This window comes from Pelodiscus sinensis, chromosome 2 (assembly GCF_049634645.1).
Source record: "Pelodiscus sinensis isolate JC-2024 chromosome 2, ASM4963464v1, whole genome shotgun sequence".
NCBI lineage: Eukaryota > Metazoa > Chordata > Testudines > Trionychidae > Pelodiscus > Pelodiscus sinensis.
This window is the reverse complement of record NC_134712.1, coordinates 170,558,968-170,672,753: the sequence shown is the minus strand read 5'-3', so window position 1 is coordinate 170,672,753 and position 113,786 is coordinate 170,558,968. Positions and strand designations below refer to the sequence as shown.

The window sequence follows — 113,786 nt, the reverse complement described above, 5'->3', positions numbered from 1 at the left end:
GATCTGAGTTGTATTTTGAGCTCATATATTGACTTGTCAGGTAATCATTGGCAAGTCATTTTATCTCTGTGCTGCCATTTCCCTCTCAAGAAAAAATGGAATTGATATTTACCTAACTTTGTAAAGTACTTTGAAGTCAATTGGTTAATAAAAAAATACATATATAAAAAGCTTTTTAAAAAGACAGTCTTCCTTAAAAAAGCGGCGAGGAGTCCTGTGGCACCTTATAGACTAACTGAAGTGTTGTAGCATAAGCTTTCGTGGGCACATACCCACTTCGTCAGATGCATGTCTTTGCCCACGAAAGCTTATGCTCCAACACTTCAGTTAGTCTATAAGGTGCCACAGGACTCCTCGCTGCTTTTGCAGATTCAGACTAACACGGCTACTCCTCTGATACTAGTCTTCCTAAAAGCGCACTAAAAGACTAAAAATAATTTTAAAAAAGTGTACCAAAAAGTCACAAATAAAGTTTTAAGCTAGCAATGTAGGAGAAAGATTGGATAGCTAACCGTTAGCAACTACCTGGAATCATATTTAGCCATATTTAAGTTGAGCTAGCACAAATTATTGAGAGCCAAGGTTTATAACTGCTCTATCCACCATGGTCCCTTGTAGTTTGTGGATGATGACTACATGAGCATGGATGGTTGGAAGCATTCGCCGCTCCACTATGCCACATCCAAAATTCGCTTGAAATTGTCATGTTATTGGCTCGATGTGCTTTGCGACATCGCCTTCAAATTAAATTTCAACTTTAGGGTTATCAGTTTCGTGAATTTGGTTGCAGCGGAAGTGATATTGGTGATGGTGCCAATTTTGTTGTTTACCATGCCTTTTTCTTGGTCAACATTGTACCAAAGCATAACTTTAGCACCCAGATGTATTACGGTTGTCTTTGGAATGCCTGTCATTCGATTGATCTTTGCTGGGATAGCTTGATAAAATGTAGGCACTCGTCTTTTCTGCGCTTTGAGGGTATCTTGCACTGTGATTGTAAATATTTGGAGGTTCGCATTGTCTAAAGTGGACAAAACTTGATGATTGTGGTCATCTACCATTTTACAAGTTGGCATAATTCTCAAAGCTTTTCCAAGTGAAAAGTCCCCTTGTTGTTTGCTTTCCTCACATTTACGCAGTAAAATATTTAGTTGTTCTCATGTGAGTTTTTCCTCTCAAAGATTATTTAAAATTTTGATAAATGTATCCCCTCGCTGTCACATGATTTCAGTCAATTCACAAAAGCTAAAGAGGCATCAGAGCTGCACAGCGGGCATCATTGAAACAGGTTGCTTATAAATGGGACTGTCTGATACTGGTGGAAGTTGAAGGAGATCACCAAAGAGCAAGATGTTCAAGCCTCCAAAAAGTTCATCAACAGCGATCAAATATTTGTTTGCAGAAATTATTGTTACCTGTAGCTTCTTCCTCTGGATCTTGTTCTGGTGGATTTTCTGCTCCTTGTTCATCTTCCTCTGGGGCTTCCTTAGAGTTTTGAACCTCTTTATTTTGTACTCTGACAACTTTGTATCAAAGGCCAAGCTTTCTTGTGTTAACATAAATGACTCTTCTTGTGCTCTCTTTGATAGGCAGGCCACAGAGACGGAAAGCACACTCACAGACGGAGACGTGGCATTGATTTAATGTTGCCATATATATTTTAAACAACTTTCTAGAAATATTGCTTTCCTCCTATCTGATTTGAGCAATAGTGTCTCTGAGGTTTCTTTCAAGACTTGTGGGTTCGCATTTAGCAACATACTTGTTGATATAATAGGCGATGGCAGTAGCAACTGCACACGGTTGAATATCCATTTTCGCATGCCAGTGGCTTAAGATCAAACCTTGAAGCCTCTGGAACCCATCCCAGTCAAATCAACCTTCCAGAAGCCCTTCCAACCCTTGCAATACAAATACAATGCACACGCATATGTTTATATACGTATATTCACGTGTATGTGAAAGTTGACAATCCCATGACAGACAGACAGGAACAGTGGCTGTTTAATAGAAAGATTGTCTACATAATAAAAAAAGTATAATATAAATGGTATATTGGTATTCATTGGTAGAATGCAGAGTATTATTTTACAAGTATAAGAAGATCTACCATGTGTCAAGCAATCCCAAATTTCTGCCATTGCTTTTGTTCCAACAGGTCTCAGTTTACTGGCACATCTGAAGACAAAATATATTAGTATAATTATATTTTACTTCTGCTATTTTTTATTTTACCTAATTGGCCTCAGTGCTAGGAATTGTGAACCACGGAGAGGTAATAGTATTCAGTTGGCAGTACCACAAATCTCTGTAGATGCTTCAGTATTTCTTGGAAAGTCTGTCTCTTGTGGGGAAGTTCTGAATCTGCTAACAGTGTCAAGATGGAAATGACAGATGTCCTAATATCCTACCCACATGTAGTTATTTTCTTGCATGAAATGCGACATTTTCAGCAGTGACTTTAGAAGATATAGCTTACTTCTCTGGTGCAGGAGCACTGGAGAACACCAGCTGGTGTCTCACTGACATTTTAGTGTTGCCTGGGTAGAAATCTTTTATTTGCCCTTCTTCAAAGTACATTAGCGGTTCATTGCATTGCATCACAGAACAATAGCAGGATAATGTGCAGGCTAGCCAGCAATATGCCAAGCCAGAAGACAGAAGGAGCAGATTTAAGCAGCATAATTTGGCACTGCAGTGGTGAGATGGCCAAGTCTTGCAGCTTTATTTGCCTCAGATGACCCTTAGCTAAGGACATATTTTGACACAGTCCCCACATTTTGGAAACAAGTTCTTTACAGGGATATGCAGAGTTAGGACACATTGCTCCTGTGCTCCCTGATTGCACTGTTTCAGGGTTGAGAGAAGAATGCTTCAGAACATGTGTCTGCCCTGCAAGGTAAGTCCATGCTAGAGTCCTGGTTCAAGGTTGACCCCTCTTACGGGCTACGCTGCATTCATGCTAAACCAGGGCCCAAACCCAGGGTCCAAGAAGCCTGCAGGGCTGGCGAGTCCAAGGTGGAGTCAAGCTAGGACCTAGAATTCATGCCCTATTGTTCTGCAGCCCAGCTTTACTCAGGTTGAGGGTGTCATTCAGAAGTATCCCACAATTCCATGTTATAGCTCCTTAGTTCTCTGTATCCCAACAATCTGCAATCCACGCTATTGAAACCGGAAGCACACCTGCCCACTTCTGACCAGCAGCAGCTCAGGTCTCCATTGTCGTCGCTGGCAGTGTTGTACTGCCGGTGTCTCAGTATCGTCTGGTCAGGGTTCTCGGGGTTGTCCCGGTGCGCTCCTGACCGGACCTCTACTCCATCAGTGATGATAAACTTTCGGCTGCGTGTGTTAATATAGTGCTCCCTTTATCTAGAGTGTTAGACCCCGTGCACTTGGGTGAACACAGAAGATCTCTGAGAACCCTTGGAAACGACAGATGCAGGCAAGGTTTGAAATCAATCAAACAAGTTTATTGTCAAATGCGAAGCTCTAACAGTTGGTAGCAGAAATTCTCAACGCTACACTACTGTGCATTTGGCCAATGTTGACAATGTACCAATACATAGTAGGCCTATTACCAAATAACAGATATTAACAGCGGTTAGACAGAGTTAAGCCACTGTGCATTCTGTAAGTCTAGGCAATGACACCTGCCTAGTGCGCCCCCCTCAAGGTTGTTCAGGTGCCTAGTTCACCCCCCACAAGATTGGTCAGAGAGTACTCTTTGCAGTGTCCTTTTATAGATAGGTACAAACAACTTACATCACTTCTTATGTATCAAGGTGTCACCTTTAAATGTATTAGGTTGACATCCCCTGACATACCTAGATACAACCAATTACCTTGTACGTGGTGGTGTTACCCAGGGAAAGAAGTAATGTTAATTTAGATGATTAGACTCGCTCTGACTAGAATGATCCCTGAACCAGAAGCGAGGTACACCTGGTAATCCGTATCTCTATCACCAGCGATTAAGTGACCCAATAATCAGGCACACACAAGGTTTAGGGCCAAACCATGTATTAAATTTAAACAGCAAAAACAGGAACAAGAACATGACCCACCCTATCCCTAGATATAAAGAAGATAGAAAAGACCCATACACACAAAAGGTAATACTTTAAAAAATGTCAGACGATCAGAGTTCACGACCTGCAACTTCTAAGCTAATTTAAAGCCTTGAAGGAGGACTAGCGAGGAGATCCCTTGGTGCAGTGATCCCAGCCTGTTGGCCTAGGGCTACCAGAAGATCCTTGACCACACGGATAATGGCTCTCCCAGGATGCGGTAATGTTGGCTCTTCAGCGAAACCATCCAGGCCAGAAGGAACGTGGAGCAATGATAAAGTCCAAGTCCAATTGTAATAACTCCAGCCAAATGCCCTTCACGTGGGATGTCTCCACACATAGGTGGCACGAGAATCAAAAACAAAGGCTTCACCACAAACCATTAATCCATAGATGTTATACTGAATAGACACAAACACAAAAGGGTATGGAACCCAAAGAACCAGAGAAACACGAACTCTCCTCAGGGCAGATCTTTTATTGGCCTTGAGGTGGGAAAAGGAGTTGATGTGCTCAGTGCAATATTTAGGGCCATGTGCAGAGAATTTGGGTATGTCTACACTACAACGTTAATTCGAACTAACTTAGTTAGAATTAGTTAATTCGAACTAAGCTAATTTGAACTAACGGATCCAGACTAAAAAACTAGTTGGAATTAGCGTTTTGCTAATTCGAACTAGCATGTCCACATTAAGTGGACCCTGAACTGGGCTTAAGGATGGCCGGAAGCAGTGCCGGCAGGGCATCAGAGGAGGACTTAGAGCGTGGAGATGCTGTCTCAGGCTAGCCGAGGGCTGTGCTTAAAGGGTCCCGACCCCCACCCCGGACAGACAGTTCTCAGGGGTGCCCCGCTTGCAAAGCAGTCCTGGCTTGGAGTGCCCGGACTACCCACACTGGGCACATCACAGCACTCGGCCATCAGCCTGGCTGCACTTGCTGCAGGCTGCCATCTGGGGTGAGGGAGCAATTCGGGGGCTGCAGGAGAGCTTCCACCCCCAGAAGCCCGCAGAGCCAGCCCAGTCCTCCCCATTGGGGGCTCGTGCCCCATTCCTCCCTCACCTCCTTCCACTTACCCTTCCCTAGCCCCTCTTCTTGATGTACAAAATAAAGTTAACGTATCTTCCAAAATGGAATCTGTCTTTATTGAACAAAACTGGGGGAGACTGGGAAAAGGAGGTGGGAGAGTGGAAGAGAGAGGCTGGGAGAGGGGAGGGCAACTAAAATGATCAGGGGTTGGGAACAGGTCCCATATGAAGAGAGGCTAAAGAGACTGGGACTTTTCAGCTTAGAAAAGAGGAGACGGAGGGGGGACAGGATAGAGGTCTCTAAAAGCATGAGTGGGGTGGAGAGGGTGCATACAGAAAAGTTCTTCATTAGTTCCCATAGAGAAGGACTAGAGGACACCAAAGGAAAGGAATGGGTAGCAGGCTTCAAACTAGTAACAGAAAGTTGTTCTTCACAAAGCAAAGAGTCAACCTGTGGAACTCCTTGCTGCAGGAGGCTGTGAAGGCTAGAACTAGAACAGAGTTTAAAGGGAAGTGAGATCAAGTCATGGAGGCTGGGTCCATGGAGTGGTATTAGCCAGGGGGTAGGAGTGGTGTCCCTGCCCAAGGTTTGTGGAAGGCTGGAGAGGGATGGCACGAGACAAATGGCTTGGTCACTGTCTTCGGTCCATCCCCTCCAGGGTCCCTAGGGTTGGCCGCTGTCTGCAGACAGGCTACTGGGCTAGATGGACCTTTGTTCTGACCCAGGACGGCCATTGTAAGCTCAGGGCTCAGGGTCGGTGGTCTCACTGGACCCCCTTGATTCTCTTGCACACCTGCTCCTGGGTGGCCAAGCTGGCAGTTCTCCTGCCCTAGACGGCCACTTTCCTGTGCCTAGTGTGGAGATCGTGGATGAGGTCCACGATGTCTGCAGTAGCCCAGGCGGGTGCCCGCCTCTTGCGGTCCCGGGCAAGCTCCCGGGAGCCGCCAGCCTGGTCCCGGGAAGAGAGGGATGGCTGGGGGGCATCGGGTGGGTGGCTCGATCCGTGCCAGGTGCAGGGTCTGTTGGCTGGGTGCTGGCAGGCTTGCACCTGGCACGGGCACCGTAGCCAGCCTGTGCCCCTTTAAGGGGTCCAGGGCCGGGAGGGGGGCAGAAGAGTTTCCCTGGTGTTGGCCAGAGTGGCTACACACCCCTTAATTCGAACTAGCTAGTTCGAACTAGGCTTAATCCTCGTAAAATGAGGTTTTCCTAGTTCGAACTAAGCGCTCCGTTAGTTCGAATTAAATTCGAACTAACGGAGCGCTAGTGTAGCGCCTATGAAAGTTAGTTTGAACTAACGTCCGTTAGTTCGAACTAACTTTGTAGTGTAGACATACCCTTAGAGGGATGAGTGCTGCTTTGGTGAGGGGTGCAGCATTGAAGGGATGAGTGCACATGACTTGAGATGAGTGCACAGATAGAAGGTCGTGTGCAATGCTGATCTGATCTTTTGGCGGGAAGCTACGCTTGTGGTAAAAACATCCTTCTTCAAAATGGAAGGTTCACAGACTCCATTTTGTATGCCACATATAGGGTGTGTCTAGACTACAGAGTTTTGTCGACAAAAGTGGACTTTTGTCGACAAAACTATACCTGCGTCTACACTACCGCTGAGTTCTGTCGACATAACGTCGACAGAACTCAGCAGTTTTGTCGACGCTGGTAAACCTCATTTTACGAGGCATAACGCCTTCTGTCGACAGAGTTTCTGTCGACAGAAGGTGTTATTGCATGTAAACTGTTCTTTGCGTCTACACTACCATGTCGACAAAGCAGCTTGCTTTGTCGACAGAACTGAATGTAGTGTAGACGCTCTTTGTCGACAGAAGTTTTGTCGACAGTATCTGTCGACAAAACTTCTGTCGACAAAAGCCTGTAGTCTAGACGTACCCTGTATACATATTATAAATATTGCCTCTACACAGAGTAACAGTGGTTTGATCAAAACATCCCTATCCGTCATGCTGTCATCCCGACCTTGCGCTGAACCTGGGTCCGTATGTTCCTATTATCTATGGGAAGTGTACTGGTACTGAGATGTTTCTGCAGTGAGATGTTCTGTTATCATCCTCCTGGAATGTTTACATGCATGGTCTGCTCCTAGTACCTCCTAGGTATATGTTTCTGTAATAGCAGCAGCCCTGTCCTTGCCAAGTTTCTGTGCCCTGCCTTTTGCTCACAGTTTAGCTTTGCTTTATGTTAGCAAAGCATTGATTGTTGTTCAGGCCTTAGGCCTCACACCAGGCCTCCACTGTCAGGCCCTCTGATTACTACACCCATTAACTTGTGTTCTGATCACCAATCTGCAAACACAGTCAGAGAGCCTCCTGGGTTTGCAGTGAAAAGCAAAACCATCCAGCCTTTTGCAAAGTGAGTTGCTTTCTGGTATGTGTGGGCAGAGTAATGAAGATTTCCGGGGTGCCAAGAGACTTGTCAGGCCCTTGGGGAAAGTGTGTATGGGGGCCCTGCTCTATGCTCCTAGAAGGGGCGGAAAAGGTGGGACTGGAGCAGCCAGCTCTCAGCACTGCTTGGACCATGCGGGGAAGAGCCTCCCGCCAGTCCTCAGAGCCACCTGGAGTGCAGAATATGGGGCCCCAGCAGGTTCTCTGTGGGGTGTATATTTTAATGAACATAAAACAATCCCCAAGTGTTCAACAGTGAAGAAAGGATTGCAATTGTACAATTATAATTTATGCTATAGCTGGTTTTGAGATAAGTATTAGACTTTTTGTTTTCTCTATATTAAGAGCTCACAAGTTTTCCAGCGACCTTGCAGCTGTTATATTGTACCTAAAGTTGCATTTTTAAAATTACAAAGAGATTTTTAAGAGTGGAATTATGAACATTTTATTATTTATGCAGATTTTTGTGAAGAGGATTGGTTGCTTTCAGGGATTGAAGAGTCAAAATATTCAAAAAATGTTATATGGATTGATACTATTTACTTCATCCACATTTGATTCCTTACACCATAGGACATCATTCCTGCAGCATCAGTATAATTTGTTTTTTGCACATCCGAGTGAAATTTCAAGAAATTGCTAGACCTGACAAGCCAAGTCTCTATCTAGATAACTCCATATTTCAGAAAAAGAGATGTGAAACCTTAGGACCCTAACTCCAGGTAAGTAGCTGAGACCAGTGATTTTCTGCTTGAAGGTTTCCAACTATCAAAGCTTTATTTTCTTACTGTTTGCTGATGAACAACAAACATATAGTTGTCCTGATTCTGCTCTTGCATGGGTGTAAATCAGGAATAATTTCACTGAAGTCCTATCCAGGTCTTTAGTGAAAGTAATCCATACTACTGACCTAACCCAATTGTGTTTTAAGAAGTTACTTGGCTTATTATGGATAACTGGATTTGACCACTTGGTACTACTCAGGCCACCTCAGTGTATCGTTTGTTACCATCATCCTTCTTGTGCCCAAATTGATATGTGAGTGAAAGAAATAAAAAAATATTTTGAAAGCAATTTGCTATATAGGTTGGACTTCCCTAGTCCTGCAGCCTTGAGACCTGACTGGTCCCGGACAAGGGAGTTTGCCAGACCAGGGAATGTTTTCTGGGATGTTTACAATTTCATATTTAAAGCCACTTATTTTTCTCTTGCTAGAACTTTACTGGTATCTCCTGAGGTGCATTTATGATAATATTAAATGTATTTAAAATTCTACTAAATCTCCTTCTACAGGATGTCAGAATGTATGTCTCTTTTGACTTGTGATTATGTAGATTAATGTACCTGATATGCTACTGTAAAGTTTTCAAATGTAACTTGACATAAGTTATAAATCTTGTTTATAAGTATGTATTTGGCAGAATAGTGTACTAATATAATTTTGTAAGAATGAGAGCATTTGCAAAGACATTATCTATTTCCTTATAAATGTCTTATTTATTATCTTTACACAGATAACCAAGCAATGATTTTATTTCCTATCCTCTACATACCACAGCTTTTCTTATTTGTATTTATAAAGACCCTGATTAAGTGGAAACAGTAACCACTGAATCAAACAAATTATGTTATTTTCCATCAAGGATTTATGAGAAATTTGAATGTATCTGTGATGTTTATGTATCCTTGCCTATGAGAGGAGAAGACAGTGTGATCCACTAGTTTGCTCACTGGAGTGGGACCTGGACAGTCATGGACCTATTTTCAGCTCTGTTGTAGGCATGCTTAGGTCAAGCCATGCTACTTTGCCTCAGTTTCCCCAGCTGCAAAATGGAGAATAATTATGCTGTTGTAAAGTGTTTTGAGATCTAAGAATGGAAAGTCTCACTGAAGTCAGTAAAAAGACTGTTATTGGTGTTAGTGGTCTTTGGATTAAATCTTGTATTCATTTAAAAAAAGGAAAAATACCTGCCCTATCCCAAGGGGAATATAGAGTCATAAGCCTTGAGGGCCGGAGCTGACAGCTGAGCTTCATTAGGAAAGGAGGCCTTTGAAAGGAAACATTATAGAAGGAATAGAATCCTACTGTCTAGGAGGGACTTTAATTATAGGGTTTAAGGCTGGAAGGCCCAGAGGGTAAGAGACTCCCTATTTTCAGAGATTCTCACACATGTGACTGTTGGTATGGCATGTCCTGTAGAATCAGGGACATTGGTTGTTAGATAAAACCTCCAGAATTGTGTTATGCCTTGAAGTGTTAACCCTAATGTTGGATAAGCCTCAATACCATGTTGGCACTGATCCAGTATTTTATGAAATATTGGGTCTGTTATAGGGAAGCTTGGATTATCCCATTTTCCACTTTATCTCCCATTGTATCTAAACACCCCATGTTAAAAAAAATGTTCATCAGAGGATGGGAATGGGAGCAGGAGATGGATCACTTGATGACTGGCCACTCTTGGAAGACGGGATATCTGACCAGTATGGCTGTTCTTATGTTCCTATGTTAAGATAGCAAAATCAGACACTCCTATTTGGGAAATGTAGCCATAATTTGGGCAGAAGGTCAGTAGTCATGATGATGATAGTGTCTTTAATTGCATGATAACTTTCTTCCTCCCTTGTCTCTTCAGCTCCCAGAATCCCTGCCTCATCCATCAGATTAGGAGTTAGTCAAATTTCCTTTTTATCCCTGTGAAGCTCAAGTAGGTTAACCTCCTGGAGGATATCTAGAGATAAGACCTGGAAGAAACTAGGAGGTGCTTAGGAGAAGCTGCCAGAGTTTCTGCAGAAGGGAGGCGGGGGGGGGGGGGGGGGGGTAACCCTTCTAGATAGAATTAGCTCCAGGGGAAAGCCATAGGAGGTAGCACCTAGTCAGTGGAGCAAAGAAGGAACTCTGCTGTGCCCAGGACTAGGGTGAAGAACAGGGACCTTGAATAAACCCAGAGAAGGGTGGAAAGAATGTTTGTTTGAATATTTAGCTGGATTTCTTTGTTGGACACTTGTTAGTCTGGAAGTGGACTGAAGGAGGTGATCTGGCTGGAGGGAATGGCCAAAACTGGCCATCTCAAGACTAAAGAATATGTCAACTGGGAGTGTTAGATAAGAAGCCCCTTGCAATGCCACACTATGACAACAGGGGGTGCTTTACAAAGGGTAAATAATTTGCCTCTTGACAGGGTATCTTTTTTTTTTATGGTGGCTTCCTTGTCAATCAATGTGTGGCATCTATGTTGAGTAAAAAGATTTTCCTTTTAACTGTTCTTTATGTTTATTCTTGAAATTATTAGGTCATTCAGACTAAGAATAAGTGGTTTTATTCTTCTGAAGCAGCTACAATTCCTACTCAATAGTAGCTATGACTGTTCCTTGTTGTTGTTATCTTTTGACAATAAGCCAAGGTAGGCAGGGTTGTAAGAAAGAGATTTATTAAGCATACTGAGAGGCAAGTCTTATGTGTTTAGACTTTAGAATCTGTATGCAAATAGCTTGGCCTCATCTTATTTTCCTGAACCTTGGTGTCACATCAAATTAGGACCCTCCTGAAAATTAGCCCACATTCCCCAGGTGGTTTTGTTTTTGTTTATATTGCATTCAGAAACACTGAGATTGGTTTTCAGAGGTACTGATATTTATCTCTTGTCTTCAACTGGCTACCACAGTAGATGCAATTCTGAACTCAATGGGACTACTCTATATGAAGAAACAGAACATGTGTAAGTATGTGCAGGCTCCAGGCCCCACCATGGACCTTCAGGATGGGTCATGCATTGAAAATGCCAATGAATAATGAATACCAACTCATTCAAGCAATATACTCAGTAGTTTCAAATATCAGTTCCATTTTACTTCACTAACTAAACTGGAAGCAATAAGGCTGCTGCCTGGGTTTACATACACCCCCTTCTGGATTATGGGTGGGTGTGTCTTTGGTACGCCATATGGGGATCACATTCTTGTACACTCCCTTTCTTGTTTCTGATTCCCATTAGCAAGTTAAATATGGAACTTTAATTCTGAGAGATTATTTACATTCAACAGTGTCAAAAACGAGATGGATCTGAAGATATAGCATCTGCTATTACATATTAACATATGTTGTGTTGAACTGGAGCCAAAAGAATGTTGTTAGGAAATGCTGTGAATTGGACTGTGAATGAGACTTCAACACATTTTGTTTTCCTATAAGTTTTATTGGTTCTGTTTTAAAATGAAAAGTTCCTAATAATTTGTAATTGAATGTGTTTTTATGCAGATTTACTGCTGATAAAGGAAACATTATTGACCATATTGGAGAGAGATATTATATGTTATAGAACCTCATCCTTCTATTCTTCTGCCATTGTGCTTCAACCCTAGTTTGCAATGATTGCCTCTTAAAATGAGAGGGTATTTCATTAGTGGTGCACTGCTTAGCATATTGGTGAAACACAGACCTTCTCATGGACCGTAACCATGGACCATCACATTCATTTCACATAAGCCACTCAAAAGCCTGATTCTCCTCTATGTTGTTAAATGCCAATGGAATTCCATATTTTAAACACTCTCTGGGTACATGTTAACTAGTTAGTCATACTACAGTATTAAGTATTCTTTAACTACAATAGTAAAATCCAGGAATTCCTTCTGAGTAATAGCAGTTTATCTGTTATTTAGGGGCCAAATTCTGATTCCTTATGAAAGAGCTGAGAAAATGGGTTTTGCATAGAGGATCTCCATAGGGTTGACAATTGATGGAGCACACAACACAGCTCCTGGGCAGTAGCAAGAGTTTAGGGTTTGGGAAGTCTCTAAAGATACAGCTTGACAACAGTGAATAGATCACTGATGGCTGATGTCTTAGTTGCCTTCTGCAGGTTTTTTTTTACACTGATATATGGAAGCCTCTGAATATAACCCCTGCATGTGTGACTAGTTCTTGAAAGAAATGGCACCTGCATGCAGGGAACATAATCTTGCCTGATTTGCATGTACAAGTACTAACTGCATGCACAAATCTAGTTTAATACATACATGCAAATAATTGTATTGCAGATGCAGCTCTACTGGCTGGGTAAGACCTCTTTAAGAAAATATACCTTATTTACACTTCCTGAATGTTAGTAAGAAGTGTAGCTATGATTAGACTTTTTTGTCATATCATCCTACTGATATCCATGATGATCTGCCAATTTGCTGAGGATTTAGAAGTCTAGCATCTGCAACAGTGGCATAATGCCAGGTGGGCCTGAGTGGGCTGTGGCCTACCAACTTTTATCCAGACCCAAGGGAGTAAGGTGGGGGGCAGGGACATACCACCCCTTATCGGTAGCAACCCACTTAAAATTGGGGCCCACCCAAATGGGCCCTTCTGGCTAATTCACTCATCTGCAATAGATTTGTTTTCAGAAAATGAAGGATTTGAAATACAATCTAAAAACTGGGGGTCAAATCCCTTAGTCATTACTCAGTTTTTACTCAGGCAAAACTCCCAGTGACTTAGTGTTTTCTATCTGTAACAACCACGGAGCATGGGGGAGGAGGGATGGAAGGGAAATTAGCAACTATTTAAATATCTGCCTGATTGGACCAATTCTAAAAATAGCGGGGACTGTGGGAGGTTTTAAGTCAGGGGTTTTCAAACTACGGATTGAGAACCAGTGCTGGGTCATGGCATATCAGACACTGGGTCTCATTGCTGCAGGGTGATCAGTGGGGGTGCTAAGGCAGGCTACCTGCCTGTCCTGGCACCACAGGCTACGCTGCACCCCAGAAGCAGCCACCAACAGGTTGGGGGGTGGGGAAAGCGCTCAGGTCTCCATGCACTGCCCCTACCCTAAGAACTAGCTCCGCATTCCCATTGGTTGGGAACCTGCTGCTGGCTACTTCTATGGCCATACTTATATAGTATCTGCGGTGCTAGGACTGGAAGGAAGCCTGCCTTAGCATCCCCACTGCATTGTTGACTGGGAGCTGCTGAAGGGTAAGCCACTGCTCCCCGACCTCCCTGAAAAGCTGAAGTGCTCATCCTCAGCCCCACCCCGGAGCCCACACTTTAGTCAAATTGTGTTGGATCATAGGCATCAACAATGTTCTTCAACTGGGTCATGAGAAAAAAAATTGAAAACCACTGTTTTAAGTATATCTAGCTGGAGGGGTGGGGGCAGAGGACTAGCCCATTGAAGCTCTGGACTCAGTTTTGACTGGAAAATCTGCTTCACATCCAGCTGAGAGGTTGAGTATCTACTGGGTCTGTATTGTGCATCTGTATAGAGGGGACCCAGCTGCTTGATATCTGGAATTGGAAACAGAGAATTGTGCTTGTATTCAACATGCTGCTAGCATCTCTGCAGTAAGTCAGGGGATTAAGTGAATGGTAAGATAAGACAAAACATGTCAACCCTCTGAGCTGGAGCCAAACACAAAGGCCAAATTTTCTGCTTGTGTAGATTTGTAACTTTACACAGAAGTCAAAAGAGCTCAAGCCAGTTCTATCAGTAGAATGCAAAAGGAATCTCTGATTAACATTTCTGAGAAGAATGTGGACAAAACCTATTAATGCTTATTTTTAGCCTGTTTTCAAATAAACATGCATCCAATCACCATTTGCAACTGCTGGCCACTCTTGCCCTTTATTTGAATCATGTTCTCCTCTGGTAATGAAACAGCACACAAGGGTCCCTGGCGGGTGATTCACAGTACTGTTAGGTAATAATCAATAATGCTCTACTTTCACTTCACTGTCAGACACTGCCAAAGCCCAGGATAATCCTTTTGACTTTGTGATAGATGAAAGTATCAAAATGAAATCAGGCAACACGTTGTGTCTAGTTGCTGATTGCCTGTGGCTATAAAGCTGTGTAAAAAAGATTTAGTGATGTGTCTATATGCAATTTGTCATTCATACATCACACACATTCACTGTTGTTGGTCCCATTCTGTACCATGTTGTAGGAATTCAACACCTGCCTTTGACAGAATTTTTCACCAGCTGCAATAAAAAAAAATTATTGGTGCAATAAGCTTTCTCTGTGCACTCTCTTCATTGTGCATATGGTACAGGGAGAAGAAGTAACTTTAGCTTAACTGGGCACTAATTTTATGAGCCAGATATTGATCTCTCTATTTCTATCACAGCTCAGATCAATAACTTCCTGCTGTGCTCTCAGCACAGGTGTAACTTTGTTTCTTACAAGCTACGTCTACACTGGCATGAATTTCCGGAAATGCTTAAAACGGAATACTATTCCGTTTTCAGCTTTTCCGGAAAAGTAGCGGCTACATTGGCCGCGGAGTTTCCGTGATAACGATGCACTTTTCCGGAAAAGCGCGTCTACATTGGCGGCACGCTTTTCCGGAAAAGCAAAAAGCCCGGAACCATTTTGAAAAGGGCAAAGGCCACCAGACCTTTCCGGGGGCGGGGCCGGAGCTCCGTCCAGACGCGTGGTTAAAGGGGTCTCACCGGGCAACCGTTGGTCTCGTGCTCCCGTGCCTTGTGACCTCTGCCAGGGACTGGCACCCTTCGCAGGGTCGGTGGTTGCCTTGTGAGTTTTGGGGATACCACCCTTTGGTCCCCAACTGCTTTTCCCAGCGTCTTCTTTTTTCTGCCCTGCTCTATCTGCCATGGAGCCGTGGGTGGCCATGTACCTGCTCAGGCCCCTGTTGGACCTGTACAGGTGCCTGGAGCTCGTGCTGCAGGCTGGTGCCCTGGCATTCATGTACCAGGACGCAGAGATCACCTTGGACTCCCTCACCAGGGAGGTCCTGGCAACCGCGTGGCATCAGCACCCGACCATTGACCGGCCCATCTGGACTTTGGAGACGAGCACCGACTGGTGGGACCGTGTGGTCCTCGGACTATGGGACGACCACCAGTGGATCCGGAATTTTCGGATGAGGAAGCAGACCTTCTTGACGCTGTGCACCTGGCTCACCCCCGCGCTGCAGAGAACCGCCACCCGGCTGCGGGCACCCATCCCCGTCAATAAGAGGGTTGCCATCGCGCTGTGGAAGCTGGCCACACCGGACAGCTACCGCTCGGTGGCACACCAGTTCGGGGTGGGAAGCTCCACCGTTGGAGTGATCGTCATCCAGGTAAGTCCCAGGGGGAGTGGGATGGGGGGAGGGTGCTCCACTCCAGGCCCAGGGACACCCAAGACTCCAGGCTGGGTCGCCCAGGGGTTTTGGCCGTCCCTCCCTTGCACAGGCCCGCAGGTGGGGGGGGGGCGTGGGGCGAGGGGGGCCCTGGTGTGTGTGTGTGTGTGTGTGTGTGTGTGTGTGTGTGTGTGTGTGTGTGAGTGAGGACAGAGGGAATCAAGGGGAGGGGACCCAAGGGAGCGCACACTCACCCCTGGCTGTATGTAATGTGTTCCCTTGTGTTTCTCTGCACCCTTCTGCAGGTTGTCCACGCCATCAATGACGTCCTGCTGCCAAGAATCATCCGCCTGCGCGACGTCGATGAGACCATGGCCAGCTTTGCTGCCCTAGGGTTCCCCAACTGCGGGGGAGCCCTGGACACCACCCACATCGCCATCCGGGCCCCAGAGCATCGATCAGCCCACTTTATGAACAGAAAGGGGTACTGCTCCATCGTCCTGCAGGCCCTCGTGGATCACCGGGGCCGCTTCCTGGACATCTACGGCGGCTGGTCCGGCCGGGCACACGACGCCCGCATCCTCCGGAACTCAGGACTGTTTCAGAGGTTGGAGGTGGGCACCTACTTCCCCCGGTGGGACTTGACTGTTGGGGATGTGCCGATGCCCATCAGCATCGTCGGGGACGCGGCCTACCTCCTGATGCCCTGGCTCATGCGGCCCTACACGGGGCATCCGGACCAGAACCGGGCCCGGTTCAACGACTGCCTCAACTGGGCCTGAAACCCAGTGGAACTGGCGTTTGGATGCTTAAAAGCCCACTTCCGTTGTTTGCTCACCCATCTCGACATGGGTGAGCAGAATGCAACGGAGGTGCTGGCCGCGTGCTGCGTGCTCCACAATATTGTGGAGCGCAGTGGGGAGGCCTTCCTCCCTGCATGGGTGGCAGCTGAGGCACAGACCTTGGACCAGCCCGCCACAGCTGCCATCCGCCAGGCGCGCCAGGAGGCGGTGCGCATTAGAGAGGCCCTGGTGGACATGTTTGCCCAAGCCCCGTAGCAGGGTCACTTGAGTCATCCCAGAGTACTCTGTCCCAGCTCCTACCCTTCCCCACCTCCTCCCCTTACCTCCCCCCCCCCAATAGTATAGTAAAGCGTCGGGTCACAGCACATCGGCCGTCATCGAGTCTGTTCATCGGGTGCGTCGGGCATAGTTAGGGTTTTTCTTTTAAATTAGGCTACAGAACAGCCAACAGGATTTGGGACTTATGCAGAAGGCTCACATCAGTGCCATCTTCGATGGATCTCCTGGCTCTTCCTCTCCTGAGGCCCGGAAGGCCCAAAGGATTGACATGGCCAGCTTCACTGTCACCGTCTGTCGAGGGATCTCCTGGCTCTTCCTCTCCTGAGGCCCGGAAGGCCCAAAGGATTGAGGTGGCCAGCAACACCACAATCGTCCTCCCTGCGCCTAGACTATGTTTTAGAATCTGTACTGTACTGTACTGCATCTTTTAACCATTTCTGCTTGTTTGTTGTTTTGTAAATATAGTTTGTAATTTACATCTTCTTTACTGAAAAGTCTCAGTATTTCTTTATGCGCCGCAAACCAATGACCACTGAAAAAGGGCCCCCACCCCCGGTGATAGAGTCATGAATTTGTTGTCCACAGTTTGTAACCCTGTTAAATTGAAGTGGCTAATTGGCATCTCACATAATTTCTGTAGAGTTACTAGAGGAACACAATAACCACACAAGATTTAAATGAAAACAGAACTTTTTATTTACAAAGGGGGGGGAGGGAGACCTTTAACTGGGAGAGGGAGGGAGGGGACCTTTAACTGGGAGAAGGAGGGGGGCAGTTACTGGGACAGGTGGCCCCTGCGAGTGCCCCTCTGGGGGCGGACATGCTCACGCTGGGCAGACCGCGTCGGGGCAGCCTGCACGCTGAGGTGCCCACAAGTAGGAGCACGAATTGGAGCACAAGAAGGAGCACGAGCAGGAGCAGGAGCACAGTCAGGGTCAGGGTCAGGAGCAGGAGCAGGAGCAGGAGCAGGGAGAGGAGCAGGAGCTGGGAGAGGAGCAGGGATAGGAGGGGGCATGGGCTGTGCTCCGGGAGGGATGGTGGGGGCATGCGGTCCGGCCATGCCATAGTGGATGGCATGTATTAAATGTGCCGTCAAGGTGCCCATTGTGGCACGCATCTCGCGGCATTCCTCCAGGAACGCAGCCCATCCCTCCTGCCGCCACTCCTGGTCCCCCTGCACACGCTCCGCAATGGAGGTCTGGATCCCCTCCACTGCGGTGACGTGACGCCGAAGCAGCTGGTCCCGGTGTCGGAGCCTGGGCCTCCGGGCTTGGGCAGCTGGGGGTGCCGCTGCTGCTGGAGTCGCAGGTCTGGTGCTGGGTCCCGCTGCAGGGAAGAGAAGAAAGGATGGGTCAGTCAGGCAGGCCGTCCACTGTCCCCACACCTCCATGCCCTCCACCCCAGAGCCCAGGTGACCGCACAGTTGTGGCTTGGGCCCACTCGGTTCCCATCCTGCTCCCGTGTTGTATGTTGGCAAGGAGGACCGCTCCTGGAGTAGGGTCCTCCCTCCAGTATTGTAAGCACCGGTCTGTATCCTGGCCCCGTGCAGGGCGGGAGGGTGCTTGTGCTGCGTTCACCTGTGGAACTCCCTGCCGGTGGAGACTGTGAAAAGCTTAGGGCTAATCAGTGGTGTTTGACAGGGAGCGAGATGCATCCCCATGGCAGTGCCTGGGAGCACATCTGTCAGTTGTGGTCTGGGCTCTCAGATCCCCTCGCGTGGGATATCTCCTGGACAGAACCAGAAGGGTGACTGGGTGGGGGGATGTCCCATCCTTGCAGCAAAACTCAGGGGCCCTTCTCCCTCCCACTATCACTCCCGCAAGCCTGGTAGCCCAGGGACAAGTGTGGCCACAGTGGGGACTTCTCTCGGGGAACCTGCCAAGACACTGGGAGCAGGTGAGGGGCTCGGTGGGGGTCCACGGTCACAGGACTGTGACGCTGCACTTATCCCAGGAGCAGCTGGCTGTGCCTCACAGCCAGGCATGGAACAGTGTGCCGTTCCCTGTGCTGCACCCCTTGGTGGAGCTGCGGGCTCTGGGCTGAGTCCCTGGGGCCCTGGCCGGTTCCAGCCGGCATCCACCTTTCCCCCTGGTCCCGCCGAATGTGTGCGAGGAGCACGGTCCCAGGCGTGCCCTGCAGCTGCCTGCCACGGCCACCTGCCGCTCGGTCACCAGGCTGCACGTGGTTGCATGTGCTGCTAACTGCCTCATGCTACGCAACGTGCAGCTCACGTGGCCTGAGTGACATGCTCTCCCCCTCCCCCCTCCAGGCACCTGGCTCTCCCTCCCCTCCGCCCCCCGCCCTTTGGGAGTGTAACCTGCAAAGACTCACCAGTGGGTTCCTCCCCGGCCACAGAGGAGCTGCTGGAAGGGGCCTGCTGGGTGGCAACGCTGGCCTCCTCTCCCGACGCGCCGCCACTGTCGTCTCCCTCCTCCGGCTCGGTGGGACGGTTGATGGGGGGGTGCTGGCACGTGTCCACAGGGACAGCTGGGGCTTACGGGGCTGGCTCGCCCAGAAACGACGGCATCCTCTCAAAATAGGGGCAGGCATCGGGTCCTGCTCCCCTTCCCTCCATGGCCCGCACGTACGCCAGCCGCAGCTCCTTCACCTTGGAGCGCACCTGCTCGCAGTTGCAGCTGGGGTGGCCTTGCTGGGCCAGGTTCCGTGCCAGCCGGGTGTACAAGTCTGCATTCCGGCGGCGGGACTGCAGGTCATGGAGACCCTCCTTCTCCTCCCACAAGTCCAGGAGGGTCTCCAGCTCCCTGGGGGTCCAGGATGGGGCCCTGCGCTTCCGGCCCCTGGGGGCTTCCTCCTCTGCCCCGGGTGACGGTGGCTGATGACCACCTGGAGCTGCCATGCCTGCGCTGAGGTGGCTGGGCAGCACAGTTGCCACGTGGCAGAGCTGGGAAGGGTGGTCTCCGGGGGGCTCCTGCCACGTGCGGCCAGTAGCGTGCGGGCTCTTTAAGCGCTCGGGTAACGCGGAAGTCCGCGGCTTCTACGGGATCTCCCGCCGTCCAAACCGCTTTTTTACGTTTCTTCTGCTTTTCCGGAAAAGCTGTCTACACTGGCCCTTTTCCGGAAAAAGGACTTATGCCTGAGCGGGAGCAGCGTACGGTTTCCGGAATAGCGGCTGATTTTGTACAGTAGAGCGTCGATGCTTTTCCGGAAATTCAAGCGGCCAGTGTAGACAGCTCGCAGCTTATTCCAGAAAAGTGGGTGCTTTTCCGGAATAAGTGGCCCAGTGTAGACACGCCTACAGAGTCTGATGGCCCAGGAGAATGCTATTGGGGACAGGCCAAACCAGCATTAAGAGAGACTATTTGATAATAGCTCTAATGAATCTGAAGAGTAGCTTTTTTTACTGTTGCAACTATCAATAATTGATAATGTGTGGCAGGGGTGGAGAGCCTTTTTTGGGTTGGGGTCCACTGACCCACAGAAAAGTCAGATGAGGGCCACACAAGTTAGAAGCAGAAAAAAACCCTCATTGTGGCCCCTGAGTGAGGGGAAAAACACTCCCACATTTCCCTTATGCACCAGAGCCTGGGGGGCAGCCTAGTAGCTTTTGTGCACTCCATCCCCAGCGGGGCAGCAGGGGGGGAAGGGTTGGAGCACCAGCATGGGCTCCTCAATGCTGGTCCCCTGAGCCTTGGGACCAGATCCAGGCATACTGAGGGCCTTATCCAGCCTGCAGGCCTGAAGTTCCTCACCCCTCATGTATGGTATAAAGGGGTAAACTTCAACAGACAGTTTAAAGTTGCCTCACAGTTTGTGGGTGTTATGCTGTGCCACAATTCCTGACGCTGCTGTACTTACAGAGATGGGAACCAGCTGCAGAGACAAGCTGAGAATACAGCCAGGCTAGATTACTGCAGCATGCCTAGTGAATGTATAAACTATCTTTTATTAGCTAAATAAATTATCCTAAAACCTGCCTCAGTTGTTGCTGAAATACTACTGAATGGATTTAATTAGTAGTGCAGGGGCAGGGTTAAGTACAGTGTATGTATTTTCCAGTGTGCTGAGACCATCTTTTCTCCAAAAGTCAGCTTAAGTAGGGGAGTCCACTTCAGAGCAAAAAAGGGCCCTATTTCTTCACAGTGTGGTCTTACAAACATTTATATACATAGAATTATAGAGTCATAGAAGATTAGGGTTGGAAGAGACCTCAGAAGGTTATCTAGCCCCACCTCCTGCTCAAAGCAGGACCAATCCCTACTAAATCATTCTAGCCAGGGCTTTGTGAAGCCTGGCTTAAAAAACCTCTAAGGATGGAGATTCCACCACCTCTCTAGGTAACCCATTCCAGTGCGTCACCACCCTCCTAGTGAAGCAGTTTTCCCTAATGTGCGATCTAGGCCACACACACTGCTTAACTTTACCTCTACCAGCTGTCCTTTATTTCAAGATTCTGTGTGCTTCTTATAACACTGCTTCCAGTGATAAAGTTCTATGTGTTTACATTTGCAGGATTGGAGATATGATGTGGCCCTAATACAAATTTAACATATTTTGTTTTAATACTGAATGTGGTTCCTCTGTTGGATACATGTTAGTGACTGCCCTTAGGCATATCTGGTTTAGGGACATACCAATGTTGTTGTACTAGAATAGATGGTATTAATGATTGCCAGCAAAGGCCTTTTTGATCTAGGGGCAATTCCTTGAAACAGATGGATGTGCTAGCCACCTTTCATTCAGGCTAAATGAAAGAGTAATTAAATGTTCTTTGTTTATTCTTAAATGAAATAATAAATGCCCCCCCACCTCAGGCACACGACTGCATGGCAAGGCCTGAGTAGAAGCTAAGCCATTACCCCATGTGTTTCTCTGGAGACTCTTTGCAGGCACAGGAGCTGTAGCTTTGCTCTGGTTACAGGTGTGTGTGTGTGAAAGGAACCAGAGAGTCAGTAGGTGACAATAATACCAGTCTGGGCATGCCACTGAGAGGGAACAGAAACAGAGCTCTTCAGGAGACAAAACTGCCTGGAAAACAAGCCTGGCTTTGTGAACAAGGTAATTGCCCACCAAATTCCACAGGAATAGGAATGGGGCCAAATGCTTCCTGTGAGGGGGGTCACTGTAACTTACTGAGCAGAAAATAAAAGCTGAGCTGCTGTGAATAATAAATTTTAGTTTATAACCTCAACATGTCTAATCCCCGAACAATGAGGAGTAATTCTGTTGCTAACTTGTGATGTGAAACAGTAACTGAACCCACTGCAAAGGCTTTTCTCGAGGAGTGTATGGGAAAGGTGAAATTATAAACATCATAAAATCTTAAGGATTTTTAATTTAATTTGATATCAAATAAAAGTTGTACATTTCATAAACTGCCTGCATTGGCTGGAAACAAGTCACTGTTACAGGTAAAGGTGTTTTTCTGGAGGGTTGTATCCAGTTATTGTAAACAAAATTATCAGGACTCTTCTTCAAATGTTAAGGCAAAGCTGTATTTCTTTGGAAATTACATCCATTAGCTGTAAGCAAGTCATATGGAGTTTGTCTTCCAGTTTTAAAGTATAACAATGTTTTTACCAGTTGCATCCATTTAGATGTAAACAAATAAGTTTGACTTTGAATATATTTAAGTCAAAATGCATTTGTAGTAAATTGTTTTTGGTTGGTCAGTAAGCACCTCTGTTCATTGGAAACATTTCAATGTGAAAGTGGTTTACTTTGAATGTTGCAAGGGAAAAGGTGCATTTCTTTGTAAGTCTCATCCATTAGCTTTAACCAATTCATGCAGATTTTACTTTCAACACTGTAATGCAAAATTGAATTTCTTGTAAGTTGATAAACTGTAAAGAAGCCACAACAATTTTCAATTCTGGAAGAAGCCACTAATTGACTCCTTAGTCTTGGCATCTTTTAACCTGATGTCAATGAATAAGGATCTTTCCTTTACATGTTATATGTCAAAACTGCATGTCTGCTCAGATGTTCCGGCTGGACTCTGAACTCCCTCATTCACAGAGTATAGGCTTTATTTTACTATGAATGTTGCAAGGCATAGGTCCAGCTGGTTGAAAACAATTTGAATATTACTCTTACATCTTGTAAGACAAATTTGCACATACACGTCCATTAACTGTAAAATATATGTAATTCATACAGTAAATCTGAATGTCTATGAAGTTGGAACGTTGTTTCAGTCTGTGAGGTCCTTTGTATACCAATTCTGAACAAAATGTATAGTATTCAATTTGAATATTAGAGAAAGTAAAGTTACACTTTTAGGCTTCATCGTCTAGAAACAAACAGTAAGCGTGTTGACTTTAAGTATTAGAAGGTAGGGTGCACTTATTGTAGAAAAAACGTGTGCAAATTAGTTGCCGGTATATTTAAAATTCCATTTTGTACTGCAACCCTTCAGTGCTTGTGGGTTGCGTGCCTAGCTGTAAACAAACTATTGTTGGCCATTGTATGGTGCAAGTGACGAACTGAGAGTTGCATCCGTTTCGAATTGACGGGACTCGTCTTCAACTTAGTTACACGCAATAGATGGTTGCAGGACATCAACTGAAACCGCGGCTGGTCTTGCAAAGAGGCTCCAACAAGTCAGGAGGGGGACTTGTGACGTGAACGAGGCCAATCAAGAGGCACTTATCCTCGCCGCTAGGGCAAGGGCGAGCGGCGCTGTGTCCCTGGGGGAGCAACAATCCAATCACAGCCAGGCCCTGCAGCCTCTCCGCGAACCAGCCGGCACCTTGGCTCAGCCGCGTGCGGTTGGGGAAACGCTTGCCGCCCGGCCGGAGCGGGGCAGGGTGCGGGTCGCTGCGGGCCCGGGGCGGCGGCTCAGCGGGAGTGCTGCAGGGCGAAGGCGCACTTCTTGTAGGCGGCGTAGAGCAGCAGGATGGCGCGCAGCATCTGCCGGCACATGGCCACGGCCATGCGGACCTGCGGCTCGCGGAGCCCGCGGGGCCAGCGCTGCCGGGGGCTGATCACTTGGCAGAAAGCCGAGCGCTCCGACACCCGGAACGAGCCGGTCCAGCGCGGGGGCTGCGCCGTCACCAGCCGCCCGAAGACCGAGTCCAGGCCGCTGAGCCGCACCGCCTGGGGCTTGCGCAGCGCCGCGCTCCGCCGTGGCTCCCCCGCCGGCAGGCCGGGCCCCTTGTCGCCCGGCTCCAGCACCAGGCTGAGCCCCTGGAAGCAGAGCTGCACTTCCAGGTCGGCGGCGGCGGCGGCGCTGCTGCTCTGCGCGCAGGAGCCGCGCGGCGCCCCGCGGAACGGGTGCTTGGTGCAGGGCCGGGGGGTGGCGCCCCGCAGCCACTGCAGGGACTCGTCCAGCGGCGACCAGGGCGCCCACAGCTGGTACCCGCCGGCCATGGCCGCCGCCGCCACCACCCCGCAGCGGCTGCCCGGGCTCCAGCGCTGCCCGCCCAGCTGCATCTTTCCTCCGCCGGGCGCCTGGCAACCCATTGTGACGCCGCGTTCGGCGTGGAACCCGCGCTCCAGTCCGCCCCTACCCGGAGCCCTGCTCCCTGTTGCATCCTCCCCACCCCAGCTCCTTCCTACACTGACTGCCCTGCAGTCCAGAGCGCCCTCTGCAGCCTCCCTTGCCCCTAGCTGCCACCCCCTGGGGCTCGGTTTGACTTCTGTCCGCTTTCAAACACCTGGCTGCTCTAGGTGCTGCTGTCGTACAGGAAGCATCCTCAACTGTAGGGCCTCTACTTACAGCTCAGCCCCTGAGGTCCGGAAGAATGGCTGTGGTCCTAGTTGTTCTGGCGGAGAGAGGGTGCTTTTGGTTTGGTTTGGTTTTAAGCCAGAAGAGCAGTTCAAATGACTGGCTGCTTTTGGCTGTAGCAAGGCCAGTGGGGCACAGGGCCAGGGAACCTGCTACGCTGGTGTGTGATGGTCAGACTGCATTCTTCAGGGCCTCAGGGCACTTCTTGGTGTGAAGGTGCCAGGTGGAGAATTTTGCCCAGTTATGTGGTAACCATTTCTTGACCACTGAGACCAAGAGGTTGTGTGAAAAATCCTGCATTCGTTCTGCACCTGTGTGTAATTACAGGAAACCCTGGCCATTCCCGGTGGTGAAATTTGTGAACAGTGGGGGCTGCGGCTCCTGGCCCCAGGGCTGGATTAAGGGGGGAGCTAGCTGGGCAGCTGCCTGGGGCGCCAACGTATGGGGGGCACCTGATGGCAGCTGTAAGATACCCATGAATACGCAGAATCATAACTAGCAATTCCATGAATCGCAAGGGTCTCCTGTACAGTATGTGTAGGTAGCAGCATCTTAGAGGTCTCCACCACTCACTCTATTTCAGTTACTATTTTCACAATAGTGACTTAAGAACTTACCTAGAAGTTCCTGACTGAACAGTATCACCATCTACTTCTGCATCTCAGTCTCTCTTCAACATATCATGTATATCGTGCTGCTAATTTAATATGGCCAAAATATAAGAACATAGGAACGGCCATACTGGGTCAGACCAAAGGTCCATCTAGCACAGTATCCTGTCTGCCGACGGGGGCCAATATCAGATGCCCCCCAGGGAGAGCTCACAACAGGTAATCCTCACATGATCCCTCCCCGTTCTCCCACTTCCAGAGGAAAATTTGCTTTACTCTCCCTCCCAAGTCATCTTTTCTCCACTTATCCTTTCATAGCAACCATCTGCCTTACTTACACAAGGGGTCAACTTTGATTTGTCACATCCAAACGTTCTCTAATTACCACAGCTTCTTCCTCTATGATATTTCTGATATCTATTCTCTTTCACTCCCTACTGCTAAAATTCATCATATCCTATCTTGATGCCTTAAAGGCACTTGCAAAATATTGAATCTCTACCAAAATTATTTTCCCCAAGAGTTTTAGCTAAGCAGGCATTCAAATTTTTATTCAGAGTCCTAAGGACATACGTCCACCCTGCACCCCTGGAAACAGCTTTCATTTCCTTTCTGCTTATGGTGTCATAACCCTACTAATACTGCAGTTATCTATTAAGACTTCCATGGTCGAAGAGGGAATTTCTAATCTAACAAAGCAGAGAAGTCAAGGTGAAATGAAGTAGAGCTGTCAAATGATTAAAACAATTATCATGAATCATTCTGCTTTGCTTTGGATTGTAGTTGAGGAGAACATCATCAGCATGGATGCATGTTCTCTGGAATGGTGGTGGAAACATGAAGGAGCATATGAATCTTTAGCACATCTGGCATGTAAATATCATGTCTACAAAAAGCCATGTGTATGCCAGTTCTCACTTTCAGGTGACACTAAATAAGAAACAGGAAGCATTATCTCCTGCAAATTGTAACAAAATATGATAGGCTGAAGGAGAAGTAGGACAAGAATGTACTTTTAGGCTCTAAAATTTTACATTGTTTTATTTTTGAGTGCAGTTATATAACAAAAGTTACATTTGTAAATTGCACTTCCACAAAATATTCAGAAGGGTAGCCGAGAGAGTCTATAACAGGAAAAACTTAAAAAACAACAAATAGTCTGGTAGCACTTTAAAGACTAACAAAACATGTAGATGGTATGAGTTTTTGTGGGCACGGCGCACTTCTTCAGATGACCGGCAAATGAACTTTAAAGTTCCACAAAATAGATATTTCCCCGAGTACTTTTATGAGGTGAATTGTAAAATACTATTTTTATCATTTTTACAATGCAACAATGTGTAATGAAAAATAGTGAACACTGTATACTTTGTATTCCGTGTTGTAATAGAAATCAGTCTATTTGAAAATGTTGAGAAACATTCAGTAATACTTAACTCATTTCCATTAATATTGTATGGTTTAGCAGTGCAATTAATTGTGATTAATTTTTGAGTTAATCATGTGAGTTAATTGCGATTAATCAGCAGCTCTATTTTAAAGTCTTTTATACAGAGGAAAGAGTATAAATCCAGGTTTTTTTCTTTACTGTTCATTAGGGATTTTTAAATGGGGTTTAATCAGCTAATTGATTAGTTGATGGAATTTCCATCAGCTAGTCGATAAGGGGGGAAACTGCAGAGTGCTGATTCCCAGCTTGTGCCCGGTCCCCCACTACGCCTCTGCCTCTCCTACCCCACTGCGGAGATGATGTTGGGAAGGAACTGGTTTTTAAGTCGACTCTCCCCAGCACTGGCTCCTGCTCTGTCTCCCCCTTGCTGCCTCTCTCTGATAGTCAACTAGTTGCTTACATCCCTATTGGTCATTGGATGTACCTAGTAGCATCTGTAGCCGTCAAATGTATCCATTATAAACAGTTTCAAGCCTTACCTATATACAGGAAAAGCACTGGGGTGGAAGGGTCTGTTTTTAGGAAGAAAAATTGTTTTATGGATTTATGTTATTTGAGAGGTAATGCAAATAGAGATTAAATTTGGTGTAACCATACATGCTTCTTTGGAGGAGGTAGCAAAAAAAAGCAAATAATAAGGAAGATGGGTGCTTTTTTAAAAACATGTCAGCCTTGGCTTTTCCCACTACTTCATTTTGCATCCCTATCAGTTGCTGTGACACTGAACCCCTGTATTTTGCCTCTTCAGTGTGTGTGTGTAACTGCACCGTTCATCCAGTTACCTCAATTTACCTTTGTGGGACACCCAATGACATCTCTGCATTAGGGATGTAAAATCCTGTTAAATTTATCTAAGCAGATAAACATTATGTTTAACCAGTTAACCGCTTAAATGAGGCTATGTCTAGAGTACATCCCTCTTTCGACAAAGACATGTAAATTAGACACTTCAAAATAGCAAATGAAGCCGGGATTTGAATTTCCCATGCTTCATTTGCATAATTGTGTCATGGCGTTCTTTTGAAAAACAGTATTTTGAAAGTGAAACCGCGGGCTAGACGCGGTTCTTTCAAAAATAAATGCCTTTTTCAAAAGATCCTGTAAACCTCAAGGTATAGAGCGCGGTTTCACTTTTGAAATAGCGTTTTTTGAAAGAACGCCATGACATGGTTATGCAAATGAAGCACAGGAAATTCAAATCCCGGCTTCATTTGCAATTTCAATGTGTCTAATTTACAACTCTCTGTTGAACGAGGGATGTAGTTTAGACATACCCTGAGAGTGGGAAGGGTGCTCCAGTCGGGCTGGTGGCAGATCCAGCCTGCTTGGAGCGGCCCCACCCATGGCGGCCTGCTTCAGCTCGGCCAAACCCACCACGCCACAGGTAGGTGGGGAGCAGCTCTAGACCAGCCTGGTTGGAGCACCCTTCATGGCGCAGGAGGCCCAACTGGGCTGGAGCAGCTCCTTGCCTGCATCAGGTGTGGGAGCTGCTTCAGTTGAGCCGGGCCGCTGGTTAACCAGTAACTGGTTAACCATTGACAACTCTACTCTACCCAGGGTTCTGTGTTTCTTGGATTTGAAGGATAGCTTGATATATATAAAAATCTTCACCGATGTTGGCCCTATCACTACAGTCTTTTCTTGGGCAAATTACCCTTTGACTCCATGGGCAGTTTTGCCTGACTAAGAATTGCTGGATCGGGCTGTTTTGTCATCTCACTAAGTTTTTGGAATGCTCTGATTGAAACAGGCTCTTCCACAGCTGGCATTCTCCTTTTCATCCATGTAGGGGTAACTGTAGGTAAATCATGGGAATTGTAGAGTATTGTGTCCTTTGAAAACACCAATTATGCAGATGGCTACATTCCATGTTTCTGTACAGATGGTGAAATGTTACAGTATTTGTTACAGAAGGCAACAAAAAAGGCAGCTGTGAACAACAAAACAGTTGAAAATAGCACAAACTCAGAAATAAGCCAGGATGTATGAAGAATGAATTCGCTATCACATGCTTATTATCTGTGTTTGTGCATTTGTCAGATAATATAGTGCCCAAGGAGGCTTAATTAGTGCTGTATGTGATGCATCTCCCTCTGAGCATGTGAATTGAATGTTAGATGCCTGTTTGGATGTGACTAGATGACCAGAGCGGTATCATGATACTGGGCAATCACAAAACTAGTGCCAGTCTGAGGCAGCACCTGAGCTCCCTGAGGCTATGTCTACACTGTGGCTTTCTTCAGCAAAAGTTTTTGCAAATGAAGACCGGCATGGAATATTGCCACACTTCATTTGCATAATTAATTAGCAGCCGCTTTTGCTCAAAAACCCCCTCTTGTGCAAGAGCCGTCTTCATTTGCATAAACTTTTGTGGAAGAAGGCTACAGTGTAGATGTAGCCTTAAGTGTAACTGGAAAATAAGCAGAAGATTCCCTGGAAACTTTTAATCTATTTTTCAGGTTTGTTTTGGTTCAGTGTTGGCTGGCTTGTTCACCACCATGAGAGAGAATTATTGCCAGCCTTTATGAAGATCGTGTAAACTGCTGCTGTTTGATGCACAAATGCTTGTAACTATCAGAGCATGTTAGGCTGTGTCAAAACACTTGTACCTTTGAAAATCTATTAAGTGCCACTTAGAAACAGAAAAGCACAAGAACATGTAAAGCACTCGTATATCTCTGTGCCACTGAGACTATGAGACACAAAATGGGTGAGAATAGCTTTTATTGGACTCAATGCTGTTGGTGAAGGTGAAAAACTTTTGAGCCACGCAGAGTTCTTTCTTTCTTCAACAGCAGTTGGTCCAATAAAAGATATCCCCTCACCCACTTTCTTTCTCATATCCTGGGATCAAAATAGCCACAACGCTGCAACAAATTGAGTGTGTAACTGATTTACATTCCATGCAGAGGTGAAAGTACAGTGATGTGCACAGGTGCACCACTCCAGCAAGAGCTGGCTGGGGTGTGCTGCTCATGGTACACTCTCCCAGCCTGGCTCCCGAGGCTCTGGTTTCAGGTTGGTGCTGGTTGCCTTGCACGTGCACCCAGATGTAAAAGGGGCTGACTGGAGGCATGTGGTAGGAGAGGCAGGCAGACTCACTCCTAGCCAGACTCTTGGTGCTTCTGTGCCTGGTCTGTCTGACTGGATGCTGGCCAGTGCACGTGGAGTCTCTGGCATGCACTGTTGCTGGTAACCCTGGGGAAGAAGCCAAGGAAAGGGCGTGGCAGGCCAGAGGATCTCCTGCACCACCACCGATTTCTTTGCAACAGTGCCCCTGCACAGCTGGTCTATAGCTCCTTTGTGGGAGTGCACTGAACAGAAATAGCAAGGCAGGGACCGGCCTACCAGCCAGGTAAAGATAACTTGCCAGTGACAGGGACTGTCCCAGATCCACCCCCCCACTTGCCCCTACAAGCTCCTCATCCCCTGCCTCAAGCCTCCCCCCACACTCATGGCCTCCTTACTCCTGCACCCTCCCTAGTTCTGACTCTGGCACCTCCACCCCCATGTCTCCAGCCCCCTGCCTGATTCCTGCACCCCCACCTCAACCCTCTGTCCTGAGTTCCCCCACTGCACCCCACACTTACATTTCTTATAGGTATAATGTATCACAGCCATCCCCGCCATGAACCCCACCCCCTGTGTGTCTGTGTGTGTCTGTGTGTGAGATAACACAGCGTCTGTAAGAAATGTTAAATTATTTTCACTCCTGGTGTGATATCAGAACAGAATAAAATTACTTGACAGCAACACTAGGATATTCTATCTTATGTATCTGGCCACTTTGAAAGAAAATACTGTAATTATGAGTAAAAGGCAGATTGTGATAGTAATACTTAATCAGAAGTGCGTGACTTATAATCAGCCAAGAATGCGTTAATATGGGCCTTCTTAATTTAGCATGAATACATTGACTTTAGATTAATTTCTCAGGGGAGAAATTATAGATGTGATACTCTTCAACATGTTCATTTTTCTGATATCCAACATAATATGAATACTTGTGAAGTATAAGCAGTGCACTTTTGTAATCCAGTTTAAAATGCAAAATACTTCAACTTTTACCTCAAGATCTGTAGGATATAATGACAATTAACAATGCTTTAATGTTTCATTTTGCCTATTTTCAGACACCTGTACACTCACTGCTTAGATGGGTCACCAAAATGTGTTCCATGTGCTCTATTTACTTAACTGCTTCCTGTTTCTCCATGTTAACTGCCCACACTCATGGCCTATTAACTTAAATCCAGTCTTTTAAACCCTTCCCACTTATATGACTCTGACTGCACCTCATCATAACCTGATGAGAAGCCTTCTTTCTTATCTATCTATCTATCTATCTATCTATCTATCTATCTATCTATCTATCTATCTATCTAGAAAAAAGTCCTTGTTTTGTTGCTGCTATATAGTCTTTTAATGCTTCCAGCATTTGTGAAATGTGAAACAAGGTGCAATCCAAAAGTGATCTTAAGAATCAAATGCATGGAGACAGGATAGATCAAGACACTGGCTATAAGTTATGAAACTTTTAATTTCTAGGCCATGCTTGCTTCTAGTTCTAAGTTTGTTGCTGTCACTATCACTAGTTTTATTTCATGTTTGTCATATCTGCATCAGGTTATTTTCCCCATTTCTCTCTCTTTTGTAATCAATCTTTAAGTAACGTTTTACCTTGTTTGCACCTAAACATCACCTCCTCTTTCTCTATTTCACCTACACTGAAGGGACAGGAGGGAGGAAAAAGGAGCTAACTCATAAGGTTGCCAGGTGTCCGGTATTCAAGCAGATAATCTGGTTTTTGGGCCCTCTGTCTGGTAAAAAAATTGAGAAAATACCAGACATATGCAGTGTCCAGTATTTTCTGGTTTTCCGGCTGGGCACCTGACGGAAGCCTAGCAGGGGTGGGAGAGTGACTGGGAGGCGGGGCACAATCGACGCTGGGAGCCTCTGGTTGCATCTGACATAGGAGTGACACCTTGGGGAGGAGGAGAAGCCCTGTCCGTGCTCCTGAGCGCTGTTCAAGCGCATTGTGGAGCCGTAGCCAGACTCACTTGTGCTTTGTCGGGACTGTGCGTGGGACAGGCCGGGATCTGCATATGCCCGAGTCAGTCCCGCTCCCTGCTGGCTGATTCTCTTCTCTCCTCCCTCCCCCCCCCCCGTTAGCCCCGCTCCCCCCAACCTCCTCCCAGCCAGCCCTGCTTCCTGCCGGCTGGTTCTCCTCCTCCCAATCTCCCTCGGCCAGCCCCGCTGCCCCTGACCCTGTCCTCCACCAGCCCTGCTTCCCGTCCCCCCCCTCCACCCAGCCAGTCCGGTTCCCCTCCCTCCCCCCCCCCCCCCGAATAAGTGTGTCCGGTATTTTTTCTGAAGCTACCTGGTAACCCTAGTAACTCGGCACTTAATAAAGTTACAGGTGATAGCTTAATAAAGTTACTCCTGATGGGGGAGGGGGAGCTGATCCTGTACTTAGTGGCCATAACTCAGTGGCCACCTTGAGTTGTGATTGCTGGTACCTGCCCCCAGGCAAGTAAATATGGTGGTGGTGGCCCACCAAAGGCTAACCCTGGTGAACTGCTGCCATGTTATTGGCCACCACTGGGCTGCTCTCACTCCGAACAAGAAGCTAAAAAGTCATTTTGAGGATATACCCGAGGACGACACACCACCAGACTATTCCCTGGAGCCAGTCTTCCTAGTTTTGTCAACAGCCTTTCTTTTTTCCTTCTGGTATGGTTGGCTATAACTTTAGACTATGAGTCCTCAGTACAGCAGCGCTCAGCTACAGTCTCCAATTCGCACAGCTACTGGTATGGAGGCTGAATTTCCTCCCACACATGTACACATTGATCAGCTCTGAGCCACTGTCCACCTACTAGTAAGAACTCCAGGGCTTGGTTTATCACAATCAGCAATGCCAATGTATTTTGCTTCCCATTTAATTCTATACAAGCAGTCATTTTATAGTGTTTCTGTATTTTTACTATTCTTTCTTAGGCACTTATTTCTTTCACTCAGTCCTTATTCAAAAGGCAAAATTTCTGATGACTTAAATGAGTTTTGTTTGATTAAAGTGTGACTAGAAACTGGGTGAGGTCTTCAGGCTTTGGCCCAGTGTAAATTTCATGTTCATGTGATTTATTGGATGTTTGCATGTCTGTTTATTTTCATAGATATCCACTTTATTTCATAGTTTTTCATGTCCTTTACTCTTTTCACTGCCTTTGTGTGGTGGGAACCCTTCCAAGACATACTTCTCAGATGTCAACAGATGTGTTCACTTTGTGCCTTGATGATGGTTGCCACGTCACAAAGATGAATTCAGACATGAAAGCCAAATGACTTTGTGGACATTAAAATGGCAGCTGCGGGCTTCTATGAATCCCAGTTCTGTTCCACATCATTAGGTTTTCTTGGATCTTATTTGTCTGACCAGAAGGGTTTTCAGATCTATTTGGTTAGTTCAAAAGCTGTGTTTGAGATTGTACTGCTCTCGTGTAGCTCTTTATAATTGTTTTGTTGATTCTGTTTACTTTGACGGGGATCAAGCTCTTATTGTTTCTTACACTTGATAACATGAAGGAGCCTTGTGCAATGTAATTAACTAGCTTTACTGTGGTTGTTAGCACTTTGCCAGCACACATAGTCCATTCATATTTGATTCTTAACATTCAGGCTTATATTTATATTGACATACTAATTGCTGCAATCTCTTATTAACTTAACATCTTGGCCTTGTAACCTAAAAAGCAAATGTATTTTCATAGCTATAAGCTACACTCTATTGTAAAAAATGTTTACTTTGGTGTTCTGTGTCATTATTTCACTCCTCAGTTGCTTACTCTTAAATTGTTCCAGTCTCTTTTATTATTTGACTTTGTTCATGCTTAAATAATTGCTTCTTAGCATTGCTGATTCTTGGATTCCACTAGGAGTAACCAATCTGTTTGTTCACTCCAGTTCCCTAATTGTCATACTGTCTGGAGGGGTTCATGACCATGCATGCCAACCTCCAGGCATATTGTCAATGAACAAGACAGACGCACATCCCCCCCCCAAATTGGTTGCATGTTCTATAATTAGATTTAATCAATTCAATAACAAGTGTGAACTCCTGGATCAGTATAACAGCCCTTACCATGGAGTCATAGACAGTCCCCTTGGGTCCAGTCTACTTTGCTACCCAGGCAAGCTGGCCTTAGTGCTGCATGATCACTTACACCACAAATCACAAAATATTCAGGCTGCTTCTTGGGTGCCATTTCAGATTTTGGTTGGGGGGAGCAACTTTAACCCTGATTCCAGGGGCTATTATAAGGTAAGCAAACTCTGTGGACCCTCCACTCTAGGCTGTGGAAAGTCCAAGTGCAGAATCTCAGTTGAAAACTGGAGGGTTGTTTTTTGTTTGTGCGCCAAATAAAGGACTATACATGCCCTTTGCTGTACAGGCAAGTGTTTATTTCAGGCTGGTGCTTGGATGCACAAAGAGAATTGGTAGCTTGCTGGGTCACCACTCTCCCTTACTGTTTTGACCAAGTGTGTTTTTCTAAACGTCACATAAAATTTCATGCAAAAAGGAGCATAACAATTTGCAAGTTGAATATGTCTTAATCCATTGGTGGAAAGCTGTCCTGTAAACTTGACTGCTAAGGGAAAAAAATACAACAATAAGTATCCTGGTATTAGACAATGAAACTGTGGGTTACCTCAGAGTCAAATAGAATTTATCTGTTTGTTTCTTTTAAAAAAAAATGGTGTGGAAGTTTGAATCAAATTATTATGAAAACTGCTTTCTGTCATTTTTAATGACCTAATCTCTTAACTGAAGGGAAAAATAATTGGGAATAAAGTAAAAAATGGTAGAGGCAGAATCTGTTATAGAAAAATGAAAAATCAGAATGAGAGGAGGGTCTCCCAGAAGGTTATACTACCCTAGTCCTGTACCTGTAGATACTGGTTAACTATAGAATATTAGCAGTGAAATTACAACCATCCCTGAACAAGGTTATAGTTACTCATGATGAAGCCTAATGGAATGCCTTAGAAATGTAGTAATTCCAGAGCAGTTTTATTGCAGATCACAGAATATTTATAGATCTAAACCCCAGCAGGTTTGATTAAAATCAGTACACGAGCATTTGGGTGCAATTCATGCCAAAGAGGCAAAATGTGGACCATTAGTGACACGTGCTATGGAAGAAAGACCTTCCAGTCTTGATTACAACAAAGCCACAGAACTAGTCTTAAAGCTAAATGATTTGCTAAATTTGTGGGTTTGGATTTAAATCTCAAAATTGTTTTTATTGAATCTGTTTCCAAGCCACAAAACTGATGTTTTTCTTTTCTGTTGATAATTGTGCTATTCAGTTTAATCCTAAAATTCCTGCTTGTCACTCTGGTAGTCCACTGCAAAAAACAAAAGTAGGAAATTTCTGATAGATGATGATGACCTTCATGTAAATTGTCAAAATCACCACTAAATTTGTATCTGGAGACCTGGCTTAGTGATACATTTTGGCAGTTTCTCAGACAAAATCTGGTCTTAATCTGTTTACCTAATGCTACCCCTTGGCTCTCTTCAACAACTGAAATATCAATTGGAGAATAAGTGCATCTTCTACGTGAGGATATACAGACTGTGGAATATAATATACAAAATGCCTGATAATTATCTTCTTAATTAACTTTGAAGAATCATACACTGTGGGACAAGTAAGAACAATCAGGATGATTAAGGTTTCATAATTAAATGATGTACTTGAAATGTCACCAATACATATTCCAGCAGTGTGTTTTAAGCAATTAGAAAAGTTCACATTCAGCTTGTTGAGGACTGTAAGAAGGCCAGATGTTTATATTTCAAAAAGCTACTCCATCATATGGCTTTAAAATGTATGTAACCTCAACTATACCAAATGTCCTGTAACACTATACGGCTGTGTCTAGACTGGCAAGTTTTTCCGCAAAATCATCTGATTTTGCAGAAAAACTTGCCATCTGTCTACACTGGCCGCTTGAATTTCCACAAGAACACTGACGATCTCATATAAGATCGTCAGTGTTCTTGCGGAAATACTGTGCTGCTCCCATTTGGGCAAAACCCCTCTTGTGCAAATCATTTGCGCAAAAGGGCCAGTGTAAACAGCACAGTACTGTTTTGTGCAAAAAAAGCCCCGATGGCTAAAATGGTGATCGGGGATTTTTTGCGCAAAACCGCATCTAGATTGGCCACGGACGCTTTTCCGCAAAAAGTGTTTTTGCAGAAAATCGTCTTGCCAATCTAGTCGCGATTTTCCGAAAATGCTTTTAACGGAAAACTTTTAAAAGCATTCCGGAAAATCATGCCAGTGTAGCCTACAAGTTTGCCATTTATTCTGCCACTTATGTTCCAGAAAAGCACAGGAGAGAGGGAAAGCAGAATGGTATTAATTACAGGTACTTGGAGCCATCCTGCAGAGGTATTGCTCTTGGGGCATGTCTACTCAGAAGGGCAAAAGTCTAATTAAGATACACAACTTCAGCTATGTCCATTGCATAGTTGAAGTTGAAATAGCTTAATTTAGCTTTTGGCGCTGTCTACTCAGCAGAAAGTCAAAGGAAGAACACTCTTCCTTCGACTTCCCTTTCTCTTTGTGAAATGCAGGTTATAGGAGTTAGAGTAAGAAGTCCTCTACCTTGTCATTATTTTGGAATAACGGTTTGCTGTCTAGACATATTCTTTATTTCAAAATAACATTTGTTATTCCTAAATAACGCTGCTGTTTAGACATACCCTTAGTGTATTAAGCTTAGTTGGCATATTTTATTTTACTTAGTAACTTACCTTAATTTGTCTGTCATCATTTGCAACCACTTAGATCCTAGATGTATACTTAATAACATCTTTTGTTTATTATCAAATACAGTGTAAATAATTATTACTGAGGGTGAGTTGGGGAACAACAGCAGTACATCTCTTTTTTTCATTGATGAAGGGAGCAAATTTACAAGCTTTCCATGTGTAAATCGTTTATACAGCGTAAAATGGATTTATTTGGGGTTGTGGTCCCATTACAGCTGTGCTCCTAGATGCTGTCAAGTACCTGCAGCTGAGCCCTCCCAGAGCTGAGCTGTTATCAGTGTCTGTGTTATCCTGCTGGGGGGCTGTTTCGTCAACTCTGTACCTTGTCTGGGAGAGACCAGTGTATCTGGCTCAGTGGAACAGTGTGGTAGAGTGCCCCAGAGGGCAGATAGGCAGGTCCAGTAGTATGATCAGCCCATTAAGTGACAGTCTCAAGGAGATCTCTGTGACCCAACCCATCACATCAAGCACTGCCATACATCCGTAACAGGTTAGGATTCCTCTTAAAATCAGGAATAAGGGATCTTCTGGAAAAGGCTTTATTTTCCGAAAGATCCCGTATAAACTGGCGCTTTTCTCCGGCAAAGCCCCGAGCCGGAAAAAAGTGGCAGCCATGTTCATGCAAATGCCGCGGGGGATATATAAATCCCCCGCGGCATTTGCAATTCCGACTGGTCTCATTAGCATCCCTTTTCCGGAAAAGGGTGCCAATGTAGACACAGCCAGCCAGAATCCATTTGATTCACCTGGGTGTTAGTATTATTAAAATAGATCTTAGAATTATAAGACTTAGTTTAGTGTTTAGACTTTATTGAATGATTTTTATCTCTGCAAATCACATCTGTAGCCCATATTATAAGGTAATATTTGAGTGTTCCCATTGTAAGCCTCAGTGACTTTGTAAATCAACAGACGAGAGAGACATTGACTAGTGTGAAACACAGGTCTCCAAAAGAAGGTGTTCTGTTCTGCCTGACAAGGAAAGTCCATCAACACTAGAAGGACACAAATGAAACATGAAAGAAGGCAAGAGTTAGGCCAGATCTACACTAGAAACTTAGATCAGTGTAACTGTGTCACTTCATAGTCATAGTATGCTGGGATATATTTGTCTGATTTTTGTAAGCAAATAGTTTTTAAATGAGATGAAATTTGGGGCTACTCAAGACAAATCAGACCCCTGAAAGGAGTACAGTCATCTGAAAAGGTGTAAGGAACCATGTATCAGAAAGATAAGCTCATCGAGGTGCCAAGATGGATCAGAGCACCTAAAGGCTGTGTCCAGATTTGAGGGTTTTTTCGAAAAAAGTAGCCTTTTTTCGAAAAAACTTCACCTGCGTCTAGACTACAGCCGCGTTCTTTCGAAATTAAATCGAAAGAACACGGCTTTTCTTTCGATGGCGGAAAACCTCATTTCACGAGGAAGAACGTCTTTTTTCGAAAGTGCTCTTTCGAAAAAAGGCATTCTTGAATGCAAACAGGGCTTTTTAGAAAGAGAGCATCCAGACTGCCCGGGTGCTCTCTTTCGAAAAAGCGGCTTGCTTTTTCGAAAGTACTGCTTGCAGTCTAGATGCTCTTTTTCGAAAGAGGCTTGCAGTCTAGACGTAGCCAAAGGGACTCCAGGGTAAGTCTGAGGAATATACGCTTGATTTGTTGGTGAAATCTGATTATAGAATTGATAATCATTTTGGGGGTTGTGCCCTGGAATTTAACAATCCCTCCCCCCCCCCCAAGGTTGGTACCCATGATAGTTGACAGGGCTCTGTTATAAGAACCCCTGTTAGTCTTTGTCATCCCTATCACATCAATATACCCTTTCTTTTGAAAAGGCTTACTGTACCCTATCACACATGCTGTTAGTTCAAGCATGTGATACTGAAGATAGTTGGATCGGAAACAATATGTGGCAATTTAAGTGGCTTTTTCTCACCTTTTTACATCTTCTTTCTCTGAAAAGAGCAATCAGATTCCTTGCTCCCCAACCCCAAATAGATGCTGCTGAGCACCAGCATTCATGGGACAAAACTAAAGGCAGAGCATTGATCAAGGGGAAAAAACATCACTTGAAAATTATTCCATCTGCTAGGAGTACAACAGATAGACTAGTGTCAAAACAACTTCTTAATATTGAGTCCTGTTGCCTATTACCCTGGAATACTGAGAAAAACAAATTAGTCATATTGGAGGGAAGAAAAGACCCAGTTGGAGTGTTCTTAATTAATTCAGATGGTGTCTTGTCCATCTACATAGCACTAAATAGAAACATACTGTGTATTTTAATTTCCTATTTCCCACCCCACAGATTATAAATGCAGCACTTCTCTTCAATCACTTCCCATAAATGTCAATTCTCTCTCTCTCTCTCTCTCTCTCTCTCTATATATATATTTATTTATTTAGCTTCTGAAAGTGCTTCATTTTTAGTCATACAGGCTTCTTCTCTGCCTCTTTATCCCCCTTTCTTGATGCTGAAGCTGTCTGGAGAAAAACACTATTAATTGGTTTGTTTGTTTTGTACCCTCCCACTCCTACATAGACTATATAGAGGTATTTAGTTTGGTAAATTGGATCCTGACTTAAAAGGCTGCTTTGCCTACATGTGGTTTTACGGGAGGAGAGATTACTTCTTGTCACAGCTGTTATGCTATCAAATTAACAAAATATTTCATGTAGGTCGGCAGGCCTGAATGAAGGAGCTTCCATAGCCTTCCTAGGCCATCTCTATCCACTATGCTACTGTTCTGACAGTAACATGGCGTAGTGGGAAAATGATACAAAACAAAATGTTTGGGGGCCTTCACTGGCAATCTTGATGGAAGAATTCAGTTCTCTTTGTTTCTTGATCAGGAGTTTAAAACAAAAGTCCCGGGCGTTGTGAAAACAGTTTTGTTTTTATTATAACCCACCTAAAAGTGGGTCTGGAAATGTAGCTAGCCTGCATTGGTGTGTACCATAGATGTTACTATCATGCAGTGACACTGTACTAATGTTAAGATGTGAAGGAATGGGGTATAATCTTGATATGCCTGTTTACGTAGTGTATAATAATCCTATCCTAACAACATGTTTAAAACACCATAAAACTGAATTTCTGGTTAAGAGACACTGTTGCAAACTGGATTCATCAGAGCTGCACACAGGAAGCCATTTGCTTGGCATAGCAACAAGCTTCTATTAATCCTACAAAAACAGGTATAAAGATCTATATTCTTGAAGGCCAGCAGCTGGTGCCTTATCTAGTAATTATTTATATACAGACAGAAATCTTTCTGATAAATCACTCTTCTTAGCATTTCTTCTCATAACAAAACTGAATTTTGATTAACTTTTAGCTAGTCTTTTAGGCTATGTCTACAGTGTACAGTTATTTTGGAATGGGCTATTCCAGAATAGTTATTGTGATATAGCTTATTTTGAAATAGCATGTCTACACTGCAGGGAAGCCTTAAAATCTGAGGCAGGTTTCCCTAATGTAGATGTGCTATCTCAATTTAGAAACCCAAGAGGAATAACTTAGAATGGTCCTGGTAAGGGGCTATTTTGAAATAGCAGAAGTGGAGTGTCTACACAGCCCCTATTCTGAAATATCTATTTCAGAATAGGCATTATTCTTTGTGGAATGAGGTTTACAGAAGTCCACGAGGTGTACCGGTAGTTCGGAATAGGAACCTAGTCCGAACTACCTAGTTCAAGCCCCGTGTAGCCGCGCTACACGGGGTTCGAACCAGCGGGGATTTAAAAATGGCGGCTCCCCGCTTATGCAAATGAAGCCCGGGAAATTCAAATCCCGGGCTTCATTTGCACGTTCGGTATGCATACATTACCCCGCTAGTTCGAACTAGCGGGGTAGTGTAGACATACCCTAACAGAATTGCTGTGCAGATGCTCACATAGTTATCATGGAATAACAGCCGTTATTCTGAAATAATTTTGCTGTGTAGACACACCCTTAATGACTAAGCAAATATATACTGTTCTTCCACATTGTGTGGCTTTATTTTGCATCCTTCCTGTCTCTTGCCATTTGCCACAGGAAATTTCTGTTTGATAGAAGGAGAGTAGTGGGTAAGCGTCTTTCCATCACTGCCAGTTTCCTCCATATCTGAAATGGGGGGTTGACAACTCATTGGGGTCATCCCTTCAGGACAGTGGTTCTTGGAAATGACTGTTAGCGCAGGAGAGTTGTCCTCATCCATTTGCTGTGTGTGACCTCGCTGCTACTCTTTGCATACACATCCCTGTCCTCTGCCATCTTTTGTCCTTTTTTATGTGCATGCCAGCTATTGATTTGTGCCCCTTTCTCTGTCTGATGACAGAGGGTATACTGTGTACTGATCAGTGGATTTCATACTGCTTATAGGCAGAGGAAACTCATTTGAGGCCCAAAGCTGATTGAATGTTAGGTAAACCCACACCATCTTGGAAAATATTGGGGACTGACTGAGCAGCCTCCAGAGCTAATAGCATAAATCTCAGTAGTTTGAGGTAAAGAGTTAGGCACTCAAGCTGAGAGATGTAACAGACCCATATCGTTTGGAGATAAGTACGAAAAACATACAAACAAGAGACGAGAAACAGTTTTGTTCATTTATAGGATTGCCAAGTTAAGTCTGACTGCTTGTTTACAATGGGGTCGTTATTCAAGATCAAATTTATGGGTGAAATCCTTGGCCTGACTGAAATCATTGGCAAAACTTCTCCCATTGACTTTAATGGGGCCAGGACTTCACTTGTGATCTACTCATATTGTTGCTCAGGTCCTTAATTCAATTATTTTTTAAAATAAAAGGAAAATGTATGTGCTTCATTGAAATGATTGTGGTTTTTAAAAAGTACAGTGTTTTTATGAAGTTTTCAAATCATAGTGTTCTGTTTTGGCACAGCAAAATCAGTGCTTATTTCAAATGTATTGAGAAGCAATCCTATTCCAGGTTCATCCTATTTTTACCGTTCATCTTGGTTCAGTCTCTTTCAGCATTTGCTCTGTTATGTCAATTTGGAGGCCGGTACTTGCTTTGGTGATCCTGCCTTTTTTGTTTGGTTTTATTAGAAGCAATTCCATTTTCCTGGCACAAACAAACCCGTACGTTGCTTTAAGTTATGATAAGAGAAAGCTGTATAAGGAATTTGGTGGTCCTAGCTCTTAGGCTGTGTCTACATTGGCATCCCTTTCCGGAAAAGGGATGCTAATGAGACACATCGCAATTGCAAATCCGCGGGGGATTTAAATATCCCCCGCGGCATTTGCATTTACATGGCTGCCGCTTTTTTCCGGCTTGAGGATAAGCCGGAGAAAAGCGCCAGTCTAGACGTGATTCTCCGGAAAATAAGCCCTTTTCCTTTCAAGTAGGAATAAGAGATCCTCCGGAAAAGGGCTTATTTTCCGGAGAATCACGTCTAGACTGGCGCTTTTCTCCGGCTTATCCCCAAGCCGGAAAAAAGCGGCAGCCATGTAAATGCAAATGCCGCGGGGGATATTTAAATCCCCCGCAGATTTGCAATTGCGATGTGTCTCATTAGCATCCCTTTTCCGGAAAGGGATGCCAATGTAGACACAGCCTTACTGTTTAGGAAGACTTCCTGACCAAACAGACAGAAAACTCTCTAAAATATATCATAGATATCAATTAGAGCTGACCAAACAATGGGAACTGTTTGCCCAAACAAACAAACGAAAAATGAAGGAAGAGGGTAGGAATAAATAATAACTTTTTTAAAAAATGCCCATACTTCAGTAAAACTAATAGGAAACCTCTCACAATTTTTCCACACTTTATATGCTCCCCCTCCACTCTCCCATCCTATTTTCTGGAAGCTAAATGAGAAGAAACCCCCCCAAAACTCTGCTGTGCTTTTTCATTCAAAATCTAGAAAGTTGCAGCCAACATCGAATTTCCACCAAAAGTTGCTTTGTCCAGTGATAGGCCACTTTCATTAGTTCTGTTAGTAGTAGTTGAACCACAGTGATGCGAGTGTTTTCTTGCCCATGATGGCTTCTCGAGTGTGTGTGTGTGTGTGTGTGTGTGTGTGTGTGTGTGTGTGTGTGTGTGTGTGCTCGCACATGTAACAAAACGGCTATAGCAGGGGTAAATAACAGCTACATGCCTAAGTGTGCTAGAGGCCCTGGGAGACTAGGAATAATCCCGCCTTTTGAAGATGGGGAAACTGATGCACACAGACAGATGTGGTGTTGCCTATCGTCAGTTCTACTAGAGGAACAGATGCTTCTGTGTCAGGGTTCCAACTGCATAACAGGAGTTTTAAGATTCTGTAGTGTCACATATCCTTCATTCAGATACACTGATGCTACAAAATACTTGGCAGGCCTGAGTGGAATTTTTGGTGTGTTGGAACCCAGAGCTCGTTGGCTGTGAATGCACTTCAAAACCAAAGATGCACTGAAATCCCTGCAACCCAGAACTGTCACATTTCCCTTCTACTCTTTTTCATCAGCCCGCTGTAAGCATTTCTGCTCACAACCAAGACAATGTCTTTGAAGACACGGGATACATTCCATATATTGGAAAGCAATCCTCAAGTCTCTGGCCAACTTACAGATACACTCTGTTTTCCTCTCTCCCACTGGGGGAAAAATAGTTATGGTTTGCAAAGAAGTGTCATTTCCACCCACCTGTCCTTTTTTTTTTCTTTTATCACCTGGCAGTGAAGAGAAATGTGGGTATGAAGCTCATCTGCACCAGCTCATTTTGAGCACCAACTGTTCATTTGCTTTTCATCCAAACCTCAGTGACATGTTCTTGTCAACATAATGCCCACTCTTCTGAACCTGAGTAATACCAGCATTTGAATCAAAAGACAGATTTTACACTTGTTTGCCATTTTATTTTTATTTGGCTACCCTTTTGTAACTGGCAGAGAAGACGACTGTGTAGGCAGTGACTTATAATACACAACTTAGACAAGATTTCTTCTGAATCTATTTAATTCACAATCTTAGCATCCTTATTACTCAAGCCTTGAGAAATGAGTTGTGTCAAAAAAATGGTCATCATAGAGTATGTGCAAAGGCTAAACTAAGTTCATGAATGTGATTTATAACACTGTATGTGAACTCAGAAAAAGTAGAAACTTTGATTCATTGAATGAACAACTCAAACAATAATGAGCAAATCATAAGACTTTAGATTGTGTGCCAATTAGCCCCCAGTAGTTTGGATACTAATCTGAGCATCTAGATTTTTTTTCCTCCCTTTACTTTTCCATGTTTCTTTTCTCCTTCCAATCTGGTCCTTCTCTAGATATCTTATCTTACACCTTTTTGAATGGTTGGCTTTCCCTGTTGTACTCCTAGAAGTTCTTTGTATGGGTGGGCATATGATGGTGAGGTTGGGAAGTGGAGGTATCATGTCTGGAACTCAGCCTGATATACTCCTGGATTGCTGTTCTATTTAAACTGTACATGTTTGCAGGCTCTGGAAAAATTAGGTCATAGCACTGACCTGAGAAACCCCAGAATTCTTAAATATGAAGACTGCAGCTGGCCTAGCAGAAATTGACTGATCTAATAGAGATGTCAACAAGTGGTCTTAGAGGTAAAAGACTGAGAGAAGATGGATTTGAAAGTGGAAACTCTGGAGCTTAATATAGGAGCCTCTGCAGCTTGAGCTATAAAGCCAACTGGTTCTTAGCTTAGGCTGTAGAGCTCACTTGTTCTTATCTCTTGCTTTACGTGGTCTAAATGCCACTACATGGGACAGTGAACTACAATAACACAGTGCAGGGGCAGCCTGTGAGCATAGGCCGACTCGGCAGTTGCCTAGGGCGCCGTCTTCAATGAGGTGCCCGGGGTGCCCAATGATGACGTCACGGCCATTGTCGGCTGTGCAGGCGGGGGCACCGATCGCACGTTCCGTCTGGGGCACTAGCTGCCGCAGCCTGCCTTGGGCCGCCGCTGGGTGTGTGGGTTATACTTACCCAAACCAAACATTATGTACCTAACAGAGAAGAGCTGGCTCTTTTTGAGATTTTTGGCCAGTCTATACACTTCTGCTACTATGGCACGGGTTACTAGTTAATGTATGATATGTAGTACAGCTGGTAACTAATGCATACCATGTAGTCATATCAACAGAGCTTTGGTTAACTGTGTGCAGATGGCAACACTTGCCTCCTAGTTTTTGACATAGCTTAGGTATTCCTATACTCTGCCTCACCATAATGCCACGCAAAGGATCTAATTAGTATTGGAGTGGTTGTAAATTGGCTCCTGTGGCAAAGATGGGAATATTAGGATTGCATGTGCCCTAGCCTCTTGTAGGATGGAAGTTGTCAACGCTGCTCATGCCTATCGATGAAATTATGTGATTTAGCAGAGTAAGATTTCTCTTAGCTCTGTAGGGCATAGAAGACCTGTGTCTGGGGAATTAAAGTTTAGAGTTTTATGACCAATTATGGATCAGGGATAAAATAGTTGTTTACCTTAGAATTTGAGTAAAATTCCTAAAATGGCTCAATTAAATGAAGCAACTTTATAATTCTGCAACATGTTGATAACAAGCAGTTCTGTTTTCTGTTAACACTCAGGGTAAGTCTACACTGCCCGGCTATTTTGGGATACTGGAGGTATCCCAAGATAGCCACCCCGCATCTACACAAGCTGTTACTTGGAAATATTTTTCAAAATAACGGGAGCGCTATTACGCCATCCTGGTAAACCTTATTGCACGAGGGATAACGGATGGCTCAAAATAGTGTGTTAATTTGAAATATGGCACTGTGTAGATATGCCAAATTTCAAAATAAGCTATTTTGAAATAGATTTGCATAGGGCAAATTGCAAATATTATTTTGAGTGTAGGGTACTGTGTAGACCCGTGGTCCCCAAAACGGTGCATTTGTCAGCACCCGCCAAGTGCTCAGGTCCCGGGCACGTGGCGCATGCGCGGTGCCAGAGCCGGCCCGGGTGCGTGGCGCACGGTGAGCACTGGCCCCGGGGGTGCTGCGGATTGACCCCCCGCGGCGCATGTACCGAGGTGTACCAGTAGTTCGGAATAGGAATCCTAGTTCAAACTACCTAGTTCGAGCCCCGTGTAGCTGCGCTGCACGGGGTTCGAACCAGTGGGGTTTTAAAAATGGCGGCTCCCCGCTTATGCAAATGAAGCCCGGGAAATTCAAATCCCGGGCTTCATTTGCAAGTGCAGTATGCCTACATTACCACCCTAGTTCGAACTAGCGGGGTAGTGTAGACATACCCTTGGCGTCTAAAGGGACAGCAATATTTGGATGGGGGAGAGGGGAGCCATCAAATGCATCCTATTTTTATTAGAATAAATTCATACAAAAATAAATTATTATCCTCCTAAATAGCCCTATTTTAAATGCAAACTTCATAATTTAAAAAGAATAGTGCAAAAGCTAAATCCACAACACTTTGGGTATGTCTACACTACCCCCCTAGTTCGAATTAGGGGGGGTAATGTAGTCATACGGAGTTGCAAATGAAGCCCGGGATTTGAATTTCCTGGGCTTCATTTGCATAAAGCTGGCCGGCGCCATTTTTAAATGCCGGCTAGTTCGGACTGTGTGCCGCGCGGCTACACGCAGCACGGAGTAGCTAGTTCGGATTAGTTTGGAACGAGGTGTACAGCTAGTTCGGATTAGGAAGCCTAATCCGAACTAGCTAGTTTGTGCCGCATGTAGCCGCGCGGCACGCAGTCCGAACTAGCCGGCATTTAAAAATGGCGCCGGCTGGCTTTATGCAAATAAAGCCCAGGAAATTCAAATCCCGGGCTTCATTTGCAACTCCGTATGACTACATTACCCCCCCTAGTTCGAAGTAGGGGGGTAGTGTAGACATACCCTTAGATATTTGCCATGCTCCTTTTTTTAACATATGGCATTTTTTTAAATATGAAAAGGCCCAGGATTAAATTGCAAACATGTTGCATGAGATGCTGTACCTCTGGGCTAGGCCCCCTCCTGCACACTCCATGAAGCTGGGGCAATCAATGGATGGTGCTGCACCCCTGGGGCCATTCTGGCTGCTCAGCGCAGGGACTGGCAACTTGGCTAAGAGGAGCTTTTATGGGCAGGAGAGTTGGTGGTGCAACTTGGGGAGGCTGTGGCCATGCTTCCTGCCCAGACCTTTGGCACTCTGGGGGCAGCTGGGGCTATGCTACCCTCCCGGCTCTCTGGGGCCATACTGCCAGGCAACACTGGGCTCCAGTACTGAGAAGTAGGGGCCAGTGACCCCAATGGGGGGGATGGGGGTTGGGAAGGGGCTTTGGGTGGAAGGGGTGGGGCTTGGAGCTGCTTCCCCAAGCCAGCAGTTCACCCACCACCCATGGGAATGAACAGGACTGATAATCATCAAGTGATCCATCCCTGTCACCCATTCCCAGCTTCTGACAAACAGAGGCTAGGGACACCATTCCTGTCTATCCTGGCTAATAGTCATTGATGGACCTATCTCCATAAACATATCAAGTTTTTTTTTTAAATCCTGCTATAGTGTTGGCCTTCAAAACAGCCTTTTTGTACAAACACATCTTCAATTGTCTAATTATAATCCCAGGCTGAGTCGAAAAGCATATCCATCTCCAGTAATTCATCTCTCTTCTTTAGTGTGTTTTGCCAAAGTGATCACATCTTAAAGGGCAAACCAATCAAGTCCTAACTACAGGTTAAGATCACCGTGGAAAGTTGATTGATTAGTTAGCAAGAACTATTAGCTACTGCTCCTCATTCACTGATGCTCAAACTATTGTAGGCATGAATATGTATTTATTGAGTTCTAATTGCAGAATTGTATCTTAACAGTAATTTAAGAAATAATGTATGTTCACTTTTTTCAGCTTTGAAAGGAGTAGGTGGCAGGCATACTGCAGTGAGGATAAAGTCATTGTACTATGTATCCCATGATTGCTGGGACTCAGAAAAGAATTAACATTCACTTCTGTGCAATTTAAGGGCATTATTTCGGAATAGCTGACATTATTTTGAAATAACAGTGTACGTCTGTACAGCAAGCCGTTATTTCGAAATAATGTTGAGATGGAGGACTTCTTACCCCGACTCCTGTAACCCTCATTTCACGAGGAGTAAGGGAAGTTAAAGGAAAACTGTTCTTTCTTTGACATCCAGCTGTGTAGACAGCGCCAAAAGCTGAGTTAAGCTATTTTGACTTCAGCTATGCAATTGATGTAGCAGAAGTTACATATCTTAATTCAACTTTTGCCCTGCAATAGAGAGTGCCCTAAGCGAGGAGCTGACTAAAAACAGTTGCTTTGGTTAGTGATTGGGCAAACAATGGCATAACTCATTACAGTGAAGTTGTGTGATCACTATTGGATGATGATGAAATAATTTACAGAAATCTGTTTTCTGTCCACTTTGTCCTTTGCTACTAAGTGTCAATTTAATAAATAGTAATGATTAAGATTACATTTTGCTACTATAGCAATTGCCTGGCAGCCATCTTGATCTGAAATCTGCTTAAAAATAAATCTATTGGCTGTGTGAACTAGCTCTCTTGATGTATTTTCAGAACAAAAATGGGAGGTTTAGAAAATGTTAGCATCAATGCATTGTCTGTTTTTACTATGAATGTAAGTGATGCTGTCATTTAATTGCTATAGACCCTGCTTCCTTCCCAGCAGACTTTTAAATTGATCCACTGAAAGTATCTATCTGGCAGAATGTTGTCTTTCTTTTCTAGCACAAATATGAAATTACTGTTTCCCCCAGAGGCCTGGGTGTCTAAAGCAACAGAGATTCATATCTGATGTAAGATATGTGGAAATTACAGCTATGATTGGGCTTTCAAAAATGCATTACATTTGTCATTAAGATGAAGGAAACCTCAAGTTTTTTTTTTACTAACATGATTAGTTTATGTGCCGATAGGCTAATACTTATGGAATTTGTTTTAGTCACACTTGACACTAATATTGGAAAAAAATTTGCAACCCACTACTGCTCAGTAGTGGTATAGAATATGTCACTTTCATATCTCATTTTGTGTTACATGAGGACACTTGCTAAATTAAGTATGTGTGTATGGAGTTAGCCCATATGGCATCACTGCCATTTCATGAAATTTCAGCCAAGCACTTTAAAATGTAGGATGGAAAAGCAGGTTCTTTATCTATCCCCATTAGGAGTTTATGTGGAAATGAAAACTTATCTTTATTGTGTAAATCACAGGGGTTGAGGTGCCTGAGGCAAAAGCCATCAGAGCATGACTACATCTTCTACTATGCAAACTTTTTCAGGCAACATCTCAATTACTATTCTGGGACAAGTTCTTCCATCCTCCCTCACAAGAAGTAGTTAGTATCTTACTCCTCTAATAAATCCATTGAAACCAATGGGACCACAAGGGATGGTATTGGCATAAGGTACAATGTGAGTAAGCATGCAAAATTCTGGCCCACCGTCATTGAAACCTACTTTTGTCTTCCCCAGTCCTGGGACAAGTGAAGACCCAGTATCCTCTTCCCCCCCCCCCCCCATCACAAACTATAGCCGCTAGCCGGAAACGTTCCCTATAGAGTTTTCAAGAACTGTGAGAAGGCATAATGATCCTGTCCCCACTTATCCCTATATTCACCTACGCTTCACCTCCAGTTGGCTCCAATACACCCCGAAAGGAAGTTCCAGAAAGGGCTAGTGTGAAACTGGGTAAAGCTCAGTTGCCTCTTCAGGCAGCTTTCAGATCCTTTCATGCCAGCAGAGTGGCATGAAAACAGTAGCCGGGCCTGGGAAAGGGCGGAGTGGGGGGGTAGCACTTGGTCCATAATCAGACCAATATCCTTTAAATCAAATCTTTATGCATAGAAATAATAAAGATTCTCTTTTAAGTGTATCAAGCCTCCTGTTTAAGGAGAAGTACATGGAGTAGCACAAGGTAATGTTTGTTTGTAGTCAGTGTCTCTGTAACTTGTCCTTTTCTTCAATTTATCGTTACCTTGGGCTGGCATTTCATTTAAGTGTTTCTAAGCTTAGTTATAATGTAAAAAGCAGAGAAAGGCTGTTAAGTGGAACACCTTCATAAGCTCTTAAAATTCTCCCCTTCCTTTCACAAATCTTTCTCATTTAAAAAATAGACTTTTACAAGACAATTGTACCTGTGTCAAAAATTGGATTTTTCACAACAGACAGTGGAATTCTGGCTGTTATCAGAAAGTAAAGTCTTTAACTGAGCCCTTAGCATCAAGTGCACAATCCCTGCTTGACAAGCCAAACTTCAGCTGAGAAATACAGCTGGAAGATACATACTGATAAAGTGCTAAAACAGACAGGGGAATGCACATAATGAAATGAGTGATTTTGAGCTGAGGCTTATTTACTGCTAGCCACTTCAGATAAATTTTCAGTGCTGTTGCAGTACTTTAATTGCTACTTGCATGTTTGATTCCTGCCGAGTTCATTCTTTTTCCTTCTGTTTGCATCTTGACTGTGGACTGTCTGTCAGATTCACCCTCTGTAGGATTTGAGTTCTTGACAGAATGGACAGCTCCAATAGAGGAAATGTCATGTGTATAGTTGATTTTATGGATAGTCCCAGGTCTTATCTTTTCATCACTGATAAAACCATAGTTTACCCACCTAACAAAACTTCCATTTATCAAGCATTAATTGTAACTCAATGTGGTGCAAATTCTTTGTTCATAAATAGAATTCTAATGATCCCTTGAAAATTCACTTCTCACTGTTGTCATGGGTTATTTTTAAGTTATTCCTAGAAAGGCAATAATAAATGCCCACATTACAGGACAATATTTTATTATGTATATACTTTAGCCTATTAAAATACTACTATAACTATGTTTTCACTTCAGAGGATAATAAGATTAGTAATAACTGTGGAATATTTGTTCTTCAATCCTTTAAAAGTTATGCAGAATAAAAGTTATGTTCATAAGGTATGAGAGAATTTTGGACTTTATTGTGCATCCTGTAAAACTAAAACCCCAAATACACTGAGGCCACGTCTATATTTACTGTGCTGGAGATGGAGCTTCTGGAGTTGGATTTAGTGGGTCTAGTAAAGACCTGCTAAATCAATGCTGAGGGCATCCCTAGTCAGCATTGGTACTCCTTGCAAAACTAGGTAATTGGGCAGCAAAATGGCAAATGAATTTTAATGTTGATAAATGCAAAGTAATTCACATTGGAAGAAATAATCCCAATTAAACATACAAAATAATGGGGACTAATTTAGCTATAATCATTCAAGAGAGAGATCTTAGAGTCAACTTAGATGGGGCTACTCTAAGGTGGGTGCATAACTGGCTGGAGAACCATTCTCAGAGAGTAGTTATTAATGGTTCACAATCCTGCTGGAAGGGCATAACAAGTGGGGTTCCTCAGGGGTCTGTTTTGGGACGGTTCTGTTCAATATCTTCATCAATTATTTAGATGGCATAGAGAGTACGCTTATTAAGTTTGCAGATGATACAAAGCTGGGAGGGGTTGCAACTGCTCTGGAGGACAGGGTCATAATTCAAAATGATCTGGACAAACTGGAGAAATGCTCTGATGTAAACAGGATGAAGTTTAATAAGGACAAATGCAAAGTGCTCTGCTTAGGAAAGAACAATCAGTTTCACACATCCAGAATGGGAAGCGACTGTCTAGGAAGGAGGACTGCTGAAAGGGATATAGGGGTCATAGTGGATCACAAACTAAATATGAGTCAAGAGTGTGACACTGTTGCAAACAAAAAAAGCAAACATGATTCTGGGCTGCAATCTCAGGAGGATTGTGAGCAAGACCTAAGAAGTCTTCCGCTCTACTCTGCACTGATTAGGCCTCAATTGGAGTATTGTGTCCAGTTCTGGACACCACATTTCAAGAAAAATGAGGAGAAATTGGAGAAGAGAAGAGAAGAGAAGAGAAGAGAAGAGAAGAGAAGAGAAGAGAAGAGAAGAGCAACAAAAATGATTAAAGGTGTAGAAAACATGAGCTATGAGGCATGGCTGAAGGAATTGGGATTATTTAGTTGGAAAAGAGAAGACTGAGAGGGGACATGATAGCAGTATTCAGGTATCTAAGGGTACGTCTAGACTACCGTGTTTTGTCAACAGAAGTTTTGTCGACAGTATCTGTCGACAAAACTTCTGTCGACAAAGAGCGTCCAGAAACATTGAGTTCTGTCGACAAAGCAAGCTGAAGGTGTTATGCCTCGTAAAATGAGGTATACCAGCATCGACAAAACTGCTGAGTTCTGTCGACGTATGTCGACAGAACTCAGCGGTAGTGTAGACGCTGGTATAGTTTTGTCGACAAAAGTCCACTTTTGTCGACAAAACTCAGTAGTCTAGACACACCCTAAAAGGGTGTCACAGGGAGGAGGGGCAAAAATTGTTCTCCTTGGCCTCTGAAGATAGGACAAGAAGCAATGGGTTTAAATTGCAACAAGGGAAGTTTATTTTGGATATTAGGAAAAACTTCCTAACTGTGAGGGTAGTTAAACACTGAATAAGGGAGGTTGTGGAATCTCCATCTCTGGAGATATTTAAGAGCAGGTTGGATAGACTTCTGTCAGGGATGGTCTAGACCAGAGTTTCTCAACCTTTTTTATAAAGTACCCTTTTAAAAAAATTATAAGCACCCACAGTACCTACAGATTTCAGACATACAATTTTTGTTTTCTACCATTGTGATACATTTGTTTAAACAACTTAATCGTAGCCAGATGGACGATGAAATTTTTGCTTCTAAAAAGTACAAAAACAATAAAGTGCTATAAAACTTTAAGCAAAAATTCAGTTTTCTCCAAATTTCAGTTGTGTTGATGTACCCCCCGAGACTTCTTTCGAGTACCCTAAGGGTACTCGTACCACTGGCTGAGAAACACTGGTCTAGATGGTGCATGGTCCTGCTGTGAGGGCAGGGGACTGGACTCAATGACCTCTCAAGGTCCCTTCCAGTTCTAGTGTTCTGATTCTATGATTGTAGATAGTTCTCTGAAAACATCCACTCAGTGTGCTGCAGCAGGCAAAATAGCAAACAGAATGTTAGGAATCATTAGAGAATAAGACAGAGAATATCTTATTGCCTCTATATAAACCCATGGTACACCCACATCTTTAATTCTGTGTACAGATGTGGATGCCTCATCTCAGAAAAGATATATTGGCATTGGAAAAGACTGAGAAAAGGACAACAAAAATTATTAGGGGTTTGGAATGGGTGTCATATTAAGAGAGATTAAAAAGACTGGGGCTGTGTCTACATTGGTGCGATCTTGCACCAAAGCGGTCACTTTTGCACAAAAACATGCTGCCTGTCTACACTGGCGTGGAGTTCTTGCGCAAGAACACTGACGTTCTAATGTGTGAAATCAGTGCTTCTTGCGCAAGAACTATGATGCTCTCGCTCAGGAATAAGCCCTCTTGCGCAACTGTTCTTGCGCAAGAGGCCAGTGTAGACAGGCAACATGAATTTCTTGCACAAGAGAGCGTCTACACTGGCACAAATGCTCTTGCGCAAAAGCACATCTCTTGCGCAAAGGCACATGCCAGTGTAGACGCTCTCTTATGCAAATGCTTTAACACAAGAACTCTTGCGTTAAAGAGTATTTGCGCAAGAGCATGCCAATGTAGACGTAGTCTGGGACCTTTCAGCTTAGAAAAGAGGATACTAAAGGGTGTGATAAAGGTCTATAAAATCATGACCGGTTTGGAGAAAGTGAATAAGGAAAGTTATTTACTTGTTCCCATAACATAAGCACTAGGGGTCACCAAATGAAATTAATAGCTAGCAGGTTTAAAACAATCAAAAGGAAGTTTTTCTTCATGCCGGGCACAGTCTGTTTGTGAGAGACTGGAAATGGATGACAGGAGAGGGATAACTTGATGACTACCTGTTGTGTTCCCTCCCTCTGGAGCATCTGGCATTGGCCACTGTTGAAAGACAGGATACTGGGATAGATAGACCTTTGGTCTGAGCCAGTATGGCTGTTTTTATGTTCATGTGGGCCAGATTCCCAGCTGCTTAGCACTGTGTGTTGTAATTTACACCTGAACAGATTAAGTGTAAAACATTGCCAAAACAGAAAGGGAACATATCGTACGCACTCTGGCTGCGTCTAGACTGGCAAGTTTTTCCACAAAATCAGCTGCTTTTGCGGAAAAACTTGCCAGCTGTCTACACTGGCCGCTTGAATTTCCGCAAGAACACTGACAATCTCATGTAAGATTGTCAGTGTTCTTGCGGAAATGCTATGCTGCTCCCGTTCAGGCAAAAGCCCTCTTGCGCAAATGCTTTTGCGCAAGAGGGCCAGAGTAGACAACGCGGTATTGTTTTGTGCAAAAAAGCCCCGATGGCAAAAATGGCGATCGGGCCTTTCTTGCGCAAAACCGCGTCTAGATTGGCACGGATGTTTTTCCGCAAAAAGTGCTTTTGCGGAAAAGCATCCATGCCAATCTAGACGCTCTTTTCCGCAAATGCTTTTAATGGAAAAACTTTTCCATTAAAAGCATTTGCGGAAAATCATGCCAGTCTAGACGTAGCCACTGAGCAAGAGTTAATGACTACACCAAGTGCAGGGCAATAGAGAACCTGACCTTGGGGAATCTGACATCATTCTGATGTCAGTGTGAGAACAGTCAGGCTATATATTCTGTAATTAAGGACTGTGTTATAACATGTGTGCCGTGGCGGCAGAGCTAAGGTTACACATGCATCTTTAATAAAATCTTTTTGAGTTTGCAGTTGTCCAGATTCTTTTTCTTTTGAAAGATTAAAGGATTAAAAATAAATTATACTCAGCTAGGCATTATCAGACTGCCCAATGCTGAGCAGATTACAAAATCCATAGAGAAAATCCCTTGTTCTGCTCATCTAGCCCTGGTCTACACGAGGGAGTTATTTCGAAATAACTCCTCTTCTTTCGAAATATCAAGTGGAGCATCCACACTATCAAGCCTGTTATTTTGAAGTAAGGGGTTGGTTATTTCAAAATAATTACTCCTGCTTTCCATGAGGAATAATGCTTATTTTGAAATAGCTATTTCAGAATAGCGGTAGTGTAGACACTCCACTGCTGCTATTTCAAAATAACTACTGCCCAGAGACATTGAAAACAATTACTCCCCAGTGCTTTCTGGGGCTGTAAGTTGAGGTAGCGCATCCACATTAAGCCCTGGTCTACACTAGGGAGTTATTTCAAAATAACCCCCCTTATTTTGAAATAATAAACAGAGCTTCCACACTTCCAAGCTCATTATTTTGAAATAATGGGCTGGTTATTTTGAAATCTGTACTCCTGCTTTCCTTGGGGATTAAGCTTATTTTGAAATAGTTATTTTGAGAGTCATTATTTCAAATTTAGTTATTTTGAAAAAATTTCCTAGTGTAGATATGTCCCTAGAAAGTCCTGTGGACCTTAGGAGCTGTGCAGATTTACTTCACAAGGTATGCAGTGAATGAGTCACATCCAGTTAAACTCTTTAGAAGAAATCATCTGTGCTCAAAGCCTAGAAAACTTGAGATAAAATGGTGGAAGTTGCAGGAAGTTTATCAACAACTGAAATAAAAAGCAACTGAAGTAAACTTCACTCCATAAGAACCAATGAAGCAACATCCTGTTCACAACTGAGGATCTGATCCTGTTTCAGAAGGGAAAAACGTATATACTTGTTTGGCTTTGTGCTAGCTCTCTGATAGTGTGAAATGAATTAAGGCTTCTCTACATCAGTTTAATACAGATTCAACATCATCTTCAGTTTAGTTGATAACTCAAGTTACGTGGAGAAAACCATTTTGGGGGGTCTGTGAATCCAGGAGTCTGAAGCAACAGGCTTTGGTCTGAAATGTCTTCACAGCAGCTGCCTGACAAGTGGTTGAGACCATCTATCATTCCCTCCCTTTTCTTTTCTCACGAAGACAGCAAAAGAGAGCTCTGTAAATGCCCTGAACTCTCTATAAAGTTATGACTGGCTTGAGCATGCTGGATGGGATATGAGTAACACAATCAATTGTGCACACACTCTCCAAACAACTTTGGGGGGGGGGGACGTGTAGTGTGGTGCTCCCCCTGTCTGTCTCTAATTAAACCCACGTTAAGTAACATGAGCCAAAGGCTCACCCCCACTCCCAAAACCCCAGGGAGGAAAAGAGAATGAATTTGAGTGTGCAGGTGGGTGGCTTAGAAGTGGGGAATGCTAGCTTGATGGCACGTTCCTGTATTTTCTCTAGGCCTGCAAAAGCATCTCCACTTGAACTCTGCAGATGGGGGAAAGAGCAGCCTCCAAGGAAGTTCCCACTGCTTAATGAGCTCTTGTCACCCAAGAGGGACTCAGGGACCAGTTTGTGCCATGTTTTCCTGTCCTAATTCTACAACTGAATTCCTTCAGAAGAGAGGAGGAAAGATAGTCTTGTAGTTAAGGCAAGAGACCAGGACTCAGGAGAGCTGCTTTTTTAATTCACAGTCTTGCTACAGACTTCCTGTGTGACCTTGGTCAAGTTATTTAAAGCATCTCTGCCTCAGTTACACATCTGCAAAATGGGGATTAAAATGCATTTCTCCCACCTTCTATCCTGTCTGTTTGGAGCATACACCCATAGCACTTAGCCCAGTGTGCCACGTTGCTGTTTGGGGATCTTTGTTAAAACAGTTTATTAACTCTGCCAAAACGAGACTATGGGCTTTTCTGCAATAACCATTATCTTAATGCAGGGGTGGGGAACCTTTTTTGGGACAGGGGCTGCTGACTCACAGAAAAATCAGTTTGGGGCAGCACACAAGTGAGAAGCAAAAACAAAACAAAAAACTCTCACTGATATGGCCCCCATGTGAGAAGGAGAGTCATTCCCCACATTCCCCTTGAACACCAGAGCCTAAGTGGGCCCTGGCTATCAGATTTTGTGTGTTCTAGCCCTATGGGGAAACAGTGGGGGGAGGGTCTGGAGTACCAGCACGGGCTCCCCGATGCTGAGGGGGAGCCCAGAACCTTGGGGGCCAGATCCAGGCAAGCAGAGGGCTGCATCCGGGCCTTAGATTCCCCACCCTTGCCTTAATGTTTTATAATATGCATAATGTTACTTATTTTGTAATGTTATTTTAATGAACTAGCGTGATATTTAGTGAGGATACTCATATTTTGTGAATTATTACTAAAGTAACTAAATATTGGAGCAATTTACCAATGGTCATGCTAGATTCTCCATCACTGACCATTTTTAAATCAATAAGGGATGTTTGTCTAAAAAAATCTGCTCTAGGAATTATTTTGTGGACCTTCTAAGGTCTGTTACTCACCAGGTCAAACTAGTTGATTACAATGGCCCCCTCTGGAGATGCCGACGGTGCGGGTGCTCTGAGGCTGAAGCACCCACAGGGAAAGTTTGATGGGTGCTGAACACCCACTAGCAGCCTTCCTATCAGCTCCCCACACTGCCTCATGCCTGCCAGTGGACCCCACTGCGGACCCCTTCTCTCTCCGCATGCCTCACCCCACTGGGATCAGCTGTTATGCAGTGTTCAGGAGGCTCATGGGGAGAAGAGCTAGGATGGGGTGCACTCAGGTGAGGGGGCAGAACTGGCCCAGAAGAAGCAGGGCGAGGGTGGAGGCTTGGGCAGAAGAGGCAAGGTGGGTGTGGGGCTGTGGGTGGACTGGGGTTCAGGCCTTAGTCAGAGCTGAGGGTTGAGTACCCCCCAGCACTTTTGAAAGTTAGCACCTGTGGCTCTCTTGGTCAGGAAGGTGCAGAAGATGAGCTATTTACAGAGAAAGAAAAAATGGTTTGTGTGATTAACTGGAACATCTAGTTCTTCCAGAGCTTGTTCATATCCATTCCAAGTAAGGTGTGTGTGTGCTTACCATATGCACCAGTGCTGGGAAGTTTTTTCCTTAGCATTATCCCTAGTGGACTGGCACTGGAGCCCTCTGGAATGGTGCCTGTATGGTCTAGTATAAGGGGTGCTACCACCTCCTCCCCACTCTCAGTTCCTTCTTACTGCCCATGACAGTGCACTGAAAGTTCACGTGCTTCAACCCGTCTCCTTTCCAGTTGTTTGCTGTGAACCTTCGGTCATAAATAGTGTTCTTTTGTATAGGAAAGTTCTCTAGTTAAGCTTTTAGATAGAGGGTCCCTATCAGGATTCAGCCTTGGGACAGGGCACACCCCAACCCCCTGGCTTTAAGAACTGTGACTGGTGCAGAAAGCCTATGCCAGGATCTCCTCACCTGTTGTTTACATTGTCTGAGGGATACTTCTGGCGTTAGTGCATGTGGTAAGCACACACACCTAACCTGGAATAGATATGAGCAACACATCTTGAATAACACCAATTTTGGAAAGGTAACTGTCTGTTCTTCAAGGTAAATCAAATGATATAAAAGTAGTGATCAAATGATATAAAAGTAGGGCTGGAAAGAACCCCGAGAGATCATATACCTATGGCCATTGTGTTGAGGCATTAAATAGACCTAAACAATCCCTGACAAGTGTCTCTAAACTTTCTTTAAAAACCTCCAGCACTGAGGATTTCACAACCTCCCTAGATAATACTGCTCATAAATTCAAATTCACACATATTCATATATTCATCTTCATTCATAAATAAATGAAAAGCACACACAAACCAAATGTCAAAATATCTGTTTAAATAATGCCAGACTGTCTAGTTCACATATCTTTGCTTCTGAAGACCCATGTGTAACTTGCTTTCTTCAAGTTTTCTTTAACCCTTATTCTTTTTCCTTTGCAGTTGCCCTCTCTTCAGGAGCAGCCCGAGGCTGGCTGCAGCAGCTGGCGCCCCAGGGGGAAAGCGTGATCGGTGCCCCCGCCTGCATGGCCATCAATGGCTGTGACATAATCATTGGGTGCCCGGGCGCTCTGTGACGTCATCATCGGGCGCCCCATTGAAGGCAGCGCCCTAGGCGACCGCCTAGTCTACCTATGCTCACAGGCCGCCCCTGCCTCTCTCTTGTGCTGTTATTCCGAAATAACAGAGTCCACATCTTTACTGCAAGCAGTTAATTCACCATAATGTCAAAATAGTATTGAGCTGGAGGACTTTTTACTCTGACTCCTGTAACCCTCATTTCATGAGGAATAGTGATAGAGATGCAGCCGTGTTAGTCTGGTATAGCTGAAACAAAAGACAGAACTATGTAGCACTTTAAAGACTAACAAGAATGTTCTTCCTTCGACATCCTGCTGTGTAGACAACGCCAAAAGCTGAATTAAGCTATTTCAACTTAAGCTACGCAACTGACATAGCTCAAGTTGCATAGCTTATTTTGCCTTTAGCCCTGCTGTGTAGATGTGTCCTTACTTAGCTACATAATGCCTTACTACATCCACATGTATCACAGATCTAGTCCCAGTGTTTGCTAAAAAGGATCGGTATTGAGTCCTGTTAGCACTGTATTATTTCTCTTCTCCTCTGGTGGTTTCTGTAGGGTTACACTGCTGTCAATCTGTATCAAACAAATGGTGAATCAGGCCCAAACTATTTTTCTGGCTTTCTTGGTAGCTTCTATCGGTTAGAGCAAAGCTCATAGCTGTGGAAAGAAGAAACACACCTCACACATTTCCCTGTGACTTGTCAGAGCGAGGGCTGTGTGGCGACTGATGGGTCTGCAGAGTTCTGAGTCCCCTCACCTTCTATTCAAGTTAATGGTATTTGTGGGAACTTGGCTCTCACATAACTGAGACCTGCAAGCAACTGGGTGCCGATCAACTTCAAAAGCTTCAGATGGGTAACCAAGTTAGTCTGTAACAGGAAAAACGTAAAAAACAACAAATAGTCTGGTAGCACCTTAAAGACTAACAAAAATGTAGATGGTATCATGAGTTTTCATGGGCACAACCCTCTTCTTCAGATGACTGATCACATCTACATGGTTTTTTAGTCTTGAAGGTGCTACTTGACTATTTGATCAATTTCAAGACGTTCGTGGGAGTGGCGAATGCTCAGCTGCTCCCTGAATAGGGCTCTCTGTTCAAGTTGTCTTGAGTTTTGATGCAGATGAATACCTGATATAATTTTTGAAATTTTGCTTTGAACCTCAAGTTTGATTGAACTCAAAGCTACAAGCACTGCTCAGAAGAAAGGAAGAGTTTCAAATGTTTTTGTCAGAGAATCAAAAATTGGCTCGACTTCCAAACTTTACAACAAATCCAGGATGAGATTCCAGTCTGTAACAAAACATGGAAGTTTTGTTTTTTTGTTGTGATACCATTTTTTAAACCTAATATTTCACATAGCAGAAATAAAAATATTATCATATAAAGATATTACGGATACCCAGGCATTTGCTTGCCAGATTTCATGATAAATGTTCTCCAATTATTTCCTGCCCCTCCCCCACCTGAATTCTACAGTCCAATGGAAAATCTTGCATACTGGTGCTGCTGAATCAAAACATCGGAGATGCCTGCATCCTTACTCAGGAAAAACACCTGAAATTAATGCAAGTTCTGCCTTAGACAGATCTGTGCAGTTGGAATCTGGGTGCTTTGTTTTTTACTATTTCTCTTTCTGTAGCTTTGTCAGTCAAAACTGAATTCTTAACAGAACATTTAGCACTGATTCAGGCCATCCCCTTGCCTCTGATAAGATCGGCCTTAGTGTTTTGCATAAATTGGCACACTTTCACTTTGAATTACAGGCTGCCAATGTTTTCATTACATCATCTCTGTGATGGAGTGCTGGTGGCTAAGGAGTGAGCCAATTCACTTAGGCACCAATTAGTGCTCCTGAAGAAGGCTGATTGGGGAGTCTGCAATTAATTAGTTGATCCATCAGAGGCTGATGAACAAATTAGCCATCAGCTGAGGACTATAAAAAGACACAGCAAGGAAGGAATGGAAGGCAGCCTTAATTTATCTTCTGAGGGAGAGTTCTGTTTCTCCCAGTCCTTGTGGGAAAAGGCAGGAATATTAGGCTGTAAATATTAGGCTGCATGAGATTGTATTGGGGTTAATTGTGGGAATATAAATGAATAATCTGGAGGGGGCACTCGCAGGAGAGCTCGAGACATTTTTGGGCATCAAAGAGTGAGGATGGAGCTTGCCCAGTCACAAGCTTGAGGGCTCATTCTGGAGTTTGACTCCCTCCATTGTTATGATTGAGGCACACGTGGGCAAAGTCGCTGTGAGGATTTAGTGTCTGGGTGATGGCGCAGACTGTGCAGTGGTTGGTGGAGAAACAAAAGGGGATTCAACAGATCGTGTGGTCCTTCCAGTCCTTGCTAGCATAGCAAAGGGAGCAACAAGAGAGCCTGCAGCTGTCTACCATGGAGCAAGCACAAGTGTGGCAGCAGTTGCTTCAGAGACCATTGAGGCCTGGAACAGGGAATGGTAATCAGACTCAGGGGGTTGGTCTGTGTAAAATGGGGCCTGCAAATGATCCTATTGCAATCCAGTGATGTCTGAGGAGGAAAGTGGGTCTTTGGGTTAGCGCCTGTATAGTGGGGAGAGGCCTGAGCACCCTGCATGGCCTTAAGTGAGCAACAGGCCAAGGACACTGATACTGTGAAGGCAGTCACATTACACTGAATGGGCTTGTCTCTAGAGCAGTATCAACAGATGTTTGACTGCAAGATGTATGACTTGAAGGAGAACACATTGGGCTACCCATTGGTTAAATCCGGACACTGAGACTATATCTACACTGCGCATTGTTGCACAAGATGATATGCAAATGAGATGTGGCAATTAATATTGCCACACCTCATTTGCATACCTACTGAGCTGCCATTTTGCTGAAGGGGCTTTTGTGCAAGAAGGAGCTGTCTACACTGCTCCTCCTTGAGCAAAAAAACCCCTCTTGCACAACACTGCACAGTGCAGACGTAGTCACACAGTGGGGCTGAAATTATGGGCTCCATAACCCTGGACTAATTTCCATGAAGCCTCCTTGCGACTACCTGTGTTTGGGTTAGGAGGCACCAACCCACTTCCCTCAAGGTGAGGAACAAATTCGAGTTTGAGGAAGCAGATTTCTCCAAAACGGGGTGTGGATGCATTCAACAGGCCCGAGCTGGGAAAGACGGCTGAAGAATGGTGTTGCAGCTCCCAGATTTATTCATGTGATATTTTACTCCAATCACCCCGAAGTGTGGGCTACTGTGATTGCTCTGCCTCATCATGAGAGAGCCTTGCTACTGCTAAGCTGCACAACACACCAGCTTTACTGTCTTGCCAGCAAACTCTTCAGGGCTCTGCCCAAACTTTGCTTTGGAGGCAGCAATAAGTGAATCTCAATTCCTGACTTCCCCAGAGACACCTCTGTGCAGTGGCCTGTTCCTCCTACAGGGTGCTCCAAGAAGTTAAGTTCTCTGCCTCCAAAAGGATGGTGTATGCACCAGCCAATTTAGCTAGCAGAGGACTCACACTTCAATAGAGTAGCACTGAGATGGTGTTTTAATAAATTAAGAATACGTTTATTATCAAAGAACGTGGATTTAAGACATTTCCCATAAGAGCAGAAGAGAGATGAAAGGTTATAAACAATAGATGTTTCTAGTGACTGAAACTTAATTGCAATGATTTACAATCTTTGTCTAAGCAGGTTTCTCATCTATAGTCAGTTCCCAGAAACTTCACTCCCACCACATTGGCTGAAGGACCCATATTTCTCAGGTTTTTTCAAAAGCTCTGGCCTCTTTTGTCCTGCATGAGATGGATGCCAAAATGGGTTTCTGTTTCATGAAGTCTTTTGTCTGTGTATCAAGCGCCAGGAAGGCTTTCTGGTGGTACACAGCCTCCATTCTGATTATTGAAAGGCCACCTTTCACCACTGGCTAGTTTTGATGGCTTTGTTTATCTGATATATAAACATACTTTCATTGTTTCTGGCCTCATCTTGTTTAATTTACACTGGAGACACACTCAGGCAGGCTTTCCTTTGGCTAGGACAGGCTGGGCTTATGCATGACTAGCCAAACACCTGTTTAAGAATATATGCCCAGAACTCATCTATATGTAAGCGGGGGAATGGTCCTGCTATTGTGGGGAACTTTCCTGGCTTCTATACCACCCTGGTGAAATGGACCAGCAAAAGGATCCGAGTCCCCGCTCCCACTTCCTTTACCCCACGGCTTCCCTGATCCTGAGGGCTCCCCTTCCACTCTCCTGAGTAGCAGAGTCCTCGAAACCCCAACAAGGCTGGGCCCAGGTTTCCTGGGGCTTAATCCCTGACCTTGTAGTCACTAGGGGCAGGAGTTAGGGTGTCCCCACTCCGAGGTGCTCTCTTCACACTGCATGCTTTCTTGGCCCAGTGATCATTTCATAAGGTTCTAAGCAAATACAATTTATTAAACATCAACTGATTAAAGAGAAAAGAATAAGAAAAAAATGAGAATGGTTAAATGAGAACACACAGCCCTGCTCTGTAGCACAGGGACATCAGAACAGCATCTGCCGAGTGTAAGGACAGTCCACAGTCTCTTCCTTATAGGCCCCTTAGAGGCCCTGGATGTGCTGCATGGGGGGTTGCAGGCTGGACACGCTTGCTTTGGCAGTGACCACACAGCCTCAAGCTCTAAGTGGCCAGACCCCTCTCCCAGTCTGGTCTGCTGGGCCTCTTGGCTGGTGATATCTCCCTGCCCAGAGCCTCTCCCCGCACTTTGCTGGTCCCAGCTGCTCACCACACCCAGCTGTAGGCTGTGCTGCTTTGCCAGTCTCCAGCTCCTTGCGTTGCTTCTCTGTCCCTTCTGCTGCTCAACACAGGGTCTGCATTCCTTGGGCTGTGTGTGCCTAGCTCTGTTGCTGCAAAACTGCCCCTCAGCACAGCTTGCACTCCTTGGGCTGGCTGTGCCTGGCTCTGTTGCTGCAGGACTTCTTCTCCACACAGCTTGCACTGCTCTTAGCTGTCTCTCAGCTCTCTCCTTGCTCAGAGAGACCCAGAACAATCCCAGCTCACAGGGAGGACGGGGCCTGGCCTCTTGCTTTCCAAATTGGCCTGGCCAACCTGTCAATCAGGCTGAGCTGGAGTGTTGGCTGCTTTCCATTGTCTCTGGGGTCTGTCAGTCTCAGGGGTCTGATTTCTCATGGACCCTTCCCCTTTTGATACTGGGAGCTGGCAAACCAAAAACTCCCGCAGAGTTTTAGTAAGGGGCTAACAGTCCCCTTATATATAATTCTTTACATGTTATATCATGCAATGTAAAGGGCTAGCACATTACCAATAGCATAGATGACACCCTTTAGGTACAAAATATGACCATTGGCAATGAGTGTGTCAGGTCTGGTATAAATTATGGTCATGATCCAATTAAACGAGTTCTCACTCCAGCCCAACCTGGACATGCAAATGCATATTGCTAACGCTGCATTCAAGATGAGGTGTCAGTTTGTAGGCAGAAGGGTTAGTAAGTGAGACAAAGGGAAGGCAGCCAAGAGCTGCGCTAAGTTTTTTGTCTTTGCACATTGTGCTAAAGAATGTGGCAGTTTGTAAAAAGAGTGCATGTATATACCAGTCGCTGCAAAACTTTGCAGGAGATGACACTGGAGTCAGTTCAGACTATTCCAAATGTTTGCAATATTCTGTCATCTGTCAGTACTTCCTCTTCTTTTTCTCCTGCTGCTGATAGGTGGTAACTACATTTAAAAAATATTTTAAGTTTATTGATCAATATACAGTTTATTTTTATTAAATCTCTAAGGGCATGTATATATAGTTGTGTTTGTATGAATAGTTTAATGCAAAATATTTGCAAACTATCTCAGTTCAAAAAAATTCTCCCAGTCACTAGCTCACAAGACTCAAACGATGCAAGTTTCTTAAAAGATGTTAAATTTTGTTTGTCATTAGATACACTTGCAATTTAATCCATATCCAGTGCCGATTCAGCTGCCTCTCTTGCTGACACCAGATGTCAAGGCAGTGACTGAATGTAAATTGATTCAAAATGTCTCAATACGGTCCAAATTTTATTCATCCTCTGGCTACTCAAGTGAGTAACCAAATAGGTTTGGTCCTAAGTATTATCTGAGAAAATTGTTAAATTTGCTTTTGGCTATGTGGCCTGAAAAATGGGTTCAGAACTGTAAACTAAGAATAAATGTATTGTGTAAGAGAGATGTGCCAGCAGGACACTGCAAATTTTGGTGGTAGGCGTGGTCTTATTTTACATATTAATAATCTGAAAGAGTGTTAATAGAAGGAAAATTAAGTGTGTAGGTGATATTAATGCTAAAGGTATTAACATCAATAATAAAAAATATTTAGTGTCTAGAAATAGTGGCAGAAAATAAAATTACATTCCACTTAGACAAATAGAAGATGTAGAAACCTGGGCAGAAACCATTAAAATATATGAAACTCAATACTGTAGGGAAACAGTGATGTCAGAAAGTGCCTAGAGATGATGATAGACACAATCAGATTCAATACATAATGGCTCAAAAATTAATGTGTTTTTTGGGAGGGAGGTTCTGGACACAGAGCTCATGTTAGAGGCTAGAGGTTATCATAATTCTTTGCACAGCTAATGTTAGAGACCGGGTGCATCTACACTGCACCGTTATTTCAAAATAACTAGCCTTATTTGAAAATAACAATGCGAGAGTCTACACAAACATTCCGTTATTTCAAAATAATTTTGAAATAACGGATGGCTTATTCCAAAATCTGTAAACCTCATTCTACAAGGAATAATGTCTATTCCAAAATAGCTATTTCAAAATGAAACATGTGTAGACACTCCACTGCTGCTATTTTAAAATAGCTCCTCACCAGGACCATTCTACATTATTCCTCCCCAGTACCTCCTGGGGCTCCAAATTGAGAGAGCACATCTACATTAGGGAAGTCTGCCTCAGACTAATTTTGAGGCTTCCCTACAATGTAGATGTGCTATTTAAAAATAAGCTATTTTAGAATAATTATTCCAGAATATCTTATTTTGAAATAACCGTGTAGTGTAGACGTACCCTTAGATTGTGCTTAAAATAATGTGTTTGTTTTGAGCTTCTTGGATAAACTCATGGGAACTGAGAAGAGAGCAACAAAAACTAAGGGTCTGGAAGAACTAATTTTTAATGTATCTTTTTGGCTATAACAGAGGACAAAGTTCAAAGTATCAAATCTGAGGTGCTTTTTGAACCTACTTCCACATGATTTTTCTATAGAAACTATTTTTTGCTTACAAGGATATATATATATGGGGTGGGTCAAGAGAAACTAGGAGTGAGGGGTGGGGATGGGAGAGGAGAATCTAAATATATTACTCATTATGAAAAGTTTTTAAAATAATGATGTACATGTGCAGCTATGCATAGATTAAGCGGAGTGGGTAAATTCTTTTAAGCTACTGTATTTCAGTGTTCAAAATGCCAAAGTAGCACTCTACTCTGTCTACACTACAAGACAAAAGGACAAATTAAGATAAACAAGTTAAGCTACATTAATTGTGTAGCTGAAGTTGAAGTACCTCAACTTGACTTCTGGTGTTGTCCACGCTGCAGGAAGTCAAAGGGGCTACGTCTAGACTGGCATGATTTTCCGAAAATGCTTTTAATGGAAAAGTTTTCCGTTAAAAGCATTTTTGGAAAAATCGCGTCTAGATTGGCAAGATGCTTTTTCGCAAAAGCACTTTTTGCGGAAAAGCGTCCGTGGCCAATCTAGACGCGGTTTTCCGCAAAAAAGCCCCGATCGCCATTTTCGCGATCGGGGCTTTTTTGCGGAAAACAGTACTGTGCTGTCTACACTGGCCCTTTTGCGCAAAAGTCTTTCGAAAAAAGACTTTTGCCCGAACGGGAGCAGCATAGTATTTCCGGAAAAGTACTGATGATTTTACATGAGATCATCAGTGCTTTTCCAGAAATTCAAGCGGCCAGTGTAGACAGCTAGCAAGTTTTTCCAGAAAATCATCTGATTTTGCGGAAAAACTTGCCAGTCTAGACACAGCCAGGGAGAACTCTCTTCCTTCAACTTCCCTTACTCCTTGTGAAAGCAGGACTACTGGCATTGACCCAAGTGCCCGTCTCAGTTTGAATTAGCTGTCTTAACTTGAACCACTAATTCCAACCCTAGAAGATCAACAGCAGCAGCTTCAATATTCTCTGTAATGTAGACATACCCTTCATTATTCTCTTCCAAGAAATGAATGAAGAAATTTAAAGAAACACTTATTTTGGTAGTCAGAAAATCTCTATGGTCAGGTCTTTTAGACAGTGCAATGTTCTCCCATAGGAAGTGCTGGAAGACCCTTTTTAAAGCTGAACTGGAAAAACACTGAAATAGATGGTAAATGACACTTCTCAGTGACCGAGGAGATAGTGCTGATTAGCTCTCAATTCCTTTTTAAGGTCTAGTAGTACGTTAAAACTAACAAAACGGCTACGTCTACACTGGCATGATTTTCCGGAAATGCTTTTAATGGAAAAGTATTCCGTTAAAAGCATTTTCGGAAAAGCGCGTCTAGATTGGCAGGACGCTTTTCCGAAAAAGCACTTTTTCTGGAAAAGCGTCCATGGCCAATCTAGACGCGCTATTCCGCAAAAAAGCCCCCATCGCCATTTTCGCGATCGGGGCTTTTTTGCGGAAAACAGTACCGTGCTGTCTACACTGGCCCTTTTGCGCAAAAGTCTTTCGGAAAAAGACTTTTGCCCAAACGGGAGCAGCATAGTATTTCCGGAAAATCACTGACGATCTTACATGAGATCATCAGTGCTTTCTGGAAATTCAAGTGGCCAGTGTAGACAGCTGGCAAGTTTTTCCGGAAAAGTGGCTGCTTTTCCGGAAAAAGTGGCCAGTCTAGATACAGCCAACATTGTAAAGCAGAATAATGTAACAACTCCACAGTTGTGTAACAAATATGTAACAATCCAACTGCTAAGTATTGTAACCCAGTGAATGCAGATGTAACATCCAGTGTGAGCTTCTAATGTATCACCTTGACAGTGCATGTAAATGTTATAGGACTGACATATCTGAATGAATATACATCCACTCATTATGTTTATAAATGTAAAACCTATGTGAAACCAGTATACAGGCAGTCCCCGACTTACGCGGATCCGACTTATGTCGGACCCGCACTTACGAATGGGGCTTTTCTCGCCCCGGAGCTCACGGGCGGCGGGTTGCCACCCGTGTCCTCCGGGGTGAGAAAAGCTTCTCCCGGTCTCCCTGGTCTGCTGGGGAGGTCCAGCAAAGCCGCTGGACCCCCCCCCAGCAGACCAGGGGGACAGGAGCAAAGCCACGGAGCACACCCACAGCGGGACAGCTCAAGCACGCCCGGGCTGTCCCGCTGCGGGCGTGCTCCAAGGCTTTGTTCCCCGTCTCCCTGCAGACCAGGGAGACGGAGAGCAAAGCCGCGGAGCACGCCCGCAGCGGGACAGCCCGGGTGCGCTTGAGCTGTCCCCCTGCGGGCGTGCTCCGCGGCTTTGCTCTCCGTCTCCCTGGTCTGCAGGGAGACGGGGAGCAAAGCCTTGGAGCACGCCTGCAGTGGGACAGCCCCGGCGCGCTTGAGCTGTCCCCCTGCGGGCATGCTCCGCGGCTTTGCTCCCCGTCTCCCTGGTCTGCTGGTGGGGGGGGGTGCAGCTAGTGCCCCCCCCAGCAGACCAGGCTTTTCTTACCTACCCCTGGGGTAGAGCAGCTGGGGGCTGCCGGGTTGGTCCCGCAGCGCCGCTCCGGACCAACTGGGCAGCACCCCAGCTGCTCTGCCCCAGGCGTCCTGATTCAGCCACTGCTGGTCAGTTTCAGCAGCGGCTGAATCAGGACGCCTGGGGCAGAGCAGCTGGGGTGCTGCTGGGTTGCTCCAGTAGCGCCGAGGAGCCGCGCTACTGGAGCAACCCAGCAGCACCCCAGCTGCTCTGCCCCAGGCGTCCCCAAGTCAGCCGCTGCTGAAACTGACCAGCGGCTGACTACAGGAAGCCCGAGGCAGAGTTGCTCTGCCCCAGGCTTCCTGGAATCAGCCGCTGATCAGTTTCAGCAGCAGCTGACTTGGGGACGCCTGGGTTTCTTAAGTTGAATCTGTATGTAAGTCAGAACTGGCATCCAGATTCAGCCGCGGTTGAAACTGATCAGTTTCAGCAGCAGCTGACGCCAGTTCCAACTTACATACAGATTCAACTTAAGAACAAACCTACAGTCCCTATCTTGTACGTAACCCGGGGACTGCCTGTATATGTAAACATGCCATATTTCAAAATGGAGTCCAAAACTCCATCTTAAGTTGAGAATTCTACTGACATCCATTTTAGTTCAAGATCTTGTCACGTACTAAAGCTACCTGTATACAAAGCTGTTAGGATTTAAAATTCAAAGCTAGTATACCTGTTGAAATTTGAATAATCTATAAATATTCATAAGCATCTTATGTCAGCCAATGATTTTAAATCATGCTGTTAAGCATCTTTTCTAAGCCAATTAGATCATACCACGGAATCTAATGAATATGCATGAACCCAGAGTTGCTGTCGCGTCAGGTCTTCGTCGGGTTCATCAGTTCCGTCGGGATAGGCTTAGCTTAGGTTAAGAGAGAGAAAGAGAGCATGCAAGTGGTCTTGTAAAGATATTCTTCTAGAGAAGCTAGCGGAAGGCTATGCTACCTCTATTTTATAGGATATAGTATTCTCTTTGAGTCAGGCTGGCGGAAGGTCAAATAGGTTAGTTAGTTTAGTATTTTAGATAGATTAGCTATCATCATTGAGTCTGTACGGCAGGTTGCGTCGGTCCTCACATGTCGGCCGTCATCGTGCTTGTCCGTCGGGCTTGTCGCGATTTAGATAAGGTTTTATTTTAGGATAGGATTAGAGTAGGTAGAACAGAGTCATCCATCGCCTGATCCTGCCGCTCCGAAGTGCGGAGAAGAGGTGTCGAGGGCCAGAGGCTTCACGGAAGGTGAACCGACCGCCATCGCTCTCTACCTGTACTTCGAGGGATCTCCTTGGCTGTTCCTCTCCTGCGGCTTCCAATTAGCCAAGGGATTGAAGGTCGCCAAGCATCGGGATCATCCGTCGAGGGACGCCTGGTAGTTCCTCCCTTGAGGCTTTAATTAGCCAAGAGGTCGTAGGTCACCAGCTCCACCCCAATCGCCCTCTGCATCGTAGACTCTGTAAGTTAGTTACGGAACCTTTGGGGGACTGCCCCTCAAGTTTCCTTCACGGTATTGTTTGTTAAATTTGTTAAACAATATAGTCGTGTGGTTTTCACTGCAATTTACATCTTAAGTTTTATTTTATACGCGTCTATATCCCTGAGAAATTATATACTCTCCGGTGATCAGATACGGTAAGAGAGTACGCACCTAAGATACCATCCCTTAGCGGATGAGACCAGGTTACGGTTACAAAGTAACCATCTGGAGTAGCTAGTCTTCATGACACTTCTCCATTCTGTTAAAAGATTACAGTAACAACATGTAGATGGTATCATGAGCTTTCATGAGCACAATCCCACTTCTTCAGATGATCGGAGTGTTGGAAGTCCAGATCCAAGATAAATAGGGGAAGGAGGGAGTCTCTGGTCGTAAATGCTAAGGATCCTTGAGCAGGATGGGGAAGCCTAGAAAGCTAGAAAGAAACTCATCCGAGTTCTGCCTGTTAGAATTGTGGGAAGAAGGGTGGGATAAGAGATATAAAACTAAGGCTCAGCTCATTTGTAGACTGTCACCTAATTTGAAGGTTTTATCTATTCGTAGTAGTCTCTCTTTTTGAGCTTGAATCCTGACATTAAAAACAGTCCATGGGAATCAGATATAATGAGAGAGCAGGCACGCAGGAAATATGAAGGTGGATGGCAGGCTGTGGCTCATGTCTCAAGAGGTTTCTGGAGACTAATTAGAAAACAATGAGATACTCCACTGTCACATACCAGTTTTACATTGGTGTAGCCCCTAGTGAGGCCCATAGGTGTGTATTAGCACAAAACTGGCATCATGGCATAAAAGATTATGCCCAATCTGACTCTGCTGCAGCTGGGTTAATATCCATTCCTTTTGATATTAACAGGTATTATGTGTGTATTCCAGAGGTACATTCTGCTATTGTGCCAGCAATGTTTAATATCTGCTATTGTGCCAGCAATGGTTAATATCTGCTATTGTGCCAGCAATGGTTTTGTCTTGTACAGTAAAATGAAATTGTGGATGCGTTGTATTTTCATGTAGCATTGAATTTAGGCTCTGGCAGCTTTTTAGGGATTTGCTTATCAGTTCAGGAGAATCATAGAATCCTAGGGCCGGAAGAGACTTCAGAAGGTCATCGAGTCCAGCCCCCTACCTAAAGCAGGACCAATCCCAAGTAACTCATCCAAGCCAGGGCTTTGTCAAGCCGAGACTTAAAAGCCTCTAGGGATGGAGATTCTACCACCTCCCTAGATAACCCGTTCCAGTGCTTCACCACCCTCCTAGTGAAATAGTTTTTCCTAATATCCAACCTAGACCTCCCCCATAAAAAAAATGGACACCTTACAAAACCCTTAGCACAAGATCACAATTTAGAATGAAAGAGCTATTTTCTCAAGATAAATTGTTCATAATCCACTCTCACAGGGTAATCAGGGAATTCCCTGCTGACAAACTCCCTGCTGGTGCATTCTTACTCAATGGCAGTCCTACACCTATTCCTCCCCAGTGCAGATGTTTATGCCTTTCTTCCATTGCCTTAAGATCATTAAGAGCAAGATATTAGTGGTGCAATTTATTGTAGCAGCAACTCTAAGATCTGTCATGATCAGGGCCATATTGATGCTGCCTTGTGAATTTTTTTTTTAATAACACCCTGTGATCTTTGGTGGGGGGGATTTTCTTAAAACACCAGCTCTGGAGTAATTTTTAAATGAATATTAAGATTTTTGTGTAAGTTTCTAGCACTATTGGTTATGGGGAAAAGCTCAAAAATGTGACCCTGGGTGTACTCTAGTGGCTCAGAAACCAAAAGATAAGTAAGACTCCCAACATAGATAGGGCTAGAAGATTTAACCAGGTCCTTAACTCAAATTAAATTTTGTTTTTTTGGAAAATAAAATTAAAATTTACATGCTTCATTTGATTCTTTGCTCTGGGGTGAGGCTGGAGATGAGGGGGTCTAGCATGCAGGCTGCCTCAAGGAGAGAGGACTGTCCCAGCTCTCTCTCACTGCAGCAGCTGGGGGCCAGGTGAGAAGCACCTTTGCATGGCCTCTGCAGCTCCAGTGGGCCACCCATGAGAAGCTCTGTACACAGGCTGCCCCAGTGAGAGAGGATTACCCCAGACATCTCTCACCACAGCAGGGCCTGCAGACCCCTTCGAGGTCCAGACCCCCATTTGAGAAATGCTGCAAGAAGCCATAAAACTAGAGTCTTTAAGTCCATGGTTTTCTAGTGTCCAGCAGAGTTATGGATTTCAACTGCACAACACCAATAAAAGATGAGCCCTAGGAACTTAATTATTTTTCTTTTCTGTTCGTATCCAATCCTCATCACCAATTTTCTCTCTTATGTTTCATAGCTGGCAAATGGAGGTGTTAGGTAAACATAAAATACCCCTTTGTGGAAGGCTGCAACTTCGTAACATGGCATTCTATCTTAGAATTCAGAATAACACTCACCCCCCAAAAAAGAGGGCAACATTGTACTCCCTGAGGACAGCTCTCCCACCTACATAACTCTCTCCTCTTGTGGAGATGGAGTAACTATGCCGGCAGATGGGTGAGCACTTTCATATTGGCATAGAACATCTGCACTAGAGGCACTGTACTGGTTCAGCTGTGCTGATATAGCACTTCCAGAATAGACCTGCTGCCCTAAGGCAGAGAGGCACAGTTTACCCCATGTTTTAGACCAGGGATGGGCAATAAACCGGAGGCGGTTCACTAGATATGGCTGCCTGAAGCTCCCGTTGTCCTCAGATCACAATTCCCGGCCAACGGGGGCCGTGGGAAGCATCATGGAAGGGACACCACTTCCTGCAGCTCCCTTTGGCCAGGAATGACAATCTGCGGCTCATGGGAACTTCAAGCAGCCGTACCTGTGAACACACAGGTAAATAAAGTAGCAGTGATCCACTAGGGGCTAATTCTGATGAACTATGTCCGGTCCATGGGCCCATTTTAGCCCACCACTGTTTTAGATGGACTCTTTTCAGCCTGGTATGATCATGAACTTCCATGCACATTCCCTCAGTAGGCAAACAGAACCAGCAACCCCCTTATAAAATTAAGTGTCAGCCCACAGTGCCAACACAGCTTTTAACGCACCACAGACCTGTCTAAAATAACTCAGTGGTGTTTGGAGCTGGAGCTTTGGTTTCAGACCAAGAACTCTTCTCTAGGAAAGGAAGTTAGCAGGAGTGTGTTCAGGAATTTAAACTTGAACCTTTTTAGAGGGGTATATTAAGTGCACACAGATGACAGTCCCCCCTATCTGATTTCTTGGGACACCCCTGGTGGGGATGCCTGCAGCGAGGAGGCAGTGACTCGCTTTGGCAATGGCATTGCTGCCCTGGAGAGGGAGGAAGCAGCAGGGTGGCTGGCTGCCAAATGAGCTCCTCTTCCTCCTTATCCCTGTGGCTGGGGTCCCAGCACTACTGCTTATTTTGCCAGTTGCCTCCTGAGGTGAGTCAAAGGGTGGAGGCAAAGGCAACACAAAAGGGCATGTCTATGCTAGTACATTATTTCAAAATAAATTGCTATTCCGAAACGTTCCTCACTCCTCATGAAATATGGTTTACAAAGATGTCGGAGTTGCGAGCCCATTATATTTTGAAATAACGGCTGTGCTCAAAAGATACCTCCAGTATCCCCAAATAGAGTTGCAGGGTAGATGTAGCCAAAGAGTGCTCCATTCTCTCCCTCAGAGACATGGATAGAGACAGGGATAGAGACATCGTAAACCTTGCAGCAACGGTGTGGGGGGAGAACGGCCTTTCTCCATTTGTAAGGAGACTATCTCTGGGGCTGGGATTCCACTTGTGACCTGGCAGGAGGCCTGAGTCACTAGCTACCAGAAAAGAAACTGCCGCTGTGTCAGAGTGACTGCTGGCTGGGCATGCTAAAGATATAGGAGAAGCATGAGCCAGGTGACCTAACATCTATGTGGTACCACTGGCAAGCGCAACCCATCTCTGGGCTATATAGGCACCTTGGACAGATTGGGCTCTAGCCATTTACCAAACCTAAGTGATTGCTGGGTTAGCAAAATAGGCTGAGGTTTTGCCCTTTGAAAAACAACCTCCTGGGAACCCTTAGAGGGCACAGGAGGGACAATCTGAATACTTACTCTAACAAAGAGCAAGGCCGTAAGTCTCCAGTCCAAACTGCTATGGTTCACTGTATAGCAAGAACTAATTTAAAATAAACACACTCGCTGAGGTAAAGAGGCACTATGACTGTCCGTGTGTCACAAGGTGCCCATGAGGAAGATGGCTGACTATTTCCAGACCTCACTCCCCACATATCAGTTCATCTCTAATAATTTCTAGCAAAACTAGTAATAAATTTGAAAGGAAAGTTTCAATTAATCCCCTGGATAGCTTCTCACTGACTCAGGATTCCAAAGAAAAAAATGAAGGGGAACAAAAGATTCAAGCTGGAATCACTTAGGGAGCTGAAGGAAGAGACAGCAAGGTGACAGCAGAACCCAGGCCAGGGTACCACAGCACTGAAAGAATTCCTCACAGATCAAGTAGTTTCAGCCTCAAAAGATATGTATGACTTCCCTAAAGAGGTATGTGATATAAAATCCTGAATGGCTCACTTGGAAAATGAGCTACAAAAGGCAGACACTGAAGCCAGGGAACTAAAAGAAGAAACTGCCTCCTTAAAGTTTAGTCTCACTAGAAAAACTGAAAGGAAAAACAGGTTGGCTTAGAAAACAACCTTTGCCTCTTGGGCATTGCTAAGAGTCCATGGGGAAGAATATTATCAGCTTTCTTCAGAAGCTGCTCCCTGATATACTTAAATTGGACTCCTTTCTGCCCCCATTAGATGTTGAAAGGGATGGTACTAGAAAGCAGGAGTCAGGCAAGCACAGATTCATTATCTTTTTTCCCCCAAGTTGCTAATGTTTGCTGATAAAGTAATGTTAACAAATGCTTCAAGATAAGCTGAAATCCGTGTGTACAAAGGCCACACAATTTCTCTTTTTACCAGCTTCTTGGCTGAGCTTAACAAAAAAAGAGCTGCATCCAACAGCATAAAGCAAAACCTCAGCTAGAGCATCAAATTTTCATCCACCTTCATTATGAATTTAGAAGGTCCCACAAGATTTTGCAAACCCCCTTCTGAAGCTTGACAGACACTTCAAAGACTGAGGAATGGCATGCTTTTTTCAAAATGAAAAGCATACCTGGGCAAGTTTAAAAACTTGCAGTGCTAAACAGAATCTCTTCCCTAGCTTTGCCTCTGATGGAGAGTGGTCACAAGTCCCTGGGAACACTGACATGTAAAAACTATCACCTAAACCTTTGATAGCAATAGTTACTCAATTTGGGCAGGGTATTTGTCACATCATGAATATGGATTTTTGAAATTGTTGTATTTTTCATATAGACCTATACAAAATCGAAATCTTTGATTTACCAAATCAATTGTAAATTTACAGGTGATGAATCTGTGTATGTATATATAATGTCACCTGTCATTAGGAATATCTTATATGTATTCCAGAATACCCAATGGTATTTACAGGGTAAGATCTGACTTAAATATTTTTGTATTTAGAGATGTTTAGACTATTAGATAATATAGGCAGAGGAAGAGCAGATAGAACGGAAGTCGTCAGAGATCTGAACATGTGCATCTGTTAATTTTCTTTTGTTAGCAATATATTTTAGAAGATGCATGATATTTAATTATACATCTTTTTGTTTACCTGACACTCAACTGAAGCATACAATCACTAAAACTAAGCAGTATCTAATATGTATAAATGCAGGCCATATCCTAGATATGTGATTTCACAATATAAACATGATGCTAGATCATCAGCTAGACAAATCCAATTACATGAGACCCAGCTTTCAAATCACAGTAAGCCAATCCTCATCATTAATGAATGAACTTGATTTAAAAGATATCTGGAGATACCCAAAGGACCGTGACTATAATATTTCTATAAAGTACATTCATTTTAGTCCAGAATTGATTTTTTTATTGTGTCTTCAGAACGGATTCCAACATGCCTAGAAGCAGCTATTGATGTGTTAATTTCAGATTATGCTCCAATTATACTTACCACAAATGCTGGTTACACATAATTAAAATCATCAAGGGAGAAGCTGAACACTCTGCTATTAAAAGATGCCAAGCCTTATCCCACAGTTGATCCAGTCATTTCTAACTTTACTTCATACAAGAAAATAAGCACTCAGTTCCTCAGATACCATCTTTCGGAAAGCTCTGAAAGCTACTGTAAAGGGTGAATACATAAACTATGCCTCACACAGAGAAACCCAAGTTATTAGATTCACTGGAGAAGGAAATAGATGAGTTGCAGAGAAGCATAAGACTGGCCCAAATAATGAAAATCTCTTACATTCTTTAATCACCTTCAAATACAAATATAATGAATCCTTATCCAGACGAGTTGAATTTGCACTAAAAAAAAGAACAGAAACTTGGGAAGATATCTGGCTTAATGTGAATGCCATTTTAAGTTTTTTATCCTTGCTTCCAGAACAAGCTAGTAAGCAGAAATTATTGGACTCAGTGTGGGAGATACAAATAACCCTGGCCAAAATAAAAATACAAAACATGTTGTCTTGAAGACCACATTCCATGCTTTCTCAAAAAACCTTGTGTTGCCATTTTTTCTTCTCCATGCTTGATTGTTTTAGGGATGCTGGACAAGTTGGTATTAATTGTTAATATTAAGAAGCGGATTCCAGTAACTATATTAATAAAAGAGTTATTCTGAAAATACAGAAATATGCTATTCCTCCCTCATATACAGATTGGCTTAGGGAGCTCTCTAGTACTGCAAATATGGGGGGAAAATCTGGATTAGAAACACTTGGGAAAATATAAGGCTGTCTGGTCACACATGAAAGTAATGCATACTTTTACAATAACAGTGTATATATTTAGGCCTTGATTCTCATCAGTTATGGTCTCACTTATCTGTTTACTCACTTTAATAGTTGATACACTGCATGACCTCTATGAGTTCAGAATTTAGAATTTTAAAAAAATTCAGATTTCACAAATGATGACTACTGTCTTCTATCATTTATATGGCATTTCTATCTTCGTGCAATCATTTGTTTTTATATTTTATATAAAATAATTTTTAAAAAGTTTTCTTTAGAAAAAGAGGGTATGTATGGAAACAGGATACTGATAATGAACAAACAGATGTCAGGGCATTTGAATGTTTATCTTGCCAATTACAACAAGTTTGGGTCAATAAAGAGGTTCAGGATTGTTCTCTAGGCTTATATGTATGATGACGTGTATAAACACCACACAGGTGCAAAAGGGTTAATGAGAGCCTGAGAGCTCAGGTTCCTGGAGGGTGTACCAGGCTTCATTTATGATTTAAACCAGGGTTTCCCAGCCTATGGCTTGCGACCCAAATATGGGTCACCATTACATCTCAAAAGGGTCACCAAGTGTCTCCCCAGGTGGCTCTGCTCCCTTTCCCCCTGTTTTTGAATTGCCTTGGGTCACCAAGTCTTCCTGAATTGTCAAAATGGGTCCCCCTCTGGAAAAGATTGGGAACCACTGAAAACTAAGCAGTGGAAGAGCTATGTCTTCATAAAGTAAGGAACTCCAAAAAGTGGAGGGAGACCCAGAAGAGAAGAGACCCAGGAGAGAAGCCATCTAGCTGTCCCTCCTCTCTGGGAAGGGAGATGGGGAAAGCTATGCAATGGATCTAGTCTTGGGGTAAACCTTCACCTAGGGGCAAGACTCCAGGAAGGTAGCCCTCTGCAGTAGTGGTTTGGAAGAGGAAGCTTGGGATGGCCCACATTTTCAAGCTGCTAAATCATTTAGGTGCTGCAGTGTTGAGTGCAGCACTACCTGAATATTTTAAACCTTCAGGTTTAAAAGTTGAAGTTTGAAGCAGGCAGAAATGGGTTACATTTTATACTTGGCTTTGTGTGTGTGTGTGTGATGCTTTTTTATTGTATTCTTTTTATTTTGAAGTTGTGCTGCATTACTCTAGAAACTCACTATGAAAGAATGAAGCTGCAGACTCCTCCAGGACATGAAAAATGTCATTGTGTTGAATATTGTCTGCTATGCGTATTGTGTGTTGGAAACTGTTACTCTGCAAGGGATGGGATGGGGTATGATCTGGCTAGAGGGGTAGGTCATTAGAAAAACTGACTACCAGAAGGAGGCATTCTGCAAGGTTGTGCCTTGCCATGGAGGGGGGTTACGTGCCAGATGATGAGTCATGCTTGTACACTATGCATTAGCAATTGTACTTACTAGGTCTGATGCAAATGATACTTCAAAGGCTACGTTTAAAGGTTCATTTCACGGCACTAGTGGGTGGCAAATTTCAGAGACTCTTCATGCTTTTAAGCATCTAGGAAGAGTTATGGGCTGATTAGTCAATGATAACTTAGTGACTTAGTGAGCTCTCTACTACTGCATTAATGACAAAAGTGACTCTGTCTAATAGAAATGCTTGGTTAAAAATATGAGGAAATGTGGGCACATGTGAAACTATAGCATACTTTTGCAGTTTAGTATAGATTAGTTTAGTTGCACGTATAATCAAAGTTACATATTTTTGCAGCGGGAGAGCCAAGTGGTAACAGGAGTGTGATAGTTGAATATCACAAATGCTGGGATGTTGGGAACTGTTCTGAAATAAGACTAGTCTGGTCATTCCTGTGTAGTGCATTTACTGTGGTAGTGATAGGCAGATCTGAATTGTATTGTAATGACAAGCCGGTAGACCTGCTTGACTGGTAAAGGAAACTGGTGCAACTTCATTGATTCCAATGGTATTGTTCCAATTTATGCAAGCAGGGAAACCAGCCCAATCATTTCAATTTGTGAGTTGTAGAGCTTACTGAAGACACGTCTTCACTATGTGGAAGATCAACGCTGCCACAGTTGATCTTCCAAGGTTTGATTTAGGGGGTCTAGTGAAGACCTGATAAATTGAAGTCAGAGGGCACCCCTGTCAGTGCTGGTACTCCTACTCATGAGGAGTAAGGGAAGCCGATGGGGGCAAACACTGTGTGGATGGTGTGGAAGTTCGATTTAAGATACATCGACTCCAACTACATAATTAATGTAGCTGGAATTGTGTATCTTAATTCGACCTTCTGCTGTAGTGTAGACCAGGCCAAAACATTTTGACAGTCTGTCAGGCATGGGGTAGCACTCATGGACAATCAGTCTATGTCTACACTACAGCACTATTTTGGGATACCGGAGGTATCCCAAAATAGCTATTCCGTATCTTTTGATCATGCCCGTTATTTTGAAATATAATGGGCTCGATATTTCGATATTCCTCTAAACCTCATTTCTCAAGGAGTAAAGGATATTTCAGAAGAGTGATTTATTTTGAAATGTGTTGTGTACAGTGCCAGATTTAAAAATAAGCTGTTTTAAAATTGACTCGAAATAAGCTACGCAATTTGCTATGGATGCAGTATTTTGAGCTACAGATGCAGTGTGGATACACCCTCGCTGAACAGTGAGGATCCATTATGTGATCTTGAACTTTCTTCCTGGTGACTCTGCTAGAGAGTGAGGTAGGAGAGAAGCACTGGGTGAGTGGGTGAGTGAGTGAATGAGGGTGTGCAGAAAACAAGGCTCATCTACTGTATGAACTGTAATAAGGATGCCTGGATGTTGGCTTTGGGCAGCTGCAGTGAACAAGGGAGAGGAGGTCTTTTTAAAACTAAGAAAACCAACTGCCCCACATCATTGAAAGCTGAGAGAGCGAGCACTGAAGCATTGCAGAGTATTTCCCAGGCAAGTCATTGCTAGTGTGGTGACCAGCCTATGACTGCAAGCTGAACCCTAAACTCATCCTTAACGAAGACTGTAAATATTTTATTTCCCATGACAGCATTAGCCTAGCATGAATCAAAGCATCACACAAGTTACTGCTCTCCTTTCTTATTGTCTTCATGGCCTTTTATTTTAAAAATATAAATAAAGAATATGAACATCAGCTATAAAATCAGGTCTTATGGAAGTTTTTACATCAGGCTGCTCAGCTAGATCCATAGAAAGAGGTATCAAATAGCCAAGATCTGATTGCAGAGTATCAACATAAGGGTATCAGAATCCCAATGGAGTCAGTGGGGCTACTTGTGGAGTAAGATATTACTCCTATGAATAGAGGGAATTCAGTCTGGCTATTGGGAAATCTGCATCCCTTTTTTACCTAGAGACAAACATCATGTTTAGAATGACTCTTAGTTGCACCAGCTGATGATCTAATTGAAGTTGATTACTTTTTAAGTCTTCTTCCTGTAGATCAGTGTTTCTTAAACTTTTTGAGACCACAGAACACCAAACAATAATATTCTTTTATGCGGAAGATCTATGAACATTTTCTTAAAAAAAAAATTGCTGTCAGGCAAAAAAAGACAAAAACAAAGAAGTAACAAAAACAAATAAGAGGTTGCGGCACACCTGCGAGTTGTTCATGGCACACCAGTGTTCCATGGAACATAGTTTAATAAACACAGCTGTAGATTATCTCGGTAATGTGATCCAGATGCTGTTAATGATAGAGATGTGCATAAATTCTGACAAATATAGAGATGGGTGTACTCTATTCATATGAATATAAATGGAGCTATGCTGATTTATACCACTAGAACAGTGGTTCCCAACACGGGCATTTGTTTGCACCAGCCAAGAGCTCAGGGCTGGCCCCGCCCCGGGCACGTGATGCATGCACGGTGCTGGAGCTGGCCCTGGGCGCATGGTGCACGGGGAGCGCTGGCCCGGGTACACGGCAAATTGGGTGCTCTGGCTCCCGGACGCATGGCGAATTGGCTGCCCCGTCCCCCAGGCGCACGGCTATGAGGGGCGCTGGCCCCAGGAGCATGGCAAATTGGCCGCTCCGGCCCCAGGCGCATGGCTATGGGGGGTACCGGTCCCGGACACGCAGCTTTGGGGGGCGCCAGCCCCGGGAGCGCAGGGCCCCCCGGGCCCGCGGCTGTGGGGGGCCCTGCCCCCGGATGCGCAAGTGTCCCAGCAGGCGAATGGCCACACCCCCAGCACCTGGCAGCTTCAAATGGTTGGGGATTACTGCACTAGAAGATCTTCCCCAGTATCATCACGTGGTATCAGAAATGGAAACTCAAATTGGAAGCCAAGATTTTTCTACCAACTAGTGGGATATCACGTGGGCTACGTCTACACTGGCATGATTTTCCAAAAATGCTTTTAACAGAAAAATCGCGTCTAGATTGGCAGGATGCTTTTTCGCCATTTTTGCGATTGGGGCTTTTTTGCGGAAACAGTACTGTGCTGTCTACACTGGCCCTTTTGTGCAAAAGTCTTTCGAAAAAAGACTTTTGCCCGAACGGGAACAGCATAGTATTTCTGGAAAAGCACTGATGATTTTACATGAGATCATCAGTGCTTTTCCAGAAATTCAAGCGGCCAGTGTAGACAGTTGGCAAGTTTTTCCGCAAAATCATCTGATTTTGCGGAAAAACTTGCCAGTCTAGACACAGCTGTGGAGTATTACAAGGCAGGAGATATTGTGGCAATGAAGGAAAAATGATCCAATCAATTCTTCTAGACCCAGGGAGGCAATAATTTTTAAAAATGGGCCACTTTCTGAAGTGGCCTCGGGCTCCCACAGAAGGGGCGGGGCCTTGGGAGGAAGGGCCAGGCCCAGGAGACTTCTCGTGCTCCCCTGCCCACAGACCCTAATTGGCCTGGGGGTGGGAAGCATGTAAGTCTTTGCCCCCTGTCCCTGGTCCCTAGAAAGAATCACCAGCTATTTTAAAGCAGCTGGTGTGTCCACAGTGGAAGGTGACTTAATGCGCTTCCCAGGCCAATCAGGACCTGGGGGCAGGAAGAACATGTGAAATCTCCACGGGAAAATTGTTTCACCTCTATTGGCTCATCCAAAGCATAGGGATAATGATACTGACCCTCCTTTGGAAAGCATTTTTGAGCTCTACAGAAGAAAGGTACTAGATAAAGGCTACGGTAAAGAGTAGGGGCAATTCTAGGCTACATTCTGCAGATCTGACTTTGATTATAGAATATCCACTGATACTAGATGTGGAACCAGTATGAAAATAAACAAACCAGTACAGTAAAAGCTTTAATAGATCAGATATTTTTAAAGAATTGCCTACCTCCAAGGTGCAGGCAGATATTCACACAGTGAATTATAGGGGCAGGTAAAAACAAACTTGTAAGAAACTTTAAAAAAAAGTTAGCTACAATGGGGAGTTGTTGAAGAAGGAGAATGCTGAGTAGGGGAATGAAAGCTCACAAATGAAGAATAAGCATGATGAATTATGCTTGCACTACAGTAGACTATGGATGATGGTGGATTAATTGATACTGTTTATCTACTAGTGAAAGTTCATGGATGGTTCTTCAACATCAGGGTTTAACTTTGAAAAGCTCATTTTCTTATGTTGTGGGAAGAAATGTAACAAGGCTAGAACTGATCTTGATGATGATGATTTTTGATGGTACTCACACATCTTAAGGCATATTCCTCAAATGGTGGTAAAGTCTGTAATATTGCTGAAAGGTGTATGTGTGTGTGTGTATGTGTTTGTGTGCGCACGTGTGCAGCTGCTATATATAAATTAAAACAAAGGTGATAAACAGGAGCAATTCTGAAAGGGAGACTGACATGATTAAACTTGATATGAATGGTGAAGGGACTTGAAGTGATGAAGAAATTTTAAAAATTCCTTAGAAGATCCCTTGCTTACTTTGGACATTTACCTTACATTAGTTTTACTAATTGGCAAGTCTGTAAAGTTCAATTAGCTTGGCTGACACGTTATCTCACAGAGGCAGTTAATTTATTATATTGCTCACACATACACACAACATCTGCTTCTCCTCAGGCTTGCTCTGTGTTTTACATAATTATTGGCACTTACAAGAACTGTAAAACAATTATAACAATCCAGTTTGTGTCGGTAATTCCAAGGCAAGAGAGTTAGATGTTTTTACACTTCCTAAGCAATGGGACACAAATCACTTAACTAAAACTACATGTGGATCATTTACACTCAAATTAAGTTTTAATTTGGTTGGTTCATTTTTTATTATGGTGATAACAAATCCCATCACATTTAAGAATAGGCTGATTGGAATTAGAAACATTGTGGATTGATTATAATCCATGAGCAATTTTCACATGGAGACCCAGCAAACTAACTCAAAAGGAACAATGGAATGTCATGATTTGATTGAAATGGAGATAAGTGCTAAATAATAGCAGGGCCCCTTTGGCTAAAAATAAAGCTATTGTTTGAATCATGATGAATTCTAAGTTTAAAAGGTAAAGCTCTACAGGAGAAAGATGCTAGACAAATAGGGGACATACAAAATCCTTTTTTGATAATGTTGGATTCTGTCTGATAGGTTTAGAAAGTGCACTTAGACACTAGGTCCACTCCTGTTTCATCAAATGTTAATGGATCTTTACTATCATTCAGGAGGTTCACTGATCTAACCTCAGATTTATAGATACTGAAGAAAACCAATTGCAAAATGATGTAACAGTGGGACAATTTCTGCAATTAGTAATTCTACCATATGATACCATAATCAAATGTGTGGGTTTATTTAGAGATCTAATTTTACAGGCATATGTGGACCTTAATTCACAACAGTGTAGTGAAATTGAGGCCCATAAATCTACATATATCAATGAATGGGCATGCAAAAATATTTTAGAGGGGGGTGTGTGTGTGTGTATGTATATACAGTAAAACTCCAATAGTACGGCATCCAATCGTACGGCACTCCCGATAGTCTGGCATCAAAATGGCAAGAGCCTAGTGAGTGAGCTTCAGCAAAAAGTGAGTCACAAGGCAGCAGCGACAGCAGCTGAACTGAGCGAAACCAGACGGGACCGGGTCAGTCTGCCACTGGCATTTTGTGACTCTGGACAGTGTTTGTGCTACAATAAAAAGGGTTAAAAATACTTTATATACAGTATATACTGTATCTGTAATATAACCATCTTATAGTACCTCCTGATAGTCCGGCATATCCGATAATCCGGCACCACCAAGGTCCCAAAAGTTCCGGATTATCAGAAGTCTACTGTATATATATATTTTCACTTGCTACTATCTAGCCTTGACACTTATCTGGTCCTGTGTGAAGAGAGCGTAAAGACATTTATTTTAGTTTGGGTAGCAACTATTGACTTGCTTTGCACTAATACAAATGATTACCTCTGGTACAGGTCAAAGATGTATCAGGCCTTTTGTTGACAGGACTGAGTTTGGGATTGGCTGCATACTCAGGAATAGCCACCTCTCTGGTACACTTTAAGCACCATGGAATAGGCAAATATGGCGATTTTGGCAGTAACTTAGATTCTCAGCATGTGGGCAAGACAAACCTGACACCTAAGAAACAATTCTCTGTTGTATGTCTGAGTCTTCCCCACCTAATGTACTATCTCTGGTCATTGGAGTTATTTGCTACTACCAGTCATGGGGAGGCTATATAACAATGTAAGAACAGCCATACTGGGTCAGAGCAAAGGTCCATCTAGCCCAGTGTCCTGACTTCTCACAGTGGCCAATGCCAGGTGCCACAGAGGGAATGAACAGAACAGGAAATAATCACATGATGCTTCTACTGTCACCCATTCCCAACTTCTGACCTGGAAGGTCAGGCTAGAGTACACAACTCTAGCTACATAAACTACGTAGCTAGAGTTGGCTTACCTTATGCTGAGTTTGGCGCCATCTTCTCAGAGGGAGTCAAGTGGCGCTGCCTTCAGCGTTCAAATTAGCGGGTCTTAAGTAGACCCACTAAGTCAAGCGCCAAAAGATGAATCTCCGGCACGTCAAGTGAAGACATGGCCTCAGCCATGCTCACCAGACACATGGAATAAGGTTATAAAACAGAACACAATGTGATCCCATTCTTCATCCCTTCTCTTCTCCCTCTCCAATGCTGAAAGCAATGAGAATGCTGGAGCTGAAGAAAGTGGTCCTGAGGCTAAGAGGGAAAGCCTACATATAAAAGATTGTCACCAGCTTTGTCCCGTGGGGTGAGAAAAAGTGCTTAATCTAGATGTTGTCTATAAACTGAGAGTTTAGATTGTGTGCTTGTCTTTTATTTTCTTATGGTAATTCCTCTGACTTTTTGCCTATCACTTAAAATCCACCCTTTGTAATCAATAAACTTATTCCAAATGTTTATCCTTATCAGTGAGTATGACTGAAGTGCTTGGTCAATCTGCATGTCCACATGCATGAAGTAGTAGTGTTGAGCAGTGCAAGACATTATATTTTTTTGGTACAATGCTGGGAGCTGGGGGATTTGGCTGGTGCTTTCCTCTGTGTGATTCATGAGTGGCTCTGGGAGCATTCATGAAATCTACCTAGGTGTGGGGCTCCACATGCCTGTGGAGTTGTAACAGCACCTGGAGGGGATTTCTGCTTGTCACCAGTAATCATTGTGGGTACGTCTAAACTACATGGCTCCGTCGATGGAGCCATGTAGATTTGTTTGTTCGGCAAAGGGAAATAAAGCCGCAATTTAAATAAGCGCGGCTTCATTTAAATTTAAATGGCTGCCCCACTCTGCCGATCAGGGGCAATCTGGATGCTCCCCTGCCGACATGAAAGCCCTTTATCAACCTCCCCGGTAAACCTCATCCTACGAGGCATAACGGGGAGGTCGATAAAGGGTTTTCAGGTCGGCGTGGGAGTGTCCAGACTACTGTGCTGAGCCAACAAACAGCTGATCAGCTGTTTGTCGGCTCAGCGCGGCAGCCATTTAAATTTAAATGAAGCCGCGATTATTTAAATCGCAGCTTCATTTCCCTTTGTCAATCAGCCTAATCTACATGGCTCCATCGAGTTTAGTTTAGACACACCCTGTGCGAGAAATCCTAGATTAATGAGTTAAGGGAAGCACAGAGGTCTCCCAGTCTCAGGTTGTACCCCAGGGATCCCATCAAACAACCTTAAACTTATTGATGAACAGTTTAGACCATTTTGTTCTTGTGCCGACATTGGTCTTTAACTTAAATAACTTCCCTCCCTCACTGGTGTTTATCCCATTGAGCAATCATATCTCCCCCATCCTTTTTTGTTAATGTAAATAGGCCAGGTTCCTTGAGGCTCCCCATATAATGTAGGTTGTTCATTCTGCTGATTGTCCTTCTCAAACACAGGAGACCAGAACTGCACACAGTATTCCGGAGGAGGGTTCACCAGCACCTTGTATAATGGTTGTAACACTTCCCTATTACTACTGGCAACTCACTTGGTGCATCCTAGCATTGCATTCACTTTTTTTCTGGCAGCATCACATTGGTGGCTCATAGTCATCCTGTGATCAACCAACAGACACAGATCTTTCTTCTTCTCTGTTTCCAACTGACAAGTCTCTGGCTCACAGCAAAAATTCTTGTTGTTAATCCCCAAGTGCATGACTTTGTACAATTAAATTTTATTTTCTGGACTATTAAATTTGGTTTACTGGACAATTACTATTTGGAACTGTGGGGCCGATGAAATTTCTGTTGCGCTGTTTTGAGTTGCTTATTTTCTTATGTGAATAAGCAGAGAGAGTTTTCAGATGTTTCTTTTCATTGGTTTTTCAATTTATTCCAGATAAAGATACTTGAAGTTCCACGTTCTTAGGGATCCCTAAGAGAACAAGTGAGTCGACAAGAACTCCCTGTAAAGGTGAGCAGCTAGAGTGTAGTTTAATTTCCCTGGGAGAGAAACGTGTGTTTCTGGGGGCCTGAGCCATAATTTTCTTTATTGTAAGGGGTGAAGAAGGACCTCTAGACAGACTAGATTAGGCTTTTGGTGCTGCTATTGACACCTGGAAGAAGGATTAGACTGTGAATTAAATTCTCGATTACTGAGATACTACTAGGGTTTACATGAAAGAAAAAAACTTGTTGCTAATGAGAAAAAATGTAGTGTTTTCCAGTCGTTGTTATGCTGTCCTGCCATATATCCTCAAAGCTATCTACTAAATCCTGATATCTGGTGCTTTAAGGAAGGCATAACTAAAAATCTGTCTCTGTAAAATCTAACTATAATGGTAAAGTCTCACCTAAAACAGTATTAGAAGCCCTAAGTTCATTCCGGAAGGCAGAATATATGCCCTTACAAAGTGCATTTCTTAGAGATAAGAACTGGTCAACTCAAAACACCACAGAAATCAGCCCATTCATTACCGGCTGAGACTGTGGCCTGTAACTTAATTGTTCCGTACAGTACCAAGCATATTGTACATATTACTGACACTTATTAAAGGGAGGGAGCCTGACTTTAAGAAAGCAATCTAAATTCCTGGCTCCACCAAAGTCTATATTTTCTCTGATTTTGATAAGAGGCAAGTGCTTTTACAAGATTTACATTCATTTAATAGCATCAGTTATTCAAGGATCTCTGAGTGCTTTACATTTAGCCTTCACAAAGACCCTGATTGAGGAAAGCTCTTAGACATGTAGCTAGCTACATATTGGGGCTTACTTAACTGATTAAATGTATGGACCTGCTTAAATGGAGCAAGGCCAAATTCCCTATGTGGTTGGTAAATGTTTTATTTCTTAGTTGCCAATAGGTAAACTGAGGTACTGACAAGTTACGGTCCAGGTTATACTATTAAGATATGTAGAAATGAGCTCCCCTTGGAGAAGAGTGACAGCACAGTGACCAGTGCATGACTATGTCTTAGACACTACTAATTTGCCCAGTGTCTCACCGTAAATCATGAACAGAAGTGTGACTAAAACTCAGGACAAAGTATAACTGTGGCTTAGCAACAGGAACTAAAATTACTAGTGAGGTAAAAAAGTACAGGACATGCTATATTTTTGTCCATGATGGAAAGAACAAACAAAATAAGATTAGTTTAAGTTAGTTGCCTGAGCTCTCTGAGACACCAAGACTGAAGGTGGAACATTAGTCTGACGCACAATAAAATTTGAAACACATAGGAAGAGTGAGAAAGAAACAGAGAAGAGTTATTAGGCACAATGACAGCATTGTTCTATAGCACAGGGAAATAATTAAACAATAATAGCTGAATTACAAGCCCTGCCTTGGCTTTAAGTAGCTTGGTGGGGAGTAGATGGTGATGTGTTAATTTTGATGGAGTATAAAGACTTAAAGAGTTGAAGCTGTTAACATGACTTTGTTAATGTCCAACAGTCACCAGTTTTCAACAAAGTTTGGGATTTGGTCTACAGAGATCTCAGCCTGCTTAGTATCGTGGCAAACACTTATTAAAAATACAGAAAAAAAAAGGAAAACCAATTAAGTGTTAAGTAAGGCGTTCATTTTAAGACATGCCATTGATTTGTTTCCTTCCCTGCGCTTGGAGGTTTTAGAAAGAAAAACACATTGTCATCTCCTAGATGGTGATAAATGTCCTTTTTTATGGAAAAGAGATTAGTTGAGACGGGCTGGTGCTGTTGTTGCTGCTGTTACAGAACGATCCCATTCACTAGAAGACAAACCAAGACAAACCAAAGGGGTTAGAAAAGAACAGCAAAAACCGAAGAAGCAGCTTTCCAGAGGACACTTGGGTAACACCAAGAGCACCTCCGTGAGCACCAGGAGTGACAATGAGAGAAATCCCCATGATCACTGTGATGGAGCAGAGCTGCACGGACCCCTCAAAGCTATGCCAAACTTTTCTGTGTAATTTTAAGAGATTGTAAAAGAATGTGAGAAAATGCATGATTTTGTTCACCACTTTTTCCTGGTAAGGCACCATGGTGTATAGCTTCTCTCTCCCTCCCTTGGATTACCACCTCCTTGAGAGCCTTCTTCTCTTTGTCCACTTGGTCCTCCAACATGTACAGTCCCTTGCATTCCTCCCCGCACAGCAATATTTTGCAATATGCAGCACGTAAGGGCTATCTAACTGCAGCTCCACCCCAGCTAGATCAATGTGCCACTGAGGGGTGGAAACAATTCTGCTGCATCTTTAGGATGACAAAGTTTCAGTCAGCTGCCACGTAAGTGGTTTGGTGCAGATGATTATAGTATCTTTCAGATGGTATTTGGAGATTCAAAATAGGGGTAATGAACCCTGATCAGAGAGAATGTCTTCTTCCCTCTAGGAGAGGCACACATGAAACAAGTGGAAATGATGCATTAGGTTATGCAGGTTTTGCACTGTGTAACTGACACTGTGGGCTGGGATAGGTGCTATGGCCATGAGCCCAGCCAGGGGGGTGAAACAGAAGGGCAGGTAAAAGTCATGCAGAGTCTGGGGTTTCAGGATGGTTGGTGGAATCTTTCCTAGAACTGGCCATCTGGAAACTTCCCCCATAGGAAATGCCTTGAGAGTCCTGACATCACCAGGCGGTAGGAAAATTTCCAGGCTCCTGCCAAGACATCTACAATGAGCTATTCAGTGCTTTAGCTAACCCTTGTGTTTCCCCTGTATGTCCAGTGGCTATGCACAGGTTTGAGTGAATGCTTATGTTTCTGCATGTTGTTTTGTCCACATTTTCAAGGGCCGGATTTCAGTTTGCCCAGAGTAAAGGGCAGCAGGTAGCTAAGATGCCCCTGGAGCAGGTCAGGGATGAAATAATGACTCAGACACAATTTAGTCCCTGGCTTCCTTCCTGAAATAAGGGTGCCAGTTGGAAATGAATCTGCATGAGCCTTTCCCCCTCTCTTCTAGCTCAGTTGCTCTGGCCAAGGTATTTGGGGGATGGAGTTAAAGTCCTTCCAGTCCACAACCACTGCCCCTCCTACGCTTGGGAGAGGAAGTAACGGCCACATGGAGGCTCCTGTCTCACAGGACTAAGTCCCACCATGCAGGGAGGAAGTTTCTCAGGAAGCTGTTCCTTATTCCTCTACACAGTTGCATTCTATAAACTCTTATTATGCCAACGTAGGGGGCTCCAGCCATACCGCAAGGGATAGGATCCCAGATCAAGCCCAGAACTGTGCGCTTCAGCTGGAGAAATTAAAATTGAGATCTGAACTTTGTGACAACAGGAGCATCATTAGCTATGGCCCATGACGGGCAGTTGCTTCTTTAACCATGGGTTCCCCATAACTTTACATAGGTCTCCCTGATCTGTTTGCCCCCTGACTTTGCAGCAAATCATGTAATAACCTACCTACAGCATTTTATATGCTAACACAATTTTGCCATCCCCTTTGCCTCCCCAGAATTTTTCTGAAATGACCACCCTGCTCAGCAAGGGACTTTTTCCCCAGAGAGTCCTAATTATAGGTCGTCCTTTGCCCCAGCTAACTAATACTGGAATAAGTGAGGATACACATTAGAAGTTAGTTATTCATGTGCAGTGCATCAACTCAAGACCTTTGAGCCACTCTAACTCTCTTTTCGGGACTTATGTGGCAAGCTGTATGAAGTGGGATGAATTTCACACTAACAGAATGAGGTAACAGAACCTCCCAAAAAGCAGTGAAGCTGTGTCTCCCAGAAGACAAGACAATGAATTCAGAGAATCCTTGATTCCATCTACCTAGCTTCAAACAAAGATGTTTCTGAGGTTTTCTCGTTGCTATATCTTGTTCTTTCTGACTAAAAGAAGAAATCTGAGAGAATATGGTTAGGCTTTAACAAGCCAATGAATAATAATAGTTCGGTCTATCTAATAATAATATCTGAAAGCCACTTGAAGTTAAGTAACAACAAAGAGAAATTATTTATTATTTCAAAGTTATAAACTGGAGCCCATTCCAGTTTTACAGTGGTAAAAATACAGTGCAATCAATGGAGTTATAATGGCATAAAACTCAAGTGATGCTCTATGGATTAAGACTCTTATGTTTGCCTATTCCTGTGGGATGCCCCACAATGAGGAAAAATGCCTTCAAATGCAACACACAAAAGAAAGAAGCTACTGTGTAGTTTTTTAAAAAGCCCTGGGTTTAATCTCAGGGAATGATTGCCATCCAATATATCAGAGAGGATAACGAGCCTAACTCTTTAAATAAAGAACATAATAAGAACAAAAGGATGGCCATACTGGGTCAGACCAGAGGCCCATCAAGCCCGGTATCCTGTCTGCCAACAGTGGCCAATGCCGGATGTCATCCATTTCTAGCCTCTGATAAATAGAGGCTGGGGACGCCATTCCTACCCATCCTGGCTAATAGCCATTGATGGACCTAACCTCCATGAATGTATCTATTCTTTTTTGAACCCTGTTAAAATCCCTGTCTTCATCACATCCTCTGGCAAGGAGTTCCCCAGGTTGACTATGCAAATACATAAGCGAGCCATGTATTTCTATTTCTACTCCCAGATGACAAGAGAACTCACGGAGAATAGGTTCTAAGTACATCTTTATGATTTATTTGCCATTTGCATGACACTTTTTTTTTTGCAACTAGTGTGCCACTTAGACCCACTGTATTGTGGTTCTGTGTGAATCATTATTTCATTGTGCTTCCTGAATTATGTTGTGGGCCATCAAAAGTGTTCAATAAGTACTGTGTCTGTAAGCCACCTGGCTGCAATGTCAAGGGAGCTTGTTCTTGGCACACCTCTGAAAAACAAGTTATCAACAACAGGTATTCATTAATCCTCACTACCAAGGACCAACAGTAGCTGGACCACAGCCAGAGTGTCAAAATCATCTCATATATCTAAGACAGGCCAGTAGATTTTGACTAATGTGGTATAATTTTGAACATCCATGGAAGCATTTCATCTGCTTCCTGAGGATGAATACTGATGAAGCAGGGGGGTGCAGTATCCTACAGAGAGTGTGTGTTTCTGTGGGACACAAGGCACTGTAGGACACAAGGCACGGTAGGAGACAACTTCAGTAATTCTGCCTGGGGTGGTGTTTATGCACTCTGCTGCTTTCTAAGAGTTAGAACTGGCAAAGGCTCATAGAAGTTAAGAAACAACTGCATAAATCCGTAGACATGAAATAAATATAAACTCACTCAGCTTGGAAATACTGACCTTGGTACTCTGCTGTGAAGGTTATTGTTAGTCAATGAGTGGTACAATCAACTTACCCTGTTTTCCAGATGAGTTTGTTTATGGAGTAGTATGAAAGAGAATTGATTACTGCAAGATTCAATTTATAAACTTGCCCAAGCAAGATGGGCTTAGTGGTAGGTTGCTGGTTACTTGTCATAGCAATACATAGAGAAAGTCAACAAAACACCAACTGTGGGGTTTTTGTTTGTTTGTTTTTAAATTCATGGCAGAATCCTGCTTAGCACCAAGAAAGCCAAAATGAAACAGCGTAGTGACATGATCCTCAGAGCCATAATGCTGCCTTAATTGCCTCATAGAGTCCCCTTACACACAAGAAAACCTGCAGGTAGTCTAGAACCAGCAGCTAATGGCTCTACATTAACTCCCCTTAGGTGTGTGTGGAAAATGTTTTAAACAAAGCATGCGAGATCTTTTATAGGGGAAAAGGCAGTATGTTGCATTTATTGAGAATACAACAGTTGCATATGCTTTTCAATCATTCACACACAAACACCATACACACACAGGCTACGTCTAGACTGGCATGATTTTCCGCAAATGCTTTTAACGGAAATGCTTTCCATTAAAAGCATTTGCGGCAAAGAGCATCTAGATTGGCACGGATGCTTTTCCGCAAAAGCACTTTTTGCAGAAAAGCGTTCGTGCCAATCTAGACACGCTTTTCCGCAAAAAAGCCCCGATCGCCATTTTCGCGATTGGGGCTTTTTTGCGCAAAACAAATCTGAGCTGTCTACGCTGGCCCTTATGCGCAAAAGCTTCACGCAAAAGGACTTTTGCCTGAATGGGAGCAGCATAGTATTTCCGCAAGAAGCACTGATTTCAGACAGTAGGAAGTCAGTGTTCTTGCGGAAATTCAAGCGGCCAGTGTAGACAGCTGGCAAGTTTTTCTGAAAAAGCACCTGCTTTTGTGGAAAAACTTGCCAGTCTAGACACAACCACACAGTCCTGCCAGACGATGTTATAGTTACCAGTCCAGAGTCTGGATCAATCTAGTGGCCAGCCAGATTGATCACAGAGGGGGAGCCGGGCTCTGTCAGTTGATCGATCCGATGCTCCTGGAGTTAGTGGCACGACGAACCCAAAGTTTCATAGCAAGGCACCCTGCTTTTATAATCCTTTTCTCTGTTGAAGTCCATGGATTTCGCTGTGTCAGTCTGCGACCAGTTACTGTTATCTTGTTGATGTTATTCGTTCCCAAAACATTTCCAAGAGACTCATCCTGTCCTGGATTGTTAATCAGTTCTTTTTAGGGATGCCTTCACCTTTAGAGCCATCAGTCTGCCAATCTGATCAATTCTTGACCGTGGGTATGCACTGATGGTTTCTCTGACGCCAATATGTCTCTTCGCAGTCTGTCTTTTACAGTTTGTCTTCACCCGCATTGCCCCCCTTCTCTCTTGACCATTTGACTCTAACAATGACCTTCACACATTATCGCTTTCACACAGTCTTTCCCAAAATCCTTCAAAAGTAAATAGTACTGTTTTATATTAATCAAAATCAAAATCAAAACAATTCACATTGAAGGCCTGGGCCTTCAATATTTCTAATCTCATTAACATAGCCACAATACCAAAATCCTGTCTCTTTACTTACTAAACTTTAAACAAATATATATTTTTAACTAAAGAGCTTCATTAATAAAATGTTAAATGTGATAATGTGTTATCTTACATTGCTACATTATTAAACCTAAAATACAAATATAAAAAGAGTAAAACTTTCAATCCTAACAAATGGGGTATATATGGGAAGCATACGCCACTTCTTCACCTATCCCTGCTTGCTGGAACCGTCCTTTGGGGACTAGGTAGGTGAATGTAACTTAGTTCTACAGCTCCTCTGACATTTTTAGCTTCTATTCTTGCATTTACAAAGGGTATGTCTACACAGCAGGGCTAAAGCCGAAATAAGCTACGCAACTTGAGCTATGCCAATTGCATATCTTAAGTCGAAATAGCTCATTTCGGCTTTTGGCACCATCTACGCAGCAGGAAATCTGAGTTAGAGCACTCTTCCTCCAACTTCCCTTACTCCTTGTAAAATGAGGGTTACAGTAGCCAGAAAAAGAAGTCCTCCAGCTCAGCATTATTTCGACATGTTGAAATAACTGCTTGTAGTGAACATGTGGACTCTGCTGTGTAGATGTACCCAAAGTGAGCTTGAAAAAAGAAGATTGGAAAATATCTATACTGTGTTTTTTCTGGTCTGCTGTTGGAAAGGTTTCCCAAGAATAAATTAGCTAGATTTGATTCAAATTGTTACAGTATTTTATTCTTAGGTTTGTGTTTGGGGAGGAAAAAAGCTATCAATTTCAAGAGCTTTTTACAGTAGGTAAATGTTACAGAAAGCTCCAGTGGCAGATGGCTTGAATCCCAGCATATGAAATGAGCTAACAGAGGAAATAAAAGAGCCAATTTTTCCACATGGGCAGCAGGCAAGATATTGGGGCTCTGGAGAGCATGTCTCTTGACAGTCATATTTAATGTAGCAAGAGATGACAGAGGAAATTACAGGCCTCTAAATCCAGCCTTTGCAAATAGTGTGGTACAACTGAATTCTATAATTTTATTGATGGATTGGAGAGACACACCCAGACAAGTACAGATTGGTCAGATTATTGTATGCTTGCAAGAAAAGGGGTCACTGTCACAACATGAGGTGGCTAATTAAGGAAGTTTTGGCCAGGGCCACCAATGGGGGGAGGCCACTCTGGGGCCCAGTGATTTTAAAAGGGCTCACAGCTCCCTGCAGTGGCAGCAACCAGAGCTCTGGGCCCTTTAAATTTCCACCAGAATCCTGAGCAGTGCATCCAGGCAGCGCGGAAGAGCTGGCTGCAGGAAGCTAGTCCCCAGCCCCACCCATTCTGCCTGAGGCCCTGCCCCTTCCAGGAACCTGCCCCACCTTGGCCAGGAGCCTGACGATTCTGCCTTGGTTGTGACCTCACTGCACCTGTGTCAGGCTTTTCCCATCTACCCAGAAAAAGTCCAGGGTCACACAATGAGAACATATGACTCAGGGCCAGTAGCTGAGTTATATACGAAGCAGTTTGAGTTATGGGAGAGCTGGTGTGCTCTTTTGTCTGCTCAGATTCAGTCTGAGTGAGCCTGTCCTGCAGGGACCTGGAAGGGACTGGAAAACAAATCCTCCATACCGGCCAAAAGGAAAGGCCTAGCTAACGTTACCCACAGCCCTCAGAAAGGGAGAGGAATCACTAAGCACTAGTTTGTGGTGGCTTTGTTTCACTGTGGAAGTGAGGGAACAGAGGAAACAGCAAGGAATGACTAGGATAAGATCCTGTTTCAGTCATGCTCAAGTGGTATAACTACATTTGGGATAACAATGTGAATTGCTACAATACATATGCTGTAAATCTTCAATCTTGAGGTGAAATGCTTGGTATAAATGCAAAATGGAATAGAATCACTCTACCTCATGAATCCAAGACAAAGATTCTCTCTCACAGCTTCAGAATGAATCTGTAACAGAAGTGAGTTTTCCTGGCAAGGCAGTAGGGCTGTACGAAATGTTTTGAGAAGAAATCAGAAATCTCACTAAAGCCACTTCATTTCATCAGAAATTTGTTCTTCATATGTTTTCCCGAAGTTCATTAAACCTTTTAACAAATCTGGAGCTGTTTACAGGTTTGCTCTGAAATCCTGGAGAAGTCCCAATTTTACATGGTTTGCCAGAAAACGAGGTGGCACTTGTCACTTTCAACTGAGTTTCACTTAGATTGTTGGATTTATTTCAACGAAGAGAATATTTGTATAAACTCTGGAGAAGTGAAGCTGCTGAACAGATGCCAGATGCTTGGCTACAAATAAATGTTAGCACCAGGATAGTAAATGTGAAGAAACTGCTGATAAATGTAGCTTGATTGAAGTATAAGAATCACGGTAAAGGGACACGGACTAGGTAGGAGAGAAGTGACAAAGTCATACTTAAGGCAAATCTGTTTCACGCTCTCCTTTGCTAAGGAAGAAATGCAGGATCAGGTGTGTTAATCGTTGTACATAAAATGGATGAGGATGTTTAGTAAAAGAAAAAGCTTGTCTGAAAGGAACCTGTATCTAATGGGGGCAATGGATGACAAGTGACCTGTGTGACCCTACATTTTTAAAATGTAGATTAACAATTATATTCCAAATGGTTGTGTATATGTTAGTGATCAAAGTTAATCTAGGAATGTCAGTAGACCAATTGTAAAATTATGTCTTTCAGCTAGTTATTATAAAAGGATAGAACTAATAAGGATGGTCTGAGAGAGGTTATAAAATACATTAGTTAAATCAATTTAATGAACTAGTTGCCTCTCTATGAGGTTTCTTATTGTTCTTTGGATCAACATTCCTTAGCTCTAATGCAGACAGGAGAACTGATATAAATGTATGTGTTTTACCACCTAAAATAGAACCAAAACAAAGATGTTAGATATTAGTGTTCCCAATGTTAAAAATAGAACCCAACATGGCATGTCACAGCTTTTAAGGGACAATCAGTTCTCTTTATGTAAGGACATCACAATCTTATTAGAAAGGCATATTTTACCCTTTTATACTGTACGGAGTAGGTGATTTTGCTACCAAAATGAAATGAGGGATTCTTAAATAAGCATCTATATACCAATGGAAATATGAAACTGCTTGTGTCAGTTCAGTTTTAAAGTAGGAATTAAAAAATTAGACAAGTTACTTAATTTTCAAAGAATGTTTATACAGTTCAAAATTACTCACTAAGCTGATTTTTGTAATCAGACTCGGCCATTTATGTAAGCAAGATTAGCACACATTAAACCCAAAATAAAATATGCTAACATTGTTGTTTCTCTGGAATTTTACTGTCCCGTCTTATGACACTTTAGTCAAAGGTTCAAATTGTTGTTAATGTCTTTGTTACAAGCTAATTCAAAGCTGCTGGGTTGTTTTTTTCTAAAAAACTATTAATTGTCTTGTCCTCAGAATCTGTTTTTAAGACTGAACTCTTTTGAAACACCCAAGGTAACTACCGCTGATGGGAAATCACAGGTGCCTGTTATTACAGATAGTAGAAGCCTTAATGTAATGAGTTTCAACAGTCTCGGTGCTCTCAATTACTTGTTTGCTAGCATAACTTCTAGGCAACTAAGACTAAACTAGTTAGCAAAATACAAGTACAGATCATACATTTACGTCATTCAGAGTTTTTGATTCAGGTGTGTACTTTGAGGATCCTCTATGTTATGAGAAACATAACCAGGTTGTCACTTCAGTAAACAATAAATGACTTTGTGCCTCTGCTTACCAACTGGGATGGAAGATGGACTCTCAAAGATCAGTATCACAGTTGCAGTGAGATTGGTTTCTCAAGACAGATAAAAGTTCCTGCATCACTTAAGATGTTATACAGATGTATTCTTATTGTCGTTCTGGATTTCACTACAGTCTCCTTAGATGTGACTATGAAAGATCTGTAATAGAGCACTTGTGAACAACAAAAATAGTTGTTACCAAGAAGGGGAGGCTTTACTGACCAGACAATGACTGGTTTGTTCATAGTGTCTTTTTTATCATATATTTTCTACTTTGTAGTGAAGACTGACACAACAAATTTAGCTTCTCTGCAATTGCTTTGTTTGAATGTTTCTTTAGCATTTTAATCGTCAGTGGCCCCACTAATTGTTTGGGAGACTTTCTGTTTCTGAAGTACTTATAAAAGCTAACATAAACTTTTAAAATCTTTTGCTATTTGCTGTTACTCTTTTGTGGCCTAACATATCAAACTTTTCCACTTGACTTGCCAGAGTGTATGCACCTTTCTATTTTCCTCAGTAGGAGTTGACTTCCAATTTTTAACGGATATATTTTTGCCTCTAACCAGTTCCTTTACTCTGTTTAGCCATGGTGGCTTTCTTTTGCTCTTATTTTTTTTTTAAATTTGAGAGACATGCACTGAGCCTATATTATGATGTCTTCATATTGCTTCCATGAAGCTTGTCTGGCACCCTCAGGACCTGGCTGATCCTGAACGAAGGAGTTTGCCAGACCAGAGGAAGTCAGTTCTGGCTCCTGCCCCGCTCTGCTCCTGGCCCTAACTGATGCTCCCCTCCCCACCACAGCCCTGGCTGCTGGCTCCCCAGAAATGATTACAGAGAGCATAAAACTTTGTTTTTCTTTTACTGGTTTTAGAGGATTTATATAGCTCAAGGGGTGCAAAGCTCAAAGTACTGATTATTTAACATCCAAGAAAGGGATCTTGGAGTCACTGTGGCTAGTTCTCTGAAAACATCCACTCAATGTGCAGCGACAGTCAAAAAAGCAAACAGAAATTTGGGAATCATTAAGAAAAGGATAGATAATAAGTCAGAAAATATCACACTGCTTCTATATAAATCCATAGTACTCCCACATCTTGAATACAGCATGCAGACATGGTTGCCTCATCTCAAAAAAAGATATATTGGAATTGGAAAAGCCTCAGAAAGAGGCAATAAAAATGATTGGAGTATGGAATGGCTGCCATATGAGATGAGATTAATAAGACTGGGATGTTTCAGCTTGAAAAAGAGGAAAGTAAGGGGAGGGGGGATATGACAGAAGTCCATAAAATCATGACTGGTATGGAGGAAATAGATAAGGAAGTGTTATTTAATCCTTCTCATAACACAAAAACTAGGCATCATTAAATTAAATCAATAGAGAGCAGTTTTAAATTAAGAGAGGAAGCATTTTCCACACAGTGCACAGACAACTTGTGTTACTCCTTGACAAGAGATGTTGTGAAGGCCAAAAGGTATAACTGTGTTCAAAAAAGAACCAGATAAACTCATGGAGGAAAGGTCCCCTTGATAGCTATCAGCAAGGATGGGCAGGGATAGTGTCTCCAGCCTCTGTTCATCAGAAGCTGGGAATGGGTGAAAGAGGATAAATCACTTGATGATTACCTGGTCCGTTCATTCCTTCTTGGGCACCTGGCTTCCTTCCTCCTCCTCCACCATTCCCCAATCTCATCCTTTACGCTGTTGCACAGTGGGACTCATATTTTATTGCAGGCAGGGGCGGATATAGGGCAGGGCGAACGGGGCGGCCACCCCAGGCCCCGCGCTTCAAAAAGCCCCACGCATGCGCCGTGGCACCGCTGCGCATGCGCCGTGGCAAAGGGGGGCCCCGCGGACTTACGCTGCCCGGGGCCCCGCAAAACTGTCATCTGCCCCTGATTGCAGGAGTTGCATTTTATGGTATCTTCTCTGGTATCTGTGCCTGGTATCATGCTTTGATATTTATGGAGCATGTTCCACCATTACTAAACACAATGCAGTAACAAACTTATGTTGAACTGCAACTTGATTTGAAGAGATGAGTTAACTCTTTACTCTTTTCTAGATAAATGAGTCCAGTTATGTAATTTTGTCACATTTTAAAATACCTGTTTTTTGTTAACTTGTAAGTGTTGATATATTAATTGCCTGTTTTTAACAGCAGATAGAGGTTGCTAGCTGCATGTTCACTTACCACTGCATTTGTGAGAAATCAATACTAATAGCTAGTTTTGCTAAAGCTAAAGTATTCACAACAAGGATGCAGATAAAAGCTATGGAGTCTAAAAAATTTGTCCATTGCTACCTGTCTCAGTGCTAATACATTTTAAGCTTCAAGTTTTTACTGGTGACGGTCTCAGCTAACAATCAATTCAACTATTGAGGATAATGAAGAACGATAAATACCGTTATTTTCACTTATCAGAGGAGATAGCTGTGTTAGTCTGAATCTGCATAAACAATGAGAAGTCCTGTGGCACCTTATAAACTAATAGATTTATTGGAGCGTAAGCTTTTGTGGGCAAAGACCTACTTCGTCAGATGCATGCTATTTTCAGAAACAGATGTTATTTTCACTGATCAACTAAAAGACAAATATCACTGTACTAAACAATTTTTTTCCAGTCTGTGCACTGTTTTGAAAAATAATAAAAAAATGTCTCAAATGAACCATTTCAATTCAATTTCAAGCTTTTAAAAATGATTAATTTTGTATAAAAATTGAAGTACATTTTGAAAGTCATTTCAAACTGAAATGTTTTGCAAGTGGGATCTGAAGGAATGTTTCCCTGACAGCTTGCTGGAAGGGAAGAGAGAGACCCACCCCACCCCCACAAATATGATTCAGTTCTGTGGGGATCTGGAATCCTATTTTTGCTGCCGCCACCTGAAGGAATATTTCCAACACACCGGTGTACAACACACTGACCTCACTGCTCCCCCCCTGCCAATCTCACAGGAAGAAGGCTTCTGTGTGGACCCCCACTAACAGTCATAATGAAAATCTTGATTTCTGCATCGACTGCTTCTGCAAATGTGCTTGAGCTGACATTATCAGCAAACAACAACATATAACACACAACCTCAGTCATGCAGAACTCAATGCTATACACAGCCTCAAAAACAATCCTAACATCATAATCAAAGAGGCTGACAAAGAGGGTGCTGTAGTCATCATGAACAGAACATATTATGAACAGAAGGCGAACAGACAACTCACCAACACCAGATTCTACAAGCCTCTCTCCTGTGACCCCACTAAGGAAAACCAAAAAAAAAAAAAAAAACCCATGAAAAAGATGCATATGAAGCTCTTTGATGCTGCCCAGGAACAAATTTACACCAACACCCTCCTTAATCCCCAGAAACTTTCTATCTGCTACCCAAAATACACAAACCTGGTAATCCCAGATGGCCCATCATCTCAAGCATTGGCACGCTTACCACAGGTTTATCTGGCTATATCGATTCCCTCCTCAGACCCTATGTTACCAGCACTCCTAGCTACCTCCACGACACCACTAACTTCCTCAGGAAACTTCAAACCATCAGTAATCTACCTGAAAATACCATCCTGGCCACTATGGATGTAGAAGCCCTTTACACCAGCATTCCACATGAAGACGGATTACAGGCTATACGGAACACCATCCCCGATAATAGCACTGCACACCTGATTACACAGCTCTGCGACTTTGTCCTCACCTACAACTACTTCCAATTCAGAGACAATTTGTACCTCCAAGTCAGTGGCACAGCCATGGGCACCCGCATGGCACCATAATATGCCAACATCTTTATGGCTGACCTCAAACAATGTTTCCTCAGCTCTTACCCCCTAACACTGCTACTTTATTTATGCTACATTGATGACATCTTCATCATATGGACCCACGGAAAAGAGACTCTTGAAGAATTTCACAAGGATTTCAACAATTTCCACCTCACCGTCAACATCAGCCTGGAACAGTCCACACAAGAAATCCATTTCCTGGACACTACAGTACAATTAAATAATGGACAAATTTCCACCACCCTATACCAGAAACCCACCGACTGCTACACTTACCTTCATGCCTCCAGCTTCCATCCCAGACACATTTCTTGATCTATTGTATACTGCCAAGCCGTAAGAAACAACTGGATTTGCTCTAATCCCACAGACAAAGACATCTTTATAGAGCATTCCTAAAACTGAAATACCCACCTGGAGAAGTGAAAAAACAGATTGACAGAGCCAAAAAAGTACCCAGACATGAACCACTTCAAGACAGACCCAAAAGAGAAAACAACAGAATTCCACTTGTCATTATCCACGGTCCACAACTCAAACCCCTCCAACGCATTATACACAATCTGCAACCCATTTTGGAAAATGATCCCTCACTCTCAGAGGCCTTGGGGGAAAAGCCTATTCTCGCTTACAGACAACTCCCCAACGTGAAACAAATTCTTTCCAGTAGCCATGCTACACAACCACATCCTAAGCATCCAGGAATCCAGCCCTGCAATCAGCCACAGTGCCAACTGTGCCCATGTCTATACAAGTGAATTCATCACTGGAGCCAACAACATAAGCAACCAAATCAAAAGCTCATTTAACTGCACATCCAGTAATTTGATCTATGCCATCAGTTGCCAGCAATGACCCACTGCTATATATATTGGACAAATGGGACAATCCCTATGAGAAAGAATTAATGGACACAAATCAGATATACATAAAGGTGTAAAGGGAACATACAGAAACCTGTTGGAGAACACTTCAATCTACCTAATCTCATTTTAAAAGATCTCCAGGTGGTTGTCTTGTCATAAACCAATTCTACAAGCCAAATACACAGAGGGGCATTGGAATTACAATTCATCCACAAATTCAATTCTCACACTGATGGCCTCAATCAAGATAACGTATGGCTGGGATATTATTGACCTAACATTCAATGAAGGTGTCAACAGCTCTTTGTCTGTTTAGATTCTTGTGTTAGTACCCTTCCTATCTAATTGCTATCCTATGATCCTTATCTGCTTCTTTTAACTATCCAATCTTTAGGTGCTTATAGACAGCCAGCTCTGCCTACTTGTTTTTCCCTTTGATATTTTCATACCCTCTGCTCCTTGTTTCCCATCCCCTTCTTTTTTTTTCCTTCCCCCCTTTCCTTTCTTCCCAATTTATTTTGGGTCTGCACATCCTAAACTCAAAACTCTGGTCATCTGAAGAAGTGGGCTGTGCCCACGAAAGCTCATGATACCATCTACATGGTTTGTTAGTTTATAAAGTGCTACCAGGCCATTTGTTGTTTTTTAAATTTATCCTGTACAGACTAATTCGGCTACCCCCTGAAACTATGTAAATACAGTTTGCTCTCGCTTTGCTTAGATTTGCTAGGCCTTCAGCAGATGGAGTGGTATTTTGCTCATTGTAATCAGCTTTGACCCAACACCAGCTATGTTTGTATAAAATGCAGGGCTAGTAGAAATATGGCTACCAATGTTTGTAATTTTGTGGGAATACAGAAGAGCGGGGCTAAAGGAAAGTTAGATGGAAATTGTCATTAGAGCTGTACTAAACCATTTTTTTCCAGTCTCTGGGTTGTTTTGAAAAATAATTTAAAAAATGGATCAAATAAACTATTTCAATTCAATTTCAAGATTTTAAAAATGGCTAATTTTGTGTAAAAATTGAAGTAAATTTTGAAAGTCATTTCAAACTGAAATGTTTTGCAAGTGGGATCAAGAAAAAAAAAAGAAATCCAACAAACCTGGAAACCACAGAAAGTTTGTATAACATATGGAAGTTTAAACTTTATAAGTGATCATTTCCTATATTTTATACATGAGTTTCATGCAGTTTTGTCCCATCCCCAAATACCAAATACCACATGAATATTACAGATAGGACAGGAGAAAAGGTATAGCTTTACTAGCTCACTGTTATATTCATGGTTTTTTAAGCATTCCAGGAGCAAAATCAGCTTTAGCTGACAGTGAAAAATGACCACTCTCTAGAATGCCACTAATACAAAGTGGTTTTTACTCTGCCTCTTGCATTTGTTATCTGCTCAAACCTGTTCATTTGTCTGACTGCCTGGCTACGTCTAGACTGGCCCCAAATTCCGGAAAAGGGATGCAAAGCAGGTAAGTCAGCATAGGGAAATCCGCGGGGGATTTAAATATCCCCCGTGGATTTAAATAAACATGTCCGCCGCTTTTTTTCCGGCTTGGGGAAAAGCCGGAAAAAAGCGTCTAGACTGGCCCGATCCTCCGGAATAAAGCCCTTTTCCAGAGGATCTCTTATTCCTACCTTCAGGAATGCTGACTTACCTGCTTTGCATCCCTTTTCCGGAATTTGGGGCCAGTCTAGACGTAGCCCTTATGTATTTCCATGAATATATTATGAATCTTGACTACTGTGATGAAAATAATCCAAAATGTCATAATGTTTCTTAAGACCCTGATTCATTTAAGCACGTGCTTCACTTTAGACATACACGTCCATTTCCATTGACTTCAGTAAAACTTAAGCACGTGCTAAATACTAAGCACATGCTCACATGTCCTGCTGAATCAGGCCATTAAGAACTACTTTTGTGCCAAATGTATCAATGCAATATTTTTTCTGACATTGCTTTTGTACAGTATATCTCTCCCACATTATTTTAACTCTTTCTTCAGACATGTTCCCAGATATGTTTCTAGCACTCTACAAAAAGCAATCATATGTGTTTGAACAGTTGCTACTAGCAAATACTTTATCTTGTCAATAAGTTGCTTAGTGAAAATATTCATGATTAAATATTATATTTAATTATACATATTCAGCAATAACATATATATTTAACTGCATCTTCCCGTGATTTTCTTAGAAGTGCAGTTATTAAATAGGCATGATTGTGATTGTATTTAAACTTAATTATTTGTTCAAAAACACTAAATTGGGCAGTTGACTTAACTGTAAATGCATCAGACTTCAAAGTCTTTGGTTGCTTCTGTTGATGGCCACAGGGCTGGCTATAACCTTGGACTGGCTTAATCCCTTCTGTATATGCAGAATAGACTGGAGCGATGAAGTATTGGCTTTGGTCTGGGAAAACATATAGTATGAAAAATGGAAGGTGCACAGAAAGGGACAGCAAAAATATGAAAACTGGGGTTCTGACTGAATATTTGTCCATCAGAAAACACCAAATTGTCAGAAGTTCTGCTAATCCTGATGGAAAACAGGCAGAAACTCTGCCCAGCTCCTTGCTAAATTGCTTGCAGGCTGACAGTCCAGGCTCCCTCTCAAGCCCAGGAATCTTGCACAGCCCAAGCTTACAAGGTTCCCAGCTCTGGGGAAGCCCACCACACAGACTGCCCCAAACCAGGTTTACCTGACTTTGGGCTGGATCAGAATCAGGGCTCCCTTGATCCATGTTTCCCAAAGACACCAAATAGCAAAAGAGCTAAGAAATCAATCTGCCAAACCTCCCCACCACAATTCCAGTGTACTACACAAGAAACTTTTTTAAAAAATCCCAGATTTTTTTAATGCAAAATCTTATTGCATCTCAGCTCTAATAAAAATCTAATCCCACTGACAGAGACCAGACGCTTCAGGATCTCTACCAAGCATTTATAAACCTCAACTACACACCCAGAGAAATAAAAAAGCAAATTGAAAGAGCCAGACGAATACCTAGAAACCATCTACTTCAAGACAGACCCAAGAAAACCAACAATAGAACACCACTTGTCATCACCTACAACCCCCAACTTAAACCTGTCCAACACATTATCAATAAACTACAGCCTATACTGGAACAGGATACCATACTCAAAGAGGCTCTGGGAGACAGACCCATAGTCTCCTATAGACAACCACCTAACCTCAAGATGATTCTTACCAACCACCACAGGACATACCACACTAATACCAAGCCTGGCACCTTCCCTTGCAACAAACCCCGTTGCCAGCTTTGTCCACATATTCATTCTGCTGATACCATTATTGGACCTAACCAAGTGAGTTATAAGATCAAGAACACATATTCCTGCGCATCCAGAAATATAATCTATGCTATCATGTGCCGAAAGTGTCCGTCTGCTATGTACATTGGACAAACATCTCAGACACTTCGCCAAAGGATTAATGCCCGCAAAACAGATATCAGACAAGATTACAAAGAAAAAACAGTTTCTTGCCATTTTAACCAGAAAGGACACTCTCTCAATGACTTAATCACCTGCATTCTGCTACAAAGACCTTTTACATCTGCACTTGAAAGGGAATCCTCTGAACTGTCATTCATGTTAAAATTCGACACTCTCCAAAAAGGAATGAACAAACACTTGAACTATCTTACCCATTATCAAGATAGCTTCCCCAATTATCACCTCTAATACCATTAACTCACAAACATCCCACTCTCCCCACCTCTAATATCATCAATTCACAGACACTTACCTTCCTTCCTCCCCCCCCCCCCCCCCGCATCCCCCTCCTGTTCTGAAATGTGATTTGTCCTTTTCATATGTGTTCATTTTTTTTAATTGTATCCTTTGGTATATATGGTTGTGACTATTTTCTTCCACTATTTGATCTGAGGAAGTGGGTCTGGCCCACGAAAGCTCATCATCTAATAAACCATCTTGTTAGTCTTTAAAGTGCTACATTGTCCTGCATTTTGCTTCAGCTACCCCAGACTAACACGGCTACATTTCTATCAAAAACCTTTTAATACCTCAATAGTGTTATGCTTATAAATATCACATGGGATCTTTTTCAGGGGAAAAGGCAGCACACCATGTTTATTGGAAATACAGCTTTAAAAATCAGTATGTGCATTCATTCACATATGCATGCAGGTCCTAGAGACGGTATGATAGTTACCAGTCTATCATGGCTTGAGTCTATCTAATGGCCGGTTATACTGAGCTTGACTGAGGAGCTGGGCCCTGTTGGTTGTGATCTGATGTTCCAAAATCTTGCAGGACAAACCAAAAGAACCATAGCAGCATACCCTAGCATACCATAGCAGCATATATTTATAGTTGTCAGTTCCCATTTCAGTCTATGGATTTTGCAATGCCGTGCTGTGATCATTAATCCTTAAGTGGGGTTTTATCCCATCATCATTACTCGGGGTTTCCCAGCATTTATCCTTCATCCGCATTTTGAAGGTTGTCCATGGGGATTTTGTGCATGTGGTTTTGCCTTTGTTATCTTGCCTTTGGGGGAGTATGCCTATGCTTTAGGGTTGTCAATCTACCTTTCCTCCATCCTTGTTGTGTTCTGATAGTTTGACCAGTTCCTCTTGATCTTTTCCTTCTCTTTGGACATCTGGACTATCAAGTACTGGCATCTTCTGACTTCTCTCTATTACCATACCATGCACTTCTCTCTCACATACACAGAGGACAGAGGACAGTAATTATGAATAGGGACATACGTCTTTATAGAAATCATGCCGTTATTACTAAGTAGAGGATTAACCTAGGATAAAAGTGACCATATTAAAAGTCAGAGACTTTTCTGGCCTTTTCCTGCCTCACTATTGGTGTAGACACTGACAGCTAACCCCATGCATATTTTCCAACAGCACTGGGTGTTTCTTCCTGCTTATCAAGAAGAGTGGCTGACAAGGCAAAGCACATAAAACATAATTATACAGCCTCCAACTATCACCATTAGACTAAACTTAATGTCACAATTCTCCTACACATTTTAATTTAATGCATTCAATCTACAATTGAACAAACTCCGCTAAGACCAGGAAATGTATCTTCCTTCTCTTCATGATGGTATATTTTGATATGTTATTATAGCTCTCACAATTGTTAATAAACAATTTGCTGAAGTAAATACAGCTTTATTTTATGCATTGTTTTAAGGGAAAGTTCCCATATGAGCACCGATTGTACAGAAATGACTAGAAATACTCAGAGAAGAAATGTAGAAGAGCGACATGACAAAAATGTATAAAATAATTAATGGAATAGAAAAGGAGCTTGTGTCTCGTCCCATAACAGGACAAAAGGAAATGACAAAGTTAAAGGTAGAAAATTCAAAATCAATATTTTATCACTCAACATAATTAATCTGTGGAAATTACAGCCACAGGGGCTGTGTCTAGAATCAGCAGCTTTTCCGGAAAAACTTGCCAGCTGTCTACACTGGCCACTTGAATTTCCGGAAAAGCACTGACGATCTCATGTAAAATCATCAGTGCTTTTCCGGAAATACTATGCTGCTCCCATTCGGGCAAAAGTCTTTTTCCGAAAGACTTTTGCGCAAAAGGGCCAGTGTAGACAGCATAGTACTGTTTTCTGCAAAAAAGCCCCGATCGTGAAAATGGCGATTGGGGCTTTTTTGTGGAAAAGCGTGTCTAGATTGGCCACAGACGCTTTTCCGCAAAAAGTGCTTTTGCAAAAAACATCCTGCCAATCTAGACGCGCTTTTCCGAAAATGCTTTTAACGGAAAAGTTTTCCGTTAAAAGCATTTTCGGAAAATCATGCCAGTCTAGACATAGCCAGGATGTCACCGAAGCTGCAAATTTAGCAAGATTCAAACAGTGATTAGACATCTAATATTGAATTTAAAAGATTAATTTAAGGAAGGGATATAAAATCTCATGCGTCAGGATTCATGCAAATTTCCTATTTGGGGTGAGCATAAGACTCTTTAATGAGAGGCATAATTTCACATTTGCCTAGTGTTGGATTTCTTTTTTCACCTTCCAAAGGATCTGGCAGTGACTGCTGTCTGAGACATGACACTGGGCTACATGCATTGTACATTATAAACAACAAATATTAAATTTCCTTAAGCCAGCTCCTGCTGCCACTGAAGTCAATAGCAATTTTGCTACAGAATGAGAAACAGGTCTCTCTGGAATAGGAGCAGGAGCACACCCTCAATGTGTGTTAATTTATCAGTGACTATTAACTTAATTTACAGCAATATCACACGATGGCTACGTCTACACTGGCCCCTCTTCCGGAAGGGGCATGTAAATTTCACTAGTCGTCGTAGGGAAATCCGCGGGGGATTTAAATATCCCCCGCGGCATTTAAATAAAAATGTCCGCCGCTTTTTTCCGGCTTTTAAAAAAGCCGGAAAAGAGCGTCTAGACTGGCCCCGATCCTCCGGAAAAAGTGCCCTTTTCCGGAGGTTCTTCTTTGAAGTAAGAATAAGAGCCTCCGGAAAAGGGCACTTTTTCCGGAGGATCGGGGCCAGTCTAGACGCTCTTTTCCGGCTTTTTTAAAAGCCGGAAAAAAGCGGCGGACATTTTTATTTAAATGCCGCGGGGGATATTTAAATCCCCCGCGGATTTCCCTACGACGACTAGTGAAATTTACATGCCCCTTCCGGAAGAGGGGCCAGTGTAGACGTAGCTCCAGTGTTCAATGTTCTGTGTTGATTACTTATGTGTTTCCAGCAGGAGTTTACACTGTTCATCTCTAAAGCCATAAATGGTTTGGGACCAATATTCCAGAGAGACCTGTTTCTCATTCCATGTGACAATGCCACAGTTGTCATTAGGGCATTGAAGCTGGATTTCTCTTGGTCACTAAAGATATATCTACACTGGCCAAAAAAAAACAACCCAAAAAAACAATGGCAGCATATCTCCATATGGATCAACTGACTTGGACTCATGTTATATGTCTACAAATAATTGTGAAGGGTTCCTTCACAAGTTTTTGGTGGCCTCAAAATGCAGACACCAATTCTTGCTGGCATACAGTTTTTTGAAGCCCAAATCCTGCCACCTCTGGAAGGTGGTTGGGAACTCTGGCCTTCTGTAGAGTCCCACATTCCTCTGGCTCTGTGCCTACAAGGTCAATGTGTCTCCAGAGGTGCTGCCCAGAACCTCTGAGGGGGTTATGCTTGCAGGGTGCTGATCCTGTGTATCCAGGAGAAATTGCCAGGCACTTTATGGAGAAGCTGCTGCTTTGCCTCCCCTCTCTTTCTTGCCCCCCAATCTCCTCCGAGAAGGCTGCTGTGGCTGCAAAATATCCATTCGTGGCTGCATTTGTGGAAATTTTATACTGCTATATTTAGCCCTGTACAGCAAAACTGAGTCAGTTGATCTGGGTTCTGAGATTTGCTGCTGCAGGTTTTTTCAAGCATAGATATATTTGAAAAGGGAATTGCTAGCAGAGTATTCTCTGGAAGGGAAGTAACCGTCTTATTGCTGGTCTAAAATAACTCCCAGGTGTTGAAGTGAAAAGGTACAAGATTCATCATTTTCTCTGACTTTTAGAGTAATGGCTGGAGATTGATATAGTTGGAAAGATGGGGTATTTTAAGTTGTTTGATTATTGTGCCTATGTGGGAAGGATAGCTGCAGTTTTGTTTTGTTTGTAACATGTTAGGTAAGATTGTGTAGACCAGAGTTTCTGAAAGTGCTCTGCAAAATCACTTGCAGAAACACATTAACTGACCACCCCGGTTTGTTTATTTACTGGCAAACCTGGAAATCCTGGACGCCCCTTCATCTTGGGCATTGGCACTCTCACTGAAGGACTGTCTGTATATGTGGACTCTCTATTCAGACCCTACGCCACCAGCACTCTCAGATATCTCTGTGACACCACTGATTTCCTAAGAAATCTACAATGCATTGGTGATCTGCCAGAAAACACCATCCTAGCCACCATGGATGTAGAAGCTCTCTACACAAACATCCCACACATAGATGGGATACAAGCTGTCATGAACAGTATCCCAGATGATGCCACAGCACAACTGGTGGCTGAGCTCTGTGACTTTATCCTCACACACAACTATTTCAAATTTGGTGACAATATATACCTCCAGACCAGTGGCACTGCTATGGGCACCCGGATGGCCCCACAATATGTCAACATTTTTATGGTTGATCTGGAACAACGCTTCCTCAGCTCTCGTCCACTAAAGCCCCTTCTCTACCTACGCTACATTGATGACATCTTCATCATCTGGACCCATGGGAAGGAGACTCTGGAAGAATTCCACACGATTTCAACAGCTTCTAGCCTACCATCAACCTCAGCCTGAGAGATTTACTTCCTGGACACCAGGGTGCAAATAAGTGATGGTCACATAATGAGAAACCGAAAACATACCGACCGCTATGCCTCCCTTCATGTCTTCAGCTTCCATCCCGGGCATACCACACGATCCATTGTCTATAGCCACGCACTTAAAGTACAACCGCATTTGCTCCAACCCCTCAGACAGAGACCAACACCTACAAGATCTTCACCAAGCATTCTTTAAACTATGATACCCGCATGAGGAAGTGAGGAAACAGATTAACAGAGCCAGACATGTACCCAGAAGACTCCTACTACAAGACATGCCCAAGAAAGAAACCAACAGAACACTACTGGCCATCACCTACAGTCTTCAGCTAAAATCTCTCCAACGCATCATCAGGGATCTACAATCCATCCTGGACAATCATTCCTCATTTTCACAGGCCTTGGGAGGCAGGCCAGTCCTCGCCCACAGACAACCCACCAATCTGAAGCAAATTCTCACGAACAACTATACCCCGCACCACAGTAACTCTCACTCAGGAACCAGTCCATGCAACAAACCTCAGTGCCAACTCTGCCCACATATCTATACCAGCGACACCATCACAGGACCGAACCAGATCAGCCACACCATCACTGGTTCATTCTCCTGCATATCTACCAATGTAATATACGCCATCATGTGCCAGCAATGCCCCTCTGTTATATACGCCAAACTGGACAGTCCCTACGTAAAAGAATAAACAGACACAAATCAGATATTAGGAATGGCAATATACAAAAACCTGTAGGAGAACACAGTAGCAGATTTAAAGGTAGCCTTCCTTCAGCAAAAAAACTTCAAGACCAGACTTCAAAGAGAAACTGCTGAGCTACAGTTCATCTGCAAATTTGACACCATCATTTTAGGATTAAACAAAGCCTGTGAATGGCTTGCCAAGTACAAAAGCAGTTTCTCCTCTCTTGGTGTTCACACCTCCAGATCAGCTGCTAGAAGTGGGCCTCACCCTCCTTGACTGAATTAACCTCGTTATCTCTAGCCTTATTCTGGCCTGCATACTTATACCTGCCTCTGGAAATTTCCACTACATGCATCAGACGAAGTGGGTCTTTGCCCACGAAAGCCTATGCACCAATACATCGGTAAGTCTATAAGGTGCTACAGGACAACTTAAGGGTATGTGACATTGCATGAATTGGGGTTAAGCTGCCAGCACATATTATTGAAGCCAGGATCTTAGCAGGATTTAGAAAAAGACTAGACATATATTTGGATCAGATTAAAAACAAATATAAGAGATTTATGCCCCAAGGAACTGCAGTTTATGACAGCCACTGACTGACAGGAATGAACTCATGTTCGTGGCAGGTCATTCTGTAGCTGACCCCAGCAAAGCTTCTTTCACTGTCCTCTGAAGCATCTGCTACTGGATGCTATCAGAGATGAGATGCTGGGAGGTGAAGATTAGGATACACCTTGTCATTGGCATCTTCTACTGGCAAACTTAGATAGTTCCCTGCCTACTATGATGGCTTGGTGGATCATAATCTAATGCACCTATTTTTCTTCATTCACTGTATAGAACCCTAGACATGCAACTCAGGGCTAGTCTACACTCATGCTGTAAGTTAACCTAAGTTACACTAGTTCAGTTACGCAACTGAAGTCAACGTAACTTAGTCGATTTACAGCTGTGTCATCACTGTGCTATATTGATGGGAAATGCTCTCCTATCAACATAGCTTCTGCCTCTTGGGAGGTGAAATACAGACATCTATGGGAGAGCATTCTCTCATGGTCTTAGCATATCTTCACCAGGCCAGCTAAATTGACATTGCTGCATCAATTGCAGAAGTACCGATTCAGCTGGTTGTGTAGATATGGTATCAGGCTTTGTGCAGTGTTGTTCTTGTGACTTCCTAGGCACTTAATCCCTTTATGAATTTCATCCTTGGGCTATGATATACAGCTTTGTTTAGGAAGATTTGATAAGCTAGATGGACTTTGCCTTCTAGAATTACTTTTCATGGGGAAACATTTTCTTGGCTGCATACTAAACACAATATTAAGGACCTTAGGAGAAATGACTAAAAAGATTCGTAATGATTTGGTATGTTCTGTTCCTTTTGCAGGAAACCATGAATTACAAGATTGAGGAAAATCTTCTAACTCAAAAATTTTGAAACATGTTACATATGTGAAGGCACTGTCCTCAAGTGTTCTAACTGTGTTCAGTGCATTAACAAATAAACCCTACCCTCCAGCTTTGTGAATGAACACTGGATGCCCTTGGTAATGTAAACATGTCATCTGGAGCATGAATAAACTGGTGGTTTATTGACATGAGTCTTTGTAGACCCTGGGAGGGATTACTGATGGGCTTGGAGGGATAGTGATGGAATGTATCTGGCGGAGTTCAGAATAAACAATGCTGTGAGTATGTATGAGAGAGAGAGAGAGAGAGAGAGTGTTCAGGGGAAAATTAATTTATGGATGAACTGTGGAATAGGGTGCCTAATCCTTTCTACAAACTTTAAGTAATTCATCATTTTTTGTCTCCCGAGGCTTTATGCTGAGGCCACATAGATATGGTTTGTGTGGGTCTCATAATTAGCTGAAGGAATTCATCCTGCTCTCTTCAGAAGTCAAGATAAGTTAGACCATTGGTTTAAGTGGCTGTAGGATCAGGTCCCTACCTATAAAGTTATTTGAAAAGACCCGGTGTTTCCTAATAAATAATTTAGCTCACTTAAGATCTATTAAGATGGGGGTAATAACAGAACGTGCAATGGTACTTGCCTAGTGTACTTAAATAGAACAAAACCCAAATGCTAAAATGATAGTTACTTTCAAACACAGTATTTAGGGGATCCCTGCCATTAGTGCTACTTGTGACTGGACATTAAAGATAGTGTCCACACTACCAAGCCTGTTATTTCAAAATAATAGGCTTGTAATTTGAAATAATAACTCCTGCTTGGGAAGAGGAATAAGTTTATTTCAAAATAGTTATTTTGGGAGTTATTATTTTGAAATAACCTGGTAATGTAGACATAGCCCAAGAGAACTGCTCCACTCCACTGGGTTTGTCCCCATTGTATTGGTCTTAACAGGCTATTTTTACATTTTGTTTCCTAGGGTTCCTTCCTTTGTCCCGTGGGGACATGGTTCAGTTTTAAGAAGCTTCTGAAACAATCCCAGCTTAAAGCTATTCTTTTGCATGATTTTTTCCTAACAGACATTTCAATTCTTTTTTAATACCTTTGAATTTGAAACGCCATTCTCCACGCTCTGTATCCCAGGGAGTTTCTTTTCTCTCTAGTTTAGCTCAAGTATTGAAAACTATCTCTGGCTCACAGACTATGAGAGGGTGTCCACTGGTCTCTTTCTTGAGAGACTACTCTTCACGGGCTGGGGTTGTTTCCGAACACTTATACTAATTTACTAACTCCAAGCCAATGATGTATGATTGGTTTTGAAAATGTGCAAATTACCTTAGCCATCTTCCCCCTACTCAAGAACTTTTCCTTCGGAATCAGTACACTTCACACATTGTGATCACAATCAGGAATGTCAGAACATTCTGTCCACACCCTCCTCCCAGAATCCTAGTAATTGATATGAAGAGGATTTGGCATCCCCTCAACAGTTACATTTCTACCACGGCCTTAACTTTCTTCCTTCCTGGTGACAGTATGTCTCATTAATGCCAAGATGAGTTTAGGATTCAAAACAGGAAGGGAAGACTGCATAGTAAAAGACAGTTAACTTCAAATGATTGTCAGTGTAATTTCCTATGTGATGTTTTTCTTTTTTCCTTCAGCCTCCCCTCCGATTGTGACTTTACCTTGAGAGCACATTTATGAAAGGAAGCTTATGAAAAAAAACAGAAAGCTGACCATTCACTGTAGTTAATTTAATTCATTTATGCCTCAATTCTAGGAATTGCTGAGTGGCCTCTACTTGAAATGGAACTCATGGGAGTTGATGACCCTTGGCATCCTACAGGATCTGGTTGCATGGGGCTAAATCAGAAAATGTTAAGATATTTTTCCAGCACGGCTAGTTGGCTTTTGTATTTTGATTTACTTCTGTGTTTGAGCCCTGGTGTTGAACTTCAGAGTAACTTTTTTTTAAAAATCTTTGGCGTTCCCCCACTTCATGGATTTTGGTTAAGCCCATATGAGGCTTAAAAGCATGACCATCTTTTGACGTTTGGCCTTCTCCAAAGGCCACCCTTGAACTTGG

At 43.3% G+C, this 113,786-nt stretch overlaps 1 protein-coding gene and 1 long non-coding RNA gene across 3 annotated transcripts; both read right to left on the bottom strand.

The window, feature by feature from the left end:
* Positions 1-21,928: 21,928 nt before the first annotated feature.
* On the bottom strand, positions 21,929-24,090 carry FANCD2OS (FANCD2 opposite strand). The gene has a single exon (XM_075919806.1). The coding sequence runs from the start codon at positions 24,073-24,075 to the stop codon at positions 23,452-23,454; it is 624 nt and encodes a 207-aa protein (XP_075775921.1). The 5' UTR covers positions 24,076-24,090; the 3' UTR covers positions 21,929-23,451.
* A 9,774-nt stretch (positions 24,091-33,864) lies between these two features.
* LOC112545972 (uncharacterized) lies at positions 33,865-113,048 on the bottom strand. 2 transcript variants are annotated; one of them, XR_012901064.1, is made up of 4 exons: positions 112,800-113,048; positions 105,780-105,911; positions 103,482-103,612; positions 33,865-34,047 (listed from the first exon to the last, which is right to left on the bottom strand). It is a non-coding gene; the product is annotated as an uncharacterized LOC112545972 (long non-coding RNA). The 2 variants fall into 2 exon arrangements; XR_003089559.2 differs by lacking the exon at positions 105,780-105,911.
* Positions 113,049-113,786: the final 738 nt, after the last annotated feature.

What these genes read in the sequence shown, in the direction of transcription:
- FANCD2OS (XM_075919806.1), bottom strand. Translation starts at nt 24,075, where the DNA reads ATGGGTTGCCAGGCGCCCGGCGGAGGAAAGATGCAGCTGGGCGGGCAG.